The 143,189-nt window shown below is 46.2% G+C and overlaps 2 protein-coding genes and 1 long non-coding RNA gene across 14 annotated transcripts in view; 1 reads left to right on the plus strand and 2 right to left on the minus strand.

Moving 5' to 3' along the window:
- Window positions 1–19,217: 19,217 nt before the first annotated feature.
- RAB4A (RAB4A, member RAS oncogene family) lies at window positions 19,218–115,216 on the plus strand. 4 transcript variants are annotated; one of them, XM_082674345.1, is made up of 8 exons: window positions 19,218–19,417; window positions 50,993–51,073; window positions 53,201–53,315; window positions 58,480–58,659; window positions 59,791–59,945; window positions 62,070–62,165; window positions 65,846–65,978; window positions 114,888–115,216. In XM_082674345.1, the coding sequence occupies exons 1-7, from the start codon at window positions 19,387–19,389 to the stop codon at window positions 65,959–65,961; spliced, it is 774 nt and encodes a 257-aa protein (XP_082530471.1). In that variant the 5' UTR covers window positions 19,218–19,386; the 3' UTR covers window positions 65,962–65,978; window positions 114,888–115,216. The 4 variants fall into 4 exon arrangements, with proteins under 4 accessions (XP_082530471.1, XP_082530470.1, XP_082530472.1 ...); XM_082674344.1 differs by lacking the exon at window positions 114,888–115,216 and adding an exon at window positions 70,603–72,897; XM_082674346.1 differs by lacking the exon at window positions 114,888–115,216 and adding an exon at window positions 70,603–72,897 and having other exon boundaries at window positions 58,597–58,659.
- Window positions 85,717–102,818, minus strand: CCSAP (centriole, cilia and spindle associated protein). Of its 9 annotated transcripts, XR_014297926.1 has the most exons (7): window positions 102,332–102,818; window positions 91,137–91,405; window positions 88,903–89,567; window positions 88,767–88,815; window positions 88,336–88,415; window positions 88,087–88,194; window positions 85,717–87,880 (listed from the first exon to the last, which is right to left on the minus strand). XR_014297926.1 is itself a non-coding variant. In XM_082674343.1 (3 exons), the coding sequence occupies exons 1-3, from the start codon at window positions 102,711–102,713 to the stop codon at window positions 89,391–89,393; spliced, it is 828 nt and encodes a 275-aa protein (XP_082530469.1). In that variant the 5' UTR covers window positions 102,714–102,818; the 3' UTR covers window positions 87,936–89,390. The 9 variants fall into 9 exon arrangements, 1 of the variants encoding a protein (XP_082530469.1); XR_014297925.1 differs by lacking the exon at window positions 88,767–88,815; XR_014297927.1 differs by having other exon boundaries at window positions 88,767–89,567.
- An 11,646-nt stretch (window positions 115,217–126,862) lies between the features above and the next one.
- The window catches only part of LOC309834949, a 17,803-nt gene continuing 1,476 nt past the window's right edge, over window positions 126,863–143,189 (minus strand). Inside the window, exons 2-3 of the long non-coding RNA XR_014297912.1 lie at window positions 142,295–142,397; window positions 126,863–128,311 (exon numbers count right to left, since the gene is read on the minus strand). This is a non-coding gene — a long non-coding RNA (uncharacterized lncRNA). The remainder of the gene's footprint in view (window positions 128,312–142,294; window positions 142,398–143,189) is intronic.

Genomic DNA, 143,189 nt, shown 5'->3' on the forward strand with positions numbered 1-143,189 from the left:
CTGTTCATATTTTCTATTTCTTCCTGATTCAGTCTTGGCAGGTTGTGCCTTTCTAAGAATTTGTCCATTTCTTCCAGGTTGTCCATTTTATTGGCATAGAGTTGCTTGTAGTAATCTCTCATGATCTTTTGTATTTCTGCAGTGTCAGTCGTTACTTCTCCTTTTTCATTTCTAATTCTATTGATTTGAGTCTTCTCCCTTTTTTTCTTGATGAGTCTGGCTAATGGTTTATCAATTTTGTTTATCCTTTCAAAGAACCAGCTTTTAGTTTTATTGATCTTTGCTATCGTTTCCTTCATTTCTTTTTCATTTATTTCTGATCTGATTTTTATGATTTCTTTCCTTCTGCTAACTTTGGGGTTTTTTTGTTCTTCTTTCTCTAATTGCTTTAGGTGCAAGGTTAGGTTGTTTATTCGAGATGTTTCCTGTTTCTTAAGGTAAGATTGTATTGCTATAAACTTCCCTCTTAGAACTGCTTTTGCTGCATCCCATAGATTTTGAGTCGTCGTGTCTCCATTGTCATTTGTTTCTAGGTATTTTTTGATTTCCCCTTTGATTTCTTCAGTGATCACTTCGTTATTAAGTAGTGTATTGTTTAGCCTCCATGTGTTTGTATTTTTTACAGATCTTCTCCTGTGATTGATATCGAGTCTCATAGCGTTGTGGTCGGAAAAGATACTTGATACAATTTCAATTTTCTTAAATTTACCAAGGCTTGATTTGTGACCCAAGATATGATCTATCCTGGAGAATGTTCCATGAGCACTTGAGAAAAATGTGTATTCTGTTGTTTTTGGATGGAATGTCCTATAAATATCAATTAACTCCATCTCATTTAATGTATCATTTAAAGCTTGTGTTTCCTTATTTATTTTCATTTTGGATGATCTGTCCATTGGTGAAAGTGGGGTGTTAAAGTCCCCTACTATGAATGTGTTACTGTCGATTTCCCCTTTTATGGTTGTCAGTATTTGCCTTATGTATTGAGGTGCACCTATGTTGGGTGCATAAATATTTACAATTGTTATATCTTCCTCTTGGATCGATCCCTTGATCATTATGTAGTGTCCTTCTTTGTCTCTTCTAATAGTCTTTGTTTTAAAGTCTATTTTGTCTGATATGAGAATTGCTACTCCAGCTTTCTTTTCGTTTCCATTTGCATGAAATACCTTTTTCCATCCCCTTACTTTCAGTCTGTATGTGTCTCTAGGTCTGAAGTGGGTCTCTTGTAGACAGCAAATATATGGGTCTTGTTTTTGTATCCATTCAGCCAATCTGTGTCTTTTGGTGGGAGCATTTAGTCCATTTACATTTAAGGTAATTATCGATATGTGTGTTCCCATTCCCATTTTCTTAATTGTTTTGGGTTTGTTATTGTAGGTCTTTTCCTTCTTTTGTGTTTCTTGCCTAGAGAAGTTCCTTTAGCAGTTGTTGTAGAGCTGGTTTGGTGGTGCTGAACTCTCTCAGCTTTTGCTTGTCTCTAAAGGTTTTAATTTCTCCATCAAATCTGAATGAGATCCTTGCTGGGTAGAGTAATCTTGGTTGCAGGTTTTTCTCCTTCAACACTTTCAATATGTCCTGCCACTCCCTTCTGGCTTGCAGAGTTTCTGCTGAAAGATCAGCTGTTAACCTTATGGGGATTCCCTTGTGTGTTATTTGTTGTTTTTCCCTTGCTGCTTTTAATATGTTTTCTTTGTATTTAATTTTTGACAGTTTGATTAATATGTGTCTTGGCGTATTTCTCCTTGGATTTATCCTGTATGGGACTCTCTGTGCTTCCTGGACTTGATTAACTATTTCCTTTCCCATATTAGGGAAGTTTTCAACTATAATCTCTTCAAATATTTTCTCAGTCCCTTTCTTTTTCTCTTCTTCTTCTGGAACCCCTATAATTCGAATGTTGGTACGTTTAATGTTGTCCCAGAGGTCTCTGAGACTGTCCTCAGTTCTTTTCATTCTTTTTTCTTTATTCTGCTCTGCAGTAGTTATTTCCACTATTTTATCTTCCAGGTCACTTATCCGTTCTTCTGCCTCAGTTATTCTGCTATTGATCCCATCTAGAGTACTTTTAATTTCATTTATTGTGTTGTTCATCGTTGCTTGTTTCATCTTTAGTTCTTCTAGGTCCTTGTTAACTGATTCTTGCATTTTGTCCATTCTATTGTCCATTCTATCTCCAAGATTTCGGATCAACCTTACTATCATTATTCTGAATTCTTTTTCAGGTAGACTGCCTATTTCCTCTTCATTTGTTAGGTCTGATGGGTTTTTATCTTGCTCCTTCATCTGCGGTGTGTTTTTCTGTCTTTTCATTTTGCTTATCTTACTGTGTTTGGGGTCTCCTTTTTTGCAGGCTGAAGGTTCGTAGTTCCTGTTGTTTTTTGTGTCTGTCCCCAGTGGCTAAGGTTGGTTCAGTGGGTTGTGTAGGCTTCCTGGTGGAGGGTACTAGTGCCTGTGTTCTGGTGGATGAGGCTAGATCTTGTCTTTCTGGTGGGCCGGTCCACGTCTGGTGGTGTGTTTTGGGGTGTCTGTAGACTTATTATGATTTTGGGCCGCCTCTCTGCTAATGGGTGGGGTTGTGTTCCTGTCTTGCTAGTTGTTTGGCATAGGATGTCCAGCACTGTAGCTTGCTGGTCGTTGAGTGAAGCTGGGTGCTGGCGTTGAGATGGAGATCTCTCGGAAATTTTTGCTGTTTGATATTATGTGCAGCTGGGAGGTCTCTTGTGGATCAGTGTCCTGAAGTTGGCTCTCCCACCTCAGAGGCACAGCACTGACTCCTGGCTGCAGCACCAAGAGCCTTTCATCCACAGGGCTCCTTAATTTGGGATGATTGGTTGTCTATTCAGGTATTCCACAGATGCAGGGTATATCAAGTTGATTGTGGAGCTTTAATCCGCTGCTTCTGAGGCTGCTGGGAGAGATTTCCCTTTCTCTTCTTTGTTCTCACAGCTCCCAGGGGCTCAGCTTTGGATTTAGCCCCGCCTGTGCGTGTAGGTCGCCGGAGGGCGTCTGTTCTTTGCTCAGACAGGACGGGGTTAAAGGAGCTGCTGATTCGGAGGCTCTGGCTCACTCAGGCCCGGGGGTAGGGAGGGGCACGGAGTGTGGGGCGGGCCTGCGGAGGCAGAGGCCGGCGAGACGTTGCAGCCTGAGGCGCGCCTGTGCGTTCTCCCGGGGGAGTTGTCCCTGGATCCCGGGACCCTGGCAGTGGCGGGCTGCACAGGCTCCCCGGAAGGGCGTGTGGCTAGTGACCTGTGTTCGCACACAGGCCTCCCAGTGGCGGCAGCAGCGGCCCTAGCGTCTCATGTCTGTCTCTGGGCTCCGCACTTTTAGCCGCGGCTCGCGCCCGTCCCTGGAGCTCTCTCAAGCAGCGTTCTTAATCCCCTCTCCTCGTGCACCAGGAAACAAAGAGGGACGTAAAAGTCTCTTGCCTCTTCGGCAGTTCCAGACTTCTCCCCGGACTCTCTCCCGGCCAGCCGCGGTGCACTAACGCCCTGCAGGCTGTGTTCACGCCGCCAACCTCAGTCCTCTCCCGGCGCTCCGACAAAAGCCGGAGCCTCAGCTCCCAGTCCCGCCCGCCCCGGCGGGCGAGCAGACGAGCCTCTCGGCTGGCGAGTTCCGGTCGGCCGGATCCACCCATTTCTTTTCTTTCATTTTTCATTTTTTTTAACCTCTGGTGAAGGTTAAAGGTTTTCTACAAATCTGAATACTCATGGCTATTGTTATGCAGGGGAAGCCCAAAGGCACTGCAAAACACAGCAGAGAGGCCAGTTTCCTGGGGACAAAAGGAACTGTGTGAGATCTGACCGTGGGGCTCTGGCACCAGGGTCAGCTGGGAGGGAGAAAAAAGTGCAGAGTCAGAAACTGAGCTGAAATGGACACTAATATCAGCAGGGAGCCCAGCTGCATGGTCTCCACAACATGTCTCCCACGATGCAGAGTCTATATATCCGCTCAGTGCACGGTAAGTAATGCCATGCTTCACAGCCCCCTTCCTCTCCCTCTCTCCACTCATCCCCGCCGGCTGTAATACCAGCTGTATACGGCAGCCTCCACATTGTATTTCTCTGACTTTGACCTCACTTGACTCGTGCATCCACCTACCTACTCAGCATCCCCACTCACACTTGACAGATCCTGGTCTCCACATCCCTCATGTGGCAGATTCTGTTTCCCAAAGATAAGCGCCAGGGTATCCCCATTCCATACACTCCTCTACAACGTGATGCTGACACCCTCCCACGGACAGCCGGGTCCGTGTCCCCTCCCCTTGAACCTGGCTGACCTTTGAGACTCCCTCAAGCAATAGAGGACAGTAGAAATGAGCTGAGGGACTTCCGCGGCTGGGGCCTAACGTGCCATGTGCTTTCACCTTGTCTGGGGAGCCTCAGTCTTGGAGCCCAGCCCCCAGGATGTGAGGGAGGTGAGATGTGGGGTTTCTGGCCGAAGGTCTCAGCTGAGGGTCCTGCCCACAGCCAGTATCAACAGCAGGCACGTGCACAGAGCCTCAGATGGTCCAGCCAGCATGTGAGCCGCAGCGACCACGAGGTCCGCTCTGAGCTCTGCCCACACGGCAGACTTGTGACCAGAACTGACTTTGGGATGGTCTGTCCCTCAGTGATAGACAGCTGGAACCTCCAACCTGCTCCCCGCGCAGGCTCCCTTTCTCAGATGATAGAACCGTCCTTTACCCCACAGCTCAGGCCAGTACCGGATGCACTGTTGGCTCTTCTCACGTCTCAGATCCAGATCCAGTCGATTCTACCTTCAAAATACACCCAGAGTCCATCCACTTCCTATTACTTCATTGCCCCACCCCCAAGCCTTCATCATCTCGGGGGATGGTGGCAATAGCCCCCGCTCTCCAGCACGCAGGGCCACCCTCCCTTCTTCCACTGTACGTGTCCCTCCTGGCATATTCCACATTTACTTATTAATTCCCTCAAGTTCTGTCTGGAGACAGGAGGCAGGAACGTGGCTTTGTCCACTGCTGCAGCCCCAGGAACAGAACGGAGCCCGGAATTGGCGGGCACGTGGAGAATGTTTGCTAACCAGGTGAATGAACAGAACCAGCAGCAAAGGGCACCATCAGCACAGACGGGAGTGAACAGAGGAACCCGCCGTTGTGTCTGCCTCCTTAGCTCAGACTATTTTTTTTTTCTACTGGACAACACAACCCAAACTGACTTCTTTCGAAGATGTGGCCTTGGACCAGCCACATCTCAGCTCCGAGATTTCCCTTTTCTCCAAAATGGGAATACTAAAACTCGGTCCTTGCAGGGGCCTTTGAAGGATGAGACAGAGTATGAAAGTCCCTGCCACACAGAAGACACTCAGTATGATGTTAGCGTTCTTGTTGTTGTTAAAAGCGAATTGGGGTCAGATTAGGATGTGCTGAGGGGTTTTTATCCTGGGGCACTGGGAGTCATGAAAGGATTTTAAACAGGGAGTTACACAGTTAGAGTTGTGTTTCACAGAGCTCTCTGTGGACCTTGAAGCCTCCTGAAACTCTCTCTAGGACATTCTGTGTACATGGATTATGGACCTCACTGGAGGGAGGGTCCATAGGTCTCTTTAGGTCTCAGTGAGTCTGCAGGCCCATGACGGTCAAGAACCCCTGGGAAGGGAAGGAGATGGTGAGGTAGGCAGGAAGGGGCAGTGGGAGGGATTTCCATGCCATGAAAACATTCAAGCAGACCTCCGGAGGGAACCAGAGCGAGGACCTGAGGCCTCTGGCCAGCAGCCGCGTGAGGGCACCGTCCTGGTAGTGCGCCCGCAGCCCCAGTCTAAACTCCAGATGCTGCAGCCTCACAAGAGACCCGAGACCAGAAGCACCGAGTTAAACTGCTCTGGGTCCCTGAGCCACAGAAACCGTGTGCAGTAATACCCAGTTATTGTATTCAGACCCTAGTTCTGGTGTAATTCGTCACAGAGCAATAAATGACAGATTCCTTTAACTTTCTCCAGCTCTCCTGGGCATCACTGCCTCTGGCTCACTCGATAATCCAGTTTCCATGATATTCTCCTTTATGATATTTCCCTACATGGACCACGGCAAACTGACCTCAGAGCCTAGCTCTTAGCCTCTGCACTGCACGACATCCCAGCTTCCCTTGCATAATAATGCAACACTTGCGCAGAGCTCTACAGCTTACAAAATGCAGCATCACCCTTCATCCTCATGGGAACCTTGGGGTAAGGAAACACTTTTGCATTTCTCCATTTTGTAGTTTAAAATAATGGGGCTCAAAGAAACTGAAGTGATTTGCCCAAGGTCACAGAGGTAGTGCGTGGTAGCTGGAATTCCAAACAGGTCTTCTGATTCCAAATCCCCGCCTCTCTCTCTTAGTCTGCTGGGGCTGCCGTAACAAAATAGGGCAAGTGGAGTGACTTAAAACAGTAGAAATGCATTCGCTCACAGATCCAGAGGCTGGAAGTCCAAAATCAAGGAGTCAGCAAAGTCCTTCTGGAGGCCCTGAGGGAAGACGTGCTCCCCCCACCCCGCCCCAGCTCCTGGGTTGGTGGCAGCCTTTACCACAAGTCCCTGGTTTGCGGCTGCACCATCTAATCTCTGCTGCCATCCCCATGTGGCCTTCTCTCCTGGTGTGTCTCTCTCCTCTTCTTATAAGGGCAGCAATGTTATTGGATTAAGAGCCCACCCTGAAGACCTGATCTTAACTTACTTCTTAGCTACATCTGCAAAGATCCTGTGTTCAAATAAGGTCCCGTTCACAGGTACCAGGAGTTATCTTCATCATATCTTTTGGGGGGACACAAATTAACCCAGAAAACCTTCATAAATTACGTGCTTTCCTAGTAGACAATCCATAGACAATCATCCAACTGGGCCTAAACTGGGAATTCCTGGGATTGTCCTTGCTTTGCCCCAAAGTGCAGCCTGGGGCTCAAGCAGCCTGGGCGAGTCCATGAAGTGCCCACCAGGGGGCACCACTTGACCAGGCAATAACTCCAAAATACCTACGGGTTTATTAAATTCCCTCATGAATTGTTTCTCAATTTTATTTCTTAAATTATGATCTTCAGATTTGCTGGTCCAGAGAGATTCAAGGATTTACTGGTTTTCCAATCACAGATTTCTGAGCAGCTTTGAAACTCATTGCACCCACGCTTGTAGCCATGGACTTGGAGCCACCCTGCGCTGGTAGATTCTTCAGGCAGACAGTGGGTCTCCTCGGTCCTTTAACTGGGCACTCCCTTGGAATAAGCTCAGTTAGAGGAGCCAGGAGCCCCCACTGATTCTGAGATCCAAGTGAACAGAAACATACATGGAGGCGTAGGGTGGCTGTTCCTCCAGGACTGGCTCAAGCTCCTGTCTCGCTAAGGTAAGCTCAACTCTCAGCAAAGTTGCCCAAGAGAAGTCTGCTTTGGCCACCACTTCCCCGTGGGCCCCGTCTCTCTATCCTCCTTCCCGCTCAGACTCATGTGCCACAAACTTGCCCCCGAACCCACTGCACATTGGTTCCCAAAGAGCCCTCAAGTTCCAAGACCACGTCTCCCACAAACAACATCACCAGTTCCCTGAGGGCCATCAGTTACGAAAGGTCCCTCTTTACTCACACGCAAAGTGAAACTCGTAAGCTGTCTGAGAAGGGGCAGAAGGAAAGCCCACAGAAGCAGCCTCAGCATAAGCATCCCTGAGCCCCGGGCCTGGGTGGCTCACCCGTCCTGGGGATGCTGGTGTGCAGTCTCGGCACAGACTGTGGGCTTCCCTGGGACAGTTTAAAGGCTCATCATCATCTCCGTGGCCATCGTTACTGATTCCACACAGGTGACACCAGCTTTCACTCACCCACTCGCTCATCCCACACGTATCTGGGGGCATCTGAAAAACGCTCCGGTGCTCTGACTGGGTCAGAGGCTCCAGACTTCCTGCCAGGCTGACCCTGAGCCATCGCTCAATCATGGGGTCAGGAGAGTAAAAGAAAGAAAGGAACCGAAGAGATTGGGCTTTAAGAAGGAAATGGACCATCTCAGCAGAGGGGATCAGGGAAAGTCCCGAGTCAAGAGCCTCCTGAGAAAGATGAGGGAGTGAGGAGGGGGCCCTGCAACCCACCCGGTCCCCCCAGCTTTGACGGCTGGTGTCGGGCTGCATCCCTGGAGAGAAGCTCTGCTGACTGGGGCAGTGGTGGGGAGCCCTGAGGGGAGGGAGTTGCCCCCAACATGGATAGCTTGAACTTTAGCCCATGGTGGATTTCCAACCCGTCTATACCTCTAACCAGAGAACTAGCTCCCAGCCAGACGTCCTCACTGCCAGACACAAAGGCCCCAACACCCACCGCACTTAACATTCCACTCAACCTCTGCTGCCCTCCGTTCCATGCCCCAGAGGCAGTCAGTGCCTGAGTCCTTAAGCAATGAAGCGCTACCCACCCCAGCCCACATCAGGATTCCTCACGTGTGGGGACCACCTGCATCAGAAGCCTGAGATGCTTGTTAAAAAAATGCAGATCCCTGGGCCCTGAGCCAGGATCAGTGAATCAGACCCTCTGAAGATAGGATCCAGAGTCTGTGCTTCTGCCAGTCTCCCAGGCGTTCAGAGACTCTGCAGAAGACGGGTCTTCACTTCGGAGGAGAGAGCAGGACCTGTACTGACACACAGCATTGCTGTGCTGTATTTACAGCTCTGTGGAGCATCTGGGTGATGAAAAGTGTTATTTATGGGTTGAATGGTGTCCCCACCCCACACTCATATGTTGAAGTCCTAACACCCAGGTCCTCAGAAACTGACCTTTTATTTAGGATCAGGACCGTTGCAGATGTAATTGGTTAAGATGAGGTCGTTAGGATTATTAGGACTTAATCCAATGTGACTGGTGTCCTTATAAAAAGGGGAAATTAAAACACAGAGACAGACAAAGGGAGAAGACCACGTGAACATGAAGGCAGAGATCACGGGGGTACCAGTGACCGCCAGGAGCTGAGAGCAGCGGGAACAGATCCCCCTCCACAGCCTCAGAGGGAGCCAGCCCTGCCCACACCTGGATCTTGGTCGAGTTGCCTCCAAGACTGGGGGAGAGTAAATGTCTGCTGTCTAAGCCCCCCGCTCTGTGGTCCTTTGTCACAAAAGAAATGGTATTGGCTACAGTTTGGGCCCAAATAAAGATGTGGAGACCAACAGAAAGGACAGAGTTTGGAGGAGGGAAAGCAGGCTGGAAATAGAGGATATGGTGGGTGTCCTCACAGTAGAAAAACCCACCCCAATCTCATGGAACATATTATATTTTCCCATGGGAAAGCCAGTAATCTTCTATCAGAACTTCTTAAAAATTAGCCGGGAGAAGATTTAGGAAGAGCATGAAAGAGCTTTTGGGGTGACATGAAGGTTCTATATCATGATGGTTGTGGTTGTTTGTTACACGACGGGGTAAAATTCGTCAAAACTCATTGAATTGTACACAAAATTGATGAATTTTGTTGCATGTAAATTATAACTCAGTAAAACTGATTAAACTGAAAAATCAGCCCAGGAAAGAAAGTTCTGGTTAATTTTGTTTGGTGGCGATTAGAGAGAAAATCCAAGAAGAAAAGGAAAAAAAAAAAAACCGTTGTTTTTGCAAACCATCTTTTTTTTTTTTTTTTGCAGTACGCGGGCCTCTCGCTGCCGCGGCCTCTCCAGTTGTGGAGCACAGGCTCCGGACACGCAGTCTCAGCAGCCGTGGCTCACGGGCCCAGCCGCTCCGCGGCATGTGGGATCTTCCCGGACCGGGGCACGAACCCGTGTCCTCTGCATCGGCAGGCGGACTCGCAACCACTGCGCCACCAGGGAAGCCCGCAAACCATCTTTTAAACAAGAAACCAGGCTAAAAATAGGCCATTTGATTTAAAACACGGTATGGAAAAGAAATAGAAAAATAGAAGAAAGATAATTCTATAGCATTTTTATCAGAAAATGAAAACACGTGTATTTTAATATCCTCAGGCAGATAGTTAATCTGATATGGAAAATATAATAAAAAGAAAACAAAAACCAGAAAATTTTCTTCTCCTTTTTAAAAAAATATTTATTTATTTATTTTTGGCTGTGTTGGGTCTTCGTTGCTACGCGCGGGCTTTCTCTAGTTGCGGCGAGCGGGGGCTACTCTTCGTTGCAGTGCGCGGGCTTATTGCGGTGGCTTCTCTTGTTGCAGAGCACGGGCTATAGAGCGCAGGCTCAGTAGTTGTGGCACATGGGCTTAGTTGCTCTGCGGCATGTGGGATCTTCCTGGACCAGGGCTCTAACCCGTGTCTCCTGGATTGGCAGGTGGATTCTTAACCACTGCACCACCAGGGAAGCCCCAATCTTCTTCTTCTGAGTTAAGAACAAAAATTCAAAGAACTCGTGAGTAATCCCTGAATACAAATGCTGTTAAATGCAGAAATATGCAGAGACGCGTTCCTAATAGAACTAATGGACCGTTCACTGGTAAGTTTCAAATTAAAATATGAAGGGGGGGAGTGACCACATCACTGAAGTGTACCCATAGCTCCAGCCTCCACTGAACACTATACACTGTGTACTCACGTTGAGCATTTGTGGTATGTTCCGCACACGTAAACAAGTCCATGTGCTTTTAGAGGAGGTTCAAGGCCTTGAGCTTGGTCATGGAGAACAGGATGTTAATTGCAGTGTTGTTTTCTATCTCACAACTGGAAGTCTCCCACTCACATCTCTGTACATTCAGCATTGTGGTGCCCGGGAGAACCTGGGTTTGGTGCATCCTCAGCTGTAAAGGAGGGCGAGGGGAGCTACCTGGGCAGGTGTTGTGAGGGTCAAGGGAAGGGACAGAAAGCACCCAGAGAGGCCATCGGCTTTCTTAGTTTCCCCTACTTTCAACAATTTAATGCCTTTTCAAGTCACACCTCTGTGTTTTGGATGTTTTTATACTGCATTTTCTTTCTCTTACATATTATAGATAAAAAGGAGACATGCCTTCTACCAAACGTTAGGTAGATAGCTAGTGGGAAGCAGCCGCATAGCACAGGGAGATCAGCTCAGTGCTTTGTGACCGCCTGGAGGGGTGGGATAGGGAGGGTGGGAGGGAGGGAGACGCAAGAGGGAAGAGATATGGGAACATATGTATAACGGATTCACTTTGTTATAAAGCAGAAACTAACACACCATTGTAAAGCAATTATACCCCAATAAAGATGTTAAAAAAAAAACGCTTTTCCACTTAAACTTGAAAAAGTTAAGTTCCCAAAAGACCCCCTACATCAACCACCGAAGCTCATTTGGCAGTAAAAACAATAACATTCAGCGGACAACAAGAAATCTAAAACAATAGCTGTTTTAACAAAAAAAAAAATCCAGCAGCTAATTAGTGTCTTTCCTGTTTGAAAGAAGGTGGTGGGAAGTGGACAGAAGACCTTATAGGAAAGATAAAAAGAAAAGGAAAATAACAGTTTCCAGTTTGACAATCCAGCTGTCTTCTGCATCCATTTCATCCCAAGACGACCAAGCCAATGTGGAGGCTTTTCCCTCCTTCCCTTTTCTTTTCATGAGACCGATCACAACCAGTGCTGCAGATTCCATCGAATTAAGGAATGCTGTTGCCTACATGTGTGAATGAGCTCAAGTGAGTAAAGTACTGAAGTAGAGGACACCTAAAGTGAAACGTCTTCATGAATGTCCACGTGGCTGAGCAGCAAGTTAACCTTTCCTACATGTGCTAAAGAAGAAGAGTTGGGTTTTATTTTATTTACTTTTCCCTGGACTGTGTTGAATGACTATCATCTACAAGTTCAGGCTACTTTTTGCTGAGGATTAATGCACTGGGAGAGCTGAGAGAAAACTGAACAATAGAGCTGTCTTTTTCTTGACCAGTTCACCTTAGTTTCCCAAACTCTAAGTCTTTCCCGAATTCTTTCTCCTTTTTATTGTAGTAAAAGGAACATAACACAACATCCACCATTTGGATCATTTTACAATTCACCGTACCATTCAGTGGAAGTTACTACTGTCACAGTGTTGTGCAACTATCACCACTGCCGAGCTGCAAAACATCTTCATCAACCAAGAGGAAACCTACACCCATTTTAAGCAGTCATTCCCTATTTCCCTCTCTTCCAACCCCCTGGCAACCACTAATGTATAATATTTTCCGTGTGTATGGATTTGCCATTGCTGGACATTTCGTATAAATGGAACCATACAATAAAAAAAAAAAAAGGGGACATGCCTTGTTTAGTTTGGCTTTAGAGAAAAACCCCAACATTGACACATACTAGCAGTGAGAACTGGGGCAAAATATGTAATCCATCTAGACCTTTGTTTCCTAATCTACAAAATGAGATAATACCTACCTTAGGAGTTTGTTGTGAGGACTGGGTTTTATAATACATGTAAAGCACTTAGCACTATACCTATGTTTAATTAAGTCCTCAGTAAATAGTATTAGCTGATACTTTTAAATGGTTTTATTACAGCCTTTCCACAATTACATGGTGGCATATGAAACTACTGACTTTTAAATTTCCCATAAATCAACAAGTTTAAAATTAAGTTTATTATATTAAACTAAATCCAAATTAATAAAGAGCTGCTGAGTTTTATTTCGTTCATTCCTCCTTCAACAGCTACTTAATTATTGAGGGTTTTCTATGTGCCCACTACTACTTTAGGCATGAGGTCAGAGCAGGGAATAAGACAGATAGATACATCCCCTCTCCTTACAGAGCTTACAGCCTAGAGGGGAGCAGATGATATACTAATAAATGATGTACGGGGTAGATGCTGGGGAGACCAAAGGAGGAAGCGTGTGAAGGGCTGGGGAGGAGAGGGAATCACAATTTGATGTCTGAAAGGGAGGGCCTCATGGATGAGGTGACATATAAGCAGAAAACATGAAGGCTCTGGGGGAACAAGCCACATAGACGTCTGGGCAAGAGCATTCCAGGCCGAGGAAACAACACATGCAAAGTCCCTGGGGCCAGAGCCTGCTTGGTGTGTTCAAGACACAATAAGGGGGCCTATGTGATCAGAGCCATGAGACTAGTGGGGGTGGGGGACGAGAGCATCAGAGGAGAGATAGAGCCCTGGGAAGTGATGAGAGGAAGGGTTCTGAGCAGAGCGTGGCCAGCCCCCCCCCCCATCCCTGGCTGCTTCAAAGGATTGTTCTTTTTGTTTTTATCTACATTTTAATAGGTTCGCTCCAGCAGCTGTGGGAGAGCAGACAGCAGGGAGGCCAGTTAGGGGCACGTGGGTGAGGGGGCAGCACAGTGGGCAAAGGTGATTCTGAAGGTGGAGCCAGGGGGACTTGCTGATGGCCAAACACGGGCACGAGCGACAGAGCGAAGCTGAGGACTCCAAGGTTTTGTCCTGAGCAAACTGCCGTTCGCTGAGACAGGAGAGCCTGCAGAGAGCACAGGCTTGCTGAGAACGTTGGATGTTTGGGGTTTATTTTGTGAGTAGTAAGAAACCTAATAGGTGTTCAAGTAAGAGATATCAAGTAAGCGACTGTATACAGAAGCCCAGGCAAGAAGGAGACCTGGCAGCATCAACTTTACCAGATATTTAAAGCCCTGCGACTGGATGCGATCAATAATGAGGCAGTGAGTGAGGATAAGAGATCACAGCCTGAGGAGGAGGCAGCACCCCTGAGCTGGGCAGACAGAGCGGGAGTCCTCGGGGCCCAGTGAGGAAGGGGCAGAGCTGTGCAGAGAGGGGGTCAGAGCCTCCAGGGGTCCCTTCATGCCTTCATCTATGGACCCGCACAGGCCTGCGAGGAAGCTACCTGGGGCCAGGGGAAGGGTCACCTGCGGAGAGTGGAGGGGAGAATCCCCAGCACCCACCCAGGGCCCAGGAGAGCGCCTAAGTCCAGAACCACAGTGGGTCCTCAAGTTCAAGGACACTGGGTGGAGTCGTCAGAAGGTGTTGGCCTCAGTAATGGGGCAAAATGCTGCTCTGGGCCCCCACAAAAGCTTAAAAACAGGACTGAAAGCATCAGACTCTTTCCAAATAGCTTAACTGTATCCCAGAACAAAGTACAGCAATACTTACATATATAAACAAAGTAAACTTCTCAATGTCTGGCATCCGATCAAAAATTACCTGGCATGGAAAACATTACTCACAACAAGGAGAAAGGCCAACCAATAGGAACAGCTTCAGAAATGACTCAGATGCTAAAATTAGTAGAAAATGACATGAATACCATTATTAGAACATATTCCATAGGTTCAAGATGCCAGAGGTGAGACCAAGCACTGAACATGGTACACACACACCAAGGTGAACTTCTAGAGATGAAACTACAATATGTGAAGTGGAAAATACACTGGCTGGGGTTAACAGCGGATGAAATACTGCAGGAAAGATTAGTGACTTTAAAGGCAGGGCAATAGAAATTATCCAAAATGAAACACTGAAAGAAAGACTGGCCAGGAATGAAACAGAGTAGCCGTTAACTGTGGACAAATTCAAGTGCCTGATACATGTGTGATGCAGTTACCAAGGCAGAAGAGAGGGGAGGGGCAGAAAGACTATCTGAAGAAATAATGGGTGAAAATTTTCCAAATCTGATAAACACTATAAACTCACACACACACATAAAACAAAACAAAGAAATGTAATGAAACTGGAGGACGAAAACCATGAAGAAAACCACATCATGGCACATCATAATCAAACTGCTCAAATCAGAGATAAAGATAAAGATAAAATCTGAAGAGCAGGCAGTGATAAAAAGATACCGTGCATACAAGGAATAAAGATAAGAATGACAGCAGACTTCTGATCAAAAACAACATAAGCCAGAAAACATTTTATTAGGGGTAAAAAAAAAATTTAGAAATTGAAACTTAGCAAAAATATCATTCAAAAACATAGATAAAAAAATATTTTTTTAGGGCTTCCCTGGTGGCGCAGTGGCTGAGAGTCCGCCTGCCGATGCAGGGGACACGGGTTCGTGCCCCGGTCCGGGAGGATCCCACATGCTGCAGAGCGGCTGGGCCCGTGAGCCATGGCCGCTGAGCCTGTGCTCTGCAACGGGAGAGGCCACAACAGTGAGAGACCCGCGTAACGCAAAAAAAAAAAAATTTTTTTAGATGTACAAAAGCTGAAAGAATTCATCAGCCACAGACCTGTGCTTCAAGATCCACTGAGAGAAGTCCTTCAGGCAAAAGGGAAATGACAGCAAGTGGAGATGTGCATTCACACCGAGGGCTGAGGGGTCCTAGATATGCTACCTATGGGCTCAATACGAGATGCTGGGTCTTATTGTTTAAACCTATTGAAAAGGGAATTTGCTGGAAAATGTGGTAAAAACATACAGTGGAGTATACAGGAAGGAGATTCTGACACATGCTACAACATGGCTGAATCTGAAGGACATGACGCTCCGTGAAATAAGCCTGTCACCAAGGACAACCGTGTGATTGCATTCACATGAGGTCCCCAGAGCAGTCAAATTTACAGACCGAGAAATGCAATGGTGGTTGTAGGAGGCAGGGGGAGGGGAATGGGAGCGGAGGGTGCAGAGTTACATTTCCGCAAGATGGAAGGAGTTCTGTGGATGGAGGGTGGTGATGGTCGTACAATGTGAATACAGGTGACCCTTGAACAGTGCAGGTTTCAACTGCGTGGGTCTAGTTATACATGGATTTTTTTCCATAAATACACAGTGGACTCTCCATATTCATGGGTTTCGCATCTACAGATTCAGCCAACCATGGATTGAAATTTCTCTCTGTGGTTGGTTGAATCTGTGGCTGTGGAACTATGGAAACAGAGGGTCAACTGCACCATGCCATCCTATCTAAGGGACTTGAACATCCATGGATTTTGGTATCTGCAGGGGCTGCTGGGACCAATTCCCCCACGGATACCAAGGGACCGAATGCCTCTGAACGGTACTCTTCAAGGCAGATGGTTGATGGTCAGTTCTATGTGTATTTTACCACAATTTTAAAAACAGAGGAAATTGCCGCTTAAAGCAAAAATAGTAACAGCATATGTGGGGCGTATGAGAAATATGGGGGTAGAAGATCCCCAGCAGCACGGGTGGGGAGAATGGGGGTGAGCTGCCAGGAATGGCAGGTGGCCAGTGGTGAGGCGAAGACCCGGTTATAAACCCTAACGCAACCACTCAGATAACCTCACAAGCAGTTATTCCTAATAAGCAAACAGCAGGCAAAAGAGAATCGTAAAAAAAAATGCTTCTGTCCACCTTAAAGGCCTGGAAGCAGTGACACCCCAGTCGTAGTGACCACAGGTATACACAGATACCAGAAATTATCAAACCGTGTACTTTAAATTTCAGCTATACTTCAACAAAGTTGTTTAAAATAAAAGCGGGATGAGCTGCCTGCACAGGCGAGACCTCCTGGGCGGCGGGGATGTCACATCTCTCCACGTACCCCCTTCTCTCCTTCTGCAGCAGTAACGACATTGTGCGCTCTGACATTAGGTGTGGCCACGTCACTTGCTGTGTCCCGCAAAATGTCAATGAAAGTGATTCTATCAGTTCCTGAAGGGGTCCTCACGAGTTAATGCATGTGGTGCCCAAGAGACAGCAGGAGCATGTGTGTAGCTGAGACTTGGGGCACCTGGGTCTACCAATGCCAGGTGGAGCTGAGCTTCTGCCAGCATGAGTGCAGCAGGCAGTCTGAGTGAGAGATGGACTGCATGCATGTTGGGACACCTTTGTTACTACAGCTAACTTAGCCCATCCTGACTGAGTACCCCGACACCACACAGGTCCCATTACAGTGGAAGTTCTGTTTGGCACTAGAAGGCAAACCTGTCCAGTGGCCTCCGAGGTCTCTTCCACCTTGAAGACATGAGTTACGTGTCACAAGTGTCAGCAGCCTGGGTGTCTAACTAAGGTTCCCTTTCAAGCCTCCACCGACTTGTGCAGAGCTCAGTGCCTCTCACAGCATCACCCAGGTATTGCTGAGTCCCCGAATACTCAGACACAGGTTGGCTCCTGTCCCCCACCTCCTTCATTTATCAAGGAAAATCACAGTGACACAGAGACTGTGACCAGTGCCCCCGCCAAGGATGCCACGTCCCTTTGTTCCCAGTGTCACCGCCCCCCAGAATGTCAGGGTCATGCTGGATTCTCATCCCGAGCCCTTTCTAAGGCTCCCCTCCAGGGGACCAGGCCGCCGTTCTAGGTCTGACCCTTGTCTAGGAGCCCATCTGTCCCCACTGGTTCCTCCAGAGATTCAACGGCCCCTACCCATGTGGGCCTCTGCCAGTCCTGGGGTACAGGACTCCTTGTGAGGCTGCAGCCCCTGAGGCTCCTAATTGCTCGTTAAATGTGACACACTGCCAGGGAGCAAAAAGGAAAGTACCAGGTGCTTCCAGGCCCACTGACCTGAGGAGGGGTGGGCAAGACCTACTTTGGAAGAAATCCTTCTCCCTTCATTTCCATTAGACAAATTTCCGATGTGCCTAGGATTTTGGAAGGCTCCCCTGAAGAGAAAGGAGAGAATAACTGGAGAGAACACAAATTAATTTTGCAGTAAGTTTCCCTTCCACACAATCAATGGTACCTCAGAATCAAAGCAGTCTCCAAGAATATTTAGGAGAAATGTATTTTCTCTCAAAGATCCAACGCTGCTGAGATGCAAATCATCTTTCACATTATTATTCAAGGAAGTTGGGCTCCTTCCAACCTCAGCTCTTGAGTACTTCCCTTTCAAGTTGTGATATGCGGCTTTGTATTTGCAAACTAGAACAAAAATGGCTTCTCTGGGTGGTTTTCCCAAAACAAATAGTCTTTTCCATAGGCCTATCTAAGCATTCGTTTTCCACAGTAAAGAGAACTGCTCTCAGCTTTGAAACAGTCGCTTAATTTCTATCACTCTGTCCAGGTTTCACAAATCATGAGGTCCAGTTTCCATAACTCAGTGATTCCTTTCTTATTATCCACAGAAGTTCCTGACAGGAAGAAGCCTTAGATGTGAAGAATGGGATCACTGTCTTTCCTCTGAAATAGCTCTAATCAGAGTCAGTCTGCTATACACAGGAGTGCAAATCAAACCTAACTTGCACAAAGCCAGATGAGAAAACAACAGTGTCCCAGCCACTGAACAAGGGATATATACAAAAGAATTCCAGGAAATTACAGTTCGCACCACATTTCAGGATGGGGCCTCCTCTGTGATTTAGAAGCAAGGATATCTCTTTTCTGCTAGCATCAGACAGAAGAGTAAAATGCCGAGCCAGATAGCCTTTGGAGGGGAGGGGAAGATCTCGGGAAGGTCTGATGCCAATTTGGAGGACAAAGCCACATGGGCTTGAATAAAATGCGTTTCCTGGCATTTTCCCCACCATCCAAGTCGCTTGGGAGCTTAGCCAGGGCATATTTTTAGTATTCTACTGTGTCTTTTGAACAAGGTTGGGTCTTATGAGATACCACGTGGCCCTGGTCATGCTCCGATGGAGCAAAATCCCAACCAAAAATCTCTTCAGTAAATGTTTATCGCTGCATTTCCAACAGAAGGGGATTCTGAATTCAGTTGTGCTCCTTAAATCAAAATATTCAACCAACGACTCGTACCCGTAAAAATGCGTCCGCGGCTGAGAGCCCAGAGATGCTTCCTGCCCAAAGGCCACATTCCCTAAAGTGAGGTGCAGGGGGGGCCAACGTCTACAGTCTTCTGGGGACTTTTTGGAACCGGTACGTCCTAAGCTTCTGTCAGTTTCCCCCAGAAGCCAGCTCGGCCCCAGCGGCGACGGCCCCGGCAGGTCAGCCTGCCTCCCCGCCCGCAGGGCTGGCCTCCAGCTGGACACCTGAGGCCACGCACGGCCTCCTAGTTACACATTCACCCCGTCCCCGGGTTGATCATTCCAGCGCGGAGGAAGTCCTTCCCCGGCCGAGCGCCCCCGATGACGACGACCAAGCCTTTACCGAGGCGACCAACCTGGCAAAGCGCTGCCTTCCTCGCCAGTGCAGGCACTTTGCCTCCTCTGCGCGAGAAAGGACCCCGCTGTTCCAGCCTCTGTGCCCACCCCGTCACCCCCAGGCCTGCGGACCGCCCTCCCTTCGCCGCCCCCCCGCGCCCCGCCCTCCCCGCGCGCCGACCTCCCCGCGCGCCGACCCAGATCCTCGGCGCCCATCGGCCCTCCCCGCCCCGGCCTCCCCGCGCGCACGCGCGACCACATTGGGGGCCGGGCCTCGCGCCCCTTCCCTCCTCCCCTGCCCGCTCCGCGGCGTCCTGACCGGTGGGGGGCGGGGCCGTGCGCCTGCGCGGAGCGGACAGTCTGGCGGGGCCGCAGCCGCGGAGTGGCAGGCAGTTGCCGTGGGGACCGCGGGCCCCTCCCTCCTCCGGTCCTCTGCCCGTGGCGTTCCCCACCAAGGCGCGGCCGACGACCCGGCTTCCCTGCCGCCGGCCCGGCGGAGCTGCAGGCGGTGCCCCGCGAGAGGCGGAGCCGCTCCCAAGATGTCGCAGACGGCCATGTCCGAGACCTACGGTACGAGGCGGGGGCGCGGGCCGGGGCGCGGGTTCCCGGGCTTGCGGGCCGGGGTGGGGTGCTGGGGGCCCGGCCTTGCGGGCCGGGGTGGGGTGGGCGCGGGCGGCGGGGCGCGGATCCGAGTGCCGGGGCGCCGGCCGGCCGAGTGTGGCCAGTCTACGTGATCTGCTTCTCCGAGGGTCCTCTTGCTGGTTCTCCGCGTTCACGCCGGTAGGGTTTCCCTTTCTTAGTCTGATATCAGTAGTCAGGGTTTGGGAAGCCAGTTGGAGACTCGGCTTATCTGCGATATTGTCCCTAGCAAGGGATGTGAAGGACTTGAGGCGACGCCTGCAGTTGAGTGTGCTCCTCGGCTATTGCACTTTGAGCTTTCCTAGATTGGAAGTCTTCCTTTGCACTGAAATTACAAGGACTTATCGATAGGCAAGTTCATCCATTTCTATTTCCAGAGACTTTTCAGGCTGCGTGATGGCTCTTTATAAATGTGTCTTTTTAAGACCACAAGCACCTCCGAAGCACAGCCCAGTCTGCTTGATCTTTGCTTCCTCTGTAGCACCCACACCTGAAGGCACCCAAGAGAGACTTTTTTTTTTTAATAAACGAAAGCCTTCCCAATTCATAAACTGTGTTTGTTTTTGTCCTGCGTGGTAAAAATGAACAACATAGTACACTTCTGCTTTGTATCAAGGTTGATGAGGTGTTCACCAGTCTGGAATCACTCTCAGATGTGTGCATTCTCAGGTTAAGTCTGATTTGGACTTTGCAGTCCCAGGGAGGGGCTCAAGTTCAAAACCATTACTTCTCGTCAAATCAGTCATGTCTCCTCCGTGTGTCCTGACATGCTGCCCCCTTTCCCATCAACAGATAGGTGTGGACCAGCTTTATGGGCCGGCATGGTTTACAACACTACAAGGTACCCACCGGCACTGCTCTGCTCTCAGGGAGTTTACGGTCCGGGGGGGGGATACAGTGTTAATCCAGGTATGATACTAATGAATGTTAAAAACTTAAGGCAGGAGTTCTGAAGGAATGTGGTCTCTGAAGGTATGTTAGAAAGAAACCTGACCCAGACCCAGGCCAGGGAGGCGTTAACCAGTGCGCACATACCCAGGCCCTGAGGGATCCAGGGTCCCGGTTAGAGGAGTGTGGTTGAGGCCCCTTGGCCCCTGGGCATTTGCTTCACCTTCAGCCACTCCTGTAACTGGTACCTGCCCTGTTCTTGGTAACGCTGGGAGCAGGATGGCTGTTCCTAGAAGGCTTGGGAAGTCCGACAGGACGTCCCTGGCTTGTAAGGATCAGTGTCATGGGAGCTTCTGATGCTACAGCACCTGTCACATCCACGTGGTCTGCCTCTGTCTGTAGAGAACCACAGTCAGATTTCCTAAAGAAAATCCATTTCTCCAGCAAGTTTTGGTTATGCTTTTGCTTCTTCTTTATTTTCAAGTGCTCCTTTGCCCACACTTTGTTTTTTCCTCTGACCTGGAGAAAGGAGCACATGGGAGGGGTGGAAAGTCCAAGTAGGAAACCAAGTGGGGTTATGAGTTAGGAGGAATATGGGAAGATGGAGATTTTGTTCTTCAGTTGTGTCATATGAAACAATAACCGTGGTAAAATCTGGCATCTCCACTTCAGACAGAGCTCATCAAGCATCACAGGTTAACTGATCAGATTCTGTTCATCAGGCTTTGACCTTTAGTGTTCTTATTTCATGGTACCTTCCAAATATGTTTTTTATTTTTATTTTATTTTTTATTTTTTTGCGGTACGCGGGCCTCTCACTGTTGTGGCCTCTCCCGTTGCGGAGCACAGGCTCCGGACGCGCAGGCTCAGCGGCCATGGCTCACGGGCCCAGCCGCTCCGCGGCATGTGGGATCTTCCCGGACCGGGGCACGAACCCGTGTCCCCTGCATCGGCAGGCAGACTCTCAACCACTGCGCCACCACGGAAGCCCTGTTTTTTACTTTTAACTAACTGAATTTAATCCTTCCCTCTAGTAGAAGAAACTCATAGAAATTAGTTTTAGGAAGAGCAAGTGTGGCACTTGAAAGTGCCAACCCAAAATAAAAGTCACCCAAGACCAAGTCCTAAGCTATCACCTTCACTTATCATTGGTAGATTGGCACAGCATTGGTTCCCAAAAGGAAAACAGGTTCCCTGCTTCTGGACGTTTGCCTGTTAGGTGGCTGGTAAAGGAATGTTTTGCCTAATCTTTAAATTCCTTTGTGCTCATTTTCTCCCTTCTGGAAAAGGAGTCTCTCTAGCTTGACAGGTATACGATAAAACATAAAGAACCACTGCTTACCAGTGTACTGTTAATGAGCTCTGTCTACTTGCCTTTTCGCTTATTAAGGCAGTATTTCATCTGCCAGGGACTGAATAGTGTTCAATATTTTGCTGCTCTGAAAGCACCAACCACATGAATAACATATGTTATGTAATACTTTACTTAATATTGTAATACAACATTGAAATCTCGAACACATAGGTTTCTGATTGAAACCCTCCCTCTGAACATCCCTAAACCGAAACAGTGTTTCCCAAACATTGTTAGATCCACAGCATTCTTAATGCTCTGGCCACTTAGTATGGCTTGGGGCTTCCCAAGGAGCTCCAGACTGGCTGATCAGAAATTGCCTTTAATTTATGATACCAAGATCTGTGAGACAGAACGAACGAATTGAATAGGTAGTATCAAGCAGTGATGTTCAGAAAGGAGCTGAGAAGCGTAAGTGGTGTAGAACAGCGGTCCCCGACCTTTTTGGCACCAGGGACCGGTTTTGTGGAAGACAGTTATTCCATGGACGAGGGGGCGGGGAGGGTTCAGGCGGTAATGCCAGTGACGGGGAGCGCCGGGGAGGGACGGGGAGCGCCGGGGAGGGACGGGGAGCGGCGGGGAGCGACGGGGAGCGGCGGGGAGCGACGGGGAGCGGCGGGGAGCGACGGGGAGCTGTGGATGAAGCTTTGTTTGCTCGCCACCGCTCACTTCCTGCTGTGCCGCCCAGTTCCCAACAGGCCACGGACAGTAATGGTCCGCAGCCCTGGGGTTGGGGACCCCTGGTGTAGAAGATGCTAGAAATTAAAAAAAAAAAAAAAAAAGTAAGGGCCGAGGCAGTTTGAGAGTGAGGAAAAGTCTAAGCCAAATCTCTGTACACACTGGACTTTATGCATTCTACAGTGACAACAATTTATGAAGCCAGGACACAAATTGTTGGTCATATACTAGTTTTATTAGTGATACAGTATATACTCAATATTTTTATTTTGTGCTTTATTTTGAAAGTATTACAACATTTGACATATAACTTTGAGAATTATCAGGACATGTTCTTTTTAGAATGTTATCACTATAGGCTGCTGTGGGTTGAATTGTGTCCCCTAAAAGGTATGTTCAAGTTCAGGTCCTAAGCCCAGGCAACCTGTGGATGTGACCTTATTTGGAAATAGGGTCTTTACTGATGTAATCAGGTTCAGATGAGGTCATGTTGGATTAGGGTGAGCTCTCATTCAATGACTGGCATCCTTATAGGTTGAGAGGAATTTGATATAGACACATGGAGGGAAAATGTGATGTAAAGACAGGCTGAAGTCGAAGTGATGTGACTGCAAGCCCAGGACCATCAAGGATGGCCGGCAGCCACCAGAAGCTAGGAAGAGGCAAGGAGGGGTCCTTCCCTGGCATCCTCAGAGAGAGCCTGGCCCTGCCAGCACCTTGACTTTGGACTTCTAACCTAGAACTATGATACTACAAAATAAGCCATCCAGTTTGTGGCGTTTTGTTACAGCAGCCATAGTAGGAAACTAATACATAGGCGTTGGTAGTCAAAATATGATTCAGGGAGAAATTCAGGCTTGATAAAGCAAAGTGGAGTGAGGAGAACATTCTAGGCAAAGGAAATAACGTCTTCAGAGTCATCTGGTTCCAATGAAGTGTGAAAAAACTTGCTGTTAGGGAAATCACCTAAATTGCCATTACTGTGTTTTGTTAGACGGGGCATGTAAAAAATGTCAACAAAGGAAGCATATAACATGAGAATAAAGAACATTTCTCTAAATTGAATACATTTATCATTTTAAATGTTTGTATTTTTCTTTTTCTCACCATTGAAAATTGGTGAACAAGAACCAAAGTTTGGGGAAACACTACAACCACCGTGGTTCTCAACTGCATGTGCCCCGAGCCCCCTGGTGTGTTAAGATGCAGATTCTGGTTTTGCATATTCACTTCTGCACCTGCCCAGCTCCCAGGCTGTGCATGCACTGTTGGTCCAAGGACCACAACTGCATATCAGGACACTATTCTGTACAATGCCTCCAGGCCCTAGAACTTTGAAAACATTGTTCTTTGGAAAATCAGAAGTTTATGAGAATTTTTCATGGTCATTTGAACTATAAAGCATTCCAATCCTTGCCTGTCATTTGCCTTTATCTGAAGTCTCCTAAATATTTCTAGCCACATCAGTCCCTCAAGCTAAATATCTTGTTTTCAACTCCCTACCTACCTATTGCATGTGGATGGCCTAGAGGTAGCCTACCCCATGTCCCAAACCCAACTAATTACCCGTTGCTATTCCCCAGGTACCCATTTGCCTAAGAGATGATCTTTGCTCTGAATATTTTTTTGGAATGAGAAGAAAGCTGAAGTTTCTTTGATTTTTTTTTCTCCTAAACCATCCATTAGAGATTGCTCAGGCTGATGTAATAGATTTTTCCCCGCATTTCTAACAAATCCATTAGAATACTCGCCAGTGGAAATAGTTTGAGGGAAAACCTGTGATTCCTCTGTGTCCTGTCTGTAACACTGGTCTTTGGACGTCACAGCTTTCTCTGCCAGTCTCATCTTGGTAATGGACTGAGTTCCATGTGTTTAAAGAAGACTTTTGCTTCTCTGTAGCTGTGAATATGAATCACAGCTAAAATGATGTGCAGGATACTGTTGTCTAAAGGCGGATCAAGCAAGGCAGATGTAAAGGATAGGGTACTACAGCACAACACATAAGTCAAACGAGCACTGTCTACAAATTGTCTTCCGTTGTAATCCCCACTAAGCTTTCTAAACAAAAATAAGTTTACATTGAGAGAGATTTGGCCAGTAAATAAATCACTGATGATGACGGTTGTGATACCTGGGGATTCATGCTTGATTGCTCTGCCACAGCTAGATGCAGCCCTGCACTACGCTACGGAACAGGAGTTGCTTATACGACAACACATAGTGACCTTGGCCTTCTGATTCTTCCTGTTTCTCTTGTATGCTGTGTTTTGGGCAGTTAAGAAGTCGTAAAAAGCAGCTCATATTTAGAAATGGGGGGAGGGACATCATTCATGAAGTGCTGGTACTTTATGAATGAGACGGTGTATTTTAGAGGGAGGCTTACCATTTTTCAAATGTGACGTTTTAATCTTCCAGAAGAGACTGCGGACTTAAAAACACAGCATCTTTCCCTCCTTTGTTGTAATTTAAAATATTGTTACGTGCCACATGCTCACTTCGTTACAGAAGTTTCTCTGGTTCACTTGCTTACACGGGTTATGATAGGAGTCCTCATAAAATAAACACCCAGCTTTGCTGCCTGTGGGGACTGGCGGATCGATTTTGCAATTCAGTCAACTCTTGATGGTGGCAAAGCACATCTCTTTCAAGACTAGACCATAAGCTCTTTGAAAGCAGGGGACTGCTTGCATGACTTTCTGTCCCCCATGCTGTGACCAGCCCCTGGACAGCCGTCAGGGAATGTTGAATGAACCTTCACTTTGATTCCACTGGGGAGGTGGTATATTTTCCTCTCAGTTACAGGATGTGAAACAAAATGTCAGGATGAATAGAAACGCTGACTGGAAGATGTAGTTTAACTCTTTTCTTTATGGTAGAAGTCTACCAGTTTTTTACATTGTATGTAATGTAAATGCAATTCTAATTAAAACCTCTCCAAAGAGGTCACACAGGCATCCTTTTTGAGAATGGACTTCCCGTGGGAAGTCACATCTGAAATCAGCTCCCAGCGGTTGGAGCTGAGGGCTGCAGAGGCACCATTGCTTTGTTTCCGGGGCAGTAGCCCTTGACTGCTGCCCATTTGAACGTAACTGCACCTGCAGAGAGAACATGATGGTCAGCAGCTGGCTGGCCTGCAGGTGCAAGGCCTCAGTGTGTCCATCAGGCACTTCAGGGAGGCTGGCACCCTGCCCTGGGGCCTGGGGCACCCAGGCAGACTTCTTCCCACCCTGGGGCCAGACACCAGGTGACCGGAATCTGTGTTCACCAAACATTCAAATGCCCGCCAGTTGGCAGTTATTAAATACATTCGTTGAATGCACTCACCTCGTTCTAAATCCATGTTTACGTAACCACCTTCTGATTATAAATTGACTCTACATGATCAAAAATAAAATTTTTTAGAGATTATGCTTAAAAGAAAACTTGTGTTCAATAGATAATGGATTGTTAGCTCTTCTGGTCATTTTCTCAGGTGGAAGGTTTCCAGCTGCAAGTGGCATAGGTAACATGAAAGTGTTTTTTTTTCATTTTAGAGCACTTTATTCAGGTATTGGTCTGTCGGAATTCATTCTAGTGCACTCTTCTTGTTGAGTTGGAACATGTATTTTTGAAAATGGCTATAGATGAGGTTTCAGGGCTGGTTGATTCAGAAGCTCAGCCATGTCAGCAAGGACCTAAATTTTTAACATCTCTCTCCTCTGGCTGTACTATCCTCATCCCCTGAGCCAGAAAACGGCTACTGTTTGTAATCTGCGTACCCTTCCTTGTTTACATCCATAGAAAAGAGGAGTGCTTTCCCATGTTTATGAAATAAAGTCCATCATCCCCATCTGATTGGGCCAAGTTAGGTCAAGTGCCTGCCCTGGACCAGTTACAGGCAGGGTAATACCTTGCTCTCTTTAGCTGAAACCTGTGTTTCTAATCCAGTCTCAGGAAGGGAGAAGGGGCCTGGGAATCGGTTTATAAAAACAGCGCCTGTCCTGGAGTTCTGGGGTCCTGTTTCCCGAGATTACTGTGGCTCCTTGGGGGAAGGCTGTTAGGCAGACAACATCTACCGCAGCAGTGCCTCCTAGTCTCCAAAACATGTCAGCTGTGGTTCAGTTTGAACTTGTTTCTTCCAGTTAGTGATTTTCCTGAAGTAGAGGACAGACTTAGATGTCCCTTCTCCAATGGGGAGGACGCAGCAGAGTTGTGGAAAGAGCACGGACCTCCACCGTGGGCGAGCACAGATGGGAAAACCTGATCTTCTTAGGAAGAGCGAAATTTCTCTTGTTATTTTGCAGACACAATATACTTGCCTTTGACCTTAGTTCTCATTGTCTTTGTGAAGCTGATAAAAATATTTGGTGTTTTGAAGGCTAATAACATTTACCTTCAGAACCACTCATACTTTGCGGGGGGCGGGGAATGGAAGTCAGTTATTTGGTGGCCATTGCTGTTTCCCCGCTTTTCATAAATTAACACCTTGAGTAATTTTGTCATAAACTTGTACGTAATTTTGAAATCCTTCTCCTCCATTTCGTCTCTGGTCACTGATGACCCCCTGGATCTCATTGCTCTAGTGCATGTGCTAGACACACACTGGATGTTTGATACGAGTCAGAATCGATCTCTAACTCAGGACACAATTGGGAGGTGGGCGCTGAAGCCTGTACCTTCTCAACTAATGCCGGAGACCTTTCCCGTTCACATGGGGTGCTTTCATTTCTGTGTAATCTCTAAAATTGCAGATACTGTTATGGTACTCGAGGCTTGCTCCAAAGTTGTAGTTCAGAAAGACACGTTTTCTGTATGAATCCTCAAATACAGAAATTACTGTTCAACTTTTCTCTTTTCATTACCCCAGTTGGAGTGTTCTCTGAAACATTTTGACAAACAGCTTGCCCTTATTTCTTCATATAATTTTATCCTCTGGTATACCTCAATCAGATTTAACATTCTACTCTTTAAAGTATTCAAACTTATTTCCTGGTTAAGGATAATTGTTTTTTTATTAGGTCTCTTCATTTGTGTCTGCTTCACTGGCCGCCAACTTCCTTTTCTGGGCAGTTTCTCCTTTAGGAGAAGAATTCCTTTTCTTTTTTTCTTTTTTTTTTTCATATTATTACATCAAGTAGGTATCACCTAAGAACTTGCGGCATTGATGCTGGGTCCCTGGCCAGGCTCACTCACCTGCAAAGGAACCTCAGGCCCCCAGTGGGTCTGACCCACACGAGCGTGTCCACACAGTCTCAGAGCCTGTCCGTGACCTTGAGCAGCCCCTGGGGTCTGTGCTGAGAATGTTAAACCCACCGTGTCACAGCTCCTCTCTGCCGTCATTTAACTCAGGCTCAGGCAAAGCCCCAGTGCCGCTGCCACCAGCCAGGCTGCTCGCCGCCTGTCGCGCCGCCATCCATAGGTCACTGCTCTCCTGCCGCCCAGACCGGCCGCCTCGCCTAAGCCAACGCTCCACCACGGGTTTTGCTGCTTGACTCCCGCTGCCCAGTGAACCAGAACTGGTTTTTGGAAGCACTACATGTCATCTGATGTTCTGTGCGGCACTTTGTCCTCCTTGTTGCTGTTCCCTGGTGTCCTCGCGGCTGTTCCTTACCCCCCAAGGTCCCCTGGTCTGGGGTCCCGCTCTCTACTACAGCCCCTCGTCCACCCTGGGCGACGGCGGGGTCCCCGCTTGGATTCTCAGTTCCTCGATGTCGTTGCCTGTCCCCTTCTCCGCCTTCTCTTCTGCCCCCACTTTGAGGCCCTCACGTCCCCGGCTGCTCTCTGGACGTTGTCACATGCCCCGTCCCGGTCACCCTCCCCCGCCCTCCCCCTTAGGAGCTGCGGGCTCCCGGCCCTTCCAGCCCCTTCTTTTGGGGCGATGAGCACCCACGTGCGCCCACGCCTTTCCTTCGCCGCTTCCTCAGCTGCGCGCGCGCTGTGACCCCGGCCCCGGTTCCCCACCATCTGCCCTGCCCGCTGCCCTGCGGGCAAAGCTCTTCTCCGATTGAGACCTCTGTAGACAGATGGCCTGTGCATCCGGCTGGGTGCTCGGGGTGCCTGGCCACCCTTCCCTCTCTCCTGGCTGGCTCGCTTTTCCTCTGCATCTGCTGTTTTAAACTTCCATTAATCTCAAGCCCTCAGCTCACCTCCACCAGGTGACAGGAAGAGGAAGGTGCCGTGCCGAGGAGACTCCCTGCCCTGCCGCCCCTTCTCCGCCTGTCTTCACCTCCACACCTTACCTTAGCCCTGGTCCTGCTGTCTCAAGAAAGGAGGTCTCTGTCGCGGCGGACACTAAGCCCTGCCTCCTGCTTCACACCTCATCTCTCAAGGCTTAGGGACGTGTGTCACCAGTCATCCCTTTTCTGCTGGTCACTTCCCACCTGCTGGCATCCACACTGCACTCTCCCCTCACTGACCTGGCCCTTCTTTCCATCCCAGCCAAGCTCTGGTCAGAGCTGCCAGCGCTTTTTATCTGCAGCCTCTCGCATCCCCCGCCCTTCAGCAGCCCACCCTCGGCCCCAGCTCCAGTGGCCTGGCTTACCTCGGGGTGCTGGGGGTGACCTTACCGAGCTTCCGTTCACAGCACTTAGAGGAGCCACCTGCCCAGATCTCCTCCATGGTCGTCGGCATTTGAAGTGTGATCTCTGAATCTGCACCCACAACATGGATACGTCCTCAGAACCTTCAGGCTTTCTTACCTCAGTTGTTGGTATCACTGACCAGCTGGTCCCTAAGCCGGAAACCCAGGACCCCTTCTCAGATGACCGACCCACTGTCCCAGCGCCTTTTCTGCCAGGAAGTGGAATACACGGAATGAATCCCGCAGTCAAGGCTGTCATCCACCTTTGCTTCCTTTCTGACCTCTGGAAACCTTAAAAGCAGAACCAGTGCTTGGAGAAACAAGGAAGGCAGAGGCCATCTGGTCTACTCAGCGTGACTTGATTTTCTTGAGGCTGAAGGTCAGTGGTGGAGCGGATGTGCGGGGCTCTTAGTGCCCCTTTCTGGCCCGGTGCCCGGCTCCCCGTCACTCGTTACTGTCCCTGTAGCCACAGTCATACTGTAGCATGTGCTGCCGATCTGCTGTGGTCCGGGAAATTGGAGGTTGCTTGAAATGAGTGTAAAAACAAGTCAGTAGGGCTTCCCTGGTGGCGCAGTGGTTGATAGTCCGCCTGCTGATGCAGGGGACACGGGTTCGTGCCCCGGTCCGGGAAGATCCCACATGCCGCGGAGCGGCTGGGCCCGTGAGACATGGCCGCTGAGCCTGCGCGTCCGGAGCCTGTGCTATGCAACGGGAGAGGCCACGACAGTGAGAGGCCCGCGTACCGCAAAAAAAAAAAAAAAAAAGTCAGTAGGTTCCAAATGAGGTTTCCCCCATGGAGTTAATCCTTTGGCTTTGTGTTAGCTGCTTCAGCGGAGGCCATTTTTTCCTGATCCAGTTTTGTCCGTATTCCTCAATGACTGACTTTTGCCCAAGACTGGTTTCTAATTATTCAATACCTTTCCTGTTACCTCATTTAACATTTCTCATGCAAAATTAAAAATACATTAGTAGCGTATATCCCTTTTAGGTTTTCTATTTTGGGGTATGCTCTTTCCCCCACCCTCAAGCTTAGCTCATTCTGAGGAAACCCTCATAACGATCATAAGTCGGATGCAAAAAATTTCTTTGTGATTTTGAGCAAAGTGACATCCACTGTAATAACACAATATCAAATCCAACTGAAGTAGACATGATTACTTAGCTCACAATTAGTTATCTTATACAACCTAACAATGTGCCCTACACATCCCCCCATAAATTACTCTGTAACATGCCTAGTTACCTGCTCCTGGTAAGCCTTTTTTGTAGCTGTTAAGCACTGTACACTTGTCATATAAAACATACATGATATGCAATGTGTATGTCATCCAACTTCCAGCAAGGAAAGAGGGGGAAAAAAACACAAAAACGCAGATCATAAAAACAAAAGAAATCAGTAAAGCCAGCGAGCGCACTTTCTACCAAACCCATGGATATGGGCCTCGTGAGTGAAAGCCTCACTGCTGTGAAAAACCAGCCAGCCTCACGCCCGAGGAGAGAGTGCCAGGTTCTGTAGATGATGCCACTCAGCTCCGAGGAAGCCTGTGAAATCCAGAGCCCCTCGTCAACAGGAGGAGTTTAACGGAAACGCTTCGTAAGTTGGATCCTTGTCACCTACAGGGAATAAGTCATTGCCGGTTGTGGTGCTTGGTTGTGTTTGTGTCAACCAAACACATGTATCTCCAGACGGAAAATAACAGGACACACAGCCTCGCATCTCACCTGCCGGTCCCTCCCTCTGGGTACCACGTCCTCCTTGAAGCACACCCTTCAGTGGTCCTTTCAGTGTGGGATCTGCAGAGTCAACTTACAGAAACACTGTCTGATAATACCACCTATTCTTTCATTTTTTTATAGAACTTTTTATTTTGAGATCATGATAGATTCATAGGTTTAAGAAAAAATAGAGATCTCACGGACCCTTTCCCCTGTTGCCCGCAGTGGGAACGTTGCAAAACGGTCGTAAGATAACCAGGATTTTGATGTTGCCATGGCTACCGATACAGATCACTTCTATCAGCACAGAGATCTCTCCTGCACCCTTTAGAGGCACATACTCTTCCTCCCTGCCCCCACCCCTCCCTAGGCCCTGGCAACCGCTCATCTGTTCATCTGTTTCAGGAGTGTTCTGTAAGTGGACTCATGCAGTGTGTAATCTTCTGGGATTGACTTCTTCACACAGCATAATCCTCTGGAGGTCCATGCAGCTTATCGCATGTGTGAACGGTTCACTCCTCTTTATTGCTGAGTACTGTTCCTTGGTCTGAATGTACTAATTTGTTTAACCAGTCACCTGTTGAAGAACATCTGGGTTCTTTCCAGTTTTTAGCGATTACAAATAAAGCTGCTACAAACATTCATGTACAGGGTTTTGTGTGAACATAAGTCTTCATTTTTCTGGGATAAATGCCTGGAAGTGCAGTTGCTGAGTCATCTGGTGGTTGCTTGTTTAGTTTTCTTGAGAAACTGTCAAGCTATTTTCCAGTTCACTGTACCATTTTATATTTCTACCAGCAATGTATGAGTGATCTAGTTTCTGCACATCCTGGCCAGCATTTGGTGTTGTCACTACTTTTTATTTTAGCCTTTCTGTTAATGTGTAGTGATACCTTATTATGGTTTTATTTACATTTTTCTAATTATTGGCTAATGACCTTAAACATATTTTCATGTGTTTGTTTGCCATTTGTATCTCCTTTTCAGTGAAATGCCTCTTCATGTCTTATGCCCATTTTCTAATTGGGTTGTTTGATTTTTTAATTAATTAATTAATTATTGAATTACAGTTGATTTACAATATTGTATTAGTTTCAGGTGTATAGAAAAGCGATTCATTTATATATTTTTTCAGATTCTTTTCCATTATATGTTATTACAAGATACTGAGTATAGTTCCCTGTGCTATAGAGTAAATCCTTGTGGCTTATCTATTTTACGTATAGTAGTTTGTATCTGTTAAGCCCCACCTCCTAATTTATCCCTCTCCCTCCCTCTTTCCCCTTTGATAACCATAAGTTTATTTCCTATGTCTGTGAGCCTGTTTCTGTCTTGTATATAGATTCATTTGTACTATTCTTTAGGTTCCACATACAAGTGATATCACAATAATATTTGTCTGACTTACTTCACTAAGTGTAGTATTCTCTATGCTGCTGCAAATGGCAATATTTCATTCTTTTTTATGGCTGAGGAATGTTCTATTGTACATATATACCACATCTTCTTAATCCAGTTGTCTGTTGATGGGCACTTGGGTGGCTTCCATATCATGGCTATTGTACATAATGCTTCCATGAACATTGGGGTGCATGTACCTTTTCAAATTAGAGTTTGTCGTTTCTGGATATCTACCCAGGAGTGGGATTGCTGGATCATATGGTAGCCCTATTTTTAGTTTTTGAGGAACCCCCATACTTTTCTCCATAGTGGTTGCACAGATTTACATTCCCATCGACAGTGTAGGAGGGTTCCATTTTCTCCACACCCTCTCCAGCATTTGTTATTTGTAGACTTTTTTTTTAACATCTTTATTGGAGTATAATTGCTTTACAATGGTGTATTAGTTTCTGCTTTATAACAAAGTAAATCAGTTATACATATACATATGTCCCCATATCTCTTCCCTCTTGCATCTCCCTCCCTCCCACTTTCCCTATCCCACCCCTCTAGGTGGTCACAAAGCATTGAGCTGATCTCCCTGTGCTTTACGGCTGCTTCCCACTAGCTATCTATTTTACGTTTGGTAGTGTATATATATCCATGCCACTCTCTCACTTCATCCCAGCTCACCCTTCCCCCTCCCCATATCCTCAAGTCCATTCTCTGGTAGGTCTGCATCTTTATTCCCGTCTTACCCCTCGGTTCTTCTGATCATTTTTTTCTTTCTTTTTTTTTTTTTAGATTCCATATATATGTGTTAGCATATGGTATTTGTTTTTCTCTTTCTGACTTACCTCACTCTGTATGACAGTCTCTAGGTCCATCCACCTCATTACAAATAACTCAGTTTCGTTCCCTTTTATGGCTGAGTAATATTCCATTATATATATGTGCCACATCTTCTTTATCCATTCATCTGTTGATGGACACTTTGGTTGCTTCCATGTCCTGGCTATTGTAAAAAGAGCTGCAATGAACATTTTGGTACATGACTCTTTTTGAATTATGGTTTTCCCAGGGTATATGCCCAGTAATGGAATTTCTGGGTCGTATGGTAGTTCTATTTTTAGTTTTTTAAGGAAACTCCATACTGTTCTCCATAGTGACTGTATCAATTTACATTCCCACCAACAGTGCAAGAGGGTCCCCTTTTCTCCACACCCTCTCCAGCATTTTTTGTTTCTAGATTTTTTGATGATGGCCATTCTGACCGGTGTGAGATGATATCTCATTGTAGTTTTCATTTGCATTTCTCTAATGATTAATGATGTTGAGCATTCTTTCATGTGTTTGTTGGCAATCTGTATATCTTCTTTGGAGAAATGTCTATTTAGGTCTTCTGCCCATTTTTGGATTGGGTTGTTTGGGTTTTTTTGATATTGAGCTGCATGAGTTGCTTGTATATTTTGGAGATTAATCCTTTGTCAGTTGCTTCATTTGCAAATATTTTCTCCCATTCTGAGGGTTGTCTTTTAGTCTTGTTTATGGTTTCCTTTGCTGTGCAAAAGCTTTTAAGTTTCATTAGGTCCCATTTGTTTATTTTTGTTTTTATTTCCATTTCTCTAGGAGGTGGGTCAGAAAGGATCTTGCTGTGATTTATGTCATAGAGTGTTCTGCCTGTGTTTTCCTCTAAGAGTTTGATGGTGTCTGGCCTTACATTTAGGTCTTTAATCCATTTTGAGTTTATTTTTGTATATGGTGTCAGGGAGTGTTCTAATTTCATTCTTTTACATGTAGCTGTCCAGTTTTCCAGCACTACTTATTGAAGAGGCTGTCTTTTCTCCACTGTATATTCTTGCCTCCTTTATCAAAGATAAGGTGACCATATGTGTGTGGGTTTATCTCTGGGCTTTCTACCCTGTTCCATTGATCTATATTTCTGTTTTTTTTGTGCCAGTACCATACTGTCTTGATTACTGTAGCTTTATAGTAGAGTCTGAAGTCAGGGAGCCTGATTCCTCCAGCTCCGTTTTTCATTGTCAAGATTGTTTTGGCTATTCGGGGTCTTTTGTGTTTCCATACAAACTGTGAAATTTTTTGTTCTAGTTCTGTGAAAAATGCCAGTGGTAGTTTCATAGGGATTGCATGGAATCTGTAGATTGCTTTAGGTAGTAAAGTCATTTTCACAATGTTGATTCTTCCCATCCAAGAACATGGTATATCTCTCCATCCATTTGTATCATCTTTAATTTCTTTCATCAGTGTCTTATAATTTTCTGCATACAGGTTTTTGTCTCCTTAGGTAGGTTTATTCCTAGATATTTTATTCTTTTTGTTGCAAAGGTAAATGGGAGTGTTTTCTTAATTTCACTTTCAGATTTTTCATCATTAGTGTATAGGAATGCCAGAGATTTCTGTGCATTAATTTTGTATCCTGCTACTTTACAAAATTCGTTGATTCACTCTAGCCGTTTTCTGGTGGCATCTTTAGGATTCTCTATGTAGAGTATCATGTCATCTGCAAACAGTGACAGCTTTACTTCTTCTTTTCCAATTTGGATTCCTTTTATTTCTTTTTCTTCTCTGATTGCTGTGGCTAAAACTTCCAAAACTATGTTGAATAATAGTGGCGAGAGTGGGCAACCTTGTCTTGTTCCTGATCTTAGTGGAAAAGGTTTCAGTTTTTCACCATTGAGGACGATGTTGGCTGTGGGTTTATCATATATGGCCTTTATTATGTTGAGGAATGTTCCCTCTATGCCTACTTTCTGGAGGGTTTTTATCATGAATGGGTGTTGAATTTTGTCGAAAGCTTTCTCTGCATCTATTGAGATGATCATATGGTTTTTCTCCTTCAGTTTGTTAATATGGTGTATCACATTGATTGATTTGCATATATTGAAGAATCCTTGCATTCCTGGAATAAACCCCAGTTGATCATGGTGTATGGTCCTTTTAATGTGCTGTTGGATTCTGTTTGCTACTATTTTGTTGAGGATTTTTGCATCTGTGTTCATCAGTGATATTGGCCTGTAGTTTTCTTTCTTTGTGACGTCTTTGTCTGGTTTTGGTATCAGGGTGATGGTGGCCTCGTAGAATGAGTTTGGGAGTGTTCCTCCCCCTGCTATATTTTGGAAGAGTTTGAGAAGGATAGGCGTTAGCTCTTCTCTAAATGTTTGATAGAATTAGCCTGTGAAGCCATCTGGTCCTGGGCTTTTGTTTGTTGGAAGATTTTTTTTTTTGCGGTGTGCGGGCCTCTCACTGCTGTGGCTTCTCCCATTGCGGAGCACAGGCTCCGGACGCGCAGGCTCAGCGGCCATGGCTCACGGGCCCAGCCGCTCCACGGCACGCGGGATCCTCCCAGACCGGGGCACGAACCCGTGTCCCCCGCATCGGCAGGCGGACTCTCAACCACTGCGCCACCAGGGAAGCCTGTTGGAAGATTTTTAATCACAGTTTCAATTTCAGTGCTTGTGATTGGTCTGTTCATATTTTCTATTTCTTCCTGATTCAGTCTCGGCAGGTTGTGCATTTCTAAGAATTTGTCCATTTCTTCCAGGTTGTCTCATTTTATTGGCATAGAGTTGCTTGTGGTAATCTCTCATGATCCTTTGTATTTCTGCAGTGTCAGTTGTTACTTCTCCTTTTTCATTTCTAATTCTATTGATTTGAGTCTTCTCCCTTTTTTTCTCGATAAGTCTGGCTAATGGTTTATCAATTTTGTTTATCTTCTCAAAGAACCAGATTTTAGTTTTATTGATCTTTGCTATCATTTCCTTCATTGCTTTTTCATTTATTTCTGATCTGATCTTCATGATTTCTTTCCTTCTGCTAACTTTGGGGTTTTTTTTGTTCTTCTTTCTCTAATTGCTTTAGGTGTAAGGTTAGGTTGTTTATTTGAGATGTTTCTTGTATTAAGGTAGGATTGTATTGCTGTAAAATTCCCTCTTAGAACTGTTTTTGCTGCATCCCATAGGTTTTGGGTCGTCGTGTCTCCATTGTCATTTGTTTCTAGGTATTTTTTTATTTCCTCTTTGATCTCTTCAGTCATCTCTTGGTTATTAAGTAGTGCGTTGTTTAGTCTCCATGTGTTTGTATTTCTTACAGATTTTCCCCTGTAATTTATATCTAGTCTCATAGCAGTGTGGTCAGAAAAGATACTTGATACAATTTCCATTTTCTTAAATTTACCAAGGCTTGATTTGTGACCCAAGATATGATCTGTCCTTGAGAATGTTCCATGACCACTTGAGAAGAATGTGTATTCTGTTGTTTTTAGATGGAATGTCCTATAAATATCAATTAAGTCCATCTTGTTTAATGTATCCTTTAAAGCTTGTGTTTCCTTATTTATTTTCATTTTGGTTGATCTGTCCATTGGTGAAAGTGGGGTGTTAAAGTCCCCTAGTATGATTGTGTTACTGTCGATTTCCCCTTTTATGGCTGTTAGTATTTGCCTTATGTATTGTGGTGCTCCTATGTTGGGTGCATAAATATTTACAATTGTTATATCTTCTTCTTGGATTGACCCCTTGATCATTATGTAGTGTCCTTCTTTGTCTCTTGTAATAGTCTTTGTATTAAAGTCTATTTTGTCTGGTAGGAGAATTGCTACTCCAGCTTTCTTTTGATTTCCATTTGCATGGAATATCTTTTTGCATCCCCTCACTTTCAGTCTGTATGTGTCCCTAGGTCTGAAGTGGGTCTCTTGTAGACAGCATATATATGGGTCTTGGTTTTGTATCCATTCAGCCAGTCTATGTCTTTTGGTTGGAGCATTTAATCCTTTTACATTTAAGGTAATTATCGATATGTATGTTCGTATTACCATTTTCTTAATTGTTTTGGGTTTATTATTGTAGGTGTTTTCCTTCTCTTGTGTTTCCTGCCTAGAGATGTTCCTTTAGCATTTGTTGTAAAGCTGGTTTGGTGGTTCTGAATTCTCTTAGCTTTTGCTTCTCTGTAAAGGTTTTAATTTCTCCATCAAATCTGAATGAGATCCTTGCTGGGTAGAGTAATCTTAGTTGTAGTTTTTTCTCCTTCATCACTTTAAATATGTCCTGCCACTCCCTTCTGGCTTACAGAATTTCTGCTGAAAGATCAGCTGTTAACCTTATGGGGATTCCCTTATGGGTTATTTCTTGTTTTTCCCTTGCTGCTTTTAATATTTTTTCTTTGTATTTAATTTTTGATAGTTTGATTAGTATGTGTCTTGGCATGTTTCTCCTTGGATTTATCCTGTATGGGACTCTCTGCACTTCCTGGGCTTGATTAACTATTTCCTTTCCCATATTAGGGAAGTTTTCAACTATAATCTCTTCAAATATTTTCTCAGTCCCTTTCTTTTTCTCTTCTTCTTCTGGGATCCCTATAATTTGAATGTTGGTGCGTTTAATGTTGTCCCAGAGGTCTCTGACACTGTCCTCAATTCTTTTCATTCTTTTTTCTTTATTCTGCTCTGCAGTAGTTATTTCTACTATTTTATCTTCCAGGTCACTGATCCGTTCTTCTGCCTGTTCATCACTGTTTGTTTGCTCTTTAGTTCTTCTAGGTCCTTGTTAAACGTTTCTTGTACTTTCTCCATTCTATTTCCAAGATTTTGGATCATCTTTACTATCATTACTCTGAATTCTTTTTCAGGTAGACTGCCTATTTCCTCTTCATTTGTTAGGTTTGATGTGTTTTTACCTTGCTCCTTCATCTGCTTTGTGTTTTTCTGTCTTCTCATTTTGCTTAACTTACTGCATTCGGGGTGTCCTTTTCACAGGCTGCATGTTCGTAGTTCCCATTGTTTTTGGTGTCTGGCCCAGTGGCTAAGGTTGGTTCAGTGGGTTCTGTAGGCTTCCTGGTGGAGGGGACTAGTGCCTGTGTTCAGGTGGATGGGGCTGGATCTTGTCTTTCTGGTGGGCAGGTCCACATCTGGTGGTGTGTTTTGGGGTGTCTGTGGCCTTAATTATGATTTTAGGCAGCCTCTGTGCTAATGGATGGGGTTGTGTTCCTGTCTTGCTAGTTGTTTGGCATAGGGTGTCCAGCACTGTAGCTTGCTGGTCATTGAGTGGAGCTGAGTCTTGGCGTTGAGATGGAGATCTCTGGGAGATTTTTGCCATTTGACATTACGTGGAGCTGGGAGGTCTCTTGTGGACCAGTGTCCTGAACTTGGCTCTCCCACCTCAGTGGCACAGCACTGACTCCTGGCTGGAGCACCAAGAGCCTGTCCTCCAGACGGTTAAGAATAAAAGGGAGGAAAAAAAGAAAGAAAGAAAGAAGATAAAATAAAGTAAAATAAAATAAAGTTATTAAAAATAATAATTATTAAGAAAAAAAATTTTTAAGTAATAAAAAAAACAGACAAATGGTAAAAGCAAAGCTGTACAGACAAAATCACACACAGAAGCATACACACTCACAAAAAGAGAAAAAGGGGGAAAAATGTATATATCGTTGCTCCCAAAGTCCACCTCCTCAATTTGGGATGATTTGTTGTCTGTTCAGGTATTCCACAGATGCAGGTACATCAGGTTGATTGTGGGGATTAATCCGCTGCTCCTGAGGCTGCTGGGAGAGATTTCCCTTTCTCTTCTTTGTTCTCACAGCTCCCGGGGTTCAGCTTTGGATTTGGCCCCGCCTCTGCGTGTAGGTCGCCGGAGGGTGTCTGTTCTTCGCTCAGACATGACGGGGTTAAAGGAGCCGCTGATTCGGGGGCTCTGGCTCACTCACGCCGGGGGGAGGGAGGGGCACGGAGTGCGGGGCGGGCCTGCGGCTGCAGAGGCCGGCGTGACGTTGCACCAGCCTGAGGCCCGCCGTGCGTTCTCCCAGGGGAGTTGTCCCTGGATCCCGGGACCCTGGCAGTGGCGGGCTGCCCAGGCTCCCCAGAAGGGAGGTGTGGATAGTGACCTGTGCTGGCACACAGGCTTCTCGGTGGCAGCAGCAGCAGCCTTAGCGTCTCATGCCCGTCTCTGGGGTCCTCGCTTTTAGCCGCAGCTCGCGCCCGTCTCTGGAGCTTCTTTAAGCAGCGCTCTTAATCCCCTCTCCTCGCGCACCAGGAAACAAAGAGGGAAGAAAAGTCTCTTGTCTCTTTGGCAGCTCCACACTTTTCCCGGACTCTCGGCCAGCTGTGGCGCACTAGCCCCCTGCAGGCTGTGTTCACACTACCAACCCCAGTCATCTCCCTGCGCTCCGACCGAAGCCCAAGCCTCAGCTCCCAGCCCCGCCCACCCTGGCGCGGGAGCAGACAAGCCTCTCGGGCTGGTGAGTGCTGGTCGGCACCGATCCTCTGTGCAGGAATCTCTCCGCTTTGCCCTCTGCACCCCTGTGGCTGCGCTCTCTTCCACGGCCCCGAAGCTCCCGCCTCCACCACCCGCAGTCTCCGCCAGCGAAGGGGCTCCTAGTGTGTGGAAACCTTTCCTCCTTCACGGCTCCCTCCCACTGGTGCAGGTCCCGTACCTATTCTTTTGTCTCTGTTTATTCATTTTTCTTTTGCCCTACCCAGGTACGTGGGGAGTTTCTTGCCTTTTGGGAGGTCTGAGGTCTTCTGCCAGCATTCAGTGGGTGTTCTGTAGGAGTTGTTCCACATGTAGATGTATTTCTGATGTATTTGTGGGGAGGAAGGTGATCTCTTCTGCCGTCTTGAAGCTCCTCCTGTAGACTTTTTTTTTTTAAAGATGTTGGGGGTAGGAGTTTACTAATTTTGTTTATTTATTTTTGCTGTGTTGGGTCTTTGTTTCTGTGCGAGGGCTTTCTCTAGTTGTGGCAAGCGGGGGCCACTCTTCATCGCGGTGCGTGGGCCACTCACTATCGCGGCCTCTCTTGTTGCCGAGCACAAGCTCCAGGCGCACAGGCTCACGGGCCTAGTTGCTCCATGGCATGTGGGATCCTCCCAGACCAGGGCTCAAACCCGTGTCCCCTGCGTTAGCAGGCAGATTCTCAACCACTGTGCCACCAGGGAAGCCCCCTTCTGTAGACTTTTTGGTGATGGCCATTCTGACCAGTGTGAGGTGGTACCTCATTGTGGTTTTGATTTGCATTTTCCTGATGATCAGTGATGCTGAGCATCTTTGCATGTGCCTGTTGGCCATCTGTATGTATTCTTTGGAGAAACGTCTATCTAGATCTTCCACCCATTTTTTGATTGGGTTGTTTGTTTTTTTGATATTAAGCTGCATGAGCTGTTTGTATAGTTTAGAGATTAACCCCTTGTTGGTCTCATCATTTGCAAATATTTTCTCTCAGTCTGTAGGTTATCTTTTCATTTCATTGATGGTTTCCTTTGCTGTGCAAAAGCTTTTAAGATAGATTAGGTCCCATTTGTTTATTTTTGCTTTTATTTCTTATTTCTAAGAAAATATTGCAACCATTTATGTCCAAGAATGTCTTGCCTATGTTCTCGTCTAGGAGTTTTATGGTGTCATGTCTTATATTTAGGTCTTTAAACCATTTTGAGTTTATTTTTGTATATGGTGTGAGGGAGTGTTCTGATTTCATTTACATGTAGTTGTCCAGCTTTCTCAACCCCACTTGTTGAAGAGACTGTTTTCTCTACTGTATATTCTTGTCTCCTTTGTCATAGATTTATTGACTGTAGGTTTATTTCTGGCCTCTCTGTTCTATTGCATTGGGCTATATGTCTGTTTTTGTGCCAATACCACAGTTTTGATTACTATAGCTTTATAGTATAGTCTGAAGTCTGGAAGGGTTATGCCTCCAGCTTTGTTCTTTTTCCTCGGGATTGCTTTGGCAATTATGGGTCTTTTTTGGTTCCATATAAATCTCAGGATTGTTATTCTTGTTCTGTGAAAAATGTCATGGGTATTTGATAGGGATTGCACTAAATTTATAGATTGCTTTGGGTGGTATGGACATTTTGACAATATTAATTCTTCCAATCCAAGAGCATGGGATATCTTTTCATTTCTTTGAATCAGCTTCAATTTCCTTTATCAATGTTTTGTATTTTTCAGTGTATAGGTCTTTCACCTCCTTGGTTAAGTTTATTCCTAGATATTTTTTTGATGAAATTTTAAATGGGATTTTTTTTTTTTTACTTTCTCTTTCGGATATTTCATCGTTAGTGTAAAGAAATGCAACAGATTTATGTATTTAATCTTATATCCTGCTACCTTACTGAATTCATTTATTAATTCTAATGGTGAGTTGTTTGAATTTTTTTACTGTGGAGTTTTGAGAGGGTTTTTTTTAAATTGATGAATATATTCTAGATGCTAGTCCTTTGTTGGATATTTTGCAGATCTTTTCATCCAGTCTGTAGCTTGTCTTTTTATGCTCTTAGCAAGGTTTTCTACAAAGCAAAATTTTTCAATTTTGGTGAAGTCAGATTTATCAGTTTTTCCTTTTCTGGATTTTATTTTATTTTTATTTATTTAATTTAATTTAATTAATTTATTTATTTATTTTTTTTTTTGGTGTCCAGTCTAAGAGCTCTTTGCTTAGCCATAGATCCTGAAGCTCTTCTCCTATTTTTTCCTAAAAGTTTCATAGTAATGTTTTACCTTTTAAGTCCGTGATCTATTTTCAGTTAATTTTGCATAAGATTGAAGCTTAGGTCAAAGTTCTTTTTTCCCCCCCATGGATGTCCAGTTGCTTCAGCACCATTTGTTGAAAAGGCTCACTTTCTTCTGTGAAATGATTTTTGCACTTTCAAAAGCATTTGGACGTATTAATGTAGGTCTACTTCTTAGTTCTGGTCTGTTCCATTGATCTATGTGTCTCCCCCATCAGTCCCTCACAGTGTGATTGCTGTAGTTACATAATAACTCAGGTAAGGTGATTGCTTCCACTTTGTTTTTCTTTTTCAAAATTGTTCTTGCTATGCTAGCTCCTTTGTCTTTCCATATAAATTTTAGAATAATCTTGTCTCTATGTACCAAAAAGTCTTGCTAGAAATAGGAATGCATTGGCATCTTTACTTTGTCTAGTCTTTAATCCATGAACACAGTATGTCTCTCTGTTTATTTAGATTTCCTTTTGTTTCTTTCATCAGCATCGTGCAGTATTTTTTATCATAGAAACGCTTTACATGTTTTTGTTAGACTTATGCCAGAGTTTTTTTTTCCAGTGATTGCAAGTGGTGTTATATTTTAAATTTTGACGCTCATGTGTTTGTCATTAGTATGAAGAGATACGATTGATTTTTATATCCTACAATCTGGACCTTGCTGAACTCACTTTTCAGTTACAGGAGGGTTTTGGGTTTTTTCGGTTTTGTTTTTTTTTTTGATTCCTTGGATTTTCTATGTAGACAATCATATTGTCCGCCAATAGGAACAATTTTATTTTTTCCTTTTTGATCTGTGTGCCTTTGTTTCCTTATGCCTCACTGCACTGGCTAGAACTTACTGTATGATATTGAATAGAGTGGTGAGAGCGGACATTCTTTGTTCCTGATCTTAGCGGGAAAGCAGTCTTTCACCACTCAGTGTAAGGTTAGCTGTAGAATTTTTTAAATGCTCTTTATCCGTTGAGGGAGTTCCTCTCTGGGTTGCTGTCTTTTTTTGTTTTTTTGAGTGTTTTTATCATGAATGAGTGTTGACTTTGACGAAATGCTTCTGCTGCATCAGTTGATATAATCGTGTGATTTTTCCTTTTAGCCTGTTAGTAGAGAAATTACATTGATTGATTTTCAAATGTTGAACAGCCTTTCGTCCCTGAAACAAAGCCCACTTGTTCTTAGTGTATAATTTTTATATATGTAAAACTGAATTCTTTTTGCTAATATTTTGTTAATGTGCATAAGAGATACTGCTCTGTCCTTTGTGTTGTTTTAAGGCTGTCTTTTTCTGGCTTTGGTATCAGGGAAATACTAGCTTCATAAAATAATTAGGGAAGGGTTCCCTCCTCTTCAGTTTTCTCAAAGATGTTATATAGAGCTGGTGTTGATTCTTTTTTTAAATGTTCATAGAATTCTCTAGTAAAACCATCCAGCCTAAATGTTTCTTTTTTGTTAGTTTTAAAATTACAGATTCAGTTTCCTTAAGTTATATGGCTATTTAAGTTATCTATTTTATTGGCTGAGTTGTACTACTTTGTGTTTTTGAAGAATGGGTCCATCTCATCTAAGAAGTCAAATTAAAGTATGTGGAGCTGTTCTTGTTACTCCTTTGTTACCCTGCTGGGTCTGTAGTGCTGTGACCTGAAATTGGCTCTGTGTGTCCTCCCTTTGTTGTTGTTGTTGTGAGTCTTTGTTACATAAATGAGTTAAAGATGGTCCTTCATGTTGGCCTCTCTGTGGCGTTCTTCACAGCAAGCTGAGACGTTAGTTCAAAGCCTTGCCAGCACCAAACTCCATTCTTACACACTCAGGTGCTTTAAATATAGCCCCAATACACATATTTTTAGCCATTCAGAGGCTGCCTGCTTTGAATACCCTGTGAAGCCACACTCTCATCTGCAAACTTTTGCTTAGACACACTGGGGCTGTGACAGGCCTCTAGCAGGTGCTGTCTGGCTTCCCTCCCATGCAGCCAGTCAAAGTGCTACCCAAACGAAGGCGGTGTGTGCTGTGACCATCTCAAGGTCCTGTCTTTTTCCTTGGTCTGCCCCAGACCTTGAACTCACCAGTTTTGCTAAAGGTTTATCAATTTTAATGATCTTTTCAAGGAACCAGTTCTTTGTTTTATGGATTTTCTTTGTCTTTCTGTTTTCAGTTTCATTGATGTCTGCTCTTTATTTTCTTCCTTCTGCTTGCTTTACTTATTTTGCTCGTCTTTTTCTGTGTTCTTGAGAGTAGGAGCTTAGATAACTGATTGAGACTTTTCCTCTTTTCTAATATATGCATTTAGTGCTCTGAATTTTCCTTTCAGCATTGCTTTAGTTGTAACCCACCAGTCTTGATAAGCTATATTTTCATTTCCATTCAGCTCAGTGTATTTTTCTATTTCCCAGGAGACTTCTTCTTTAAATCATGGGTTATTTAGACGTGGATTGGTTAGTATCCAAGTATTTGGAGATTTTCCTATTGTCTTTATATTATGAATTTCTAGTTTGATTCCCTTGTGGTTGGAAAACACATTTTATATGATTTCAATTCCTTTAAATTTGTTGAGGTTTGTTTTATGGCCAAGGGTATAGTCCATCTTGATTTACGTTCCATTGTCCCTTGGAAAGAATATGTGTCCTGCTCTTGTTGGGCAGAGTGTTCTGTAAATGTTGACTCCATCCTCTTGGTTGACTAAGCTGAGTTCTTCTGTGCCTTTGCTGATTTTCTGTCTAGTTGTTCTATCAGTGTTGAGAGAGGGGTGTTGAAGTCTCAGCCATAATCGTGGGTTTGTTTCTCCTTTCAGTTGTATCAAGCTTTAGTTTGATGTATTTTGTAGCTCTGTTTTTTGGTGCACACATTGAGGCTTCCTATGTCTTATTGGTGGAATACCCTTTTTTCATTATATAGTGACACTTTCTTTCTCTGGTCATTTCCTTTGCCCTGAAGACTGTTGTAGCTGATAATGATAATGATTTACTTTGATTAATATTTGTGTGATATACCTTTTTCCATCCTTTCACTTTCACCCTGCCTGAACATCATAATTGAAGGGAGTTTCTTGTAGGCAGCTTATAGTTGGGTCATGTTTTTTCAACTAATCTGCCAATCTTTGTCTTTTACTTGATATATTTATATAGTTTACATTTAATATAATTGATCTATTAGAATTTATTTTTGCCATTTCATATTTTTGCTTTCTGTTCTGTTTTTCATTTTCTCTTTTCTTTTTCTAGTCTTTCTGTGGTTTATGTGAACATTTTTTAGAATTCCATTTGATTTACCTATAATGTTTTTGAGTATATCTCTTTGCATTGCTTTTTTAGTGGTTGCTCTAGGTATCACATTATATATACATATCACAGTCTACTGGTGTCATCATTTTACGTTCGAGTGAAATATAAAAACCTTGCCTTCTCTTATAGGCATACCTTGTTTTATTGTGCTTCACAGAGACTGTGTATTTTTACAAATTGAAGTTTGTGGCAACTCTACATTGAGTAAGTCTGTTGGCATCATTTTTCCAACAGCATTTGCTCACTTTTTTTTGTCTCTGGGTCATGTTTTGGTAATAATTAAAATATTTTAGACTTGTTATTATTATTATATTTGTTATGGTGATCAGTGATCTTTGATGTTCTTGTGGCAAAAAGATTATGACTTGCTGAAGGTTCAGATGATGGTTAGCATTTTTTACCAATAAAGTATTTTTTTAATTAAAGTATGTACATTGTTTTTTTAGACAGAATGCTATTGCACACTTAATAGACTACAAGATAGTGTAAACATAACTTTATATGCACTGGGAAACCAAAACATTTGTGTCACTCACTTTATTGTGATTTTTGCTTTATTGCAGTGGTCTGGAACTGAACCCGCAGTATCTCTGGGGTAGACCTGTGCATCCGTTCACCCTCCCCCACTTGTAATATAGTCATCTTAAATATTTCCTCCTCTTATATTTAGTCACATCAAACAGTGTTACTATTTTTTGCTTAAACACCCAAACACACTTTAGAATACTCAAGAAGAGAAGAAGAAAAGCCTATTGTAATTACCCATATTTTTCTTTACCATGTCTTCCTTCCTTCATGATGTTCCATGATTCCTTTTATCACTTCCTTTCAGGTTTTTTTGTTTGTTTGTTTTTTGCCATGCTGTGCAGCTTGCAGGATCTTAGTTCCCCAACTAGGGGTTGAACCCGGGCACCAGCAGTGAAAGGCCGGAATCCTAACCACTGGGCCACCAGGGAACTCCTTTCCTTTTGGTTTAGAAAGCTTCCTTTAGCCATCTTTTAGGGTAGATCTGTTGGTGACAAATTCTGTTAGTTCTTTTTTTCCTCTACGAATGTCTGGATCTCTCCTTCATCCTAGGAGATTTTTAGGGTATAAGGATATAAGATTCTGGATTGAGAGTTCTTTTCTTTCAGCCCTTGAAAAATATTGGTGCCACTTCTGGCCTCAGTGGTTTCTGATGAGAAATCTGTTGTCATTTGGATTGTTTTTTTCCTGTAGGTAAGGTATCATTTCTCTCTGGCTGCTTTCAAGATTTTTTTTGTTTATTTGTTTTTAGTTTTTAGAAATTTCATTATATATCTTGGCATGGATGTATTTGGACTCTTGTTTGGAAGAATCTAGCTGTTTGAATTCAGTAAGCTTTGTGAATCTGGATTTATGTGTCTTGCCAAATTTAGGAATTTTTCAGCCGTTATTTCTTTGAATACTTTTTCAAACCCATCCTCTTTTTTCTTTCCTTCTGTGACTCATGAAAGTTAGATTTGTGTTTTTTTTTTTATCATCTCAGAACTCCATGAGGCTCTATTAATATATTTTCAGGCTATTTTCTGTTTGTTGTTCAGGTTAGATATTTTCTATCATTTTGAAGCCCAGTTCACTGATTGTTTCCTGTGTCCCCTTTTGTTTTGAGTCCATCCACTGAGCTACATACATCAGTTATTGTATTTTTCAATTCCAGAATGTCCATTTGGTTCTTCTTTATATCTTCCTTTTCTTTATGAAGCCTTTCTTTTTGCTGAAGATCTCTCCTTTTCATTTGTTTCAGTCATGTTGTTATTGCTTGTTGAAGCATTCATGATGGCTGCTTTACAGTCTTTGTCAGATTTTTCAGACGTCTCTATCATCTTGGCACTGGAATCTGTTGATAATATTTTTTCTTTCTGTTTGAGATCTTCCTGGTTCTTGATATAATGAAGGATTTCCGTTTGAATTCTGGGCATTGTTTCATTGTGTTATGAGACCTTAGATTTTTATTTAAATCTCTTGTTTAACTCGTCTCTGCTCTTGGGCGCTGCTCTGTGACTGCTGGGTGAGGTGGAAGCCCAGGCTGCCTGCCGAGCTCCCATGGACACCCAGGGAGGGCCAGGGCTGTTCCTTGTACTGCTGGGCCAGGGTGAGAGCCCTGGTGTCCGGCCTCCCACACCCCATAACCACATGTCCCCACGGGCACTGTGGCTCCGTACCTGGCCTTGGGACACCACCCTGCTGGGGGCGTCAGGGAACCTCACTGCAGCCTCGGAAGGGTGGTGGTCCGGGCTCCCCACTCAGCCTTTGCTGGCATTGGTGGCGTGAGACCACAGTTTTTCCTGTAGTGTTTGTCTGGAGTAGAGCAGCTTTGTGTAAAAGGTTTCTCTCTCGCTGGGTTGCCCTTTCCTGGTTCGATGACTTGAGAGAGCAGGCTTTTGTTGGGGCTTCTTAAAATCTGCCTCCATTGGCATTTCCAGGCTGCCAGCTTGTTCAGCTCCAAGTCTGGGAAATACGAGGGAAAAGGAAAAACCCAGGGGACTCATCACTGTGTCATTCCTCAGCCCCCAAGATTCCTGGGCAGTTTGCCACCTTCTCTACACTTTTCAAAGTCTTCTTATGTTTCTTTTATACGTAGTGTCTAGGGTTCTAAGTTGTACTGAGCAGGCAGTATGGGGAAAAGTACTTCTACTCCATCTTCTTGGAAGCAGAAGGCCACCTTGGTGTTAAGGGTCATTTTTTGCACATCGAATTCTACATTAGACAGTTCCTTGTTTTTGTGCTCCTGCCCCAACACTGTGAAGATGGTGACCTTTGGGGTTAAGGAACCTTGTTTCTTAATAGGGAGTTTTTCCTTTCTTGCTGATTGCTTTTACAGTTTAATATTGACTCTACCTCATTCTCTGGGGTTTTTTTTTTTCCATTCCAGAATATGTACTAGACCTATATGTTGGACCTTTTCCTTCAATTCTGCATTTTTCTTAAACTCTCATATTTTCTCTCTCTTCATGTCTCTGTTCTGCCTCCTAGTAATTTTCTCCAGTCTGGATTGCAGTTCACTAATTTTCTCCTTAGTTTTGTTGATTCTACTCTTTAACTCGCCCACTGACTATTTATTTTTAATGACTGCAGTTTTTATTTCTAGACAGACACATTCTGGAAATCTACCTTTTCTTTTATATCATTTTTTATGGATTCATCTTTTCGTGTGGATTCAGTTCCTTTTTTATGGTATTAATCATCCTGAGTATACTTTGTCAGGTTCTTTTTTTATCAAATTCTTGAAATTGTCATGTCTTTGGATTGCTGACTCACTCACGATGGGTTGTTTGAATGTTTTGTAATTTTAGATTGTGAGGATTGCTCGTCTTCAGAGGAGCTGTAAGCATGGGTCTCCTATGTATCCTGGTTTGAGGATGTGTCCTTCCAGAGTGACCTGCATTTGCATCTTCCAGGCATCCTGTTGATATCACTTTCTAAGGCCATTTTTATTGTTTTAACTTTCTTGACTTGGAGGTTCATTGTCGACATGTTTTTTAAGTTTGAATTTCACACTCACCTGTGGAGCCAGCCCATGATAAATCTTCAGAGCGTAATGTCTTTCTGCTGATCCTGCTGAGAGGTCGGGCAGAGTCAGAGAAGGTTCCTTGTCCTCCTGAGCTGGTGAGAGGATTTTTCCAGCCTGTCCTTCACTTGTTCAGATTCAGCTCTCTACTCCTTCCTTCACATGGGCACAAACTCTTGAATCCTGTCCCACAGATGTTAAAACTCAATACTGACAACCCTCCTGGGGCCCCTCCTGCTTTTTCCAGTTCCAAGCATCTAGAGATTGCCTTTTCTTTCCTAAAAGGTCAGCTATGTGTCTTTTTTTAATATGATATATTTTTTCCAGCATTTCTAGTTGTTTAACCCAAGAGGGTTTTCAAAAATAGGGTTTTCTATTTAAGTATGAAAACTTACCTCTTGGAGCTACAAGATTCAGAGTGTGAAGAGTTTTTTGGAGGAATTAAATATTTTTACATATGGAAATTACACATCTTACTTGTCTTTTGTCCAGCAAGGTGCAAGTCAGTTGATATGTTACCCTTTTACCTGTTGAGGTTGTGGTATAACCTGGAAAAGTTGTGGAAAGCGATTACCATAATAGAGTCCATTGAAGCAAAACTTGCAAAGCAGAAAATAATAATGGAACAAGCATTAAGCCAAAGACTGTGCTTAGATCTGTGAGTTTTTGTTTCAGGATTAGATGGACTTGTGAAACTCCTTTTACCATGTGCATATAAAACATGAGAAACATTCGCATTTGTATATATGAATTATTTTTGCTCTCAAGACTTACTTTTGCCTATATTATTGGCAGCATCTTTACCTGGTTCTCATCTTCCAGTGTTTACAACCTATGTAATGTATTGGGCTTTATTTCTTAAATAGAAGAGGATATTGAACAAGATTGAGAAATTTCAGTATTTTCATTTTAACCTGGCAATCTTAATTTCTTGGGCTGTGAAAGCTGTTCAGTGACGATGATGAGACTTGCGTATTTTATTTTGTATGTGTGGTAAAATACACATAGCATGAGATTTGTCATTTTAAAATCAACAGTTCAGTGGCTTTAAGTACCTTCACATTGTTGTACAACTGTCGCCGCCATCCATCTCCAGAACTTTTTCATCTTCTCAAACCGATACGCATATCCATTGAACCCTGACTCCCCATTTCCCCTCTCCCAGCCTCCTCGCAGCCAGCCTTCTACGTTCTGTCTCTGTGAGTTCGACCACCCTGGGTACCTCATATAAATGGACTCTTCTGGTATTTCTCCCTTAGTGACTGGCTTAGTTCACTTAGCACAATCAAAGGTCATCCATGTTGTAGCCTGTATCAGAATTTCCTTCCTTTTTAAGGCTGCATGATATTCCAATGCACGTGTGTACCACATTTTGTTTATCGTTGATCTGTCAATGGATATTTGGGTGGCTTCCATCTTCTGGCGACTGTGACTAGTTATGAACACTGGTGTGGCATGCTTTCAAAACAGGCAGTGAGGTGCATAAAACTGTAGGTATTTTTAAATGCTAACAATTGTGAATAGCACTAGCCTGCAAGTTTCATTGCCTGTAACTATTTGAAAAGCACGAGAGGTTGAATAGGCTTGACCTTTGGGTGATCAGGAATGTAATTCTTAGGAACAGGGCTGGACCAAGCACCAGCAAACAAATTGACCGTTTGTGCTTCGCTGGGTGGGTGGTGGGGGGGAAGGAACCAGGGCTGGGAGCGCATGGTCGGGTCTGAAACAGGAGTGTGGAGGTGACACCTTCAGAGGTGCCCCCGACAGAACCAGGAATGTGGAGCAGGCCCTTCAGGGCCACGGGCTGAGCCTGGCAGCCGGGGGTCAGCAGACGGGTCGGGGTCAAAGTGTGAGGGTGGAGAGGGGCTTGGTGCCTGCAGCGCTAGGCTGAACACAACTAGAGTTCTTCGCCAACAGAAAAAGCAAAAGGAATCACCAAGCCAGTGTCAGGCTACCGAGGCCCCATCATTCCGATTCACAGATTCCATTCTAGAAGCCTCTAGTTCCAGTTTATGGAAAGTAGGATCCCAAATTAAATCTATTCCTCTGTGTAAAGAAGAAGTGAAGAGCTCTCTCTATATTGAATGGGACAAATATCACATGCAGAGTACTGACCCAAACCCCTGGGCTTAGGCCGGCCTTCCCAAAGGTCATAGACACAGGAATGAAGGCAAGGCCACAGAAGTCTGCAAGTGCAGGGAAAACTTATACCTGTTTGTGAAAGAAGAAAGGAGTGGACTTCTCAAAGCCTATAAGTCTACCAGGTTTTTTCTTTTGTACAGAAAAATGGCAATTTCTAGGCGATTTTTGCTTGTCACTGTGTGTGTATTTATTTGAATAGCAAAGAGATTTCAGTCATTACAAGAGGAGTTTTCAAACTTCCAGTATCAAAAGAAATTGTCCCCAGAGCAGTTTGAAAAGGCACTGGGTTAGCATATAAGCCATGTATCGAAAAGTTGGAAAGGTAAGTCAGTGTGTTTATTGCCATTTTCACAAAATATTCAGTTACCTCTTTTTTATATTAACTGAGATTTCATTAAATTTTATGATTGTAGTCTAAGTTCGCGGCACCTGCTCTAAAGTTCTGTTTCACGGTCTCTTTCTGTTTTTCAGATTTTTTGTTTAAATTCTTGGTTATTGGGAACGCGGGGACCGGCAAGTCTTGCTTGCTTCATCAGTTTATTGAAAACAAATGTAAGTGACGTCACATGGTCAGTGTTTCTTGCTTCTTTCTTGTTTCTTGTTTCATGTCTTCCCCCGAGAGCGCACTCCTGTGCAGATTTGTTTAGGACAAAACTTCCGAATACGTTTCCAGGGAAAATGTCATAGTTTAAAAATATTTTTAAATGGCATAAAAAGTTTATGTTATTAAACGTTTAGTAATCTGATTTTTTATTTAGCATTTCAGTTGCGTAGTGGGTCATTGTTCATTATGTAGTGCGTTGTCCTGTACATTTTCCAGACACTAAAATACAGTATGATGCTGTGGAATTCTGTTTCCTGGCAGGAGTGGCCCGAGAACCCTAGTTGTACATTTTGGATAAGATAGCATTTGCTCCCCAGCGGCCTTGTATTGTCCTTAAGGCAGCTATCGTCATCAGTCCTGTTTTACAGGTAAATAAACAGGTTTACAGGACTTGGTGTGTGCACTTGGGATGGTCACCTAGGAACGGTGCATGTTAGACTCAAACCCAGGCCTTTCGACCACAGAAAATATCTTGTGCCGTTGACTTGCCCTGTGTTGGTGAGAGAGGTTGAATTTTGTATTCCAAGCTACTGTAAAAGATGGTAGGTTTGAAAGGCCCTTAAATTAAGCCGTGCTTATATAGTAATGGAAAGAATTGTGGAGAATGACCTGTCTATCTAGAGGTAGTCAGGTGAAGGCCCGAGCACAGAAAATTAATCTCACTTAATGAAGCGCCTCTTAAGTAAGAATGCGTGAGATGCATTAGGTGGCGGGCGGTGGAGACAGAGGCAGCAAAGGGTGTCCTGGGAAAGAGCTCTGAAGAATAAGATTCTAGAAGTGTTTTCTGCTGCTTCCATTTCCATCGACCAGGAGCTTGTTGGAACCTTCATGTAGTGACACGGACCCAGCGTGGCTCAGCCCCTCTTGAATTGACAGGCGTTCACCCGCTGGGCGGCCTGGGGTTCTGTACGAGTTACCCAGACTTTGCATTGTTCCGTCCCAGAAGAGGGGACGCTGGGCCAGGTGCCCGGCCTCGGCGGACACTCTCCCTGCACATCCTCCCCTCACCCCTCACGACCACAGTAATGATGTAAGGAGGCTTCACTGTATTGCTCTCGTAGCTGTGTCTTAATCAGGATGCCCTTGGCCTTTCGTTACTGCCTTCGAAGGCTTCTCCCGCCAGGCTGGCCCAGTAGCTGGGCACCAGCGGATGTCCACGCCGGTCTGCACTGTCTGGGCCTGAGACAAGCTGCTGGAATCAGACCCTTTGGTCCCCCAGGCCCCCAGGGAGCAATGAACAAACACAGCTGTCAGATGGCGCCCTGGTTTCTGGTACAATTAAATTTTATCCTATAGTTATAAAATATAAACCAGTCCATGGACTGTGTAGCCAGGATATTTGTTTTTTCTTTTCCTTTCACATCACAGAAATTTTCTTTTATAAGACAGCTTATTCCAGTTGGGTTTAGCAAAGTACTTATTTTGCCAACCTCCCTGCCCATTCAGACAGTATTGATTTCTCCAGCAAATTCATTCCAAATGATTGCCACACACAATACTCGAGTTCATGAAACTCAAGAGCTGTAATGTGCATAGAGGTCTTGGTTTGGGGTGTGTTCTGAGTTTTTTACTCTATCTTTTCTTCTTTTTCCCTTAATCTTGGGTGAGCATCAAGTTTCTTTCTTGGGCCACGGTGCCTCTCCTTCCCTTTACTTCTGTTTCTTTAGAATGTTCGTCCGAATAGTTGAAACTATCGTTGGCCAAGTTGCAGTCTGTCACTGGGCAGTAAGCCCTCCAAGATGGTACCCAGTATTTTGTGCAGTTGCCATTCACGAGAACCTTAGCGGTGGTCAGGTAGATGTGGTCTTACATGGCGTGGCCACCAAGCCTCAGCTTCAAATACATGGCTTGTTTAGGTGTTTTGAGAAGAAGCTTTATTGTCTCCTTGAGAACAGGAACTCTGTGTATTCTGTTTAAAACAGTGAGCGCTTATTAGCATCTGACTGTTGGAGAAATGAATGGCGACAGTAAATTACATTTTCCATTGACAGCACTCTTGATTTCAGTGTTACTTGTATAAATCTATAAGCCTGTTTCCCTAATGTTCTAAAATAAAATTTCTTTTTCTTTTTCAGTCAAAGATGACTCAAATCACACAATAGGAGTGGAATTTGGCTCAAAGATAATAAATGTTGGTGGTAAATATGTAAAGTTACAGATATGGGACACGGCAGGCCAAGAGCGATTCAGGTAGCTTTTTCTCTAACTTAATAAAAATATTTGAAAAGTGGGTTTGAAATAATCAATTATATTCTCATAATGTATGTGGTCCCCTCCTCCCTCCCCGCACCCTCACAGATTTTAGAAAGTTCACCTCTGGAAGCTTTAAGACAAGCTAAAAGTCAGTTTTTCTCCACACAGCATTGATTTACGAAAGAATACGTTAGAATCTCTTCCGAGTGCACGCGTCCTAATTTGGAGGCGAATTTATTCTTTGGGACCTAGTGGGTGCATTAGGAGGTCGTGGCATTGCATATTCCACACATTACTTCTGGATTAAAATCAAGGCAAAGTAGTAGCACAAACAACTTTTCTCTGTATTTCACTTTAAAAGGAGAATTTTTTAAAACCTCTTTGGGGGTTGGTTTTGCTTTACATTAAAACATTCCACAGAATATTCTCTCCTCAGCACTTGCATTACGCTGAAGTCATGATCGACGTTTGGAATGATGACCACAGTCCACAGCAGATAGGTTCCATGTTTGATATTCTGTAACTACTAAAGCAGGAAAGTAGATTAATATTTTAGTTGTGTTTTTTTGAATAGATACAGAAAGTCAAACAGAACAGATATTCACAGTTACAAAATGCAGTTAAATAAAACTCAATCCCAGTGCAAGCATTTCACTTAAAGTCAGGTATAATATTTTAAATGCTCAATAATTGTTTGCTTCAAAAGTATCGTAACTAGAGCTTCCCTGGTGGCGCAGTGGTTGAGAGGTCCGCCTGCCGATGCAGGAGATCTGGGTTCGTGCCCCGGTCCGGGAGGTCTCACATGCCGTGGAGCAGCTGGGCCCGTGAGCCGAGGCCGCTGAGCCTGCGCGTCCGGAGCCTGTGCTCCGCAACGGGAGAGGCCACAACAGTGAGAGGCCCGCGTACCGCAAAAAAAAAAAAAAAAGTATCATAACTAGACTTCAGACAGTATTACTATAAAGCTATTGTAATCAGAACAGCGTGATAGGACTTCCCTGGTGGCGCAGTGGTTAAGAATCTGCCTGCCAATGCAGAGGACATGGGTTCGAGCCCTGGTCTGGGAAGATCCCACAAGCCGCGGAGCAACTAAGCCCGTGTGCCACCAACTACCGAGCCTGCGCTCTAGAGCCTGCGAGCCACAACTACTGAGCCTGCGAGCCACAACTACTGAGCCCACGTGCCACAACTACTGAAGCCTGCACACCTAGAGCCTGTGTTCTGCCACAAGAGAAACCACCGCAATGAGAAGCCCACACACCACACCGAAGAGTAGCCCCCACTCGCTGCAACTAGAGAAGGCCCACGCTCAGCAATGAAGACCCAACACAGCCATAAATAAATAAATATATAAATTAATTTTTTAAAAAAGAGAAAGTACCTTGGACAGACTTAGAAGGACTTTCTTATTTAAAAAAAAAAACAGTGTGGTACTGGCAGAAAAATGGACATATGGGTGAGTGGAACAGAATAGAAAGCCCAGAAATAAACCCACACACCGATGGTTAATTAATCTTCCACAGAGGAGGCAAGAATATACAATGGAGAAAAGACAGTCTCTTCGATAAGTGGTGCTGGGAAAACTGGACACCTACATGTAAAAGAATGAAATTAGAACACTCCCTAACACCATATGCAAAAATAAACTCAAAATGGATTGAAGACCTAAATGTAAGACCAGGTACTGTAAAACTCCTGCAGGAAAAGCAGAGGCAGAATGCTCATTGGCATGAATAGCAGCAATATCTATTTTGATCTGTCTCCTTAAATAATGAAAATAAAAGCAAACATACACAAATGGGACCTAATTAAACTTAAAAGCTTTTGCACAGCAAAGGAAACCATAAACAAGACAAAAAGACCACCCTCAGAATGGGAGAAATATTTGCAAACGAACCAGCTGACAAAGGATTAATCTCCAAAATATACAAACAGCATGCAGCTCAATATCAAAAAAAACCAAACAACCCAATCAAGTAATGGGCAGGAGACCTAAATAGACATTTCTCCAGAGAAGACATACAGTTGGCCAACAGGCACATGAAAAGATTCTCAATGTCACTAATTATTAGAGAAATGCAAATCAGAACTACAGTGAGGTACCACCTCACACTGGTCAGAATGGCCAACATCAAAAAGTCTACAAAAAATAAATGCTGTAGAGGGTGTGGAGAAAAGGGAACCCCTCCTGTGCTGTTGGTGAGAATGTAAGTTGATGCAGCCACTATGGAGAACAGTATGGAGGTTCCTCTAAAAACTAAAAGTAGAGGCCCAGCCGAGGGCAGGGATGAGTGAGGCAAGGACCAGAAAGACGGAAATTAAGTGAAAGTCTGCTGACCCTCACCCTCTTCCCCCACCTCTTCCTTAGCTGCTGGCAGCCAAGTGTGTATGTCTCAGGCAGGAGAAACGATTCTTATCTGCAGAAAAATAGCCCCAAAGAAAAGGCTTAAAGATACTAACATTTTGGTTCCCCAATGAAATAGCCCAGTTTCTGTCCAGCCATCTCACAGTGAACAGCCCACACATAAAGAGCGTCTTTTAGAGTTTGGCATCCTTGTTCTTGAATATAAATGATCAACCAAGGATCAGCAGACACTTGACGAAAGTTTTTAGGATAAGAGAAAGAGCCCGAAATAAAGAAAATAGTAACTTTCGGGGAATAGACAGAAACTAAAACTACAGTATCCTCACCAATAAGAGTAGATATTGCATTCAGGGAATGAGAACAAACTTATAATTTAAAAAGAGCAAAATTAAAATAATATATTAAATAAAGTAGTGCCCTTCCAGAAAGTGAAACGGTAAACTTGAGATGAGAAAGGGAAGAGACAACATAAGGGCTTCCCTGGTGGCTCAGTGGTTGAGAGTCCGCCTGCCGATGCAGGGGACACGGGTTCGTGCCCCGGTCCGGGAAGATCCCACATGCCGTGGAGCGGCTGGGCCCCTGAGCCATGGTCGCTGAGCCTGCGCGTCCGGAGCCTGTGCTCCGCAACAGGAGAGGCCACAACAGTGAGAGGCCCGCGTACCGCAAAAAAAAAAAAAGAGACAACATAAGAAATCATACAGAGTCAGTCCAGGAAGCTCAAGGCCTTACCAGTTAAGCCTTCCCGAAGACAGAAGAGTAAAAGAAACAATCGAAGAACATTTTCCACTAGAGGAATGAGACTCTGTAAGATTCCACCTTACACCAAACACAGATGAGGGGGGAAAAATCCAGACCAGGTCTGCCACATAAAATTTCACAACACCAGGGATGAAGTGAAGATGCCAAAAGATTCCAAGAGGGAAGAGCAAATCACATATCAAGAATCGAAAATGAGAATTGCACCGGACTCTTCAGCAGCAACGCTTGGAAGCTAGAAGATAACTAAAGCCTTGCCTTCAAAACTCAACATGAAAAATTTTTTCCAACCTAAACTTCTGAACTCAGCCAAACTCTCCATTAAGTGTGAGAATAAAATCAGAAATACCTTCAGTTATACAAGAATGGAGGGAAACAAAGGTTGTCTTTCGTATGTTCTCCCTTAGAAACTTCAGGAGGATATGCTTCACCAGCACAAGGGAAGAACCATGAGAGGAAGACCCCAGCCTGGGGAACAGGGAGGTGGCGGGAGCTGTCTGAGCCCCATTTCTTAGGGGTCCTTAGGGAGGTTCCAGTCCGTAGGCACGATCGATTCGATCACTGACCATTGGGGGTTGAACTTGAGCCCCAGTCCCTGAGCACCAGGACCTTGCAGGCCTCGAGGAAGACCTGGAGGAGGGGCTGAGGGCCACAGGTGACAGAGGGGACGCGCGTGGCAGGGCTCCAGGCAGAGCTGGTGGTTCGGATCAGGACGGTGCTGGTGAAGGTGTAGAGACATGCACGGTGTAGGACCTGACCAGTTGGTGAGACGGGTCCTGACGGATGTGTCCACTGTGGGACACGTTGCGTCACATCACTTTGTGATGGGCACAGAGTGGGTGGAGAGATTCCTGGCTGTGTAAACAGAGTGGGTGGTGGGGCCGCCTCCCGGAGGGGCCTGTAGGCCAGGAGCCAGAGTTCTGCCTGAGATGTTGACTGTGACGTGTGCATTGTGGTCACACGGAGTTGCCGGGCTGGTGGATGGCTCTTACAGAAGTAGGCTGAGCTGAGGATTAAACCGGAGTTGAGAGCGTTGGGAGAAAAGAGAGTGGCATGGACGTATATCCACTACCAAACGTAAAACAGCTAGTGGGAAGCAGCCGCATAGCACAGGTAGATCAGCTCGGTGCTTTGCGACCACCTAGAGGGGTGGGATAGGGAGGGTGGGAGGGAGGGAGATGCAAGAGGGAGGGGATATGAGGACATATGTATATGTATAGCTGATTCACTTTGTTATAAAGCAGAAACTAACACACCATTGTAAAGCGATTATACTCCAATAAAGATGTAAAAAAAAGGGAGAGCCCAGGACCCAGCCTGGGGGAAGGAGCTCCAGGACCTGCGGTCCGGAGTAGCTGGTGTGAGAGGAGACTGGAAGGGAGTGGGGCTGCGGCCTGGGGGCGGGGGGAGGGGTCCAGGCAGCAGAGGAGGGCAGGTGCCGCGGGGTCCACGGGGCAGGAGGAGGCGGTGCTGGCGAAGCAGCCCCTGAGACACGTGGGTGCGCGAGGGGCCCACGATGGGACGATGGGACGGCAGCGGGAGCCTAGCACCGCCTGCCTGGCTCTCGTCCAAGATGGGAGGTGCCGGAGCCCATTGTATTCTGTGAGTGGGGAAGTCTTCGCGGGGAGAGAGTCGAGATGCAGGGGAGAAGGTGTGTTACTGCAGGAGAAATCCTGGAGCTTGCGGAAACGGGCGAGATGCGCTCGGGTGGGGGCTCGCTGAAGACAGGTGAGGCCGCGCGGCCGGGCGTGGGGGGTGCAGCCACGCGCGGCCCCTCGTCCACAGGAAGGCACGGATCCCGGGCAAGCAGAGGGGCTGCCGAGGGCTTCGTGCCCTGGGACTCTGTGATGCCCCCTTTCTGCCCCTCCCCCGACGTTCTCAAAGGCACCCTCAGTTGTGTGGGGCAGCCTCATGCCCTCCAGGGAGGATGACACTCATCCCAGCCTCACGTCCCCACCTCCCTGTCGCTCCTGTGATACGATTTCAGGCAGGACAGCCCTTCAGGCCCATGTTCAGATAACTTTGAATCATTTCTCTTTAAAGCCACCTCCGTCCCTATGTTGTGGTTTCCAAGGCAAAAATGGGTGTTTTGTGTGGGAAGATGGTGCCCAGCGGTACGGGCTCTGCGTGGTGGAAAGTGAAAGCCTGTGACTCTTCCAGGTCTGTGACGAGAAGCTACTACAGGGGTGCGGCAGGGGCGCTACTCGTCTATGACATCACCAGGTAATGACACCCCTCGCTGGCCTGTGGTCCCCGAGGTCCGAGCCTCCCCGCGGGTGTGCTGGGCACGTCGGTGGCGGGGCTGTGGGGCGGGAAGCCCCTCAGCCCTTTCCCTGGGGGTCTTGGGCGTTTTCGAAGCAGCCCCTTCCACCACTTTACCACGTAAAGCAGCATGTTCCCAAGCTTCAGATAGATAAGCACCCCAGTGTCATTATGTTTCTTAACATGGTGTTTTGATGCTTTCCTTAAGGTTTGCAAAGTGAAGCTTTGCGTGTGGTAAATTATTAGAAGTAACGGACCTCCATCAAGCACAGGCTCTAGGCTGGGACGGCCTGGGTTCAAAGCCCACTTGCCGTCACCAGCGGTGTGAGTCCTCCGGCGAGGTGCTCCGCTGTCTGGACTTTAGTTTCCTTGTCTGTTCCATGGAGTAATGACCACGTAATACTCGTGAGGTTGTTGGGCGGTTGATTTGGTTCACATAGAGCTCTTGGCCCATTGTAAGGATCTGAGTGCACTGTCCTGCGTGTAGCTATCACCCAGGTATCACAATTAAATTTAAAATTCAGTTCCTCGATCAGTCCTTAGAATATACGAGGGTTTTATCCTTAGATAGATGAGGGCTGAAAACAGTCCTGAAGGTGGATGCACCTGACCCAGTCCTGGCTCTGCCACTGGCTGCTTGTGTGACTTTGGGCAACTTAGTCTCTCTGGGCCTCAAGTTTCTTGTGGAAACAGGAGATAATAAGAGTCTGTGTCACAGAGTCCTTACAGAGAATCAGTGTGTTAAATTCGTGTGAAGCGAAGTACCAGCACGTCACACGGATCCACTGAGTGGCAGCAGTTAGCCTTAGGTCCTGCTCGCATGTTGCAGGAACCGAGAGCCCAGTAAATACCCTGCTTGGGCAGACGACAGACAGCAAGCTTCTGACTTGTTGCCTCATTTCCATGGCAACAGGATGAAATGCACCTTGTTGGTGTGGTGTGCCCCTGGGGCATCCAGGTCATCTGAGTCACCTTAAAGGTTGTGGGCGTTGCCCTGCGTGTGTAGAAGCGCTGTGAGTGGTGTGAGTGACTGGAAAGAGTTGCTAGCTTTATAAAATACATGTGCTATTTTCACAATCTTATATTACGCAGCCGAGAAACCTACAATGCGCTTACTAATTGGTTAACAGATGCCAGAATGCTCGCGAGTCAGAGCATCGTCATCATCCTCTGTGGGAACAAGAAGGACCTGGACCCCGATCGGGAAGTCACTTTCCTAGAAGCCTCCCGGTTTGCTCAGGAAAATGGCAAGTGGCCTTGCACCTGTCACACCTGCTGGAGGTTTAAGACGCAGCCGTAGTTAGGAAGTGTGGAACCTCCTGTTGTTTTCACTGTGCATTAGATGCATTTAACATAGTCTCACCCTATTGCATTCTGCCCACGAAGGTTACTATGATGAGGGACTTCCCTGGTGGTCCAGCGGTTCAGACTCTGTGCTTCCACTGTAGGGAGCGCAGGTTCCATCCCCGGTCAGGGAACTAAGATCCCGCATGCCGCGTGGTGTGGCCAAAAAAAAAAAAGGTTACTATGATGCTAAAAGCTAATCTCTTAGCATTCTGTGGTGACTTTTCAGTCTAGGATCTTTGATATCACAGGTCTTGGTTTAAAGTGAAATTTATAACAATCTTTAAAGGCCCTAATCAGATGATGTCATCTTTTATAAAATGGAATTTGAAGCTAAGTTAGTGAAATATTAGACGTAAATAGAAAGGGAAGCAGTAGAAGACATACTGGACTAATTGGCTGTATTTCACTTACATTAAATTTAAGTCATTTGGCTAAAGATGCCTTTGAAACTTCTCTGAATTTCCGTAGAGAATACATAAGGATGACACGTAAAATTAATGGTTGCTTATAGACAGCTGAACGAGAAGAATTCACTACTGGGCATATACCCTGAGAAAACCATAATTCAAAAAGAGTCATGTACCAAAATGTTCATTGCAGCTCTATTTACAATAGCCAGGAGATGGAAACATCCTAAGTGTCCATCATCGGATGAATGGATAAAGAAGATGTGGCACATATATACAATGGAATATTACTCAGCCATAAAAAGAAACAAAATTGAGGTATTTGTAATGAGGTGGATGGACCTAGAGTCTGTCATACAGAGTTAAGTAAGTCAGAAAGAGAAAGACAAATACCGTATGCTAACACATATATATGGAATTTAAGAAAAAAAATGTCATGAAGAACCTAGGGGTAAGACGGGAATAAAGACGCAGACCTACTAGAGAATGGACTTGAGGATATGGGGAGGGGGGAGGGTAAGCTGGGACAAAGTGAGAGAGTGGCATGGACATATATACACTACCAAACGTAAGGTAGATAGCTAGTGGGAAGCAGCTGCATAGCACAGGGAGATCAGCTCAGTGCTTTGTGACCTAGAGGGGTGGGATAGGGAGGGTGGGAGGGAGGGAGACGCAAAAGGGAGGGGATATGGGAACATATGTATATGTATAACTGATTCACCTCGTTATAAAGCAGAAACTAACACTCCATTGTAAAGCAATTATACTCCAATAAAGATGTAAAAAAAAAACCACTTATCTCACAAAAAAAGAAAAAAGATACTTAGAAAAACATAGCTTAGGTTTAAAAAAAAAGAATTCAGACATTTTAAAATAACTTCAATTTTTGGAAGCAATCAACAACTAAAATATCCTACTATCACCTTTCAGTTGGACTCCAGGACCACCCACTTACACTCTCAGAAACGAGCAGGGTTTCTGCTAGGAAAATAAACAGAAGCCTTCATGAGTTTGTAAAGAAGCTGTTTAGAAACATGCACTCTTAGAATGTTAAAGGTCGAAAGGAATTTATCTGTCATTTAAGTGAAACTCATTTTTACAAGGAAGGAAACAAGGGTCTGGAGAGGTGGTTTGCTCCCAAAAGCAAGGAGAGCAGCCTTCTGCTGCATGAGTCACCAGCTGGTGCATAAGAAGAGGGCTCGTTCGTGGAAGATCCCCTCACTGTCAGGGCGGCACACCAGATGTCAGCACTTGTAGGTTGTATCTGTGGTGACGTGGAGACTATTGGAAAGGCAATTGCTACTTTGTCTTATATCAACGGCCAGGTGCCTTCAGCCAGCCTGCTTCCTTACCAGCGTCCTGCTTGCTCAGTTTCTTCAACACATTTAAGTGCTAGCACAAAATACTAGTTACTTTTCGGAAAAAGTTAGATTTCTTCTAATATTTAAAAAAATATTTTGACATTTATTGATTTCATATTTGCAGAAATACCTGGCTTTAAGTACTAAATTTGTTTCGTCTGTTATTCTAGGAGTGTAGTAAGCTGGCAGTTATGAATCGAATAATTGTGATTGTCTTCTAAATATGGCTTCGTGTTTTGTTTGATGTCGATTTTAGAGCTGATGTTTCTGGAAACGAGCGCACTAACCGGGGAGAACGTGGAAGAGGCCTTTGTACAGTGTGCGAGAAAAATACTTAACAAAATTGAATCAGGTAAAAGGCTTTCCATTAATAAACTTTCCTTTAGCGTCGTTTCCTCTCTAGCTCAGTAGTGTCACTTTTCAGTACTTCCAGGAGTACTTTGGTCAGAGTGGCCTCTCCCCCCGCCGACCTGCAGTCACCACTCACGGGCTTGAAGGTCTTGTCCGCGGCTGAGGTGGGAGCCCACGCCTCCTTCACGGCGGCCTCCTTGGCCCCAGTGACGGAAGGGACAGAGTCAGGGTGTCAGGGCGCGTTTGCTTTTAGAACCACAGCCTTTGTTGGAGCCATCCCTTCAGGAAGAATGGACCTTTGTCCGCGCTCCGTCAGCACCTCGGGCTCTGCTGGGCCAGCGGTCGTGTGTGGTGGATTGACGTGATCTATGGGCACCTCGCGGGGTGCCGCTGGTTTAGATCAGGCATCGGGGAGAATTTACTCCCGAAGCTCACTGAGCGTGCCTCAGTAGTAACCTGTCTCATCATTGTTCTGTTTGCTGCTTCAGTAAAAATAAATTTACAATACCCCTAATTTAGGCAGCTGACAAAGTAATATGTAGTTGTCATTTATTAGAGTTACTTTCTATTAAGTATCACCGCAATTATATGTGGACATTCAGTTTTTAATTGATTCATTCAAATATATGAATGCCTGTTCTTTGTCAGGTGCTGGGATACAGAAATAAATTAATCACAGCCCTTGCCCTCAAGAAACTCTTTCATGGGAAGCAGTCAAAAGATAATTATAATACGGTGTGGTCGATACAGTAACTGAGAAGCGCACAGGATCTTGGGGCACACGAAGAAGGAGAACCTACCTGCTTAGGAGGTGATATCAGGAAAGGCTTCCAGGAGGAGGTGGCAGCCGAGCTCAGGCTGTCAAGTGTGAGGAGGGGAGGCCAGCAGGGACAGCGCGAGTGGACACTGGGGGAGAAGCTGAAGTTTCTAGAACAGACGGACCACAGCGGGGAATGGCAGGAGAGAAGGCTGAGGAGAGGCAGCAGCCAGGCCAGGGATCGTGATCCGGGACCTAGAACTTTACCCTATAAAGGGTGACCGAGTCTCCACCCTGCCTGTATGCTAGAGCCTCCTGGGATGCATAAAAGTTTGAGTTCCAAGACCCGCCTCTAGAGATGCTGAATTAGGCCCTCAGCATCAGATTTTAAAAAGCTCTCTCGTGTGATTAATTCTGATGTTTGTCCACGACTGAGCACTGCGGTAGGGGTAAGTGGCCATTCAGGGGCGGGGGCCGTGAATGACGTGGTCAGATTGTGGCTGGAGGCAGATCGTGTGTGTGGGTGGTCACATCAGGGACATGCTGGAGGGAGCCCAGGGCCGATGGCCAGGATAGCAACAAAGGCATCTTTGAGTTATCCGAAAAAAGATGCCTGATTAAAGCTTTATCAAGGGTGTGGAAGCGGAGATGAAGAGACTAGATGAATCCAAGAAACGCTTTGGCAGTGGCGTCCTGACTCAGATGCTAACTAGCGGGGCGGGGCCCTTGCCACTGGGGAGGGGACTGAGAGGTGGGGTCAGGAAGGGAGGAGGTGTCACACCTGGGTAACTCGGGGACCCCGAGGGTCATGGCAGAGCCAGAGGGCAAGCCGGTTCAAGGGAATCCAGATGCTTCTGTTTTGGAGTGTTCCCTGGGCAGCGTCACTGGAACAAACGCGAGGAGGCATGCAGGAGGCTGTGGGGAGAATTCCTGGCTGGCGGAGTCTGCTTGGGAGCCATCAGTCTGTAGGAGTAGTGGCAGCTCTGGAAGGAGCGAGACCACGCAGCGATCAGTGGAGAGTGGGAAGGGCAGTGGCCCAGAGCGAAGCCCTGGAGGCCGGAGGATGAGAGAGAGGAGGGGGAAGTCATAGGTATGTGAAGGTATATGAAGAGATCCGGGAATGTGGGCATCACTTTAGCCGAGCTTCAGCCAAAGGGTTTGTTCATTATCAAATGCATCAGAGGAAAGTCTCATAAGCCAAGACGTGAGCTGAAAAGTGTCCGGTGGGGCGGGCAGTAGGAAGTCACCAGTCATCTTTACCAGCAGAATGACAAGGAGAAGACACGGGGCAGCGGAGCGCCAAGAGGGGGTGAGGAAGCAGAGCCTGGCGCCTCCCCGGAGGAGGGTTAATTTAAGGAGAGGGTTCAGTAAATGACGCGAGAGGAGAGAGAGGAACGGAAAGGAGAGAAGGCGGGAGGGGAGCGGACGGAGAAGGTAGGGGCGGGCGAGGTAGTGGGAGAGCGCCAGGGTCCCAGACGGCGGGCTGGGCTCAGCAGGAACAGGGCCGCTTCATCCTTGTGTGGTCTTTTGACCTGAAAACAGCAGCAAAAAGTTACTCAAGCTGGTACAGAACTGTTATTTTTAAAGACTAGAGCATCAGTAGTTGTCATGAAAATTGGTGTGATGTTGAGTATTAGCAAGCTCAACACGAGCTTTTCTTCAGCTTACCTCCCCCTTTGGTGTCCACCCATGAATACAGTGTGTGTGAGTTCATTCATCTAAAGCTTTCAGGATCTTTTTCTTCTGAGATCATCCAAATCATAGTTACGTCAGATGGAAAACTATAAGGACATGTTAGAACTCTTCAGCAGTACTTTTTTTTTTTTTAGATTTTATTGACGTATAGTTGATTTACAATGTTGTGTTAATTTCTGTTGTACGGCGAAGTGATTCAGTTAGTTATACATATATATATTTTTTCATATTCTTTTCCATTATGGTTTGTCACAGGATATTGAATATAGTTCCCTGTGCTCTACAGTAGGACCTTGTTGTTTATCCATTTCAGCAGTACTTTTTAATTTTAGTTTTCTAAAGAGGCAGTACATTCATATGGTTCAAAAACCATTATTTTCTCCCCTCCTTTTTATACAAAAGTTAGCATACTATGAACTCTGCACTTACTCTGCCTACCAGTGATGACAAATCAGTCTTTAGAGACTTCCATGTACATATATAGATGCTAATGTACATGTGCACACATCATGTGTGTGTGTACGTAGTGTTCAATTTTGGGTATTGCCATAATCTATTTAACCAGTCTACTTTGGACATTTGAGTTGTTGCCAGTATTTTGCTGTAACAAAAAATGTTGCCGTAAATAACCTTTTGTATATCATTTCACACGTGTGTGAGTGTGTGTATAGGATAAATTCCCAGAAGTGGCTTTGCTGCGTTAAAGAACACAAGCATTTGGAAGTTAGGTAGAAGCTGTCAGATTCCTCCATCGGGGTTGTAGCAGTTTATCATCCCACTAGTAGTGAATGAAGGTGTTTATTTCACTAAAGCCACACCCACAGGGTGTATTATCATACGTGGGTTTTTACCAGTCTCATAAGTGAAAAGTGGTATCTTTTTTAATTTGTGGTTTAATTTTAAATTAAATCTTTGTATATGTAATATATTCACATAATTCCAAATCCAGAAAGTGCAGAAGAGGATAGAGTGAGTCACCCTCTGTTACCCCGTCTCCTGTCCCCTAGCTGTCTAGAGCTCTTTCTTGAAGTCAGCCATTATTACCGGTTCTTTATGTATCCGTCCAAAGAGGTTTTTATGCCCATACAAGCAAACGTGTGTATTTTTTCCTCTGTATTCAAAATTGTCTTGTATATACACAGTGTTCTGCACTTTGCTTTTTTCACTTAATATATTGTGGGGATCACAGAAACATGAAAACTTTTTCTAAAGACTTGCTTGGTCCTCAGGTGAGCTGGACCCAGAAAGAATGGGCTCAGGTATTCAGTATGGAGATGCTGCCTTGAGACAGCTGCGGTCTCCACGCCGCGCACAGGCCCCGAGCGCACAGGAGTGTGGCTGCTGAAGCAGCAGGGTGCACAGGTAGGTGCCTGCGTCGTGGCCGCCCTGACGCCTTCGGCCTCGCCCTCTGTTTGCTACCCACAGCCCCGCACAGGCTTAGAGGTGGAGGCTGTCACTGCTTTTTGCAGCCGCGTTATGAAAAGGAGAGGTGATTGCATAATTAAAAGTTAGAGATTCTCAGCAGTGAGAATCTCTGCTCACACATTCTTCTCAAGCTCACACGGAACACTCACCAAAACAGACCACATCCTGGGCCATAAAACACACCTGAACACATTTAAAAGAATAGAAATCATCCAGTGTCTGCTCTCAGACCACAGTGGAATTAAACTAGAAATCAGTAACAGAAAGCTAACTGGAAAATCCAAAATGCATGGGGATTAAACAACATACTTCTAAATAACACATGAGTGAAAGAAGCAATCTCAAGGGAAATGTAAGAATATTTTGAACTAAATGAAAAAACACAACTTATCAAAATTTGGGAAGATTCAACACAAACAGTACTTAGAGTGAAATTTATAGCATTGAGTGCATGTGCTAGAAAAGAAGAAAGGTCTAAGTACCATCATATAAGTGTCCACCATAGAAAACGAGAAAAAGAAGAGCAAATTAAAGCCAGAGTAGGCAGAAGAAAAGGAGTAATAAAATTAGAGCAGGAGATCAATAGAGAAAAATCAATGAAGCCAAAGCCGGCTCCTTGAAAAAGACCAGTAAAATCAGTGACTCTAGCCGGGCTAAGGGGAAAAAAATATATATATATATACATATATAAAATAAAATTACTAATATCAGAAATGAAAGAGGGGGCATCACTGCAGATTCTATGGACATTAAAAGGATAATAAAGGAATGCTATGAACAACTCTATGCCCACAAATTTGATAACCTGCATGAAATAAACCAATTCTATCAAAGACACAATTTGCCAAAACTTATACAAGAACAAATACACAATCTGAATAGGCCTATATCTATTAAAGAAATTGAACCAATAATTAATAATCTTCCAAAACACAAAGCACCAGGCCCACACGGGTTCACTGGTGAACTCCACCAAACATTTAAGGAAGAAACTATACCAATTCTCTTCAGCCTCTTTCACAGAACAAAAGCAGAACACTTCCTAACTCATTCTATGAGGCCAGCATTACCCTAATTCCAAAACCAGACAAAGACATTACAAGAAAAGAAAACTACACGTTAGTATCTCCTGTGAACATAGATGCAAAAATTCTCAGCAAAATGTTAGATTGAATCCAACAATGTATACAAAGAATTACATCCTTCCAAGTGGGATTTATCCCAGGTATGCAGGGCTGGTTCAACATTCCAAAATCAATTAATGTAATCGTCATATCAACAGGGAACAAAAATCACATGATTTCATCAAGAGATGCAGAAAAATCATCTGACAAAATCCAATATCCATTCACAATGAAAGCTCTCAGTAAAGTAGGAATAGAGGGAAATCTCCTCAACTTAATAAAGAAAATCTACCCAAAACCTACTGCTAACATCCTGCTTAATGGTGAGAAAGTTGAAGCTTTCCTATTAATATCAAGGCAAGGAGGTCCCCTCTCACCATCGTACTGGAAGTCCTAGCTAATGCAGTAAGAAAAGGAAATAAAAGGTACACAGACTGGGAAGGGAGAAATGAACTAACTGTGTTGGCTGATGATAATCTGTGTAGAAAATCCAAAAAGTCCACAAACTCTATATAAATGATTATATCGCACAGTTGCAAGATACAAGGTTAATATACAAAAGTCCATCACTTTTCTCTGTGCCAGCAATGAACAAGTGCAATTCGAAATGAAAAACACAATACCCTTCACATTAGCATCCCCCCAAAAAGGAAATAGGTGGAACTCTAACAACATCTATAGGAGGAAAACCAAACTGATTCTGAAGTTTATGTGGAGAGGAGACAAAAGACCCGTAATAGCCAACACAGTATTGAGGGAGAAGAACAAAGTTGAAGGACTGTTACTACCCAACTCCAAAACACTATAAAGCCACAGTAGTCAAGACAGTATGGTACTGGTGAAATAATAGACAAGTAGATCAATGGAACAGAATAGAGAGCCCAGAAATACACCCACATACTGATGTTTGATAAAGGAGCAAAGGCAATACAATGGAGCAGAAATAGTCTTTTCAACAAATGGTGCTAGAACAACTGGACATCCATGCAAAAAAATGAATCTACATACCAGACCTTGTACCCTTCGCAAAAATTAACTCCAAATGGATCGTAGACCTAAATGTAAAATGCAAAACTATAAAACTCCTAGAAGATAAAAGAAAATGTAGATGACCTAGGGTGTGGTGATGACTTTTTAGACACAGCACTAAAGACACAATCCATGAAAGAAATAATTGGTAAGCTGGACTTCATGAAAAATAAAAACTTCTGCTCTGCAAAAGACAATGTCAAGAGAATTAGTAGACAAGCTATAGACCAGGAGAAAATATTTGTGAAACACACACCTGATAAAGGACTGTTAATCCTAAATACACAAAGACCTCTTAAAACACAACAGTAAGAAAACAAACAACCCAATTTAAAAACGGGCCAAAGACCTTAACAGACACCTCACCAAAGAAGATACCCAGATGACAATAAGTATAGGAAAACATACTCCATATCATATACCATCAAGGAGAAAGCAAAGTAAAACAATGAGATATCACTACAAGCCTATTAGAATGGCCACAGTCCAAGACCCGGACAGCACCAAATGCTGGTGAGGATGTAGAACAATAGGAATTCTTGTTCATTGTTGGTGGGAATGCAAAATGGTGCAGCCACTTTAGAAGACAGCTTGGCATTTTCTTATAAAACTAACCTTAGGACTTCCCTGGTGGCGCAGTGCTTAAGAATCCACCTGCCAATGCAGGGGACACGGGTTCGATCCCTGGTCTAGGAAGATCCCACATGCCGCGGAGCAACTAAGCCCATGTGCCACAACTACTGAGCCTGAATGCTACACTACTGAAGCCCGTTCTGCTAGAGCCCGTGCTCCGCAACAAGAGAAGCCACCGCAATGAGAAGCCCGCATACTGCAACAAAGACCCAGCGCAGCCAAAAATAAAAATAAAAAAAAAAGAGTAATGCTTAAAAATAAATAAATAAATTAGCAAGACATGTTTATAATCAATGTTTAAACTGTCAGTCGTATAACACGGGTAAAACCATTAGGTAGGTAGGTAGATAGGTAGGTAGGTAGATAGATGAATGAAACTAAACATACTCTTACTGTATGATCCAGCAGTCTCACTCCTTGCTATTAACCCAAAGGAGTTGAAAACTTATGTCCACACAAAAACCTGCACATGGATGTTTATAGCAGCATTATTCATAATTGCCAAAGCTTGCAAGCAAACAGGATGTCCTTCGGAAGGCAAATGGGTAAACTGCGGTCTATCCAGACAATGGAATATTATTCAGCACTAAAAAGAAATGAGCTGTCAAGCCTTCAAGGCATATAACTAAGTGGAAGAAGCCAATCTGGGGATTCTCCTGGAGGTGCAGTGGTTAAGACTCCGCGCTTCCAATGCAGGGGGCACAGGTTCAAGCCTTGGTCAGGGAACTAAGATCCCACATGCCATGCGGTGCGGCCAAAAAAAAAAAAAGAAGCCAATCTGAAAAGGCTACATACTGCATGATTCCAACTATGTGACATCCTGGAAAAGGCAAAACTATGGAGACGGGAAGGATCAGGGGCTGGGCATGGGAGGGATGAATAGGCAGAGCACAGAGGATTGGGGGAGAGTGGAAAGACTGTATGATACCATGTGTTGGATCCGCGTCTTCATGTATCTGTCCAAACCCCTAGAACATAGAACACCAAGAGTGAACTGTAATTTAACTATGGATTTGGGGTGGTTATGAATTGTCAGTGTAGGCTCATCAGCTGTAACAAATGTACCATCTGGTGGGGACGTTGATAATGGGGGAGGCTGTGTATGTGTGAAGGCAGGTGGTCTTTGGGAACTCTACATACTTTTCCCGCCTCAGTTTTGCTTCGAAGCTAAAACTGCTCTAAAAAAATAAAATCTTAAGAAAAAAATCCTAAAGCACTGAAACAACACAATGAAGAGTTTTGGCTAATAAGCCAACATGGGGATTAAAATGGAATAAATACATAATTAAATAAATCCAAAAGAAGGCAGGAAAAGAGGAAAAAAGGAAGTAAAGAACAGATGGGGAAAATATAAAACAAATAGCAAAATGCTAGATTAAACCCAGCCTTACCAATTAAAATAAAAAATTAGATTCTCTGCTTGAAAGAATTTGTAGGAAATCCTTAATGCACTTGCTCAGAAAGGAAAGTTGATGGGAGTGATTGAGTTAGAGGTTCTTCTCCCTTTATGTCAGTGATGAGTCTTTTCCTGGGTTCATTGAAGTCTAAATGAATGTTCCTGTAGCTAAGGCTCATTTATAAAATTTGCAAGTAGAGATTTTAACTTTCTAAAGCTTCCTCTTTTTTATGTATAGTCAACATTATCTAATATGCCTAGGTAAGTTTAAATAAAAATTGGAAGTATTCATTCACTAGTTCCCTTTGTGACTTTAATCGATGTTTGTTTGTACATTTTTAGTTATGCATATTTCTAAATTGTTCTTAATATTTTTTAGGTGTTCATACAGTGGTATTTGGGACACAATTGTTGGAGCTTGAAGAAGTTTTTTTTTTTAACCACCATCTTTTTCTACTTTAAATGGAAGTAGATCTTTGTGCAAAAAAAATAATTTGGGTTGTTATGCAAGCTAGTAGATGTGGCACAGCAAACGTATAATAAATCCAGTTCAGTGGACAAGACCATTAAATGTACACATATATGTAAAAATGTTCTGTTCCGTATTCGCCCTCTCACCCCAGTTTGAATCCTGGCTGTGTACCGTATATAAGCTACTCCAGTACGTCTCCACAGCATGGTATCTGATGTATGGTATGATCAATAGAGTGTTGCAGTAAATGCAGTCTAATACTTCATTTTTTTTTAATCGTCTGAACTAAAATCTGTTCATTGTGAGGTGTGCTTTGATCATCGCGTCGGTTATATTGCACAGTTGGTTATGTTTATGACCTGATATTCAGAGACTCTGGCATTGATCGCCAATGCAGTGCTTAGTTAATTCCATTTACCACAGTCCAAAGGTGTTATGTGAGCCACACTCGAAATACTAGATCAGTAGTTACTCACATACCAAAACAAAATGAAAAATGGAGTTTTTCCATGAACTTTACACTGTCCAGCACCCTGTTGATTTTAAAGTATCTTCATCAGACCAATTCAGGAAGTAGAGCTGAGCACCTGCTCTGTCACAGGCACTGTGATTAGTACTAAAGATGCTGGTACCTTTAACCAAACTTCCTAGGCAAGCGATCTACTCTCAGCATCTGGTCAGTGCAATAGATGAACCATGTACCAGGGGCTGCTCACCTGGTCCCAGTTTGCTGAACCACCTGGTCTCCCTGTTAGAAAACACATCGTTTGCTACTGTGCTTTTTCTGGGATTCAGTATCAGAGCATCACTGCCTCTTTTTTAGTCTTTTGTTGTTTTGTGTTCATTTTAAGGCAACCCACTAAATCAAGTTAATTTTAAAGGGACACCACTAAGAAGTTTCTGTACAACTTTTGCCTTATGACAGTTATCAAGTTAACATGTTTTTAATTCACATGAGTTATATTGAAGTCTAATATATATTGTATTACAAAGACTTGTTCTAATATTTTAAAATGTTTATGCAAAAAATATATAATAGAACTTCTCTTTAAAGTTAAAATACAGCACTACTTAAAGCTGAAAGGTTTAAAAGCATTCTTCACCTTACATGTGTTCTTCCACTGTGACTTTTAGCTGCAAACTGGTAAATTTCATTACCTTTAAGTTGGAAGCTGCCTACGGCTTTTGTTGTTTTGTTTTAACCAACAGAGCACAGCAGCACTACAAACTCTGGGAAGTGACTTGGATAAAAATATCAGGATATAGCTGTTTTACATACTTTAATTTTGCTTCTTTTATGTCTCGAATATTTGATTTTGAAAAGTCAGGATATGAAGCAAATTCTCAGACTGAGCTGCTTCTTGGACCTCGCTAGAAGAATGTTTCATTCAGTATCTCATTTACAGTGGGTTTGCAAGCTGCTCGTTTTGGGACAGCTTTTTGCATGGGGTAGGAGCATGTCTGTTTGACCACATCAGTTTATTCAAAAGCAAAAATTTTTTTTAAATAAGATAAATGTTAAGTTGATTTATAAGTGAGCCTGTTAATTAAACCCCAGGTACTGCATATAATTCCACATCCCTTGACCAATAAAAGTTGCTGGAGAACCAAACCATGGTGGTTCTTAATAAAGGCCTTTAGGAAAAATGAAGAGGGGAGAAGATGTGGTATTTGGTCCGTGGAGTGTTTTCCAACACCACCAACCAATCCTCTGATTCTTCACACACCAGATGGGTTCTGTTCTGACCCTGTCTACACGGAGATGGCATCAGATTCCATAGGTTAAGGGCTGAGTAGGCATCACCACCACTACCACCACCCGCCCCCAGACACACACTGCAGATGTCAGTCACCCGTCCAGGTTGTTACCTGTGCTTCTCACCTACGAGCACAGGTTAAGTGCTAAGGTTAAGTCAGCACTAAGTCTGAGGTTCCCACGACCCCCTCCTCGGGTTTGATTAACTTCTAGAGCAGCTCACAGGACTGAGAGAAACGGTTTCCTTACGAGATTACTGGTTTATTGCAAAGGATGTTAAAGGATACAAATGAACGGCAGACGGGGAGATACATAGGGCCAGGTCTGGAAGGGTACCGGGCACAGGAGCTTCTGTCCCCGTGGAGTTTGGGGTGCGCCACCCTCGCGGCACATGGATGTCTTCCTATTCACCAACCCGGAAGCTCAGAAGCTCCTCAAATCCTGCTGTTCAAGAATTTTTCTAGAGCTTAATCTCCAGCATCCCCCTTCCCTGAGGCCAGTGGGTAGAGCTAAAAGTTCCTTCGATCTTTCTGGTGACCAGCCCCACACTGAGACTCTCTAGGGGACACACCTGAAGTCAGTTCATTAGCATAAACTCTGCTCACAAGGGACCCCTAAAACTCAGGAAATTCTAAGGGTTTTAGGAGCTTTGTGTCGGGAACCAGAGATAAAGACCAAATATATCTAGTTACAAACGTTATGTATGTATTTCCCACAACTTACTAAGTTTTCAGGATGCTCTTAATTTACATATCTAGAAAAGCATTTTCTCAGTCTTCCTGGAAAAAGATTCTACACTCCATCTGGACTTGGGATTATAATTTATTCTTTCACAGTCCAGCATTTAAGTGAAAATGAAAACATCACAATTTGGGAAACTATAACGGTTTTTTGAAAACATATTACTTGTGACTTATGCAAGAGTTTTTGAAATCTTTAAGAACATTGATTCCTAGCAGATCAGTATCATTCAGAGTGAAGAAAGTGCTAAAATTAGTAATTTAAATGATTTGTAATTCATACCATGACACAGTAGATGGTTCCTTATTTTCTGTCATATTTGTCCTTTTTTTTTGCTTTTTTTGGAGGGGAAAATTAGAGGGACTTTAAAACACCTGTAAAGTTTAAAATAACTTTTTGTGCTAGTTGTAAAGTGATTTCTCTTTACTAATCAGTCTACCTGTGCACCTACAGACAATCTGAGTTTATCCCAGTTGTTGCTTGGTCGCTTCCTGATTGTATTTACTTGTTTAAGGAGTTGCTTTTAGAATTGTAGAGGGATTTATCTGAGGACACTCAACCTGCCAGCTTCAGAAAGAGGAGCCATTTGCCGGCCATCACCCTCTAAGGTCAGCAACGGACTTATGGGAGTGTTTGAACTTAAACAAGTATGGAGAAAATAGCACATAGAACCACTGTATCAGCTAGCTTCCACAATTGTCCGCATTATGCCAATCTTGTTTTATCTACTGTACCTTTGCCCCACTTTTTTTATGCTGTAATATTTGGAAACACCCCAAACATCTGTCATTTCACCCAAAAATAGTTCAGTATGCATCTCTGACAAGAATATATTTTTTTAGTTTTATATAATCAACATACCATTGGGAACTTCATAAAAGATAGTGTTACAAGCCAAGAATGGCTATGGCTTTTTCTTGCAGTTATATAAAGTTGTCTTTCTGGCATGTATTGAAGAAGCAAGATGCACATCTTTAATCCAGCATTACAGGAGGTCATTTCCCAACATGTGGCTAATTGTACTGGAAGTTCTGTCCCCGAGCCCAGGGGACAGTTGTACCTTCAGCAGGGACACGGGGCAGCCAGCCTGCCACCCACAGCCAGCGCAGCTTCAGAGTAGTGGGACCCCTCGCCGGACTGGTTGTTAGACCTTCTCAGTATCACACTTGCTGCCGTAGTAATGTGAGGCACACCTAATTTAATCACCTCAGCATGTCTACATGAAGGACGTATTGAACTTGACCCATGCATCTCCGGAAGTTACGCTACCAAGTATGAAGCGGGTCGAGCTTGCAATAACGTCAGCATGCTCCTTCATCCTAGAGCACGTTGTCCTTCACCTGCGGGAACTGGATGAGAAATAGATAAGCCTGTGCTCTGACAGCTCCTTTCTCTAACTTCTTGATGTCATGTGTAAATTTCATTTTAAAGAAAAGCTAGCATTTTCAGAAAAACACTAAATTTCTGAGTATGTCACATTCCAAAATGCCATAGAAATAATTATGTTCACTAAATATTTAAGGGCCACCTAACTCTGTGTGAGAGTAAAGTGCTAAGTTCTGTACGTTGGGTGGGGAGCCGTCAAATCATTTTACACTGACTAGGAAAACTTGTGATTAATTTGGGCTAAGTCCACCACACCATCCTCCTTTCCAGAAAAGTCACCATGTTGGTTTCTGTGGCTATAAACATCTGTCACATGCCCTCACGCTATGCCTATTTCCTGGGGAAAATGGTGCTTTTATAGGACACTCTTGTGTTTCTCCGAATGCCCCTTGCTTTCTCATCGCCTCTCTGCCTTTGCATGGACTGTGTTTCACTGCCCTCACCCTGTAACACACCCTGCAGGCGGTCCAGGTCCGTCAGGCTGCAGCCCCCTTGTCCTGACGGGTGCAGCTGGGAGCCCTCAGTAACCCTCTCCCACTCCTGACATGTGCAGACACACCGCCCCAGTCCTGCGCTGTCCTGACACGTGCAGACACACCGCCCCAGTCCTGCGCTGTCCTGACACGTGCAGACACACCGCTCCAGTCCTGCGCTGTCCTGACCTTGCTTTGGTATCGGTCACGTTGGTCCGTAGATTGTCTTTATTTGTCTTCTCTACTGGGCTGAGACTTCCCTAGGAAAGGGCTGCCTTCTGTGTGCCTAGGACCTGGCAAATAGAAAGGACTCCAGTGCTTGTGGGAAGGACAAACGATCAGAGTCAGTTGTGTCCCCAAGTCCTTCTAAAGCACCTGGATATCAAGCCTACCCACTGCAAGATGCCTGTTTTGCAAAGTCTCCCGAAAGGTGGTTATCTGATCCTACTTAGCCCCTTCCTGTCTGGGAGGGAGTTTCGTAGCTCCTAGAGCTCACTTTCAAATGATATCACCAAGATGGCGAAGTAGGGAGACCCCGGCCTCCATCCCCCGACTCCCAACAAAGATCAGCAATTAGCTATCCACAGAGAAAAACAGCTCTGGGAGAACTCAGGAGTCCACTTCACAGCTGCTCAGTGGAACAAAACCCTGAAAATAATCACACAGAAAGGGAAGAACAGCTTCCTCTTGTCTGCATCACCCCATCCCCCAGGCCAGCACTGCTCAGCACCAAGAGGGAGCGCCCCAGCTAGAAAGAGTTCTCCTCCACAGGAAAGGGGGGGGGGTGTGAGCGACTAGCTTCCCCAGCCTTTTGGGGCACCACACAAGGGACCTGTTCAGTTTCACCCCACCTAGAGACCAGCAAAGCAAAGTGTCAGCCGTGCAGCTGGAACAACCATGGTTCCTAGTGCCCTGCTCCGCAGAGGAGCCCGCCAGCTCTCCGTAGTTACCACCCCGTGGGTACTCCCATTCCTGGGCACCTGCTGCCTGAGTCCCTCCCCATTCTCCCTGGCCCCGCCAGAGCCCAGGCCTCTGCAGCTACGTAGGTGCAAGATGCCCGCCTAGGCCCCTGCGGCTGACCCCCGTTGCCGGGTGCACAGTGTGGCCAGCCCCTCCCAGCTGTGCACCTGCACACCCCCAGGCTGATCCCCGTCACCAGCCTCCGCTGTTGTGTACACACCTGTGGGGAGATTCTGCAGCTCTAGGAAAGTACACCACCTGCCAGGGCCCCCGCAGCTGCTGTGGGCCCACGCTTGGCCCAAGCCCTTGCAACTGGCCTTGTTCCCCACCACTATGTGTGAGTCTGCGACCAGCCCCTGCCACTACACAGGCACCTGCAGCTGGTCTCCACAGCCAGGTGTGTGCACACCTCCAACTGTGGCCATTACTGCTTCCTGCCCTGTGCCCCAGCAGCTGAACCTGGAGGTACCACTGAGGAACCCACCAGCCCCTGCAGCCACTGCAGAGCCCCGCACAGTGCTTGCCAGGAGCCACACAGTTGATGCTGTGACCCTCAGTTGCCTGAGCCAATGGCACAGTATCCCTCCCACCCAGACTACCCCCGACCCTGCACTTGGAACCCCGCACCACTAGGCCTGGGATCCCAGCACACTCCGGCATGCCCCCGCCTGCAGGTGAAGGTCTTTCCTTATACCAAAGTCAGCCCGTAAAGTCTGGAAGAGATAGCTGCTGCTTCAAGTGCACAGATACCTATTAATAGCAAGACTGCAGGGATCACAAAGCATCAGGGAATCGTGAGACCACCAAAGGAACACGGCAAACTTCCAGTAACTCTCCCCAGAGCAATGGGGACACATGAGTTGGCCAACAAAGAATTCAAAATAATTGTTCCAAAAATGCTCAGAGAGCTACAAGAGAACACAGATAGAACAACAAAATCAGGAGAACAAAACGAGAAGTTCAACAAAGAGATAGAAAACATAAAAGAGAACCAAACAGACATTTTGGAGCTGAAGAATACAACGACTGAACCAAAGAATTGAATACAGAGCTTCAACAGCAACGGAAGAAAGAAACAGTGAGCTTGAAGACATAGCATTGGAAATTATTCAAACAGAGAAGCAAAGCGGGGCGGGGGGGGGGGGGGATGAAAAGCCTCCAGGACTTACAGGGCACCGTTAAGAGACAGTCTGCACATCACTGGAGCCCCGGGAGGAGGAGAGAGGGAGGGAGAGCGGGAAGCTTGTTTAAAGAAATGATGGCTGAGAACTTCCCAAACCTTGGGAGGCGTTTGGAGTCCAAGTTTCAGTCCACAACTCTCTTTCCAAGACACATGGTAATGAAACTGTCTAAAATCGTAACTCTCAGAGCAGCCTCTTCGTTTGCGACTGTTGACGTCAGTGCCTAGTTACCCAGTTGTCTTGTTTTACATTCTAGGGTTAAGAGCTTTGCTGTTTAGGTTGCAGGTTTTGTTGTTTGGACCAGTATTTCTTGGGAACGCTGTCTGTGCACTCTTAGTTGGCCTCTTGGTACCTGACGGTACAGCCTGTGGGCAAGCAGGCGTCCAGACTGCTGTGCTGTCCGTGTGCACTGGCCAGTCACTTGAGGCTGTGAGAAGCAATAGAACAGACGATTTGTCGATAAACGTCTGCTTTCAGGGCTAGGCCTGCTCAGCTGTCCAAGACTTGTAGGGTGGGCCATAAGTGCCTGGGGTGAAACGTGTCGAATCTCTCAGTTCTGTGAATTACACACACTCTGTTACACATTGAAGCAGAAGCCAGAGCTGTGAAAACTCAGTAACTGCCTTTTCGAAGCCGTAGGAGAGGAGTGGCAAATAATAGATTTCCTCCTCTAATTTTAAGATGAAATGATTTCACCTGAAGCTTTTAAATTTGGTTTTCTATTTAGGTTGTTTATACATGTTTTTACCTGATTCTTCAAACTTTAGCCCTATCTGAGCCGTGAGAAATACACTTCTGCACTTGGAGAAATCCAGTACCCAAGTGCTGCGTTGCTTGTTCAATGTGTCTCCGATCAAAGTATAGGATTTCATGCCCACTTTTCTTTTCTTCTTTTAAAAGAAAACATAGTTTATTGAGAAATTACTGGAGAATTTTTGTTTAACAGATTCCTCATTTTTAATCCTGTCATTTGAAATGTCTATCGTAAAGCCTCGACGGGGCAACAACTTAAAGGTGTTCTCACTTTTAACATCTGATTTAACCTTCAAAATAGCCCTTTGCGGTGGCTCAGAGTACAGGGGCCCGAGATGCAGACGCCAGGGCTGCCACTCCCAGGAAGTGGACGGCAGGCCCCCGGGGACAGCCCTGTGGTCTCCACAGCAAGGCACAGTAGGACAAGGCACCGGGATTTCTGTTGAGTGGCACCTTTTTTTCTTCAGACTTCATGGAAATTTCAAACACACGTGTTTACTGGAATTTCAAGGACTATAAAGCGTCCTCATTTTAACTGGTAAGAGTATTTTCCATGTTTAACATACCTTTAGTGCCAAGTTGTTGGAGGTGGGAAATAAGTTGATTTCATCACTGTGAAACCATGCTTTGATTTCAAAAGAAAAGAAAAAGAAACGTGCAAGCTTGATAACTTGTCTTTTTGTCCCTGCGTTCAGTACACTGAAAACATCATCAATTAAAAATGCATGACTGAAAATGCGTGCCAGCTGGTTTCCGAATGCTTGTTGCAGTCGTTTTGTATTTGGTGCCTAAGGCTGTGCCGAAGTCGCTTGTGAGTCGGGCATTTCTCTGTGAAGGTGAGGCAGTGCCTGGGGGCCTGAGCCGTGGCTGCCGCCCTTCGCCCGCAGGAGGGTGGTCTCTGCCTGACGGCCCTCGCCCAGCAGCATCTAATGTCTGCAGTTACCGTGGCAACACTCCTGTGCTCTCTGCCAATAAACGCCTGAGCCGGCTGGCCCTCGTCTGTGCTGCTTCTTTTCTCTGTTTATTTGACTGAGTCCTTGAACAAGAATAGAAGAAAAATGTCCTTAGGTACTCGGATTTTTTTACTTGATCTGCAGCTATCCGATTACTGTACTCTGGCCTTCCTGCCTTCCTCTTTTTGTTTCCTGCAGTAATGTTGGCTTTAAGCACTAGCCCGTGACTTCAGACTTTTACCCAATGTAGTTACGTTTGGGGATCCATGTAGCGGCCTTGGCTTTAGGCCGGGTCTGGTGTTTGTCTCCGGGGATGTCGCGGTGAGATGGTGTCTCACCCGTTGTCAGAGCCGTTCTCACAGGGTGACGCCACACAGCAGAGCACTCGGCTGGGCGTGGGTACGAGTCGAGTCCACGGAAAACGTCGTAGAAAGCACAGCGGGCAGCGTCGGGATCCATCCACGAGGGAGGGGTGTTTGGTGCCAGGCCGGGGCCCCCAGCAAGGCGGGCTGTTGGAGGGGGCTCTTGGCAGGAAGCAGGCATTTGCTCCTGACCCCCAGGATTCCTCTCAAGGAGCAGAAGGCAGCACAGAGACAGAAGAGCCTCCAGTTCCCTTGAAATCCTCAAGTGAAACAGGCTGTCTGTCTCTGGCCCTAGTCAACACCTAGGTCATAAAACCAGTAAAAGACGGATTAATGGCGATGTTAGCTGTCACAAGCAGTCACTCTTAACTGGTTCACACTACCGGTCACAGTCAACACGGCCAGTGTTTGGGGTTTAAGTTGAAGCCACACTCACAGCAAGATCCCAGGCAGCAGGCGTGGTGTCCCCTGCCCGTGAGCCACCGGGCTTCCTGAACCTGTGCAGGCGTGAGCAGAGAGCGTTGGCTGGGTCTTCCAGATGCTCAGGGCTGCCCGCACTTCCCTTTCCTCATTCCCCACCACCGTAGGAGCTCCGATGGGGGCAGCGTGCGGATGTGCCCCGTCTGCCCGGGATGCTGCGCTGTGGTCACCTCCCTGGGCCCACATGGGTATGTGGGGAAACGCTTAGGAGTGGAATTGCCAAGTCAAAGATGTGCTCCTTTTTAAGAGCCGTAAAGCCAAACTGCCCTCCAGAGAACTTGTGCCAATTTACCTTCCCACTAATAGTGCAGGAGGCCCAAACTTAAATCCATGCTGTACGTAAGAAGCAGCCATTTTTTAAAAAATTATGGTTTATATTTTGTATTATTAAATGTTAACCTTTGCCATACATACTGTGGCAGTCATGAAGAAGGTGTCCTTTAATCTATAAACAGCAGCACAGGCTACAGGAGCACTGTTGTTATGAAGGGCACACCGCGGGCATCCCTGGGAAATCAGTCCTGCTGTGGAGGAAAGTGGAACAGAGTCTATGTGTCCCAATCAGAACACATGGAAAAGCCAGCAGCCTGGCTCACCTAAGGAAGCCCTGGTCCTTCTGAAAAACTCGATAAGCTTCTATTGTTGGTGTAATCAAGTTCAAATTTTATTCCTAGGAAAGGTTAGTTTTTATGGTGGAAATTCAGGATTTACACGTCACTATCCAAAAATCTACGTGTTTTGAATATGGTGAGGTTCAAAGTACCCTTCCAGGCAGGTTCAGGCCCAGGAGGCAGGGGCTCCAATTGCGGGCCCTACAGGCCCCTAGCTGGCTCTGCCGCCAGCCTAGCTTAACCACACACAGCTTGGAGTTTTCAGGGGGAGACATACCTTCACAGAGTGGGTATTCAGTTTTGGTTTTGGTTTTTTTTTTTTTTTCCTGTTTTCTCTAGGATTTTTAAAAATAGCTAATACATTTTTACATGTCAAAAATCAAAGCAGTATGGAAGGTCAGCCTGGGGCCTCCTTGCCTCTCCCTCACTCACTGCTCACCCCACACCTACAGTAACCACTGGCTAGTGTGTGTATCCTTCCAGAGTTCCTTGATGTGGACACAGGTATTATTCCTCCTCTCTTCCTCAAACAAAGGCAACATGTTACACACACTGTCTTTTTCCATCTATACTGCATCTTGGAGCTCTTGGCACGTCTGGGTACATTGAGAGCTTTCTCCTTCTTATCGAAGGCTGAATAATGTTCCATTGTGTGAATATGCCATGTTTTCTTTAACTACTTCCTTGCTGATAAACAATTGGGTCATTTCCAATTCCCTGGTTCTTTTGAGGTAATTCCAAAATACATGATTAATGACAGCATCGTCAACTTCTGTCTTCACCCACATTTCTGTCTCCTTCCTTCATTCATTAGAAAAAGTAACAGCATTCCTCCCAGTTCAGCCCCTTTCCTATGCAGAGGCAAGAAGCATTTACAAAATTTGACGGAAACGGGAAAAAAAATCCAGCAAGAAATGTGAAAGACCTTTTGATGAAAACTTTATTGAAATAAATATAAGAAGACCAACTTAATGGAGACATACTCTATTTGGGGATAGAAAGAGTCAATATTATAAAGATGTCAGTCCTCCAAAATTAGTAAGTTCAATGCAGTTTAATAAAATTCCCAAATGGAATGTTAAAATAGAAATTGACAAGCTCATTCTAAAGTTCATATAAAAAAGAAAATTGCCAAGGAAAGCAAAGAACAAGGGCGGGTAGGGAGACTTGCCATACCAAATACTAAAATGCACTGCAAAATTAAGTTAGAACAGTGCTGTGAGCCCAGGTGTAGACCAGTTGATCCACAGAAGAGCAGCGTCTAGAAACTTTCCCTTGTATCTGTGGCAATTTATGAAGAAGCATGATGTGACATTTTACATCACTAAGGGCTCTTCACTGGATGGCGTTAGGGCCTTTTTCTTCCCATTTAATTGAATTTTTTTTAAAAAGGTTGGATCCCTAATTCATATTCACCAAAAAAGTTAATTCCGGTTGGATTAAAGATCTAAAAGCAAAAGGTAAGATTTTTTTTAAAGGCATTGGAAGAACATAAGAATTTTTTTATGACCAAAGGGTGAATCTTTCTGTAGGTGACTCAAAATACCCCATAAAGAAAGGGTTTGAGGTTTGACTCTGCAAATTAGCATTTTCTATACAAAAGAAAGCATACAGTCAGCAACGGGCTATGACAAAGCATTTGCAACACGTTTGACACAAGATTGGGGTCAGATAGATAATACAGAGATCCTAGCTAGTTAAACAGATACCGACTGGGGGGTGGGGGTGGGGGAAAGGCAGTGTGCTTTTCTAGTTTTCCCAAAATAATTTTAAGCTTGGCAAAGCACATAAATAGGCCATTCATCAAAGAAATAGATGATTGATCAACATGAAAAAGAAGGTAACCCTCACTAAGTCAGTGAAATGCAAATTCAGATAATCATGTTTTATTCCTGATATTGCTAACAGTATGGCTTGTTCTTTTTTGTCAAGCTTGCTAGAGGCTTATCAATTTTACTAATCTTTTCAAAGAACCAGCTTTTGGCTTCATTTGCTTTTGTTATCAATTTTATTGATTTCTGCTCTCTTTCCTTCATTCTGGAAGATGTGGGCTTACTTTTGTCTCTTAAGGTGGAAGCTTATTGATCTGAGGCCTGCTTTCCTAATATAAGCTCTCAATGCTATAAATTCCTTCTAAGTACTACTTCCTTCAACTGTGCCCACAAATTTTAATATATTGTAATTGCATTTTTCTTCCATTTAAAATATCTTCTAATTCCTCTTGAGACCATCTTTTTGGTGGATTATTTATGAGCAGGTTGTTTAATTTCCGACTGATTTGAGATTTTCCTATCTTTACTGATTTCTAGTTTAATTCCATTATAGTCAGAAACATACTTTGTATGATTTTAAATTTTAGGTTATTTTAATAACCAGGATCTGAACTGTCTTGATGAATGTTCCATGTGAACATGAAAATTTTGTGTTCTGCTTTTGCTGGGGAGTGTTCTATAAATGTCACTGATTTGGTTAATGGTGTTGTTTAGCTCTTCTGTGTCTTCACCAATCTTTTGTCTACTAGTTGTGTTACTGATAGGCATGTCGATGTCTCTAACTATAATTGTAAATTTGTCTAGTTCTCCTTTCAGGGTCAGATGTTCCTTCATGTATTGCATTTTGCCTCAGGACAGTCCTCTTTGTAGTTTTAGCCTTTTTCCCAGAAGATCAGCTTAATCTGCCCTCCATAGCCACCCTGTTTACTTTCATAGTGCGGCTTTCCCCGTGCATGCAGAGAACCCTTTGTGGGTCTTGCATTCTGTCATTTTGTAGGGATGATATCTGCCGTGCTTCCCATAGGAGCCTGCCAGGTTTTAGGAACGTTCACGTGCTCACACTCATTCACTGTGGGCTCAGACGCTTGTGTTTGGAAGCTCTTGTTAGGTTCTCAGGAAAGATCCACTGCTGTGTCTCCTCCATGACAGCACTCTTCCACCTCTGACCCCAGGTGAATGGGAGCTTCCCACATATCAAGCAGTCCTTTGACACCAGCTGGGTGTCCTACAGTTCAGCTCAGTGCTGTTACCTGGAGACAGTGGCAGGTCCCACGGGTTAAGGGCTCAGCCCCACAAGACTGCCCCCCGCCCCAACTTCAGACGCCAATCACAGGTCCAGGTTGTTACCTGTGCTTCTGACCAACCAGCTGTAAATTGGAAGGTCCCAGGACCCCCTCCCTTGGGTTCAATTAATTTGCTAGAGCAGCTCACAGAAATGAGGAAAACAGTTTACTTACTGGATTACTGCTTTATCATAGAGGATATAACTCAAGAACAGCCAGATGGAAGAGATGCATGGGGCACGGTACAGGGAAAGAGTGCAGTTTACATGCTCTGTGGGTACCACTTTCCTCACATGTCCATCTGTTTGCCACCCTGGAATCTCTATGAACCCCATCCTTCTGGGCTTTACAGAGGCTTCATCACATAGGTGTGAGTGATTAAGTCATTGGCCATTGGTGAATGACTCAATCTCCAGCCCCTCTGTCCTCCCCAGAGGTCAGGGATGGGAAAGTTCCAACCCTCTCCTCCCAGTTGGTTTCCCTGGCAACCAGCCCCCATTCTTAGGGGCTGGCCAGAAGTCATCTCAAAAGGTGTGTTGGGAAGGGGCTTGTTATGAATGAAATGACAAGGCACTCCTTTCACCCTTCTGGCTCTGGAGCTGTTTCAGGAACCGAGAACAAAAGACCAAATTCTAGAACTATTGTTCTATTCCCCATGTTCCCAGTTTCCTTTTGGTATCACTTCTCTTCTGTCTGAAGCACATCCTTTGACTATTCCCTTAAAGCAGGTCTCCTGGCTATCAATTCTTAGTTTTCCTGCACATGAGTATATCCTTATTTCTCCCTCATTCCTGAGGGATATTTCACTGGATACAGAATTCTGAGTTGACAGTTCTTTTCTTTCAGCACTTTAAGAAACGTGCCACTTCCTCCTGGCCTCCGTAGTTTCTGATGAAAAAACACATGGGCATTTGTTGTTCTCTTGTAGGTCATCTTTCATTTTTCTCTGGCTGCTTTCAAGATGTCTGTTAGTTTTCAACAGTTTTCAATGTATCTAGGCTTGGATTTCCTGGTTTATCCTGTTTCAGCTTCACTCAGTACTTGGGAGGTTTTTAGCCATCATTTCTGCACGTTTTTAAAGCACTACACTCTTCCTCTTATCCTTCTAGGACTCCTATAACACAACCCGGAAACTTTTTCTTCAGCCCTTTTTTCTCTCTGTTGTTCAGACTGGATGATTTGTATTATCTTTATTTTGTCATCTTCAATCTTCTATTGAGTCTATCCAGTAAGGTTTTTTTAATTTCAGTTGGAGTATTTTTCAGTTCTAATATTTTCATTTAGTTCTCCTATCATCTGTTTCTCTACTGATAATTTCTATTTCAATGCTTATTTCAAGAGGGTGATTTCTCGTTTGAACTTTTCAATAATAGCTTCCGTCAAGCCTGTGAGGGCAGCTACTGATTTTCTTTTTCCATGAGAGCCATTTTCATGGTTTTCATGTGCTGAGTAACCTGGGATTGAACCTTACGCATCTGAATATTACATGATGAGACATGACCAAGTCCTGTGGAGAATGCTGGTTATTTTGTTTTAGCAAGTAATCAACCTATTTAGGCTCAGGTCCCAAGTCCTGTGGGTGTTGGTTCCAACGTCAGTTCAGTCTTCAAAGCTTTGGCAGTGCTATTTGGACCTGCCCCATGTGTACACCATCTTGTGGTCAGTCTGAGACCCGAGGAGGGGTCTGCCCGTCAGGCCAGTCTCAAGGGTGCTTGGTAGGCTAATCAGGGTCAGCTCCACGGGGGGACGTGTGGACAAGGCAGCAGGTGGGGGAAAGCCGGGGAGTTACAGAATGTGTACAACATTATTCCATGTTTGCGCAAAAAAAAAAGAAAAAGTGTGTATGTACCTCCAAGTGCCTGGGAAAAAGGTCTGGAAGTTTACACACCAAACTTACCACTGGTTTCCTCTAAGGAGGCGTGCAGAATTTTGGTGAGGGGGTGGTACTGAAAGGAACCTGCACTTTTTACTCTATAACTTCTCTCTGAGTTACTTTACCCATGCCCTATCGCTTTTGTAATTTTCAAAACAATAAGAAGGTGTGAGGGAAAATGTGGCATTTAACGCAAAGTATATACACAGAACGTGTCTTTTCCTGGAAGTATCTAACGTATCTTGTTAAACATTTATCTAATGAAAAATCCATTTAGGGGTCAATGTGATCACCCACTTTCTTCAACCATTTATGTGCTAATCAGAGTTATTTTCCACAAAACAGAAGTTTCAGCCTGTAACATTAATGAACTTTATTCACATTTTTCCAAGTAACTGCAATATTCAATACAAGCGAAAAGCAATACATAGTTCTTAGAAAACACAGCCCCAAATTCCCACTGCCTGAGCCTTGTGATGGTAAGTGCCCAGCCTTTGTTCTTCAGAATGTTAAAGTGAATGCAGTGCTCAAAATAAATATACAATAACAACACAGGGAGACTGTTCTTAAATACAGTTTTGCTAATTATAAAAGAAATCCAAAAAGAGGCCTCTACTGTCTTCACTCAGGTGTCCTGACTTTCAAAATGGAAATAAGTAACAGACGAGCAGCTTTTCCCCCTCTCACACTAGCAGGCTGGAAGGGAGCAAATCTGGACCCAAAACCTAGACGTCACTCCTTGCACATAATTTGGTATAAAGCACACACCTTACATTGAAGAGCTCCCTATTCATCCTATTGTACAAAATCCATTTCAAATACAAGGTCACACTTTTAGGATCACTTTTTAAATATTATTTAGCTGATCACAAGACTACAGTAAGAACCTTGTAAGTCAGGCATTGACAGTTTGATCCCAAACCAACTACAGAATCAGACTGTGTAAATATTAGCACCATTTTTTATCCAGTCCAGTGAAATGTAAAACTATCCACTAAACTATTTTCTACTGAAGCAGTCAACAAGGAAAGTTGTTTTTACTTCTAACATATGCTTGGCCTCTCTCCCTCTTTGCCAATAATACGTTTGAACACTTTATCAAGTACTAACCTTCCGCTGATAAAGTTTACGCCCAGCACAGCCTTAGAACTCAAAAGCCACCTTTCTTTTGTGCAGTTTAGATGGTTGAGTTTATGTGACCCAGTATACACACCTTTCAGGTTACTAGCAATTTACATTTGATGAATCAGTGACAAAGCTATTTCATCAGAAGCACCACAAATGTGTGCTTACTACAAGTTAATTCAGATAAACTATGCCCTATTTTACTTTCAGTAAACTTGAAAAAATGTATATATGTGCTTGGAAATTTTCTGACAGTAGGGGAGTACAAGCATTTTGACACCTCCTAAATAAGAGCGATCTTTTAGGTTTTAAAAGCAAGGAAACGGATGGATTCCTGTTTAGTTCTCACTCACCTCGGTCCAGTAGAGGTATTCAGGTGTTACTCAATATACTATTATTGCTTTTAATCAAAGTAACACAGAGAACATGTTTATGACAAATTGTTTTAATTAAGAACTTAAAACCAAAATTTTAAAAAGAGCCTTATGTAGCAATTATTTTATTCTATATTTTAAATATCACTGGATTCTCAGTTTCAAACTTTGCAACATGATAGGTCATTTTAAACTAACTTGACGTCTTATAAGTTGTCCAAAGAAATGGGAACATGATCACATCAGTTTCTAGAATGAGAAGGAAAAAGTAGGACATCAAATTGTTACAACTTAAAAAATTTGGGGGGCTTCCCTGGTGGCGCCGTGGTGGAGAGTCCGCCTGCCGATGCAGGGGACACGGGTTCGTGCCCCGGTCCGGGAAGATCCCACATGCCGCGGAGCGGCTGGGCCTGTGAGCCATGGCCGCTGAGCCTGCGCGTCCGGAGCCTGTGCTCTGCAACGGGAGAGGCCTATTTTGTAGGCTTGAAAGATAATCCTTACCCCTAAAGAGAGAGAAAAGTAAAGAAACCCTAACCAACTAATGACGTGGACATAGGAAGGGCGCTCCCAAGCGCTTCACTTTGACTCAGTCCCTGCTCATGCACGTTAAGAGTACTTTAAAAAGTTTGTTCATTTGTCCTCTACTTAAAAATGGGGAAAAATTGGCCAGCATTGCCCTCTAGGTTCTTCCAGATCTGCATCTGGAGTTTGCGGTAATACGTAAGCACATTGAATATGAGTCTGTTTTCTAAAGGAGAGAGTCTGGCTTGCTCAGAGCCTCGAAGGGTCGGGTTTCTAAGACAGTCCATCAGTGTGGACCCGAGCTACTCCCCTCGGCCTCTTCCTAAGATTGTCAGCTGCAACGGGAATGGAACGCCAGAGCCGTTGGTTAAAACCGAACATGCAGGAAGTGATTTTAAAGAAACAGTTTCCACCATCACGACGCCACAGGAATTTCATCTTCAGGTACCTGCAGTGTTTGAGGACTATAATAACAGCAAGATTCACCAGAATCACTAGCGAGGTTGCTTTGGACAACACACAGACCTTCTTCGTACTAAATATACATCGCAGTGACTGGGAGAGCTCACGATGTATTCACCTAAAAACAATGCAAATATTTTAAAAGGTTTTTTTTTTTTTAAAAAAAGCTCATGATTCTTCAGTATGAGTTTGCAAAACTTAATACAGTTGTGTAAGATGATACTGTGTGAAGATTCTACATGGAATAAACATTTGTGTTCTAAAAACTGACCATCATACTTCAAAGACCCAGAGTACAACTGTCAAGGAGATGCTCAAACTCACATCAAACACCAGACTTCCATTCACATCTGACGTGCTAAGCTGGCCAAGTACTTCCTTCTCTCCTAGGAGGAGTTCACCATTCATCCTTCCTGCAGGTTCCTGTCTCTCCTGGATGGAAAGCAGTGTTTCTCAAAACCACTTTCTACCACGAAAGCAAATGTACTAGAGAGAAGGAGCACTTCGTTTACACACATCTCTGCCCACGCACACGCCAGCATCTGCTCACGTGAGGTCCCACACAAGACCTACCGGCTAGGAACCTCGGAGGAAGGTATTTCAACCAAAAGTCTGAACGGTGTACATCATCAAGGCTTTGCTACTGGGGAGTTCTATAGGGGAGAAAGTAGGGGTGGTCCACATCTCTAATGGGTATCTTAAAATCTGGCCCCATCCCCAACGAGCAGGACAGTTACATTCTAAATGTCACTGCCAAGCTATCAGAAAGGAGGCAAAAGTCCACAGTGCGTGTGTGTCAGAAGGCCAGACTGCAGCAAGTGAACGGTACCCATTATGCGTTCTTAAAAAATCTCACAATAAAAAGGGACAGTCTTTGACTCAAAAGAAACCAGTACTACTTCTAAACACACTGCACTGGTACTTTGCGTACTGGAATGCACTTGAACTATTAAACTATTAATAAGTGCCTAGATGACAGTTTAAAGAGAAAAGATGACCCTCACCCAGCCCAATAATTCTTAAATATCATGGTCCACGCGAAGTGGTGCTGAACTGAAATGCAAAAGAAAGTGAACTGTTAGGAACTACCAAAGCTCTACTTTCACTATACGTGGAATCAGTACTAGCGTTGAAACTCACTTTTAACGTGATATTCTTTCACAAAGAAATCTACACAGAAGGAAAATGAGTCTTCTGCCGCAAGCTGGCGTGATCTTACCAGCTACGGAATCTCAGAAGTCGTTCACAACAGGAGCAACACGGGCTCCACCTAAACTGAGGGAAGATACTGAAGTTAAGAATCTGTAAGCCATTTAAAGGCATTTGGTGTCAGTATCTTAAAAGATTAAGATGCTTTAAAACAAAACCCTTATAAGAGTATCAAAGATTTAGGGAATTCTCATAAATAACCAAATGTCTATGGCTTTCAACTGTCACCCTACTGCTGAGGTAGGTGACCAGGATTCATCAAAAGAGACAATCCTTTGGAAATTCCCTAAGAAAAATCTTGCATAATCAGTTGGTTTCTTAAACCTGTGTCCAGTTTCTTTTGACGGTTTTTCTTTTGTTTTTTCCTTTCTTTCATTTACACTTTTTAAAAGAGGTTGTCTGAGCAACTGCCCCTCCCCTCAAGCTCTGGCGGAGTAGCATCTCATGTACTCCGTCATCCACGGGTTCTCCGACGAGGCAGGCTTGACCCGCCTGTTTTTGTCCACGTCGGCGGAGTGAGCCCGCTGCCTCTGAGCCGCCAGCCGCCTCTTCTCCACCTGCCTTCTGCTCTTGGCTCGCAACGCCGATTCATGAATCTAAGGGAGTCAGAATAAACGGACACTCACTCAGGTGGCTCTGGCGCTAATTTTCCAGAACATTTACAATGAAGCTTCCCCCACGTCACCTGGAGCAGGGCAGAGGCAAGCCAGACTCACCATGTTCAAGAGTTCTGTGTATAAAGGCTTCTCCAGAAGAGCCACTGCCCTGGATTCTGTCTTACCCATCGTCAGCAATAAAGAAACTAGGCAACAGAAAATGACCACCGGACTAAATTTCAGATATAAATGGTAAGCAACTAATCTGCAGGTGCCTCGAGAAACTGGCTCTGGAATATTACTGGAACTCCTTAGCATTAAGCATGGATCAGTATTCCATTGAAGGAATTTAAATGTTTTACAGGGACTTCCCTGGTGGCACAGTGGTTAAGAATCCACCTGCCAATGCAGGGGACACGGGTTCGAGCCCTGGTCTGGGAAGATCCCACATGCCGCGGAGCAACGAAGCCCATGAACCACAACTACTGAGCCTGCGCTCTAGAGCCTGTGAGCCACAGCTACTGAGCCCATGCACCGCAACTACTGACGCCCGCGTGCCTAGAGCCCGTGCTCCACGACAAGAGAAGCCACTGCAATGAGAAGCCCGCACACTGCAACAAAGAGTAGCCCCCACTCGCCCCAACTGGAGAAAGCCCGCACGCAGCAGCGAAGACCCAATGCAGCCAAATAATAAATTAAAAAATAAGTACTTACAAAATAAATAATGTCTTACAGCAAAATACTAACAAATCTCAAAGGATTTTACCAGCTAAGACGTTTAATGAACCCTGTTCAACTTAATCCCACCGGGTTGCCAGAGGACAGCTCTGTTGTCTCAAATATCACTCTAAACAGCACCACCTGCTAGGGCTCAGAAGTCTGTTCGGTGAACACTGGATCCTGGTATTTAACCAGAATTCAAACAGCCTGAGCTTTCTGCTTCTTTTCATTCCCTCTTTGCTTTGGGCTGGAGTGACGGTGTTAGTGCTAACACAGTCATTGCTTTGTGGCTCCACGCGTGAGGCCCCCTCGTCTGCCGTGTCCTCAGGCCTTCGCACAGGGACACTCCAGGGCTGAGTCCGAGGAGAACCAGACCTCCGGGGGATGGATGAGCAGGGGAAACGCAACCACTCTAATTTAATCCAAAGAGAAAACGAGAGTCTAGAGAGATGTCGAGAATGCAGGAGATGTGATCTAACAGACAGACAGTAACAAAGGGGTCAAGGGGATGGGTACCAGTTATCAAGGCTGATGGAGCAGGGCCCATGCCCCTCGGCTGCCCCTCCTGGCCCCCCAAGAACTTGAGAGCCCCAAGTCCTGGCACTTCTCCGCCTGGCTCGGTGTCGGTAAACCCTTCCAGGTTACCAGCAAAACCCCCTGACCTCCAGGCAGCTAACATCCTGCGTCCTGTGTGCAAATCAGATGCCCAGTTCTAGGCTTTCCTTGGGCCACCTAAGACCTACCATGTCCCAAAGCATCACAGTGACCACAGGGTATGACAGCCAATGACAGAAGCGAGGCCATCCCCCATCCTGCAGGGGGAAAGCAGAGAAGCCCGCTGGCACCCACCTCATGCACGGGGGCAGAAGCACAGACGTTGTGAGTTTTCTGGCTCCCTGTATCCATCTGCTTTTCTCCCCACCCATAAAGGGCGAACGGGTGCTTAGGTTCTTTTATTTTAGTTGATGACCTTTGAGGACTCTTGACCGCTCTCCTGCTTCCTCTGGCAGGTAAGGCACTTGGTGGTGGCTGAGGTTCGGTACTGCTGGGTAATTTGTCAGGCTCTCTGGTCCTGATCTGTCGTTCAGGTTTTTCTTTTATGTCTTTCACTGGCAGTGCTTTTTGGAAAAGGAGATAGAACAAGATGAATGCTTTAAATTCCGGTTTACATATAATTACATGATTTAAATATTTGGGATGAAAAATTCATAATGCTTAATAAAGTCAGTAACTTTTTGACTTATAGCTCAATTCACAAGTTTCACTTAAAACGGAAGAACAGAAACACGTTAGTATGATAATTTTCAGTCTATCCCATTTTAACATCAACAATAAATACACCAAGATTGAACCAAGCCTATTCAAAAGGAACAACTATCACTCGCATTCTGAGATTAAGCATCTTAATTAAATACTAAAAGCTAGAAAGCAACTCGGCCTAATGGCTTTCCCCAGGATAAGTCCAATCATCTTATCGTCTTGCTTCAGGGTCAGATCTGGACCTGTGACAATCATTCAACAGCTGCAAAAGGTCCGTCTTCAAATTACTCAACTGGAGCTCCAGGACTGCATTTCTTTGTGAAGCTCCATGATTATGGAAAACGCTCCTTAGTTTCAAAAGCCCTCCATCACAATAGGGAGGGTTTCCATAGCTACACACACACACACACACACACACACACACACACACACACACACACACACACACACACACACACACACACACACACACACACACACACACACACACACACACACACACACACACAGCTGGGCGCCCCCAGTGTGAGCATCTGGGAAGGGGGCTCTTGTTCTTGACGTGAACCAGGGCCCCTGGTCTACACAGGGGCTCTCAGCGGGGCTGGGGAAACTCCAGTGGGGAACAGACTGCCCGCCTGAGGTGAACTCAGATACTAAGAACACAGTCCAAAACGTAACTATTTCCCTTTTACGCTTAGTGACTTTCCATTCATTATTTTTATAAGCACTTTATGAGCTTGTAAAGGTTGTGTTCTTTGTGTAAACCCCTAGTGAACCTGCGTTTCATCTCAGACTAAACTTATGTGCGAATAAGAGCTCCTTGTGCATCCAGGCTCCACTTCACAGACCCCCTTGCTCACATCTGTGGGAAACCCCTCGTTTCCGAGGCTCCAGAATTTGGCTCTAGGTGATGATTTTCCAGCTTGTTATTCCCAAACCCCATCACTTTTAGGACACACCCGGGTCCCTCACCCCTTTAGTAGATCCTTCCCTGCAGACATCCACGTCCCCGTGGAAGTAGAGGTCCTCACACAAAATGCACACGTGTGAACCCTGACAGATCACCGTCATTTCTGTCTTCTGCAATGACCCTGATCTACCAAATTGTTTCATTTATTATTAAGCATTTTAGGGAGCAGACAGCCTGCGTCCGACCCTGGGGCTCAGTGCTTCGCACCCCCGTGCGCCACATCCATAAACCCAGCCCTGTGCTGCCTGGGGATGAGGTGAGATGCCAGCCCTCCACTGTATCATGAGAACCCAGATCCACCCATCACTCACACACACTCCTCTGAGTGATGTGTCCACACCTTGTCCGCTTCTCTTCCCTGGATGTAGGAAAAGAGGAAAGAGCCCATCAGGACCAAGACAACAGAGAGTAGAAGGGGGACCGAGGCTGGTGTAGTCACAACACTGAGAGAGATGGGAACAACCTAAATCATCTTCATCGATTCATTTCCCTTCCTTCTCTTCCTCTAACCCACGTGGGGAGCCTGCCCAGAGAAGACAATAATGATTTGGTTCAAAGGACAAGGTAAAGCCAGCCACGAAGAGGTTAGGAAAGTGAATTCCAGAAAGAGGGACTGGCCTGTTCAACGGCCTGGACAGAAGAAAGAATATACATAGTTCAAGATGACAGGCACACAGAGAGCCTAGAGATGAACGCACGGAGGGGCTGGCGGGTAGCAGCGGGGAGAAAAGACTTTCTGTGCCCAACTCAGAAGTTTCATTTTTTCCTGAAAATGAAGAAGAATCACTGAAGGATTTTAGGCTGAAAAATGATGTGGTCCTATTTTCATTTCGGGAATGAGGTCTCTAGCAACGAACGTGAAGGACAGGTTAGATCAGAGTGGTGGGGACAGAAAGGACAGCTAGGAAAAGATAGCAGAGTCCGGGGAGGGGAGGGTAACCCACAGTGATGGCAGGGGCGGAGCGGTGGGAAAGACCAGAATGGCGCCCACCACACCTGGCCGGTGCTCAGAGTCGCCGGGCACCTGTGAACTGCACACCGATCAGACCACAGTGCAGAGAGCCCAGCGGCACAGGGCGAGATGGACAGGGGAGCGGGCGACGGACACCGCGAGGATGCTGGCAGGCAAAGAGGAGTCTGCGTCCTCAGGGGCTGGGAGCGGCTGGCTGGTCATGCCGTCCTCCAGCAGAAGGCCGCCAAAGGATGGGGAAAGGGTGCTTGACGCCTCGGGTGTGAGATGCCCCTGGAGCCACCAAGAAGGCAGCAGCTGGACCCTTAATCCGGGGCCGAGAAGAGAACGTGGAATCGGAGGGGGTCCTGAGCAGGCGGATGGGGGCCGAGGCTCAGACGGAGCGCAGGTCCCCCAGCGGGGACGCGATGTAGGCGGTGGGAATGAGGGGAAAGGGGGCGGAGGGCGGCCCCGGGGCTGAGCTGGCAGACGGAGCAGCCAGGGAGCCAGGGAGAGAACAGCCAGCAAAGTCGAAAAGCTTCCAGGAGAGAAGCCGGAGAAGGACTCTCAGAAAAGGATGGGGCTTCCCTGGTGGCGCAGTGGTTGAGAGTCCGCCTGCCGATGCAGGGGACGCGGGTTCGTGCCCCGGTCCGGGAGGATCCCACATGCCGCGGAGCGGCTGGGCCCATGAGCCATGGCCGCTGAGCCTGCGCGTCCGGAGCCTGTGCTCCGCAACGGGAGAGGCCATAACAGTGAGAGGCCCACGTACCGCTAAAAAAAAAAAAAAAACTCTTGAAATACTGCCTGGTACAAGATAAGTGTATACACATGTATGTTTCAAAATCCTATTCAAAGTTAAATAAAGACATTTCCAGACAGACAAAACGGTGTCACCACCAGTTACTGTGAAAAATTCTCATACCCTCTTTTCTCAGCAACTGAAAAATACGCTCAGTCTTGATTTAGGACCATGCTGTGCAATACAAAAGCCATTAACCACATGTGGCTATTAAATATGCTTAAATTAATTAAAATTAAGTAAAAATAAATACTCAGCTCCTCAGTTACACCAATCAGAGTTCAAGTGCTCGATTCCCACGTGTGGCTCGTGGCTGCCACGCTGGATGCTGCAGACAGAGAACCCGCCCCTCATCACAGAAAGTCTGATTGAACAGATTGGCTTTTTAAACTATTTGAACAACAGAATTAACATATTTGACCCAATGGGTATATACAGAACACTGCACCCAACAACTGCAGAATATACAATTTTGTCAAGCACATGTGGAACATTTACAGAAATCTACTTATCCAAGCAAGGCCATAAAGCAAATCTTAATACATTTACAAAATTGAAATCATATAGAATGTATCCTCTGACTATCATGTAATTAAGCTAGATACAACAACAAAAATAAATTACTTCTTTAAATCTCCAGTTTCGAAATTAAAAAAAGCTTTTTTAATTGAAGTATAGTTGATTTACAATATTGTGTTAGTTTCAGGTGTACAGCAAAGTAATTCATATATGTGTGTATATATATATATATATATACACACACACACACACACACACACATATTTTTTTCCAGACTGTATTCCATTACAGGTTATTACAAGGTATTGAATATAGTTCCCTGTGCTATACAGGAAATCCTTGTCACTTATCTGTTTTATATATAGTAGTTTGTATCTGTTAACTCCATGCTCCTAATTTATCCCTCCCCCTAAAAACATTTCTAAATAATGTATGGGTCAAAAACAAATCATACAATTGCACAAAAATGTGAATGTACTCAATGCCACTGAGCTATACACTTAAAAATGGTTAAAACGGTAATCTGCGTTGTGTGTATTTTACCTCAATTTTTTTTTTTTTTTTTTTTTGCAGTACGCGGGCCTCTCACTGTTGTGGCCTGTCCCGTTGCGGAGCACATGCTCTGGACGCACAGGCTCAGCGGCCATGGCTCACGGGCCCAGCCGGTCCACGGCACGTGGGATCTTCCCGGACCGGGGCACGAACCCGCATCCCCTGCATCGGCAGGCAGACTCTCAACCACTGCGCCACCAGGGAAGCCCCTACCACAATTTTTAAAAATTAAAAAAAAAAACCATTAAAAAAATGGTGATAGAGGGCATTTCTTTCTTCATCCTGTTCCTATTAGAAATGTTTCTACAGTTTCCTCACTAAGCATGATACAGCTAAAGCAGTAATCAGAATGCAATGTATAGCCTTAAATCAATATATCAAAAAAAGGGGGGGGCAGGGGAAAAAAGTCAATGATAAGCATCCATCTTAAAATGTTATAAAAATAAGCATGAGGGGCTTCCCTGGTTGGCGCAGCGGTGAAGAATCTGCCTGCCAACGCAGGGCACATGGGTTTGAGTCCTGGCTGGGAAGATCCCACATGCTGTGGAGCAACTGAGCCCATGCGCCACAACTACTGAGCCTGCGCTCTAGAGCCCGCGAGCCACAACTGCTGAGCCCGTGAGCCTAGAGCCCGTGCCCCACCACAAGAGAAACCACCACAATGAGAAGCCCACACACCACAGCGAAGAGTAGCCCCTGCTCGCCACTAGAGAAAGCCCGCGTACAGCAACAAAGACCCAATGCAGCCAAAACAAGTAAATTAAAAAATAAAAAACTAAAAAAAAAGTAAGCATTAAAAAATTAGAGTAAGGAAAAAAGATCATGAATTAATAAACATATAATAAAGAAAACCAACATAGCCAAGGGTTAGTTTAGGAAAAAAATTAACAGAATTCACAAACCTCTAAGACTGATAAAGAAAGTGAAAAATAAGTAAAAATAGAGCAAATGGGGTCAGCAGGCTAAATGTGCACTGGCGACACATGCATATAGTCCCTTCCTCCCAAAACCCCACTAAAGTGAAGGAAAAAAGGTATAAACCCGCAGGACAAAGAGTAAGGAGGCGATGACGTCAGACAAATTTTGGAAGATGGAAAGTGACGAAGAGATAGAAGTGACTCACAGGAAGAGCAGGATGCTACTGACTCCCTGCCTGAAGAGCCCAGGACACAGCGGAGCCCCGCAGGAATTGGCACCGAGGCACCAGACTCCCCAGAAGGCTAGTGCAGCAGACTGCCTTCCCAAAGGTCCGGCATCAATCAGTGCCCCAGGGGTTCCTCTGACAGTGTAATATGAATGTGCCTCTGCTGAGAACCAGGGTCCATGCTGCTTCCCCTTGAACCTGGGCAGACTTTTATGAGCAGAGAATGGGGTGAAAGAGGTGCCACGTGGCTCCCGGCAATAAGTCGTAAAGGGCAATACAGCAGGTGCCCAGCTCTCTCTCAGGAACGCTCGCCCTTGGAGGCCAGCCTGCATGTGACGAGGAGGGCCAGGCACCTGAAGATGTCACCTGCAAGCATCCTAGCAGACGGCCGCAGTCCGACGCAGCAGAGACAAGGCACGTCCTGTGCCTGGGGCCAAATTCCAACCCACAGAAACCACGAGCAATAACAGAGTGAGAGCTGGATTCTGAAGCACTAGTTTCCAGGGTAATCCTGTTGTGCGGCAATGCATACTTCTTCAACAGTCCTTCCTCTGCTCCTCTGGCCAGGCGACCGCCCTGCCCCCGCCCCAGAATGCAAGTGCCTTACAGCCTGGAGAGGGACGACTGGAGGGCACCAGGCACAGCGGAAGTAAGGGGGCACCTTCCTGAGAACAGGATGACGTGGTAAAGAACGGGATCCCTCCTCCCTTCCCCCAACTCTGCTGCCGGATGCTGAGAGCCAGGCTTGTGCCCGCCCAGGCAGAAGGCTGGATGAGCACTGAGAAGCTGACACTAGAGAAACGGGCAGGTACTGACCTTGGCAGCCCCCAGAGAAACAGCAGGGTCCTCCTGCAATTACGGTCACAAGCTCTAGAAACACAGCTCCCGAAAAGCCCTTCAAGCCTCACTCTTAAATATGGACAGACAGGCTAAGAGCAAGCATTCAAGTACATCCTTTAATAAGAAAGAGACCAAAATATAGAGGAAAAGACTAGGCTGGGAATATAAGAGAGCGCTCAAAGGATATTTATGGCTTTGGGGCGGGGGAGGGGGGTGTTAAAAGAAATCCAGAGAGAATAGGATGCTATTTAAAAAAATTTTTTTAAAGAACACTTGGGACAAAAAAGTAAAAGTAATCTCTTTGAAATTAAAAACTAGAATGGTAGAATTTAACATTTCTATACAAAATGTGGAAGATAAAATTAAAGAGTTCTGGAAAACAACCAAAAATTCCAATATCAAAAAATTTTTAAATAAAAATGTTAGCAGTTTGATCCAGGAAGTACACCATCCAACTAAAAATAATTATAGAAAGAAAAACTGAATAGAGTGGAGAAAATTATTTTAAACAGTACTAGAAAACATCACGGAACTAAAAGAAATGTTTCCAGATTAAAAAGGCCCACCAAGTTGTCAGCCCAATGAATGAAAAATGACAGACACATAGAATTTTAGAGCACCTAGGGTGAAGAGAATGTCCCAAAACTTCCCTCCCCAAAGAAAAAAGAAGGAAAGAAAAGAAAAAGAAAGAAAGAAAAGAGGTCACGTATACAAAATAAGCATCAGAATAACATGGTACTTCTCAACAGTAAGACCTAAACCTAGGGCTCGACATAATAATGCCTTCAAATACTGAAATTTCTAACCTAGGAAGTCTCTATCTTGCCAAAATGGCAGTCCAGCCCTTGGATAAAGGCATTTTCAGACTGCAAGGTGACAAAATGCTTACTCCCCTTCAACATTTCTCCACCAAAAGGAAGGGAGACTTGAGACTTGTGAGATGGGGCCGCATAAAGGAGTTGAGCAAAAGGAATCCTCAGGCAATCAGTGAAGAGAAGCCTCAGTTTGACAGCTATGTCAGGTCTGGACAGCATAAAGTCTAAATTAAAACAGGAGAACCAAGGGTTCCACAAAAATGTCTCCAAGGAAAATAATGAAACGAACAGAACACCTAATGTGCTTGGCATATGACAAGTTTTACAGTACTACCAGACTCTTTCAGGCTGAATGAGTGACGGGAGTACCAAAAACAAACAAACAAACAAACATAAAAGTAAAGCTATGATTAACTCCAGGAAAAACATAAATAACCAAGAAAATGTAATCAGCATGTACTACATGGATTACCTGCAAATAACATTTACATAGCCGTGATCATCCAAACACAGAATAGTGCTTTAATGAAACAGTCACATAGTTAATACTGTGGGACAAAGTAGGTGCTGGTATGTGTCTAGGGGTGGGGATGGCCAAGCTAAGATCTCGAGCTAAATCATCATAAATATACTGACAGGAAGTCAGTATATAATGTTTAAACTAAAAAAGCCAACATTAGTCTGAATGAAAAGAGTGTTGCCCACAATGCTGAAACGCAAGGTAGAGAGTTGGAAGGAGGCCCCTAGGGAGCGAGGAGCATGGCTGGTGGATGGGTCAGGATTATTTTTTCATTTTAAGCCTATTTTTAAAAAAATATGCATACGTATAACTGGTTAAAAAATAAAATTGAATTTAAAAAGAAATGTGAATATGAAGAAAGGACTTGGAGACGTTCTAGACCCTCTTTGAAGCAGGCTGCTACGGAGAGAAGGGAGTTCGCAGTGAACGAGCACCTCCACCCACACCCCCCACACAGGGAACTTCCCGACAGTTCTTATACCCATTTCTTAAATAAGAACGAGAAGTCAAGGATCATTAGACATTTGAGAAAAGCTTCTAACAGGAAATGCAGGATTACAAGCAAAAGAAACAAATGCAGGGAGACGGAGGGGAAACAGACTGTGCTGAAGAAACACGCAAGAAGAAAGTGGACAAAAAACTCCTAGCGCCGTTCTCAGCAAGGTAAGAGAGGATACTATGTGCACGAATCAAGAACAAAATACTGTTTTTTTAAAGAGGAATAAAGAGAGGGAGGGAAGGGAGGGAGGGAGGAAAACCTAGAAAACAATTCAACAGCTCTTATATTAAAAAATAAATAGGATCCCACAAATGAAAAATGTAATCGAAGAGTTGGAGGATGAGGTTGAGAATCCTGCCCAGAAAAACAGAAGAAAAAGACAGATGGAATGGGGGCCGGGGTAGAAAATTATAGGATACATTTGTGAAGTCTGACATCCAACTAAGGAGTCCAAAAAGAAAGGAACAGAAAAAAAATAAAATAAATAGAAATGAGAAAACAATTCAAGAAAACTTCCCAGAATTACAAAACATGAGTTTGACTGCAAGGACCCATGAAAGCACATTGGAGGAAAACAGGCCTGGATCGGGGAAACTTTTCAGAACACAGAGGACAAAGAGAAGACCTGAAAAGCTTCCCGAGGCAGGGAACGTGTTATCAACAAAGAACGACACGGAAGTGTAATGGCAACATCAGAAGTTCCAACACTGGACAGCAACACCTCCAGATTTTTTAAAGACAATTACTTCTAACCTAGACTTTCATGCCCAGCCACAAACTACTGAATAGTGAGGGTAGAATCTTTTGACATGCAAGGTCTCAGAAAGTTAAACCTCTCACACACCCTTTCTCAGGAAGGTACTAGAAGGTAATCTTTGTCAGGAGAGGGTAAACCAAGAAAGAAGACGATGTGAGAGCCACACAACAGAGGGTCCTACCCAAGAGAGAAGCCAGGGAGACCCTGCGGCGGTGGCCAAGGGCCATCCCAAGATGCAACCAGGCCAGATGAAAGTAGGTCAGAGGCCCCGGGAGGGACGTCTTAAGATGGGGAGGGTGACAGTGAACCTGATGTGTCCGTGGTGTTGCAAAAGAAAGAAAAGGGAATCACGGCAAAAACAATATAGGGCAGCTGTGAGCCACCTTTCCACAGGCACTAACTGTGAATCTAACAAACTCTATGATGACGGTGCTGAGAGGGTGGGGATAGGCCATGTGTATGGGTTAGGAGATCACTAAAAAGAATTAAAGCCAATAGATGGTGCTAAAAACTGAAAAAGATCAAGAAGTATCAATAAAAGCCATGTTACCTGGAGAAACAGAAATACACAGCAAGGCAAACCAGAGGAGTGGGAAGTGGCCGCCTAGGGAATAGGCAGGCGGGGAGGGGAGCTGCAGTAGCGGTGCTCAGCCACATAGAGCTACACGACTCTGTGCACACACGGCTTCAGTAAAGACAAGGGCTAAGCGCCTACGTTTTATAGAAACTCAAAAGCGTGCTCATCATTCCAGAAACTGTCCACTGAAGAACAAGGACTTTCAATCCTGCCATTCACAGGGATAGACAGGGTCTGTGACAGGCATGAGCAAACCAAACGATCCTGGGATTGGGAGTCCTGAAAGCAGAAACATCCTTTCTTCTCCTGGATGCCTAAACCAGAAATATTAGCAGAGAAAAAGTAACTACCTTAGCCACTGGGAGGATTTAGTGTCTCTAAGGAAATCAAAATAATCACGAACTCTTGCAAACACAGACGCCATCCATACTACAGTGCTGTCTAAACACCGCATTTATATACGCATGGCAATAGCTGACAGCTCTTCTGCAAACAATGAAGGGGGAGAGGCGGGGAGAGAAAAGCCCATTCAGGCTGATAAAGTACATCTCATAACTGAGCTGGTAGGTCAGTGCCCCCTTACCCTCTCCACCTTCTGTTATGCGAACTTCTAGCAAAGGTTAGGAATGGGTGGGAATTCACAAGTAACCTGAGGATGGAGGGGCAGCTCTGCCACCGGCCACCGATGACGAACTGAGAGTAGCTGAAAACAGTATAACAGGACTCAATTTCCTCTCCTGCTCAGCATCTCACAGAGAAGCTAGGATGAGAGTCTGACCGAGTACCACTTGCAATTTGGCAAACAAAAATAAAATCACTGATCATGTATCCTGAGTTTCATCTATAAAACTCAGATAAAAGCTGTGGTCCCATCTCTTAGAATTGTTTTGAACGTTGAATGAGAAAATACATATTCTAAGATCAGTGACTGGATGCATGACAAGCTCTCAGTACCTTTTAGTTATTTTGCTCACCAGAGCCTCTTTAAAACTGAGCGACGCCGGGTGGTGCCTGGCCCACGTTAGAGTATCAGGAAGAAACCGGGGGTTCCTCCAGGATGTATCTGGGGCATCCATTCAACTTGGCCCCTAGCACCAGTGACCAGCCAGCCCGCCTCACACGCCGAGAGTTCCCCCAGCTCTGCGCTCCTCCGGGCAGGAGAGAAGGCGCGGGGCCCCGGCAGCAACTGCAGATGCACCGCCCCCAAGAGCCATTTTCCAGCTGCCTCTCCTCCCGCTCACAGCAGCAGCAGCCGGAGGAGGGGTGGCGAGAAGCGGAGGGAGCCAGGCACTTACAAGGATTATCTCCCACCAGCCGGGAGTTACGCAACAGTCTGCGTAAACAAATGCAAAATATTCCTTAGGGACAGCGCGGCGAGGTCAGGGAGTTAACACAGAAAACAACGGCCCCATTCAAAAGACAGAGCGCTTAGCTCAGTGGTTCCTAACCTCTGGCGGTCACCTTCGAGAATCTGATGAAAGCTGGGCGCCTCTCATAAAAAAACGGGCGCTCAGAAATAAAGAGATGGGAGTTCAGTGGTGCAGAGGCCACCAAGGCCAGCGGATGAAGATCCGGGGACTTCGCCAGGGACACGTCAAAGGTGTTCACATTGGGCTCAACCCAGAGCCACCTCATTACGGAATAAAGGGTGGGAGGGCGGAGGCGGGGCAGCCACCTTCATTATTTTGTCAAGGGAGGCGCATTCTCCGCCTACCCAAAATACCTAGATTAAATAAAATCAAGGAAGCGCCTGCTCTGAGCGCTGCGACAAACAGCTGGGCGGTTCAGAGGAAACCCAAGAGCAAATCCAGTCCCGCGAGCGGGGCCCTCCCCGGCCAGGTACCTGGCAGCGCCGAGTCCTCCGCGGCCTCCGCGTCCCTGGCCTCCGCGTCCCCCGCGGCCTCCGCGCCCCGCTCCTCCTCCGGGGCCGCGCGCGCCCGCTGCTCCGGCTCCTCGCGCGCCGCTGGCTCCACGGGCGGCGGCGGCGAGGCCGGGGCGCACTGGGGCGCGGGGGCCCCGGCGCCCGAGGACGCCGACGACGCCGAGTCGTCCGAGGCGCAGGCCGGGCCCCAGTCGTCCCACAGCCAGGGCGCGTGCGCCTGCTCCAGCAGCCGGCGGCCCAAGCGGTAGTGGAGCAGCGCGCGGTAGCACGGCCCGTACTCGTCCCAGCGCGGCTCCTGGTAGCGCTTCATGTATTCGCTCTTCACGCCGCTCCCCGGGGACATGGTGCCTCCCGCCGGCCCCGAGTGCCCGCCGTTCCGCGCCGCGCTGTCGCCTACGGAACCCGCGGCACGACACAGAGGCGCGCCCCGCCCCTCCACTCGCCCGACCCGCCGCGACGTTTAAACCCGGAGCCCCGCCCGCACGGGGCGGGACGTGGGGCCGGGAGCGCGGGCGAGGGCGGGGCGTGGGGGCGGGCACGGCGGGGGCGGGACGGGCGGTGGGCGGGGCGAGGGGCGGAGGGAGCGCGCGGCCTGTCCGGGGAGGGGGAGGGAGAGGGGGAGGGGGAGGGGAGGGGACCTGGGCGCGCGGCCCCGGCGGGGGTGGGGGCCGAGGGGCAGCGGCTGCGGGGCGTGGGGGTGTGGGGGGGTCAGCCGGGAGGGCGGCTCCGGAGCTCAGAAGCCAGAAGCCGCGGGAGCCCGCGGATGGGCGGTGGAGGAGGGAGGCGAAGGAGGCGTGGGCGCGGGGAGCTGGGCGGCCTCGCAGTCCCAGGAGAGCCCTCCGAGCGCGGCGTGCGGGCGGGAGGGTCGGACCCGCTTACCTCCTCCGTGCGCCCTCGGCCCCGCGGCGCCGGCCGGTCCTCTGCGCGTGTGGCGCAGCAGCCCGGAGCCGCCCGCTCTCCCCGCGCTTTCCTGCTGAGCAAGATGTCGCCGCCGGCGCGGCGGCCCGCGCTCCTGCAGCAGCCGGGAGGGCAAAGCGCCGCCTCAGTCCCAGGAGCAGATGCCTCCCGCGCGCGTTCCCGGGCCCCGGGCCCCGGCCCCCGCCCCGCTCGGTGTGGGCGGCGGCTTCGGCGCTGCGCGCGGGGACGCGGGCGACTCGGCTGGCCCGGTCCCTTGCCGCCGCAGGACGCATCCGGGAACGAGGCCGCCCCCGCCAGCCCGCGACGTTCTGTGTTCTCTTCCCGACACCTGCGCCGGTCGCGCTCCCCAGAAACAACCCCAAGTCCGCACGTTGGCTCTTGCTTCCTTCTCTCTGTTCACAACACCTGTTACTCTGGCTTTAACCCCTTTTCAACGCTTTGGTACAACTCCTTTCTCGTCTACACCCCGAACGTGTTTGAAGCTATTGACTCAAACTGCCAAGCCACCCTCTCAGAGACTCGTTTGCACAGAAAACCTTGGCTGACTCAGTTGCGTTGTGCTATGTATACAACGTTGCTCTGGTTGTTAACAGTTTCCAACGTGGCCCCATGCAGATTCTTCCCCTTTATTAAAAGGAGCCTGGATACATAAGTAACAAAAAAGATCTGAAAGAAAAGAAGTTTGGGGAAATCAAAACATTAGCAATTGAAAAAAAGGCCCGGGCCACGATGAGTTACCCGGTTCCGGCTTCCCTCCTGGATTTCCACCGACTCACGGCTGTTTTCCCTTCTGTCTCCTGTCTCTGCATCCTGCCCCGCCCCCCATCGTAGCCAAGTTCCAGAGGTAGACGCTGGGCCCAAGCCTGTTCTGAGAACTTGAAGTTAGTTGTCCAGAAGTCATTAACATTAATTGTTAATGGCAGTTTTCTGGAGAGACACTTGTTTCCTCCTACTGTTGACACCCCCATGGTGGCCCTGCCTTCTCCCCTCCCCAACTTTACCTTCTGTAGCTTGAAATACCCCAGGAACCTTCTAATGTAACCCCCTTTTATTTAAACTGGTTTCCCATGGTTGCAAACAAAAGAACCTTAATAAATATATTAATAACGTGGGGGAAATGACGATGTGCCGTCAGAACACAATCTGTTTCGGTTAGCTTTGGTTGCATAATTAACCACCTGTTGTGGTTTAAAACAACTACCGTGTATTATTTCTCACGATTCTATGAGTTAGCTGGGTAGTTCATCTGCTGCTTTAGACTCACTTAAACAGTTGTGTTCAGCTGAAGGGAGAGTTGGGCTGGAAGGTTCAAGATGGCCTCACTCACACACCTGGCACGGAGGCTGGCTGTGGGCTGGGCTGTCTTGATCTCCTCCTTGCGGTCTCATCCTCCAAGAGGTTAGCCTGGCTTCTTCACCTGGCCCTTTCTTCCAAGAGGTTAATAGCAGAAGTTGGAAGGCCTCTGAAGGTCATATACATCTCTTCTGCTGCATTCTAATGCTCAGATAAGTCACAAGGCTAGCCCAGATCCAGGGAGAGAGAAATTCCACCCCTCCACGGGAGTAGCAGCAGCAAACTTACATTGCAAAGAGGCATGCACACTGAATGGAGGAATGTGCAGCTATATCTTAAAATCACAACCACACACGCACAAAGTATATAAGGTATGATACCATTTTTTGTATAACTGAAAAATAGGGTTAGGAATGATTTTTGTTTTGTTTTGTTTTACTTTTCCCTATTTTGCACAGTTAAGTGTACTACATTCATTCTAATTTTGTAAAGTGTTATTATTAGTCAGGGCTCATCCACTTGGAAGTGACAAAAACCCGATTCAACTAGCTTAAACAGAAAGAATATTTATTGGCTCCAGCAGACCTAGACCCGGGGATCCATCGATGTCACTGGGACTCTACTTCTTTCTCTTGGTTTTTTGACCTCTGCTTTCCTGGGGGGTGAGGGTGGGAGGAGGGCTGGCCTCTTCTCCCACTGCAATGGACTTCCTGCACACAGCTGGAGAAAACGCCACTTGTACCCCAAGCTTATGTTGTCTTCACTGAGGACCACCAGCAAAAGAGAACTTCTTGGTGTTCCAATTATAGAGACAGATTCTTCAGTCACATGCTTAGCTGTTGGCGGGGGTAGGAGGTGATGTGATTGGCCAGGCATGGGTCATGTGCCCATCCCTGTAAATGGGAATAGGGCGGGAGGCTGAACTTGACAGGAGAACCACAGGGAACAAGGAAGAAGTGGCTTCCCAGAGGAAGGAGCGGTAGGCAGACAAAACAACATATGCCCATCTATATATTCATCTTTGTGTTTGGAAGAATAACAGGATGAGAAAGATCTCGACTGACAGCATTTGTGAGGGGAAGTCTTCTGGGATCTATTTGACCATAAGTAAAGTATGGCTGTTAAGAAACTGAACACAATCATAAGCAGTAACTACAAAGTTGTATTTCTATATCAGGGGAGGTAAACCTTTCCTCCAGAGAATCCTCTGTTCATACGGCACTGAAGGACTGCCCGTGTGGATGACGGTATCGATTTGTTCTGCAGGTAGAATCAGGACCAACGAGCAGAGATTACAAGACACAACTGTGGCCAATGTTGTGGACTTGCAACTGGTTTCTGAAGCAAGAGGGAAACTTTAGGACTGGCCTAAGGAGCTCACAGAAGAAACAGAGAGAGTAGAAAATGGGCAGGCACCAAAGGGACCTCAGAGGCCGGGCAGCAGTGTCCCCGCATGGAGAGGAGAGGACTTTGGTAGAAGGAGCCTTCAGTGAGAGGCAACCCTGGGCGGGCCCCTCCATGAGGGAGAGTCGAAGCCAATAGAAAGGAAGGTCAATGGCGGACTCCTGAAAGGTCATAGAAAGATAATAGAGATTTGCTACCTAGACATACAGATTCCATATAAGAAGCCTGCTACTGACTAAGTCTGGCTGCACTGGGATGGCAGCCTCACAAAGTGGCGAACGCCGCAGGCTGTCCTCCTTCTGGGCTGCTGGGCTGAACTTCCTGCACTCCCTACTTCCAGAGCCCTGCCACCTGCCGCCCCTGGCACTGTCACTCCCTCCCCTCGGGGTGCCATCCCATCCTGTGTCAATCCATATCCTTCTGAGCCAAGGGAGGCGATCTTCCAAGAGCTTCCCTGACTTCACACTTCCTTCCTCCCAAGTTGTTCTTTCCATGTCATATGCTCGCCTCCTGCCTCTCCTGACCCCTCCCAGCCGGTGTTCCCTCCATCAGCCTCGGTCTTCCCATTCGTCTCTGGACTTCGCCTCTCTCTGTCTCTGTCTCTGTCTCTGTCTCCCTCCCTCCCTCCCCCTCCCTCGCCTTTTCCCTCTCCTTCTCTCTCCAAACACAGACAAGACTCAGGAGTCCCCTATCCCCTCTACCCTTTTTATAAACCTATCTCCCAGCGTGGAAGCTACAGATGCTATATTTCCACCAGCCTCCCTTGCAGCTAGAGTAGTCCTGAGACCTAAACTCTGCTAATCAGATACTCCTGCCCCCAGGCTTAGAATCAGGGTCTGCTGGTGCAGAGAAGCAAGGACCAGGAGGGTCTCTCTTTGGCTGAAATGCCAGTTTCAGAACTGAGTTCCTGGAGCAGCAGTGACCCCAGTGCTTGCAGAAATGCCAGTGTCCAGAGCCAATGGTGTCAGCAATGCAAGCCCCATTGGTCTGCATTGATGCTCTTCCTCTCAGAGCCCCAGACCTCTTCCAGAGATTCTGGAAGCCACCCAAGTGACTTTTAAATATGTGTCTTTACTGCTGAAATGAGCAGAGTTGATTTCTCTGAGAGCAATCGAGCACTTCGTTCGATACACTGGTCTGTCCTGACTCCTTCCTTCTACGCGGGCCTCTCACTGCTGCGGCCTCTCCCGTTGCGGAGCATAGGCTCTGGACGCGCAGGCTCGGTGGCCATGGCTCATGGGCCCAGCCGCTCCGCGGCATGTGGGATCCTCCCGGACCGGGGCATGAACCCGTGTCCCCTGCATCGGCAGGCGGACTCTCAACCACTGCGCCACCAGGGAAGCCCTGGAGTCCTTCACTTCCTGAGAAGAGGCAAAGAGAGGCTCTGTGCTGGCGCCCACTGACCACAGACCCTGACCTGGACCACCAGCTGAGCTCTTCCCTGAGAAGCTACTCAGCCCTGGGACGGGCTCTCAGGTGAAGACCCCGTCTCTGTCCGATCGGGCCACTATAACACAGTACCACAAGTTGGGCAGCTTATCATCGACAGACATTTATTTCTGACAGCGCTGACATCAAGGTGCCCGCCAGCGTGGTCGAGTTCTGGGGAGAATCTGCTTTCTCTCTCTCACAGACTGGGCCCTCACATGGTGGGCAAAGGGACCAGGGAGCTCTCTGGGGCTTTTTCTCTTAGAGCAGGAATCCCATTCATGAGGGCTCCCCAAAGGCCCCACCTCTTAATACCATCACCTCGGGGAGTAGGCTTCACATATGAATTTTAGGGAGACATGGACATTCAGACCATAGCAACACTTGTCCTCTGCCCTTCCTCACCTGCTGCCGCTTCTTATCTTCTAGGGCCTCTCCTGCACGGCCCCCCAGCTCTCCCCCACCCTCCCCCTCCCTCCCCCCTCCACTTCCAGCAGTGCCTCTGTCTCCCTCCAGAAAACTCCCCTTGCCTGCTGTTCCCGCTCTCGGTCCCGTCTAACAGAGAAGCCAAGATATCCCCAATTCCCTGACTACTCCATAATAGGCCATCAAATCCAGAAAGCAGTGTGATTACCATGGCAATTCGTCAGAACGGAATTCTACGTGTGTGTCCTCCGGCAGCATCCGGCACGCCTGCCTTGAGGGCGTGCCCAGACTCGAATTCCGGCTGTCTTGCTCTGTGCGGTGGAGTGCTGAGCCCTGGGCTGCCTAGTTGTGTGCATTTCTGAAGGCATTCTCAACCAAACTGCCCATACTCCATCAGCCCGGCACCATGCACATCAGGATACCTATCATCTTCTGAGGCTTCAGAATATTCATGAGAGGATGACATTCTTAGTCGAGCAGCACAGACTCCCTACGCTTCAGGTTTCCCCCTAGAGAACAGCGCCAGGCTGGGGAGAAAGAAAATATCCTTCATGGAGGCTTGCTAATGAATACGCACTCTCTCCATTGCTCTAGGATTCCAAAGCCTTTTTTTTTTCCCCTTGCCTTCTAGCCAATTTACTAGAAAACAGTGTACTTCAAGAGTACTGCTCTGGCGCCTCACAGAATTGCTTTTTCTGAATTGCACTTAGTGTCAGGGCATCAGCTTCCCTGAGGCACTGGACCAGAAACAGGCAGACGGAACTGTTAGATCCATGAAGGGAGGTGACCTGGTCCACGCTTCCCCTGTGACAACTCACGGCACAAATTCGTCTCGGGCTTTTATTGACAAGCTGACTAGTTTTTTACATTTTGGACACTGGAAATCCTGGGGGTTTTTTTGTTTGTTTGTTTGTTTCTTTGCTTCAGCTGCTATAAAGTATAGAGCCAAATTTGTGTCCCAATTTTGTACATTAACATACCACAGTTTTATTCTATTTTATATTCTTTTCTTTTCCTCTGATTTCCTCTCTTATGGATTTGATCCTTTTGTATCATGTATATTTTGGAAGCTGACTTAAATGCTTTTTTAAATGTTTGAAAATTGTTATTTATTTTCCAGAATTCATGTAACATGTGAACTTTTTAATTCAATGAGACTTGCAGGAAATGTGTACTATAACACTACACAGACCTCATATAGATATATAAGATACATAAGATGTATTTCATACCTTAATTGGAAATCAATACCTAAATATACGTGAATACTGTATATGTATATATGTATATCTATTCATTATGCCTACATATATAGACACATAGATACATATATATGTATGCATAAATGAATCACTTAGCTGTACACCTGAAACTAACACAACATTGTAAATCAACTATACTTCAAAAGATAAATATATATATGTGTGTGTGTGTGTATATATGTATGTATGAATCCTTTTTGAATTGGGGATGGGTATAGCAAACCCCAAGTAGAAGGGTAAAAATTAAAAAGAATAGTTTGTTTCTACTCTTTACATGATAGCTGCTATTATTTTAAGGTACTCCAGTGAAGCCAGGGCCGAGAGGGATAACAGAGACTTGCCATACACACAGTCATCCCCTCCATCCGTGTAGTAGCCAGCTAGCAGTAAACGTCATAGTGCAGCTTGACTGATGTAATCAGTATCCTTTACCAATGCAGCATTTGGGATATCCAGCTTTGAAATATTGTTATGGGACCAGAGATGTGATCTGGAAATCTTTTAACCGTGGGCATCTTTGAATGGAATGAGGACAGGCTGGTAACATCAGGGACCTCACTGTCCCAGGCCATGACATAGCTGCTAAATTCCAGTGGAATTCAATTCCAGGCTCGTTGCTGAAAGCTTTCTGTGTGCCCAGCGCTGCGCTCAGGGGAGGAGACCTGAAAGACCCAGGTCCTGCTGTGGCCCAGCTGTGCTGAGGGCAGGACACGTGAAGGACTCCGGTCTCAGCCTCCAGACTCAAAGTTCAGTGGTTCCCAACTTTCGGGGAGGTCCATACTCTCTTGGGAATATAATAAAAGCTGTAGGCTTTCTCCCCAGAAAAAAATAAAGGTACACACAAGACACTTGCCTGCCTGTCAGCCTCTCCCCGTGCTGGCTTATGGACCCCAGAACAAGAGCCCCTATCCTGTATTCAAGAGAAAAACAATATATGATTAGCTTTCTAATAGAACTGGCATCAAATGCCCACTATATATCAGACATTTTCCTTACATTGTCTCAGTTAATTCTCACAGCAACTCTTTGAAATAGAATCTACTATCACACCCATTTCACAGCTGAGGAAACTGAGGACTAGACCTAATAAATAACTTGACCAAGATTACACAACTAGTAAGTAACAGAGCTAGAACTGGAACTCAGGTATGGCTGGCTCCAGAGTTAACACTCATGTTGCTAGAAGGGATTGATTAAGACAAAAGGAATTCAACAGAGGAATAATCAGCCAGGCACTCTGAGACAGAGAGAAGAGAGGGTGCAGACACCGAGGTGTGGGGGTAAGTATACAGGACACTGGGGCCAGGTTGCATGAGTTTGAATCTTGGCTCTGCCACTAACTCCATGACCCTGGTCAAGTAATTTAACTTCTTTGTGCATCAGTGGTCTTAGGTATAAAATAAGCTTAACAGCAACTTCTTGTGTGGATTAGATAAAATTACAGTTTATGAAGTAGTTAGAACTGTGTCTGCATTTAATAAGCAATCGATAGATGGTAGGTCTTTTAATTAGAAAGCAGCACAGCAGGATGACCCCAGGCCTTGGGGATGAATCCAGGCCCATCACGCTGGGCCCCCATTGAAGGGCTAAATGTATCTTGGACACATGTTCTTCCTGTATTTGTAAGTCATGCTGACAACTTTGGGGGGATTACACTGTATGAGTCTGCTCAGGCTGCCATGACGAAATACCATAGATGGAGTGCTTAAGCAATGGAAACTTACTTCTCACCGTTCTGGAGCTTATAAGTTCAAGATCAAGGTCTGGCGTGATGAGATTCTGCTGAGAGCTCTCTTCCTGGCTTGTAGATGGCCGCCTTCTTGCTGTGTCCTTACGTGGTGGAGAGAGAGCTCTGGTGTCTCTTCCTCTTCTTATAAGGACACCAGCCCTGACAGATTAGGGCACCCTTATCACTTCCTCACAGGCCCTAACTCTAAACCCAGTCACATTGGGGCTGGAGCTTCAACGTACGCATCTGGGACTTTGACAGTTTTGGAGATCCCATTGTGAAGTCCAAGTGGATCCAACTTTCAGAACGTCATTGCCCAAAAAGGTGCACCTCCTAGGCCAGGTAAGGCCAGGAACATATTTTCTTGGTGCCTGGAGTGAATCCCGAGTGGTAATAGAATTCACCTCTTTGACTCTCTGTTTCTCTTCACTCCACCCCTGTCCCATGATTTTTGGTTCTATTTCTGGTCCTTAGACTAGTTTGTTTCTGGTTCTGATTTGCACGTGGCCAATAATTTATTCCCCACTGGCAGCGATGATTAGGAATCTGGCTTTATGGTCTAAGCATATAGGAAGATGATGAGAATCTTTCTCAGCCACACGAAATACAGTAAAGGGTGTGAGGGTGGGGTGCTTAATAGTCTCACCTGTCTGTTTATGAACTCAAGTCAGTCACGTCAATATTTCATGCACACCATAAACGAGATCAGTCCTCTGAGGTATGGACTTGCTCTGCTCTAAACTACAGACTCTGGAAGTTGGATTACAGCAGAGAATGATGGTCTAAAGGATGTTGGTGCAAAGGACTCCACCAGAAACTTCTAACGATCGATAGCTCAAGGAATAAGTTTATGGCTATAGACTTCCAAGCTGATGCTGCTTAGACAACATTCAATATCAGAGATTAAGTCAGAATTTCCAGAACCCTTATTAGTGGTTCCCAACCAATAGAGATGTGGCATCTGGCAATGTCTGAAGACATTTTTGGTTGTCACAAGGGGAGAAGGGTGCTAGTGGCATTTAGTGGGAGGAGGGCAGAGATGCTGCTGAACACCCTACAGTGCACAGGACAATGCCCACAACAGTTAATCTTCTGGCCCAAAACATCAGTAGTGCCAAGGTTGGGAAACCCTGCGCTAGTGGTATGTACCTCGCTTAGTTATTGATTAAAATTTTTTAACTTGTGTAAGGATTGGTGTTAACTTGTAAAAATGTAAATAATTGTTTATTGTGGTAAAGTATATGTAACCCAAAATTTACCATTTTAATTGTAGTGACATTAAGTGCGTTCACATTGCTGTGAATCTCATCTCCAGAACTTTTTCATCTTCTCAAACTCCATACACATCAAACACTAACTCCTCTTTCCCTCCTCCCCCAGCCCCTGGCAACCACCGTTCTGCTTTCTATCTCTATGACTTTTGACTATTCTAAGTCAAATTCCACCTCACATAAGTGGAACCACAGGGTGTTTATCCTTCTGTGACTGACATATCAATTAGCATCATGTCTTGAAAGTTCATCAATTTTGTAGCATGTATTAGAATTTCCTTCCTTTTTAAAGCTTAATAACATTCCACGTTTTGTAGACCACATTTTGTTCATGCATTCATCCGTCAATAGACATTTGTGTTATTATCACCCGTTGCCTATTATGACTAATGCTGCTGTGAACATGGGTGTACAAATATCTGTCCAAGTCTCTGCTTTCAATTCTTTTGAGTGTATACCCAGAAGTGGAATTGCTGGGTCAGATAGTGATTCTGTGTTTTATACAACAGCTTCACCATTTTACAATCCCACCAGCGATGCACAAGGATTCCCATTTCTCCACATCCTTGCCGATACTCCGAACGGGTGTGAAGTGGCATCGCATAGTGGTTTTGATTTGTATTTCCCTAGCAGTCATTAGTGTAGACTGCAGAGCGTTGTTTCATGTGCGTATTGGCCTTTGTATACCTTATTTGGAGATATGTCTATTTAAGTATTTTGCCTGTTTTTAAATCGGGTTGTTTTAATCGTTGTTAAGTTGCAGGAATTCTTTATATATTCTGGATATTAACCCCTTATCAGATATATGGTTTGCAAATATTTTCTCCCAATCCGCAGGTTGTCTTTTCCCTCTGTTAATAGTGTACTTTGATGCACAAAATTTTAAATTTTGATGAAGTCCAATTTATGTATGTTTTCTTCTGTTGCTTGTGCTTTCAGTGGCATAGCCAGGACATTGTTGCCAAAGACAATGTTATGAAGCTTTTCCGTTTTCTTCTAGGAGTTTTATAGTTTTAGCTCTTACAGTTAACTCTGATATATTTTGAGTTGATTTTTTGTGTATGGTATAAGGTAAGGGTACAACTTCATTCTTTTGCATGAGGGTATCCAGTTTTCTCAGCACCATTTGTTGAGAAATCTGTCTTTTCCTTATTGAATGGTCTTGGGACCCTTGTGCCAAGGTTTATTTACGTGAAAGGGTTTATTTGGGGCCTGTCTATTCTATTCCACTGATATATATGCCTTTATGCCAGTATCACACTTATTAAAATTACTGTAGCTTTGCAATAAGTTTTGAAATCCAGAACTGTGAGTCCTCCAACTTTGTTTTTCTCTGTCAGATTGCTTTGGCTGTTCAGGCTTCCTTGAATTTTAAGATGAGTTTTTCTATTTCTGGAAAAATATCATTGGGATTTTGATAAGGATTGCATTGAAGCTGTGAATCACTTTGGGTAGTATTGGCATCTTTACAATATTAGTCTTTTCAATCTGTGAACAAAGGATGTCTTCCCATTCATTTGTGTATTCTTTAATTTCTTTAAGCAATGTTTTATAATTTTCAGTGTACAAGTCCTTTGCCACCTTGATTAAGTTTATTCCTAAGAATTTTATTATTTCTGATGCTATTGTAAATAGAATTGTTTTCTTAATTTCCTTTCTGGATTGTCATTATTATTGTATAGAAATGCTGCGGATTTTTGTATGTTGATTTTATGTCCTGCAATTTTGCTGAATTCATTTATTAGTTCTGACAGGTTTTTGTGTGTAATCTTTAGGGTTTTCTACATATATGATCATGGCGTCTGTGAACAGAGATAATTTTACTTCTTCCTTTCTAATTTAAATGTCATTTATTGATTGATTGATTTTGCTTAATTGTTCTGGCTAGAACTTCCAACACTATTCTGAAAAGAAATGACAAAAAATAGGCATCCTTTTCTTGTTCCTGACCTTAGTGAAAAAGTTTTCAGTCTTTCACCGTTGAATATGATGTTAGCTGTAGGTTTTCGTATATGGCCTTTATTATGTTGAGGAAGGTTCTTTCCATTACTAGTTTATTGAGTCTTTTTATCATAAAAGGGTGTTGAATTTTGTCAAAAATCTTTTTCTGAATCAATTAAGATGATCACACAATTTGTTTCCTTCGTTCTGTTAATACGTATTACATTAATTGATTTCCATGTGTTGAGCCATCCTTGCATTCTGAGAATAAATCCCACAATCCCACTTGGTCACAGTGTATAATCCTTTTAACATGCTGCTAATTTTGGTTTGCTAGTATTTTGTTAGGGATTTTTACATAATATTCAAAAGTAAAGGTGTGTAGTTTTCTTTTCTTGTAATGTCTTTGTCTGGCTTTGGTATCAGAGAAATTCTGGTTTCATAGAACAAGTTAGGAAGTGTTCCCTCCTCTTCAATATTTCAGCACAGCTTGAGAAGGATTGGTGTTAACCCCTCTTTAAATGTTTGGTAGAATTCACAAGAGAAGCAATCTGACCCAGGACTTTTCTGTGTTGGAAGATTTTTGATTACTGATACAGTCTCCTTACTAGTTAGAGGTCTATTTGTATGTCCAATTTCATCATGATTCAGTCTCAGTAGGTTGTGTGTTTCTAGGAATTTGTAAATTTCACCTAGGCTATTCAATTTGTTGACATACAATTGTTCCTACTACTCTCTTATAATCCTTTTTATTCCTATAAAATAAGTAGTAACGGCCCCACTTTCATTTCTGACTTTTGTAACTTGACTTTTCTTCTCTCCTCTTTTCTTCCTAATCGATTTAGCTAAAGATTTGTCAACTTTGGGCTTCCCTGGTGGCGCAGTTGTTAAGAATCTGCCTGCCAGCGCAAGGGACATGGGTTCGAGACCGGGCCTGGGAAGACTCCACATGCCGCGGAGCAACTAAGCCCATGCGCCACAACTAATGAGCCTGAGCTCTAGAGCCCGCAAGCCACAACTACCGAGCCCACATGCCACAACTACGGAAGCCCGTGTGCCTAGAGCCCGTGCTCCACAACAAGAAAAGCCGCGACAATGAGAAGCTCGCACACTGCGACAAAGAGTAGCCCCGGCTCACTGCAACTAAAAGAAAGCTCGTGCACAGCAATGAAGACCCAACACAGCCAAAAATAAATATAAATAAATAAATAAATTTATATAGAAAAAAAGATTTGTCAATTTTGTTCATCTTTTTCAAGAACCAACTTTTGGTTTCACGGATTTTTCTATTGTTTTTTATTCTCTATCTTATCTCCACTCTAGTGTTTATTACTTCCTTCCTTTTGTTAGCTTTGGGTTTAGTTCTTTCTTCTTTTTCTCAACTGTAAAGTTAGGTTGTTGAATTGAGATCTTCCTTTTTAAATGTGTTAATGGCTAGAGATTTCCCTCTTAGCATTGTGTTTGCTGCCTCCCATAAGTTTTGGCCTCCCATAATTATGTTTTGTTTCCATTTTCATTTCTTGCAAGATATTTTCTAATTTCACTTGTAACTTTTTCCTTGACCCATTGGTTGTTTGAGAGTATTGTTTAATTTCCATATATTTGTGAATTTTCCAGTTTTCATTTTGTTATTGACTTCTAGTTTTATTCCATTGTGATCAGAAAAGATATTTTGTATGTGGCTTAACAGAAATAGGTACAGGGCTTCCCTGGTGGCACAGTGGTTGAGAGTCCGCCTGCCAATGCAGGGGATACGGGTTTGTGCCACGGTCCGGGAGGATCCCACATGCTGCGGAGTGGCTGGTCCCGTGAGCCATGGCCGCTGAGCCTACGCGTCTGGAGCCTGTGCTCCGCAACGGGAGAGGCCACAGCAGTGAGAGGCCTGTGTACAGCAAAAAAAAAAAAAAAAGAAAGAAATAGGTACAAAATAATTTTGCTAATATCACTCACAAATTATTGTTATCCAAAGAATTTTGTCCTGTAGAGATGCAAATGATTTATACCTTACAGAAGACTCCAAAAGTTATTATTCCGCTATAGAACATTAACCAATTTGTATGGAATTTTGTAATCTTCTTCCAGCATTCTTTCTGTGCCTATAAATACTTCTGTATCTCCCATAGTCCCTTGAAACAGCTCTCTCAGTTCACTGGCTCCTTCAATCATGAGTTAAATAAGTCTTTGGCTTGTGTTTAATCTAATAAACAAACAAATAAATAACTCTAACAGAAAATTGGGATATAATTAGGTCAAATAAAAATGTTTCTCAGAGACAGGAGTAACCTGTTCATATTTGGAGAAGGGGAAAAATCGAGGAGAGAAAGGGACTAAAAGTGGGATAAATGAGACCTCACGCACAGGCAGAGGTCTTAGCCTTGTGGAGCCAGAGTGTTGCCCATTTTCTGAGCCTGGAGAGAAGGAGAAAACGGGTATGTGAAAGGGAATCGAGTGACCGTGACAAATCAACTGCAGATTTTGAGGCTGCTGACATTGTTCTGCATCTCATCATGCCTTCTTTTCAGAACCCTGGGAACTGGCAACTGCGACCAAAATAACAGTACTGGTCAGAAGCCAGGTTGAGCCTTGAGCACTCTGTGGTCAGGGGGTGGTAACCCTTCCACAGCTCCATCCATTTGTGCTGCTGGCGCATGTAACATGTCACATGCCGTGACCTGCTGATAGAGAAGACATGGCTGAGGTACGGCAAGGTAAAATATGTCAGCAGTTAACAGAGGATTCTCCAAGCACAAGAGCAGGCGTTCAAAGTGCATTTACTGTGGATGAAGCCGTTGACTGTTTTGTCTCAAACAGAAAACAAGATTTAAAAAAAAAAAAAGACTGGTGTTTGCAAGCTTATCTAAAAGAAAACATTTCTGCATATGTAGTAAGAATTTTAACATGGACCAATAGGAGGGCTGACCTTTGCCCTCACCCCCTGGGGTAATTTCTAAGCCTTTGGAATGCCCTACCAATGAGTGGGGCATTTGTTGACCTGGGGTTTTGGACTGCACCGGAGTGTCTAGCAATGTATTGATGGTGGGGGGCTTTTGGGTCATGCAGTATCAGCTCAACCTCCAGAAGGTTTAGAGACTGAGGCCAGCCACGCGGACAGTTGACCCTGGAGCTCCAATAAAGGCTCTGGACACCAAGGCCTGGGTGAACTTCCCTGGTTGGCAATACTCCCCGCGTACTGTCACACATAATTGCTGGGAGGAGTTAGCACTGTTCATGGCTCCATGGGGCGAGGAGACTGGAAGGCCCGAGTCAGGAGCCCTCCCTCCTGGACGCTGCCCATGCGCTTCTCCTCTTATGTGATTTTAATCTACACCCTTTTGCTGTTATAAACTGTAACCATGAGTATACCAGCTTTCAATGAGTTCTGTGACTCCTTCTAGAGAGTTACCAAACTCAAGTGTCCAAAGGGAAGGTGGTCTTGTGAACTGTGCTCCCTAACTTCTCACTACTAGAGATTAAACACACGGACACAGGTCATCAAGAAATCTTGATTAAAAAGCATAGATAGTAGAGGAAAAGTATCTGAGCCTTCTGATCAAGGCTGCAAAGTTAAATTAGAATCCCTGTTGGTGGGGTTTGGGAGCGGTGGAGGTGGGATTAAATATAAAAAATATTCCCTCATGGGTCCTCTGAAATTCAGAGGCTGCCTAGATATTCCTTACACCACAGCCCATTAGTCCTGAAAGCTGAGGGCACATTTACAAGGCCCTAGCGAAGGGAAGTGAGTGTCCCAAGATCATACCTTTACTGACAGAGCTGCAGAATCCACTCCTTCATTTGACTCATTCACGTGGAAGAAAATATATTACATTCTGCGAGAGCCACCTGCTATAAACCCCAAAGATGATTCCGAAGAATACTATCTATGGTTCATGATAAAGATGTTTTGAAAAATAATTTCTATGTACAGGATGTTCAAATAGCAATAAAGCACGGCACAAGATCCTGAGACCAATGGTGAACATCACCCTTCATCCCTCACCATGACTTTGAAATGCACTACGTAATACTCATCAGTTCTGTCGTGTGATGCCTCTCTCTGCAATGGATGGCTGGTTGGAAACTCTCCTTTAGCTCTTCCCTTTTCCTGTGCAGACTCTCTGTCTTCTTAAAATAGAAAGGTGCATACAGAATACAGTGTAGAGGAGAACGATGACACATGAATGCTTCATGATTCATCTATTGGAGGTCTGGGACTCAGATTTCACCTCAGGATAAAGAACTTTCTGGCAAATTAAAATGGACCAGAAATGTGTTTGAGGGCTCTACCAGAGAGACTACGGAAGACACTTGTTGGGGACTCAAGCATTGGTGGAGGATAAATGAGATCAGCGGAGTCACTTAGCCGTTAGGAGAGAGGGCTCTGCAGTCAGTTGGACTAGGGCTGAGAAGCTAGCTCCCCACCTACCCCCACTGTGCCCAGGGGAGCCACCTGCCTCTGTCACCTCAGCTTCTGAACCTGAAAAATGGGGCTGGTAACAGCACCTGTGTCGTAGGGCTGCTGGGAGGACGAAGCAAGATGCACACTGGGGGCTTCACAAGCCCTCCATAAATGCTAGAAAATTTCATTTATTTTATGCCTTTTGAAAAAACAGCAGAAGCCTTTTATTAAAGACAATCTGACCAAGGGAGCTTGAACAAGTAAAGCAGATAGACGAAACCAAGGTGACAATCCTCACTCTCTAGAAAAGTAGGGAAATCTGAGCAGGCTGCCTTTCATCACATCTGGAAACACTTCCTACTTGGTCAGTGTATTAGACAGAACAAGGAGCCACCAGCTTCTATAGTAGACAAATTCAAACATCTCAGTATTTACAACTCAGCCATACAGAAGAATGAAATAATGCCACTTGCAGCAACATGGATGGACCTAGAGATTATCATACTAGGTGAAGTAAGTCAGACAGAGAGAGACAAATACCATATGATATCACGTACATGTGGAATCTAAAAAAATGATACGTATGAACTTATTTACAAAACAGAAACAGCCTCACAGACATAGAGAACAGACTTGTGGTTGCCAAGGGGGAGGCGGGTGAGGGAGGGATGGATTGGGAGTTTGGGATTAGCAGATGCAAACTCTTATATACAGGATGGATAAACAACAAGGTCCTACTGTATAGCACAGGGAATTATATTCAATATTCTATGATAAACCATAATGGAAAAGAATATGAAAAAGAATGTATATAGATGTATAACTGACTCACTTTGCTGTACAAGAGAAATTAACACAACATTGTAAATCAACTCTACTTCAATTTTAAAAGTCTCAGTATTAAAAACAATAGAAGTCTATTTCTCACTCAAACAAAGAGGGACTGTCCTCCCAGCATGAGTCAGAGATACCAGATCCCTTCACCTTGTGACACGGCCATCGTGACACACAGCTTCCAGGACACAAGGAGAAGGGAAGGGAGGGTTTCCTTGGAGAAAATCATTCCCTGCGTGTTTCACCTTCACTCTCACGATACCACTCACTCACAATGCTCCCGACACCGGAAATGTAGGTTTTCCACACATCAAGAAAACCTGTGACACCAGCTGCGTGTCCAGCAATTCAGCTCTGACCCTGTCTACCTGAAGTTTAGCATCAGACCCCACAGGTTAAGGGCTCAGTCCCACAAGACTGCCTCCACTTCAGATGCCAAGAACCTGTAGTTGGTCCCCAGGTGACCCCCACCTTCTCTTCGACTTGGCTGCAAATCAGAGGTTCCCATGAGCCCCTCCTTGGATCTGATCATTTGCTAGAATGGCTCACAGAACTCAGGGAAACATTTGCTGGTCTGTTATAAAGGAGATAGGGGCTTCCCTGGGGGCGCAGTGGTTGAGAGTCCGCCTGCCGATGCAAGGGACGCGGGTTCGTGCCCCGGTCTGGGAAGATCCCACGTGCCGCGGAGTGGCTGGGCCCGTGAGCCATGGCCGCTGAGCCTGCGCGTCCGGAGCCTGTGCTCCGCAACGGGAGAGGCCACAACAGTGAGAGGCCCGCGTACCACAAAAAAAAAAAAAAAAAGAGAGACAGTAGAAGATATGAATGAACAGCTAGATGAAGAGACACATAAGGCAAGGTCCAAAAGGGTCCCGAGCGCAGGAGTTTCTGTCCCTGTGGACTCGGGGGGCACCACCTTCTTGCACGTAGATGTGTTCATCAGCCCGGAAGCTCTTAGAACCCCACACTCTGGGAGTCTTTATACAGGCTTTATCATATAGGCAAGATCAATCATTAACTCCATCTCCAGCTCTCTGTCCTTCCCGGAGGATGCAGGGGTAGGGCTGAACATTCTAAGCATGATTAGAATGGCTTGACCTTTCTCGTGACCAGCCGGCATCTGGAAGCCACCCAGGAACCCACCAAAAGTCGCCTCATTAGAACAGCAGACATGCCTATCGCCCAAGAAATTCCACAGGATTTAAGAGATCTGTGTCAGGAACCAAAGTCAGAGACCAAATATTAGAACAAAGGATGTTCCAAGTGTTCTTACCACTTGGGAAGTTACCTGGATTTTAGGAGTTCTGTGACTGGAACCGGGGACAGAGATTATATATGTACATATATATTCCATAATTTCAGAGGAATGGAGGAGACACACCAGCTCGTAACATCCGTGGCCGTGAGATCTGGTCACATGGTCATCTGGTCAACCAACCGCAGAGGAAAATGTAGAGGAGCCCGTGGGTGTTCGCTGAGCATTGTGTCTGCCAAGGTCAGCCACCTGGACCTGCAAACGGGCTCCTCTGCACGGCTCCACCTGGAGCCCCTCCGACTGCTGTCACCTGGGCGAGCACCGACTTGTCCCTAAACTCAGTGCAGGCCTTCGGTCCTCCAGCTGCTGCACTGCCTCTCACAGGGGACACCAAGCGTTTCTCCTCCCAGCCTTTGGGAACCACCTTGGGGTCAGGGCTGTCCCTCTCCCTGCAGCCCACGAGGGCTGAGGCAGGAACCGCCAGAGACGGCTGAGGCCCCAGCGTGTGGCTGGCACTGGTGTAGGAACAGATGTGACAATGTGAACAGAACCCACCCTCAAGGAGGACATAGCTGCTCAGGCAGGCAGGCAGGTTTATGTGTGCTTTTTAATCACACCACGCTGTGGTTTATTTAACAGCTCCCCAGTTATTTTTCCCATGAATTGCCAAAACGTTTCTCCCGTACTTAAAATTTTTGTTTTGTTTTTAATATTTATTGGAATATAGCTGATTTACAATCTTGTGTTAGTTTCAGGTGTACAGCAAAGTGAATCAGTTATACATATATCCACTCTTTTTTTCATATTTAAAATTTGACATCCAAACTTGATATTCATCTTGGTTGGTATTTTATTCATTGATCTGATCTACTTCATACTTTATATTTCCTATTTTATGAAATAAGAAAAATACTCTCTATGTGCTCCACCTGAGGTATTAACTGAACAGCACGATCTGAAGGAGAAGGGGTGCCAGGCTGGCATGACCTGCACTTTCTGAGCTAGCGCAGACCCCCAGCCACCTCTGTGTGCTTTGCATGACAGTCACAAACCGTATGTTCAACAATCAATCCCAGGAGTTTTCTGGGAAGCAATGCCAAGCAGACATACAGTTTCTTAGGATCTATTATATTTTCCTTAAAAAAATGTTTATCTGATTCTAATCTTTTTGTCATTTCTACTATTCTCAATGAGGCCTTAAAAATCGCCAAAAAAAAAAAACGGTTCCAATTTACATCCAGGAGCATCTTCAGAAGGCCCAGCTGTAGATTATCTGGGTCTGGGGTCTGGGTGGTTAAAGCATCCTGCTCTGCCCTGGGTTGTGCTGTTGCCTAAAAGGACAAGGCAGAGGATGGTGAGGCAGAGGGAAACTGATTTCCATTAAAACGCGTGAGAACTTCTCTGGGGGCATAAATTCCCAAAATGGAGCGCTGGAGCCTTCCCACCCCAGGACCTGTTACAGGTCCAGACGTCTCCCAACCTACCAGCGGGGGTCCTCAGGGACCAAAATTTCCCATGGGGCCCTGCTTCCCTCAAGGGCTCAGATGGCTTCCCCGGGCAGCAGGCCACCTGGAATTAGAAGGCAAATGACATCATGGCTAGATTCAGACTGGGGTATCTGTTCCGACCTCCCCAAACCTCAAGTTCTGTAGGACCCGCTTGCCAAGGCAGGCATCATCGTGTGTCACATTTATAAATAGCTCCAAACGTCTCTGGAGGGGCCAGGGGCTCCTGGGCACAAAGGAAATGGCTACCCTTCCTCAGCGGTTGCTTTGCATGAAATAAAAGCATTGAACCAAGCCCATACAGACGGAGGATGTTCAGATCAACTCCCTTCTGGAGTTAGATTTGGTGGGTTTGACAGCAGTGGTCAGCATCGGACCGGAAGTTTTCTCAGAGGTTAGGGAACTAAGTTTGGAGTGTGTGTAATAACTGAGATGTTGAAAAGGAGACTTAGCTCCCGAAGAGGCTGACGGCTTGATTTTTTTTGAGAAGCTGGAACCCGGTTCTCCACTTTCTGATCTGACGCTATGTTCAGACTGGTCCTCTCCGGCATCTCGGCCAGGCGGGCAAACTCAGCACCTTCTCACTGATGGGGCCTGAAGATCCAGATCCGGTTTCTCTGGAGAAACAAAGGTGGATTTGACTGGGGAATTTATCTGAAGAGTGGCCCGCGGAATCGATGGATCCTAACCGCCAAAATCCTTGTCCGGTCGTATTCTACACAAACCCAGCTCGTAAAGCACCCAGGACCGTGGTCTGAAACAGAAACACGTCACCCGTGGAGGAGGTCTGAGGCCTCAGAGATGCTGACTGACCGTCCACTGAGCAACTGCATGGCCGGCTTGTTCGCTCAGCAGGAGGATGCTTTCAGTGTGGACCCCGACCCAGAGAACCGCCACCCTGGGTCAGCATCCCTGTTTATCACTGACCACAGCCCCACAGGTGTGGACCAGAGTGTGGGATGCCCCAAGGCCCAACTGCAGTGGGCAGCAGACCGGGTTCTAGGCTGCCCCTCGGCCCTGCGAGAAGCGAGGCACACCTGAGCCGGAGCAGGGTGGGGAGGGGCCGGGACTGTCCCCTGTAGGCCCCCAGGGAGGGCACGGCCGGCCTGCCGAGGGGTGATGCAGGAGCCGGGCTGGGTGAGTGCAAGGTCTGCGGTCCCCAGGGAACAGTATCCATCCAGTGGGGACTTCCAGGGCCACCTCCCTCGTGGGGGCCGGAGGAACGGTGTTGATTCTAAATGAGTGCCTGAGATGGCTTTCCTGCCAGTAGCTCAGACAACTGGGTACACTGGGCCGGTGGATACCAGCCAAACTGCATGGCTTTCTTCTCTTGGAGCCCCCCGACCCTGGCCCCTCTGCTCCCACTACAGTTAAATCGTGATGGCCACCAGCTTAACGACCTTGGCTCCCAAACCCACAGCAGGGGTCCATGAAAATACCTTTCCCAGATCTGTGCGTCGTAACCTGAGGGCCCCATAGGGCTCTGGTTTCCACTCAGAGTTCAGAAACCTGAGCCTTCAGACTTCAGCAGGTCCTTTGAGCAAACATGCTGCGTCCCCCCATTTCCCCTTCCGGCCACCACACAGGCTGGAGAAGGAGGAAGAGCATCCCCCAGCCTCAGAGGCTGAGTTCCCGGATGTAAGTGTGAGGACCTGCCCTGCAGCAAGACTCAAGGCAACGAGGGACCCCAAGTACCTCTGTGAACAGCGTTCCACGTCCGAGTGCCCCAGGCCTGTGATGGCTTTGAGGTCAGCTCCAGGGTCCCTGCTGCCCAGGTGATGCCCAGGAAGACTCAGGAGTCCAACCTGGACCAGATGCTCTGGGTCTCAGCACTGGAACCAGAGCTCCTCCAAGGCCAGGTGCAGGTCTGATGATCCTAGTCCCGAGTCCAGCGTGCGGGGAGCTTTTCCCTACACTGCCAACAAGCAGCGCTCTGACGGCAGCCGGGGGTCCTACAATTCAACTCGGTTCTGCCACTCTCCACCCGGAGACGGCATCAGGTCCCGCAGGCTGAGGACTCAGCCCAAGACTGCCGCCACTTCAGACGCCAGCTGCAAATCCACCTGTGCTTCTGACCAGCTGCCTATAATTTGGAGGTTCCAAGGATACCCTCCTGGGGGTTGATTAATTTGCTAGAGCAGCCCCCAGAAGTGAGAGAAACCCTTTACTTACTAGAGCACTGGTTTTTTGTTTTGTTTTGTTTTGTTTTTTGCGGTACGCGGGTCTCTCACTGTTGTGGCCTCTCCCGTTGCGGAGCACAGGTTCCGGATGCGCAGGCTCAGCGGCCATGTCTCACGGGTCCAGCCGCTCCGCGGCATGTGGGATCTTCCCGGACCGGGGCACGAACCCGTGTCCCCTGCATCGGCAGGCGGACTCTCAACCACTGCGCCACCAGGGAAGCCCTGGATTTTTTTTAAGGTCAATTTTCCATTTTAAGTAAGACTATATTAACCATTTCTCTAATTGTGCCAAGTATTTTCCCCGCCAATTGTTTGAAAATGAACTTGATGGCTGGGTTCCCTCAGTCCTGCCGCCACCATCGCAGACATATGGCGAACTCTAGATCCATTCAGGGCACCAACCGGGGCGCGAAGGGTAGTGGGGGAACTGCCCTATGGAGAGCCAAGCACCAAAGTCTGCAAGGATCCCTCCGCCTGTGCAAGCGCAGCGCTGATGCATGCCAAGGCCGTCCTCTCCAGGCGGGCAGCCACGCACTGCCGGCTGGTGCCTCCAGGACCCACTCCTAAAGGCTCCTCTGCGTAAGGCCTTACAGGGGATCCTGCGGGGGGGGGGGGGGGGGGGGGGCGGGGCGGGGCAAAACCTTAGGCAGGACATAGGAAGTTTTCCCGCTCTGGCCCTGCCTGCCTTTCTCTCCTCCCCTTCCCCAGCCCATGTCCATCTTCAGCGCCAGCAGTGCTGGCTGCTTCCCATTCCCTGAATGGGAGGGACCTTCCAGCCTTGGTGTGTTTCCCTATAAAACTTCTGCTCGGTCTCCAGGGCTCAGTCCAGGCACGGGGGGCTTCTAGAAGCCTCCCTCCCGCTGCGCCCTCCTCACCGCACTCATCACAGGGGGTCTAACCGGCTGGCTGTCTCTGCACTTCTCCACGCCCGCACCTGACAGGCACCCTGCGTGTTCGGAGGAAGGGGGTAGGAAGGCGGCTCGGAGTCTCCGGGGATCTGGCCCTGGGGAACCATGCTTTCAAAGTGCAAGTCCTTTCACACACGAGGGGCACCATCATTGCTATGGGAAGTGGTGGTAACATTAGGGTTGTTATTACGTCTACGTTAAAATGAAAGTGGAAATCATCCGTAGGTCCACGCTGGGCAGGCAGACAGCCTTCAGGGAAGATAAAACCATTGGTTAAGGGTGAGACTTCTCACTTGACCAAGGAAATGAATGTAAGAAGCAAGCATGGGGTAATTACGCTCTAATTACACTCTTTCTAGCGTTTCAGCAGCCACCAGGTATGAGTGCCAAGGGGACCACACCATCTACTCACGTGATCAGATTTGTACACGGTTTGTCACCTGCGTTTTTCAGGCGTGGGATCCAGTGCGTGCTCTGCTGGCGGCTGGGGCAGGGCAGGGTCTACCGGGCTAAGTGCCTGTCTCTGCCCCGCGGGAAGGCGCATCTCCTGGGAGGTTCTGCGTCCACCATGGAGGGTGCCGGTGCCGCCCCGAGGCGGCATCCTGGGTTGGCAGCCAGGGTCCTGCTGACCAGCTCTGCCGGGCTCACCATCCTCACGACCTCAGTGATGGCTCAGGGGATTCCCCTGTGCTGAGGGCTGCTCCATGGAACAAAGTCGGGGGAGGGTCCTTCCCCACCCTGCCCCCTCCAGTGCTTTCCTGGGTGATTTTTCTTTTATGTGGTATCCCCTCGAGGAGGGCTTCTTTATGCCAGGATCTGAAGTGCTACTTATTGGAGCCATCCCACGAAGACGATCTCCTATTTCCAGGACTCGGGAGGCCAAAACCTGGGGGCCCAGGTGGAGGAGACTGCGCAGGTAGCAGCAGCACAAGCCCATGGGTCACTGTGACCTTGGCTCTGCCCGGCGAGGGGCTGGGGGGCTCGGGGGGCCAGGCTGTGAGTCTTTCTTCTCCTGGAGCAGCTGCTCACCAACGTCTTCCCGCACAGGCGTCATCTGGGACTTTCCTGTGGGTGCCAGGTGTCCTCCCTGGATTCTGTTTGGAGCCCAGTCCCTCCCCCCCACCCCACCTCCCTGGGACTCTGATGCCGACAGCTTGAGGACCACACTGGGCTGAGAAATTCCTCTGGGATCTAGAGGGTCAGCACTGAAACTGTGGTCCACAAACCAGCATCCTGCCTCACCTGGAGTGTGTTAAAAATACAATCTCAGACCACCCAGACCTACTGAATTCGAACCTGCATTTTAATAGGACCCCCCGGGCAATACTGACCCAACTGTGGGGGAGGGAGAATTGAGGAAAAGGCAGAAAGGGGGTCCTGCAAGATTCAAAGGGAAACCCAAGTCACCACGGGAAAAGCTGGAGGTATTTGCAGGCACAATGTCGCTCCCTGGGTGTGAACTCTCAGTCAAGGAGGCAGACAGGGATGCATGTGTCACGTGATCCACATGGGTGAGCAGGGACGCTGGACACTCATTGTCAAGTACAAACACACTCAAAGACCAAAGGCTGCCACTTGGAAATGGGTGACATTCTCAAGTGGCGTAAAAAGGAAAGTGCAGGTAGATTTTGCTTTTCATTCCAAACTCACTCGTTTATTTGTGATGGAACACACACGTCCACTGGCATCCCCTTCCACCCTAAGGTCTAAGTTTGTTTGGCTGAGACCCATCCCCAACCCAACTATCAATCTTGGGGCCCATCAGAATAGAAGCCCCCAATGTCTGTGACCCCATTACCCTCCCCGCCCCAGCCTCTGAACGTTTGGTGAGTTCATCAGTCAAGTGTATTTTCTGAAGATTGCAGAGGGCTCATTTTTTTCACTGGCCCCTTTCCCTCTGTCTCTCCCTGGCCATCCCCATTCCGCCACCAAGCAAAGCAAGTACCTCTGGTCTTGTATCAGTTTGGGAATCCCCTTCTGCGGTTTCTTTATACCCTTGGGATTTCATTCTGTGGACACATGCTTCCAAATAAATACCTAAGAGAACTTGCCCTAAGAGAACTTTCAATGAATAACATCTCCTCCACCCGTGGCATTGGATAGCCTGTCTTGTTAAGTCTAAAGCTCGGATGAGATGACCCGAGATAGATCTTCACTTATTTCTCAGACTACAGAGAAGATTCACTGCCCAAGTCTAATTCTGCCTCACCACGTCTGTCCCCCCACCTTAAACACTAGGTTCCTGATAGGGAATCGGGACTAGAAGAAGAAAAAGTGCGAGTACAGGCTCCAGGGGGACCCCAGCTGAGGCTGTTCTGTGGCCTTAAGGACAGATTCCAAGGTAGCCAAATGGACCCCTGGCCCTAGGGCCTTCCCGGACTCTGACTACTGCTACCTGGGGCCATTTTTGTGGACAGAGGTGTCTCTCGAGGTCACATCCAAAATGCACTAGACCAGGACCTTTGCGTTGAGGAGAAGGGCCTAGGAACACACTTCACCCCTCCTCCATCTGTGCTCTTAAAGAGTGGTAGAGGACTTCCCTGGTGGCGCAGTGGTTGAGAGTCCGCCTGTCGATGCAGGGGACACGGGTTCGTGCCCTTGTCCGGGAAGATCCCACATGCTGCGGAGTGGCTGGGCCCGTGGGCCATGGCCGCTGGGCCTGCGCGTCCGGAGGCTGTGCTCCGCAACGGGAGAGGCCACAACAGTGAGAGGCCCGCGTACCAAAAAATAAATAAATAAATAAAAGAGTGGTAGAGCCTGGTAACGGGGGCCGCCCTCCCCCGCCCCAGCCTGCCAGCGACAGTGAGTACCAAGTAGATGCAAGCCTGCAGTCAGGGATGCACGAGGGTGTGGGAGACAAGGCTACAGGACCAGGAATTCTCGCGCGGTGTTTGGCCTTCTCTAAAATAATATGGTGTATTCTTCCTCTGCAGGGAAACTCTGGAAGCGATTTTTTGCAAATGAATTCGAGGAAAAGAGCTTGACGGAGCACAGTTAGGCCTTCCACTTAGGATGACTTGCAAGGAAATAGGCCACCCACAATCTGTATCCATTAATAGCCCTCCGTTTTCTCGGCCACAGAAGGAAGGCGCTCCCACGCGATGCGATGCCATCATAACTTCCGGGAAGCATCTTTCTTTTTCAGCCCGGAATATTTGTTTTTTCCATTCTGGTTCGATTCTCTGCGGGGAATTCTGAAATGCACGAGACACACACACAGAGAACAACAAAGCATGTGGAAAAAAGGAGTTTCTGCGTCTCAGGCAACGCTTTCTCAACCTCCTTGTGGAGAATAGACACACCCTTCCCGCAACACTTATCAGCGTCTATGCCCCATCGCACACCCCCGCCCCAGTGCTTTAAAGGAAGGCTCAAAAGCAGAGTGTTGACAGCTTTGAGCGACCCCTGCCCTGTGGCAAGCAGTTGGGACCTTGAGTCAGATGAATCCGGATCACGGAGACATCTGACGACCAGTTCGCCGAGGGTGGGACTGGAAGGGGACTCATCTTGCATCCGTTGGAGTGACATGCTCCCATAGTCTTTTTCTATCCCGACCTGTCCCGCTGCCCTGTCTGCACCTCTGGGTTACTCACGCACAGGAGGGGAGAACGCTGGCCACCCTGGCTCCCGCGCGTGCCCGGAAAGCTCGAGCGAAGCGCAGGTGGTGCCCGCGAGGGGCCGAGGAGAGGATGCGCTCCGCTCCGAGGACGGAAACCGCGGGGAAGGGGCAGCAGGGAGCGCCGGCCGGCCAGGCGGGGGACATGATCGATCGAAGGCGGGAGGCTGTGTGACCAGGGCGGGGCTGGGGGAGATGCTGATTCAGCTTCCAGGTGTGCCAGGACCAGGCTAATTAATCCCCAGCCCTCCTGGCTGTAACTTCAGCCCAAGTAAGAATGACCTTGGTAATTTTAACTCTTTATACACCCACTCAATCACTTACCACCAGATTTTTTTTTACTATTAGGACAACAAATTACACGCAACCCACCTACTCAGGACATGCTGCCGGGGCCGGGTGCGGGGAAGTTCTGCCCCCTCCCCCTGCACCCAGGGATGGGTAGAAAGACAGATGGACAAGTGCTGAGGGGGTGGACGGTGGCGTGGGTGGCTGGAAGGCTCAGATGAGGAGAGGGGAGGAGGGTGGAGAGAGGCGACAGGGAGCAAGCTTTGCCTCCAGCAGGGCTCAGAACCGTGTATCTGCAGAATTGGGACAAGCCACCTGGGGATGAAAGAGCAGGATGGAGCATCAATTACAGCCTCCCTCTGCACTGCCTGCTGACATGTGACAGAGGCCTGGGACTGTACTGCGCGCTGGTCTAGCGAGATGCTGCCCTCCCCCTGTGGAGGGCTAGGCAGAGGGCCTGGAGAGGACCACAAACCCCGAGCACCCTCTGGCGCTGGCCAGCCTCTGCATCCCTTCCCGGGTGTATGAGTGGGGTGGGCTCCGTATTCTCTGAGACCATTCTAGCTTTAAAATTCTGTGATTCTGGGTCTAAGAGATTTAGTATCAATTGATGATTCACACTCAAAGCCTAGAGGTAATTGTAGGCTAGGTGATTCCTCATAAAGAATCAAAGTGGCAGGTAAGTAAAACAATTCTTTACCCTCAAAGTTCAGCATTAGGCAACATTGCTAGCGGAAAATATTGTTGAAAGAAATCTGTCTCTGCAAAGCCAAATCAGATCAGAAGGGAATGAGAAGACAGTTGCCTCATCAGGGGGAGAGCAGCCTGAAGGGAGGAGGACCCCGCCAGCACCTGTCTTGCCCGTTTCTGGCTTGTGATAAATGCTCCATCTGTGTTTGTTGAACTAAATTGACATAAATGAAACATGCCAAGAGATTTTGTTAGTGCTTGTTAGAGATTGTTAGTTATTCCCTTAAATCATTCCCCTGTCTTACATCTTTATAGAACTGCCACTTTTTTGAGTACATGCCACTCAGAATAAAAATTACTTTGCTGTGTCACTCTTAAAGCAATGCATTTTGACCAAGATTCGCCCAAGGACATGTAAATAGCAGTATCACATGGCAGCCTCCAGGAGCTTTCCATAGAAGACAGCTAGGCATGTCCTTTGTTTTCCTCCTTCCCACTAGCCAGAATATGGGTGTGATGACTGGACCTGGGCAGCCATGTTAGACCAGGAAGTGACTATGTGAAATGAGACCATACACGGCAAGGGAAGAGTTCTGAGTGCATGAGGACCTTGTGGAGTTGTGGAGCCACAACTCCAGTCCTGGACTGTCTATTCCCAGGATTTTATAAGAAAGAGAAATACTTTTCTATCTCATTCAAGTCACTGGTATTTTGTCTCTCATGCCAAACTGATGCATGATGCCTTTGGTGCCTAGAAGTCCCTAGTAGTTTACGGAATAAATAAATGCCACAGCAATAATGTTCACTATAGAAAATTAATAAAAATGAGGAAATATAGGCAAATTATTTTCCTGTAAGGATAAAAGAGAAAATTTAAGACCCACTTGAGTCCTGCCTACAGCTAATAACCAATAATTGGGTATTAGTTGGAATGAAACAACTATTTTACTAAACACCAAAATACCTTACACCGAGCTTCGCTAGGATCTGTGAGCTCAACCATGAGAAAACGAAACAGTATTTTTCCATGATCATGTTTACTTTTGTCTTGAGCCCCTATTTTCTCCCAAGAGCAAAAATAATCTTGGTATTTCCAGACAAACTCTATTAATGACTATGGAGCCATTTCAGGATTTAAGTTCAGATGTTTCTCCCCCGCTCTGCCCTAGGGATGGGTCAAGGCTCTGGGGGACCCAGGTAAGTGCTGCAGCTGTGAGGAGAAGAAGGTGCTGGCCTCAGTCCAGCTCTGCCCACCTGGCCCCTCTGGGTCCTTATTCCCACGCCTCTGCACCCCCCCGCAGCCTTGCTATGGTCCTGGATGCCAGATCCCCAGCTCTGTAAGTAGCTACACCCCCTCACCAGGACCACGAGGCTCCCCCAGCTCTCTCAGCACCTCTGGGACCTCCTGGAGTCTCAGGACCTTTCCCTGATCTACCCTGAGAACCATAGCCTTGGCCACGCACAGACCCTGCTTAGATGATGCTCTGAGCCCTGGTCCATGCTGGCCATTTCTTAGGGCACAGACCCCAGTGCTCGGGGGTCCTCCCAACTTATCAAAGGGTCATTATCATGGCTCATTCAGCCTGGATGCGCCTGACACAGAGTTCCTTCTCGGAGACCCTCAGCATCAGTAGCCTTCCCTACTACCCTACCCTCTGAAATTTGGAGAAGCTCTCCTCCCTGTAGCCCAGGAAGGGCCTTCCTCCCCTCGCTCTGTGGTGGAGAGAATGGGCTGGTAGGTGTTCTTCCAGTTGTCATTTCCAGGTAAACATCATGCACTCAGCTCTTCACTCTGATCTTTTTGATCCTCCCCCAAAGGCCAGGGTCTTGTCCGTTGAAATCCTTAGTTTTCAAGACATTACCTCTGCTATGGTTTTCACACGCCTATTTTATTTAGAGTCAAGGCTAAGATTTTGACTCCATTTTTTTATCTCTGGACTTAGCCTCTAATATTAAAAAGAAAGGCCACGGGGTAGACAGGAATACCAAAAGTAAAAATGATCAGTTAATATGTCAAAATATTTTCTTACGGGCTTCCCTGGTGGCGCAGTGGTTGAGAGTCCGCCTGCCGATGCAGGGGACGCGGGTTCGTGCCCCGGTCCGGGAAGATCCCACATGCTGTGGAGCGGCTGGGCCCGTGAGCCATGGCCGCTGAGCCTGCGTGTCCGGAGCCTGTGCTCCGCAACGGGAGAGGCCACAACAGTGAGAGGCCCGCGTACCGCAAAAAAAAAATATATATATATATATATATATTTTTTTTTTTTTTTTTCTTACTACATTAAGATAAACAGATCTACTGTGTCTCAGAAAGTGTTCAGTGGGGAAGCAAAAAAAAAAACAAAAAACAAAAAACCCAAAGAATCACAAAGAAACCAAGCTCTCCTGGAGCTGTAAGTTCTGTGGAACCGCCCTACCTCTGAACTTTTGGTGTCTATTCCTCTTTCAGTCAGTTTTCTATCACTTGCTGCTGAAAGTGTCCTAACTGACACCAAGGCCTTCTGTTGTGCATTTGCCATTGAGGCTTCGTTTACACCATGGCACAACGTCCTCTTTAAGAGGACTCGCGGGAGATAATTACCTCTGGCCTCACTTTTATGAATAATTGTGCTTCTGAGCAACTGGCTTCCTCCTTGGATGTCATGAAGCACTACCGTAGAATGTGTCAGGGACTCGTTTTACTCAGGTACGGTAAGACATGCAGACATGGAAATATCTGTCACGAAGGAAAAATTTTTGTATATCCACAAGTCCCTAGAAATAAGAGGCACGACCGTACAGGGAAGTACCAGGGTCAGCCAGAAGGCAGAGGGAGTGGGGAAAATTCAGCCAGCAGCCTTTATTGTGGTTTCTGCAAGCAGGGCAAGAAGCGGCAGGGGAAGCAGGTGCAATATTGGCTAACTTGATTTTGAGTAATTGAGTTTGAATAATCTCAGTGGGCTTTGGGGCATAGGAGCTGTCCCTAGGTGTCTGCTACCTGGCCCTGGGTGATTAGGGCAGGGGGATGTGGCCCAGAGTGAGAGACCCATAGAGGAGGTAGCTGGGGTGTGGCATTGGTTGGTTTGCATTTGGAAGATGCTTGAAGGCCAGTTGTGTACTATCTCCAGGAATTAGCCAGCCCTTGTAGGGGAGGGGGGGCAGGTCTTCATAAGGTCATCAAGACCCCAAGATGTCAAAGCATCAAAATAAAAAGGCATGATTACATCGTAAAGCAATTATACTCCAATAAGGATGTTTAAAAAAAAAAGGCATGATTAACACAAACATATACCTGCTTGTATTTCCCTCTCTGTGTAAACTGCTGCTAAGCTCAGAATTAAATTTATGGTTATTTATACCTGCCTATAAATCTTACTCCTAGATTTGTCTTAGCTTTCCACCCTCCATGGTCCAATTTCTTCACTTATTTGTTTTTATTTTATCTTTTATAATCTTGTATAAATTATCATAAACCTTTTCTGGAACAAGAAGGTGTACAAAACCAAACAAAAAAAACCAATAAAAAAACAAACAGCATTTCAGCCTCCTGCAAGGATTTGCATACAAATCACTATGTGAATGAAAGCCTACAGCGATTTCACAAAAAGCAATCAGAACTCTACAAAACAATGCCCTGCAGCTCTTAAAAGAGGCCCTGCAGCTGAAAGAGGAACATGACCTACTACTGTCCTGGCCACGATAGGTATTTATTACACACTTAATTAAAACACCTCTGCCTTGGAATTTAGCAGAATGTTTGGGGTAAAGGAGGATTTCCTTTCTTGAAGAGCTCTCTGGAGAAATGGGAATGTGTTCCTTTCCTCTGGATACATTTCCCTATAATAAGCAAGTAGAGGTCTTCGGGTTAATCCAGTTACACTTAAAACTGCCTCAAAACTAAGAACATTCTTTCCAAAGGAAAGCTCTTCTTTGGAGCACCTACCAGTTGGAGGTCTTGAAAGGACCCAGTCATAATGATTGGCAGGTGTTGGAAGCTTTCTTACCCGTTATCACCTGGGCATGACCAACAGGCTCTTTAACAGTGACCGGGGCCACCTCGCACCTGAGGAAACAGGCTGGGGCGTCAGAGTCCTGCACTTGGAGAGGTGGAACCAGCATCAGAACCCGGGCATCTGTGCCTTTAACCACTAGGTAGTTGCCTGGGTACAAGGGACAGCTGGGACTGTTTTAGTTGAAAATGACAGAAGCCCAAATCAAACTAGCTGAAGCCAAACAAAGGTGGGAAGGAAGTAAATTCCCATTATTCAAGCAATGGGAATGGATGCGGGCATGACTGGGTCCTCAGACCCGATCCGAGCGCCTCCATCTGTCTCTCTGTCTCCCAGCTCCCTCCCCGGGCGGGGTCCTGGCCGCACAGCACCCCCCCCCCCATGTGGCACGCCCCGGCCCCGCAGAAGCAGCCCCCGTCTCTGCACTCCACAGACCAATCTGGGCGACGACTGGACCATTTGGATCACGGACTCATCCAGGACCTAATGCTGCTTCCAGCTGATCCCGGGTCAGGTGCCCGGTTCCGATTTGGCGGGCTGGGGTGGGGGGTGCACCACAATGTGATTGACAGTGCAGGGCAGCATCGAGGGCCAGTCCCCAGGAGGACAGAAGGGTGTGGACAGACGGCTGCCAGAAAGCACCCGCCAGTCTCAGCACCCGTTCTGCGCCTGCGCGGCGCGCGCAGCACTTCCGCCAGGTCTGCGCGCAGCCGTTCTCCTTCTCCCCACGGAAAGGTCCACGCGGGGGATGTCAGCGCTCAGCTCCTCTCACTGAGGCCGAACAGCAGGGACGGGACAGGTGCTCTGCTAGCGACCCCCTGCTATGGTAAGAAGGCTTCAGTTACCGTGTAACGCAGGCGTGACACAGGCAGCTGCCACAGGACCGTGGGGACCCTTAGAACCCTGGAGCTTTGACATTGAGCTAGAGACACACTGATGGGGCGGCCCTCCCTCCGTCAGAGCTGACATGCCGCCTGCAGAGCTTCCTCTAGTGAGGGCAGCCTCCCGGGTCCAGGAGCCCCGATGGAAAGCAGACACACAGTTGGGGCGAGCACAGCCCTGGATTTGCAGGGCAGAGGTGGTTTCAGACGCGTTGTGGCTGGTCCAGGGATCAGGCCATATGCATCTCCATGTTTCTTGCCAAATACATGGATGCCTACAAATGGCCCTAGGTGATGGGGACTGGGTTCAAAGGTCACCAAACTCCTCCAGCAACATCTTGCCCACCTGCAGCCCCAGGGCTAACACTTTCTCAAGGAGATGAAGCTGAGCGCTGTCAGTTGCATGGATTACACAGTGGGCTGAGAGAGGCAGCCCCGTGGAGTTTCCAGGCTTCCAGTGAGGCCGTTGCTGTCCCTTGAGCCTTGATGCCAGTTTCACCGTGAAGGAGGGTGCCAGCCCTGGGATGGAGCCATGGGAAAGCGGGCACTGGGGCTCTGGGGCCCCTTAGATGTTCCACATGGCTCTACAAAGAGCCACATGTATGGCTTTTCAAAACTGTGAGATCAAATTCATTGAGTCTGTCAAGGGAAGGTTCAGAGGCAAGAAGTATTTCAGGATGAAAAAAATTTTTTTATTTGCAAAAAGGGCAAGGGAGCCAGACTTCAGTAAGACCAGCTCATCCAATAAAAAATCCAACAAGTATCTCATGTTATAAAACCCCACAAGATTGCATGTTTACATCTGTCTGTTCATGGTGGGAGAGGATCAGCTCCTCACGCCCTGATGTTGTGTTACTGTCTCAGACATTAACCCCAGATCCAGGATGACGTGGTCCCTGCTGAGAGTCCAGGCTTACAGGAAATGCTCGAGATTTTGTTCTTTGGTGAGACCAAAACTAGATAGAGTGGCCGTAGCATTTTTATTTTGTATGAAGGTACAAAGTGTTTCTTCTCCCTGACTGTGGGGAATGCGCTGCACACACAGTGGTAACAGGGCTGATCAATTGCCGGTTTCCACACGATGCATCATTTGTTTACGTTTTGATCCGCTTTTCTCCTTATTACGGTATCATCAGTTGTAATCAAAATTACAAAGGTGTAATCAAAGTTGTAATCTTCAAAGATGTAATCAAAATCAGTATCACTCTTAAGAGTGATCAAGAAGTTCCTAGCACCGTGAGGAAAAGTGGCCTAAACAAACATGATGAGTGTCATGTCACATTGAAGAAGTTAGGAGACAAAGTAGGGCCAAGGTTGCTTAATTCTGTTTCTTTCCTCTTTTTGCTTATTCCCTGAATATGCTCTGAGACACGTGAATCATTACATCTGTTGATGTTGATGAGGCAGAATATTTTGAAATGTCATTATTCTCCGTACCTCCTCTCTATCCTGTGACTCTTCCATCATTAAAGAGGCTGCCGTTTGTTGCATCAGGAGAGGCCGAGTATCCTTGGCTTTGACTTCTAAGCTCAGATTTTTGGTTTTCTGCTTTTTTTTAATTAATTTTTACTGGAGTATGGTTGATTTACAATGTTGTGTTAGCCTCTGCTGTACAGCAAAGTGAATCAGTTATACATACACACATATCCACTCTTTTTTAGATTCTTTTCCCATATAGTCATTACAGAATATTGAGTTCCCTGTGCTGTACAGTAGGTCCTTATTAGTTATCAATTTTATATATAGTAGTGTGTATGTGTCAACCCCAATCTCCCAATTTATCCCTTCCCCCCTTTCCCTCTTGCTAATCACAAGATTGTTTTCTACATCTGTGACTCTGTTTTGTAAATAAGTTCATTTGTACCACTTTTTTTAGATTCCACATATAAGTGATATCCTACACGATATTTGTGCCTCTCTGTCTGACTTACTTCACTCAATATGACAATCTCTAGGTCCATCCATGTTCCTGCAAATGGCATTATTTCATTCTTTTTTATGGCTGAGTAATATTCCATTGTATATATGTACCACATCTTCTGTATCCATTCATCTGTCGATGGACATCTAGGTTGCTTCCATGCCCTGGCTATTGTAAATAGTGCTGCAATGTACATTGGGGTGCATATATCTTTTTGAATTATAGTTTTCTCCGGATATATGCCCATGAGTGGGATTGCTGGATCATATGGTAACTCTATGTTTAGTTTTTTAAGGAAGCTCCATATTGTTTTTCACAGTGGCTGCACAAATTTACATTCCTGGCAACAGTGTAGGAGGGTTCCCTTTTCTCCACACCCTCTCCAGCAGAAATTCCAGCTCTTGCCAAGATCTCACTGCAAGTCAGGAGGCTTCTGTCCCACTATCTAAAGTCCGCATCATTATTCTCCCTGTCACACCATGATTGTCTGCCATTCCTCTTCCCTCACCCACGAGCAAGGGTGTCACAGACCTCTCCGGGCCCACAAAGCACTCTCAGCCCCGCTCTACCAGACTCTAGAGGGAAGGAAATTTATCATCCCCAGTGACATGAGTTTTTCTCGCGCATGAAATTCAAAACCAGACTCCAGCCATAGATGTGTGACACACGCTGAGAATGTGTAAATACCTGCAAATCCACCACAGCTTCTCAAATTGAGGAGCCGCAAAATATGCTCACAACTTGTAAACCTGCCCAGAAGCTGGAGTGTAGAGTCCTTACAAACTAATCGGAAAATCGGATGTGCTTTTCCACAGAGGATGCAACAGGCCCGTCACAAAAGGCCAAGTTTGCCCAGTGAGCATATGCCACACACGCTTCACAAAAAACAAACTTCAGTTCACTAGTGAACAAAGAAAAGCAAATGAAGTCAACAACCAAGGCCTTTTCTTCCCCATCAAATTTCTAAAGGAAAAATTGATGCTCCCCAGGGTCTGCTGTCCCCACACATCTCCCCTCCCCTTCCTTTCACTTTTTTATTCATTTCTTCTTTTTTTCCCCCCGGCAGCTTGCAGTTGGCACCTACCTACTTTGAGTCCTCATTTTCTTCCAGTCACAGAAATCACTTACTTGATTATAAAAATTATAAATGTGTGTGGTGATGGATGTTCACTAGACTTTTGTGGTGATCATTCTGTAATATATACAGTATCAAAACAGTATGTTGTACACCTGAAGTGAACATAAGGTTATATGTCAATTATATCTCAATTTTTAAAGAAAGAAGACACAGAACTTGGAAAAACGTCTTTAATTTTGATGAAGTCTAATTTACCTATTTCTTTTGTGACTTGTGCCTTTGGGATCATATCTAAGAAACTATCACCTATTCCAAGGACACAAAGATCGATTGCCATGTTTCTTCTAAGATTTTTATAATTTTGACTTTTGCATTTAGATCTATGATTGACTTTGAGTTAAGTTTGTGTTGGTGTAAGGTAGGGGTCCAACTTCATTCTCTTGCATGTGGATATCCAGTAGTCTTGGCACTGCTGTTGAAAATCACTTGAGCGTCCATCAATCAAGAAGTATACACGACGCAAGCTAATCCGCGTGGAGTTATAGGCTCCAGGGTGAGGCGCGTGATGCATCGACAAATACCTGCCTCACCACCACACTAGGCAAGGAGCGCAGCACCTAGACAGCCCAGACTTGCCATATTTCAAGTCTCGGAGGCAAAGAAGCAGCTCTCAATTGTAAAATGAGAGTAGGTTTAAGATGCTGTATGACGTGCAGGTGCTACTTTCTGAGCGCCGTCGTGAATGGCAGGGCGCGGGACGCGAGCTTTGCTGGTTTCCATGTGGCACATCTGTGACGTGACCGGGGACCTCCATTTATGGAGGGTTCAGCTACAAGGCACAGAGACTAGAGTGGGGTTGTTGCTTTAAGCCTTCCTCAATCTCGTGGAAGTTTTAGTTCGTCTATTTCTGGAGAGGTTTAGAGAACATGGCACCCACGTCCTCACAGACACGTGTGCACAGAAATGTCGCCCACCGTTCTGTGTGCCCGGCTCCACGAAGCTGCCTTTCCCTTGAGACACTTTGTCACGTAGAAGGGAAAAGCAACGTGCGAAAATAAATCCTCGGGTGGCAGAGGGTCTGTCTGTGGGGTATTGTGGTCATGCTGATATCCAGGAAATGAAGAGGCTCGAAATAGCAAAGGCACCTAATTGCTGCCGTCCAAAGAGAAGTCAGCAAGAACTTCAGAGAACGGAAGGCAAGTCTGCTGCCACCCGAGTAAGGTGGATGCATATAATAATTGTGCTTTTGATGTGGAGGTGGTGGGAGCCCAACATAAACGTCAATGTCAAGTACCTAATACAGACCCCAAAGAAATCACCCCCCTTTGCAACATGGTCTCCATCGCTTCTGTACAACCTGTGGTCCAGGTCAAGAGGGAAGTTAGCCCTAGAAAGGGCCATTTTTCATAAGACAGTTAGCTGTATTAGTTTCCTACCACTGCTGTAACAAATAACCCAAACCTAGTGGTTTAAAGTACAGACTTACTGTTTGACATTTCTGGAGCCAGATGTCTGAGATGGGTGTCCGCAGGGCTGCCTTCCTTCTGGAGGCCCTGGGGAGAGTGCGTTTCCTTGGAGGCTGCCTGGATTCCTTGTCTCCTGGTCCCTTTCTGCAACTGCATCACTGGCCCCATCACTTCTCCTTCCCTGACTCTGAATCTCTGCCTCCCTCCTCTAAGGACTCCTGTGATTCCACTGGGCCCAGCCACATAATCCAGGATAAGCTTCCCGTCTCTAGGTCCTTATCTTAGTCACATCTGTGATCTCTTTGGACATATAAGGTACCAGGGTCACAGGTTCTGGGGGTTAGTTAGCACATGGACATCTCTGGGGGCTATCTATCCTCTGTACCACACCACTGTAGCCTTTTCTGCTTCCAGGGGAACTGGCAAGAGGTCCAGTCTGCCTGGCCTGCTCCTATGTGAGGCAGGAGCAGAAGGGCACAGGGTGGTGCTCAGGTTCTTACTGGAGGGAATGCCTGTCTGACACGGGCAGGGCAGTGCTTTGGGGCATGTGCCCTCCCCTCCGTGCCTGGCTATGCTTCTTTGAAGGTGCCCTGAGAGCTTGCAGAGAGAGCAGCCTTGGACTTGGTCTGCGGGAAGCCCGGTCGTAACTCGCAGAATCACAGAGGTGTCACCGGCCAGCATCCCTATTAACAGGGTCGTTTCCTGTGCATCTTACTTTCTTCAGGAGACAGGAGAGATGCTCTTCGGGCAGGAGAGACGTGTCCTCTTCCCTGCTGTCTCTCCCAGTGGCCAGGAGAGTGCTCGGTACACGGTGGGTGCCCAATAAATGCCTGTTACCTTGCCTTACGTGCCTCAGACTTAAATCCTGCTTCTCTCCCCAGAGAGCACACAGTTCCCTGTGCGATCAGCACTGATGAGGCCCCAGGCCTGGCGAGCCCTCCGCAGGGCTCCCCCTGCACGGGGTCTGAGGCAGAAGGCGGAGTTACGACACTTCTCTGTTTTGCTACAGTCACGTCTCTTAAGATGCTTGGTGCTTCCAGCCAAGATTCCTTTCCCTTTAATTTGGAAGCTTCCGAGATCTCTGAGCCCCACGTGTCCCTCAGATGTGCCCTCTGCCCGGACTTAAAGAGCGAGACCTCAGGCCCAAGCTGCGGGAACTTTTTGTGCCCACACAGAGGAGGGGGCTGGCGACAAACCGGTAGTGTCGCTGGCGGCCGGTCACTGCCGACGTCCCCAAAGGTGAAGGCAGAGCTCAGCCACCTTCAGACGGGCAGGCTTGTGCTGGGCAGGGGCCTGGCTGGGCTCCTCCTGCAGGAGTGAAGACCCCGTTTCTCAGGACCCTGTGGCCAAGGCAGCACCTTGTGGGCCCCTCCCCTTGGGCTCTAAAGACCCAGCCTACTGGGATTTAGGGAGGCTCACGGGATCCATCATTAACTCCGCTTTCAGTCCTTCTCCTTCCCAAAACAATGGGAGGTGGATCTGGAAATTCCAAGCTTCTCATCCTGCTGGGTCTTGCTGGTGACCAGCCCTCACTCAGAAACCACGCAGAGTCACCTCATTAGAACAGAAGACCCTCCTATCGCCCAGGAAATCACAAGGGTTTCAGGAGCCCTGTGTCAGGAACCGGGGGCAGAGACCAATATATGTTTTCTACTATCTTACGCAACCCGTAAGAGCTTCTACTGCCAAATTCAGAAGGATACGAGCAACAAAATAAATAATATAGACCTGGATTATAACCCAAAGTATAAAACAACTATATTTATAAACCCAGACTGATGAAAATTATGATTGAAGAAGTAAATAAATGGCTGAGAAGTGGCAGCTCCACCTTACAGGGGATTCCAAACAGTGTACGGAGAGACTCCCTCCTCCAGGGGTGGGGCTTAATCCCCCTCCTTTAAGCTCTAAGCCTGGGCTCCAAAGAATACTGTAGGGAAAGTGAAATAGTCACTCAGACTGGAGAAACCTGCCCGGCACCCCCTCAGCCACATGCCCTCACGTCAGCAGGGGTGTCATGCGGGTCCCCTCATGTGATATGAGGAGACGGGCACTTGGCCTCTTAGTATCCTTTCCAAAAACCCAGAATCCCAGTCTGATCATGAGAAAAACACCAGGGAAACCCAAATTGACGGACCTTCTACCAAATACCGGACCGGAACTCCTCAGAACTGTCAAAGTCACGAAAACCAAGATAAGACTGAGAAACTCTCACAGACCAGAGGAGGCGAACATGATAGCCCAGTGCAACGTGGCATCCGTGGGGTCCTGCAGCAGAAACAGGGCACCAACGGGAGAACAGGAGAAACCCAGAGAAAGCCCGGAGTGTAAGCCATAGCACCGCACCAAGGCTGGTTCCCAAGAGTGGCAACTCTCCCAGTTAACAGAAGGGCTACCAGTGGGGCAACTGGGGGTGTGATGTGTGGGAGTCTACATGCTCCCATGGCACTTTTCTGCAAACCTAAAGACTTTCCAAAATAAAAGTTTATTTCTGAAAAATCTCTAATTGAGGTCTTAAATAATACATCCTTAATGCATTCAACAAACACATATATTGCGCTTACCCCATTCAGGACACTGTTCTCAGGGCAGCAGAAATATCAACTTCTCCCTCTGACACAGTGGTGACCCCAGTGGTGACCGTCGTGGCCGCAGCCGGCAGGCAGAGGGCAGAGGACACAAGAAGGTCCACGGCCTGGGCGCTGCAAGCCGGGGGGCCAGAGCTCCTCCCCGAGGGTGGAGGGTCCGCCAGCACTGCCACAGCCAAGAGGGCCTTCAGGAGCCCACCACGTCCTGCTCTTGGAATGGCAGCGCGGGCAGGACTTCAGGGCTGGGGCAGAGAGAGCCCCTGGCGGTGACCGCGACGCCCCTTGTTTACAGATGCGGAAGATAAGGCCCCGAGGCCCTGAGTCATGAGGGACTGTCCCAGGGAGCGAGTGGGGAGAGCTCAGATGCCCTGGGGGCTGTGCCCACCTCTGCAGAGGAGGGTCCCCAGTGCGAGGTAGGACCTCCGTCCCCAGGAGGTGGGGCACCCAGGGCTGTGGGAGCACAGGTGAGATCGGCCTGCCAGGCTGCCCGCCTTGGAGGAGCTCCCTGGGAAGAAAGGCTGCAGCCCTTACGCTGAGGCGCCCACTGGGAAGGGGGTCTGGCCGAGGGGCCGGGCAAGGGGTCAGGGTGTGGTGCCCTCCACTTGGCCTGGCTTCTCCTGCAGCTCCTGCCGCAGGCCCGGCCTCCCGGCATCAGCCCCTCACCTGTGCGCTCCAACCAGGGTCAGGAGTGATGGTGAGGGTCCAGAGCCCGCTGAGAGTTCTCATGAGGCTTCTAAGAACCAGGCAAACTGAATGGAGTCAACGTCTGAAGAAGAGAAAACTTGAAGACGTTACTAGGAGCTGCCAGTCTGTTATGGCCGCTTTTAAACATTTTGTTCGTGGATGTGATAAAATCAGACCTCTGAGAATTTTAAGCCCAAGCCCCCCGGACACTGCATCTCTTTTCAGCCTTTGCTTAAACAATTCATTCTCTGCAGCTCAGTAAGCTGAAAAGGCCTGGGAATAACGTTTGAAACAAAGGTTAATGAAGTTCTTTACCTGTAAAAAAGATTAATTCATAATAATAATAGTCCAATCAAACCAGACCTGCTCACTAGGCCTGGCCTTGGCTCTGAGCCCCCAAGGTGGAGGGCAGGCGCCAAAGGCAGAGAGTGAGGGGCCTGTCACTCCTGTCCCCTCGGTGGCAAAGTTGCACAGCCTCTCCCCGTTCACAGTCATCGTCAAATAGTGTCTGGGCATTCCTCCTGCCTGGGGGTCGGGGGGCTCTGTGCCCTGGACGGGGACGCCCCCTCACCTCCAGGGCAGCGTGGTCCCAATTCCCAGAATTAACCCTCCTTGTAGAATCGTGGCCTTAACCGCCCTAGTAAACGCTCCCCCATGTCACCAGGGAAGAAAGCAGCGAAGCTCCGTCAGCCATGACCTAGGCTATACAACAGAAAGGAGCCCCGGGTCGGGGTGAGGGAAGGAGCAGGAGGGGACTGCCGAGCACCGTGGGCTCAAGGGCAGTTGGAGGGACAACAAGGAGAGGCACTGAGGCACCTTCCATTTTACCAGCAGGAGCTGGCGGGCCTGCCATCTTAAGCAGGCCAGAGGACCC

Source organism: Grampus griseus (assembly GCF_964374135.1).
Source record: "Grampus griseus genome assembly, chromosome: 16".
NCBI lineage: Eukaryota > Metazoa > Chordata > Mammalia > Artiodactyla > Delphinidae > Grampus > Grampus griseus.

Coding starts and splice junctions, on each gene's coding strand:
- RAB4A (XM_082674345.1), top strand. CDS start 19,387: ATGTCGCAGACGGCCATGTCCGAGACCTACG. Junction 51,074..53,200: donor TCAGTTTATTGAAAACAAAT/GTAAGTGACGTC, acceptor TTTCTTTTTCAG/TCAAAGATGACTCAAATCAC. Junction 59,946..62,069: donor CCGGTTTGCTCAGGAAAATG/GCAAGTGGCCTT, acceptor TGTCGATTTTAG/AGCTGATGTTTCTGGAAACG.
- CCSAP (XM_082674343.1), bottom strand. CDS start 102,713: ATGTCCCCGGGGAGCGGCGTGAAGAGCGAATACATGAAGCGCTACCAG. Junction 91,406..102,331: donor GGAGGACTCGGCGCTGCCAG/GTACCTGGCCGG, acceptor TTTTCCAAAAAG/CACTGCCAGTGAAAGACATA. Junction 89,568..91,136: donor CTTCTGCCCCCGTGCATGAG/GTGGGTGCCAGC, acceptor TGACTCCCTTAG/ATTCATGAATCGGCGTTGCG.